This window comes from Elephas maximus, chromosome 11 (assembly GCF_024166365.1).
Source record: "Elephas maximus indicus isolate mEleMax1 chromosome 11, mEleMax1 primary haplotype, whole genome shotgun sequence".
NCBI lineage: Eukaryota > Metazoa > Chordata > Mammalia > Proboscidea > Elephantidae > Elephas > Elephas maximus.
In genome coordinates, this window is record NC_064829.1 from 72,129,501 (window position 1) to 72,273,679 (window position 144,179).

The 144,179-nt window shown below is 41.1% G+C and overlaps 3 protein-coding genes and 1 pseudogene across 4 annotated transcripts; all 4 read left to right on the forward strand.

Annotated features, from left to right (window-relative positions):
• The first annotated feature begins 17,838 nt into the window (after positions 1-17,838).
• On the forward strand, positions 17,839-32,359 carry SERPINB2 (serpin family B member 2). Its single transcript, XM_049900267.1, has 8 exons — positions 17,839-17,900; positions 21,765-21,941; positions 26,542-26,661; positions 28,110-28,238; positions 28,935-29,052; positions 29,700-29,842; positions 30,877-31,041; positions 31,366-32,359. The coding sequence occupies exons 2-8, from the start codon at positions 21,774-21,776 to the stop codon at positions 31,768-31,770; spliced, it is 1,248 nt and encodes a 415-aa protein (XP_049756224.1). The 5' UTR covers positions 17,839-17,900; positions 21,765-21,773; the 3' UTR covers positions 31,771-32,359.
• A 4,627-nt stretch (positions 32,360-36,986) lies between these two features.
• On the forward strand, positions 36,987-60,836 carry SERPINB10 (serpin family B member 10). The gene is made up of 8 exons (XM_049900269.1): positions 36,987-37,034; positions 39,416-39,592; positions 42,199-42,264; positions 42,768-42,905; positions 45,450-45,567; positions 55,143-55,285; positions 57,343-57,498; positions 59,696-60,836. Exons 2-8 carry the CDS (start codon positions 39,425-39,427, stop codon positions 60,098-60,100), a joined length of 1,194 nt encoding a protein of 397 aa, XP_049756226.1. The 5' UTR covers positions 36,987-37,034; positions 39,416-39,424; the 3' UTR covers positions 60,101-60,836.
• Positions 60,837-61,200: 364 nt separating this feature from the next.
• Positions 61,201-86,064, forward strand: LOC126086139 (serpin B6-like; annotated as a pseudogene).
• A 2,975-nt stretch (positions 86,065-89,039) lies between these two features.
• On the forward strand, positions 89,040-98,910 carry LOC126085182 (serpin B8-like). Of its 2 annotated transcripts, XM_049900271.1 has the most exons (7): positions 89,141-89,184; positions 90,916-91,093; positions 92,936-93,073; positions 95,092-95,209; positions 96,586-96,728; positions 97,757-97,909; positions 98,397-98,910. In XM_049900271.1, exons 2-7 carry the CDS (start codon positions 90,923-90,925, stop codon positions 98,799-98,801), a joined length of 1,128 nt encoding a protein of 375 aa, XP_049756228.1. In that variant the 5' UTR covers positions 89,141-89,184; positions 90,916-90,922; the 3' UTR covers positions 98,802-98,910. The 2 variants fall into 2 exon arrangements, with proteins under 2 accessions (XP_049756229.1, XP_049756228.1); XM_049900272.1 differs by lacking the exon at positions 90,916-91,093 and having other exon boundaries at positions 89,040-89,184.
• Positions 98,911-144,179: the final 45,269 nt, after the last annotated feature.

Here is a 144,179-nt window from a genome sequence, read left to right on the forward strand (position 1 = left end):
AGAGAAGTGGGACCTGGGGACATTTGTTCCCAAGCCCTCTATACCACCTTGAGATCCCAAAATGGGTGTTTAATGGTTTTATAGAGGTGAGGGAGGGAATGGGCCAGCCCTGGCTTGGCAGGTATTCAGGTAGAATAAGGGCCCAGGTTCTGCCATACCCGAATGATCAGAAAATCAGATTTTTAAAATCAACTCTATCAAGAAATTTGATCCAGTTATCCAAACAGTCACTCAACCAAAATTGATGAAGCCCTTCCTATGTGTCAGGCATGATTCTGGGTGCTGGAAAAGAGCAGCATGCTGTCTCTCAGTGTGGAATTTTTCTAGAAATTACCTGTGTAATCCCCCTGCTTTTAGATTCCACAAGAATCTAAGGACCCCTTTGGAGGAGGCCACCTGTTTTAGATTGGGTTCTTTCAGAAGCAGGTCTGGAGCTTAGGATTCATATAGAAGTGATTTATTAAGGAAGTGCTCCCAAGGGAAACCAGGGAGGAACAGGAGAAGCAGGACAGGGAAGGAGAAGAAGCCAACTGTGATTTCAAGTGAAGCCCCAGTCTTAGATTACCCCAAGGTGAGCTTTGGAGGGTAACCTGCTATAAAAGTTTGTACCAGCTCAGAACAAAGGAGTTGGGCTTTTGTATTTCCATTGGCTATTCTTATGGGAAAACTCCTAGGCACTTCACGACTGCTCCTGCAGAGATGGCTCTAGTGTAATAGGTGTCATGGACTGAATTGTGTCCCTCAAAAATATCTGTTAACTTGCCTATGCCACGATTCCCAGTATTGTGTGATTGTCCACCATTTTGTCGCCTGATGTGATTTTCCTATGTGTTGTAAGTCCTGCCTCTATGATGTTAATGAAGTAGGATTAGCAGCAGTTATGTTAATGAGGCAGGACTCAATCTACAAAATTAGATTTCGTCTAAAGCCAATCTCTTTTTATTTTTTATTGTACTTTAGATGAAGGTTTACAGAACAAACTAGTTTCTCATCAAATAGTTAGAACACATATTGGCTAACAACCCCACGGCAAATCAACACTCTCCCTTCTCAAGCTTGGGTTTCCTACTGCCAGCTGTCCTGTTGCCTCCTGCCTTCTAGTCCTTGCCTCTTTATGCCTCCCTTAGTCTTGTTTTGTTTTATGGGCCTGTCTAATTTTGGCTCAAGGGTGAACCTCAGGAGTGACTTCATTACTAAGCTGAAAGAGTGTCCAGGGGCCCTACTCTCAGGCTTTCTCCAGTCTCTGTCAGGCCAGAAAGCCTGGTTTTTCTTTTTGAGTTAGAATTTTGTTCTATGTTTTTCTCCAGCCCTGTCCAAGATCATCTATTGTGATCCTTGTCAGAGCAGTCAGTGGTGGTAGCCAGGCACCATCTAGTTGTACTGGATTCGGTCTGATGGAGGCTGTGGTAGATGTGGCCCATTAGACCTTTGGACTAATCTTTCTCTTGTATCTTTAGTTTTCTTCATTTTTCCGTGCTCCTGAAGGGGTGAGACCAGTGGAGTATCCTAGATGGCCACTCACAGACTTTTAAAACTTCAGACGCTACTCACCAAAGTAGAATGTAAGATATTTTCTTTATAACCTATGTTATGCCAGTAGAACTAGATGTTCCCCCAGACCATGGTCCTCACAGCCCTCAGCCCAGAAATTTGGTCCCTCTGGGAGTTTGTATGTGTCTATGGAGCTTCCATGATCTTGCCTTGTACAAGTTGTGCTGGCTTCCCCAGTATTGTGTACTGTCTCACCCTGTACCAAAGTTACCAAGTATCTACTGTCTATTTAGTGTTTTCCATCCCCACCTCTCCCTCCCTTGTAATCATCAAAGATTGTTTCTTTTTGTGTGTAAATCTTTTCATGAGTTTTTACAGTAATGGTCTCGTACAATATTTGTCGCTTTGTGATTGGCTTATTTCACTCAGCATAATGTCCTGCAGATTCATCCATGTTATGAGATGATTCACAGATTCATCACTGTTCTTTATTGTTGGGTAATACTTCATTGTGTGTATGTACCACAGTTTGATTATCCATTCGTCTGTTGATGGGCACCTAGGTTATTTCCATCTTTTTGCTATTGTCAACAGTGCTGTAACAAACATTGGTGTGTGTATGTCTATTTGTGTGACAACTCATTTCTCTAGGATATATTCTTGGAGTGGGATTGCTAGATCATATGGTATTTCTATTTCCAGCTTTCTGAGGAAGCACCATATTGTTTTCCAAAATCTTTGTATCATTTTGCATTCCCACCAGCAGTGCATAAGAGTTTTGATCTCCCCACAGCCTCTCCGACATTTGTTATTTCCTGTTTTTTTTTTTTTTTGATTCGTGCCAGTAACGCCAGGGTAAGATGATATCTCATTGTGGTTTTGATTTGCGTTTCTCTAATGGCTAGTGATCTCAAACATTTCCTCGTGTGTGTTGGCTGCTTGAGTGTCTTCTTTGGTGAAGTGTCTGTTCATTTCCTTTGCCCATTTTTTAACTGGATTATTTGACTTTTCGTTGTAGAGGTGTCGGATTTTCTTGCAGATTTTACAGATTAGACCTTTGTTTGATTTGTAATAGCCAAAAATGTTTTCCCCAGTCTACAGACTGTCTTTTTACTCTTTTGGTGAAGTCTTTTGATGAACTTAAGTGTTTAATTTTTAGAAGATCCCAGTTATCTAGCTTATCTTCCAGAGTTTGTGTGTTGTTGGTTGTGGTTTGTGTCTTGTAAATGCCATGTATCGGGGCTGTAGTGTTGATCCTAATTTTTCTTCTGTGAGCTTCATAGTTTTTGGGCTCATTTTTAGGTCTTTGATCCATTTTGAGTCAGTTTTTCTATATGATGTGAGGTATACATCCTGTTTCATTTTTTTTGCCGATGGACATCAAGTTTTGCCAGCACCATTTGTTAAAAAGACTGTCTTTTCCTCAATTGATAGACTTTAGGCCATTGTTGAAGATCAGGTGACCATAGGTGGATGGATTTACATTTGGATTCTCTATTCTGTTCCATTGGTCAGTGTATCTGTGATTGTACCAGTACCAGGCTGTTTTGATTACCATAGCTGTATAGTAGGTTCTGAGGTCAGGTAGTGTGAGTCCTCCTACTTTATTCTTCTTCAATAGTGCTTTACTTATCTGGGGTTTCTTCCCTTACCATATAAAGTTAATGGTAAGTTTTTCCATCTCTTTTATGAATGTTGTTGGTATTTCAATTGGGATTGCTTTGTATTTGTAAATCGCTTTGGGTATAATTGTCATTTTCACAATGTTGAGTCTACCTATCCATGAGCATGGTATGTTTTTCCATTTATGTAGCTCTCTTTTGGTTTTTGCAGTAGTGTTTTGTAGTTTTCTTTGTATAGGTCCTGTACATCCCTGGTTTAACTTATAAGTATTTTATTTTTTTAGGGACTATTATAAATGTTATTGTTTTCATGATTTCCTTTTCATCATTCTCTTTATTGGTGTATAGAGATCAAACTGATTTTTGTATGTTTATCTTGTATCCTGCTACTTTGCTGAATCTTTCTATTAGTTCCAGTAGTTTTTCCGTGGAGTCTTTTGGATTTTCTAAGTATAGCGTCATATCATCTACAAATAGGGACAGTTAAACTCCTTCGTTACCAGTTTGGATGCCCTTTATTTCTTTTTTCTTGCCTTATTGCTCTAGGTAGAACTTCCAGCACAATGTTAAGTAGGAGTGGTGATAAAGAGCATCCTTGTCTTGTTTCTGTTCTCAAGGGGATCAGCCTCTCTCTGTTAAGAATGATGTTGGCCTTTGGTTTTGCATAGGTGTCCTTTATTATGTTGAGAAATTTCCCTTCTATACCTATTTTATTGAGAGTTTTTATCAGGAATGGGTGTTGGACTTTGTAGAATACTTTTTCTGTGTCGATTGAGATGATCATGTGATTCCTTTCTTTCCTTTTATTTATGTGGTGGATTATGTTAATTGATTTTCTAACATTGAACCATCCTTGCATACCTGGCATGAATCCTACTTGGTCATGGTGTATTATTATTATTATTGTTTTTGTTGATATGCTGCTGAATTCTACTGATTAGAATTTTGTTGAGAATTTTTGCATTTACATTCATGAGAGATATTGGTCTGTAATTTTCTTTTTGTTGTGGTGTCTTTGCCTAGTTTTGGCATCAGAGTTATGCTGGCTTCATAGAATGAATTTGGAAGTATCACTTTCTTTTCTATATTCTGAAGTAGTTTGAGTAGTACTGGCATAAGCTCTTCTCTGAAAGTTTGGTAGAATTCTCCTGTGAAGCCATCTGGGCCAGGGCTTTTTTTTGTTGGGAGTTTTTTAAAATTACTTTTTCAATCTCTTCTCTTGTTATGGGTCTGTTCAGATTTTCAACATTATTTTGTGTTAGTTTGGGTAGGTAGTGTGTTTCTAGAAATTTGTCCATTTACTCTAGGTTTTCAAATTTGTTGGAGTATAGCTTTTCATAATATTCTGTTATGATCCTTATATTTCAGTTGAGTCTGTTATAATGTCCCCCATTTCATTTCTTATTTGGGTTATTTACATCCTCTTGTGTTTTTCTTTTGTCAGTTTGGCCAGTGATTTATCAATTTTGTTGATCCTTTCAAAGAACCAACTTTTGGTTTTGTTGGTTCTTTGTATTGTTTTTCTATTCTCTATTTCATTTATTTCTGCTCTGATCTTTATTATTTCCTTTCTTCTGGTGTCTGTGGGCTTCTTTTCCTATTTGTTCAAGTTTATAGATAATGTTTTGATGTCCCTTTCTTCTTTTTTGATGTGTGCCTCTATTGCTATAATTTGACCTCTGAGTATGGTCTTTGCTGCGTCCCAAAGGTTTTGGTGTGATATGTTTTCATTCTCATTTGATTCTAGGAATTTTTTGATTCCATCTCTGATTTCTTCTGTTTCCTAATGGTTTTTAAGCAGGGTGTTATTCAATTTCCATGTAATTGATTTTTTTTTCCTTGCTCTTCCTGTTGTTAATTTCTGCTTTGATGGTGTTGTGATCAGAGAAGATACTTTGTATTATCTCAATGTTTTGGATTTTGTTGAGGATTGCTCTGTGACCTAAGATGTGTTCTATTCTGGAGAACGTTCCATGTGCATTAGAAAAGAATGTGTACTTTGCAGCTGTTCTATATATATCTATGTGGTCAAGTTGTAATGCCAATTTCTTTTGAGATATAGAAGAGAGAAGCAAGCAGAGAGATGTGGGGACCTCACACCACCAACAAGGCAGCACTGGGAAGACAGCATGTTCTTTGGACCTAGGGTTCCTGCACAGGGGAAAATTGATGAGAAGACCTTCCTTCACAGCCAACAGAGAGAGAAAGCCTTCCCCTGGAACTGACACCTTGCATTTGGATTTCTAGACTACTAAACTGTGAGAGAATAAACTTCTCTTTGTTAAAGCCATCCACTTGTGGTATTTCTGTTATAGCAGCACTAGATGACTAAGACAATAGCAATATTCTGAACACTGAAGGCACAGCCATTAGCAGCAAAGCCGACTGGAGGTGGGGGATGAGCATGTGGGCAAGGCCACAGTGTCTACCATACCCTGCCAGTGGGGAGGCTGTAGACAGGATAAAAAGAAGGAAAGAATGTCTTTGTAGCATTCTGTAGAGCCTTGGATCATCCTCAGCCCAATGGCCTATGTTCTGATGGTGCTCCACCACCTGGGAGCATGTTAGAAATGCAGAATCTCAGGCCCCACCTCAGACCCAGTAAATCTGAATCTTCGTATTAACAAGATCCCCAGGGGAGTGGAATTTACATTAATGTTTGAGAAGCTCGGCCCCAGAATGCTAGAAAGAGAACACAGTTTTCTTCATTCCTGCTCTGTCTGGAGAAGTTGGCATACAGCTCAGAGCTGGTGGACTTTAAAGTTTTCAGCCTGCAGATTCCCTGGTCCAGCAGATAAATAAGGAGAAAGAGAAAGTATCCCCAGCTGTAAGCAGGGCAGTGCTCTCTTCCCTACTCAGTGCTCAATCACACCAGGTTTGCAGGTCTCAGTTTCCATTACTTTGCAACATCCATTACTTCACCCTGAAGCCAATATGCTTTTGGGCAATGGGGATGGGAGATGAAGAGAAAGGGCTTGGGTATGAGCTTAGGAAAGTATAAAATTTTTAAAATAAGGCAAGATTTAGAGCTGACCCCCAGTTTAAGCTTGAAAAGCATTTTGAAAAGTCATAAGTAAATTATTTGGCTCAGATATGCCTCACAGGGGAGTCACAATACAACTCATACAGGGAAGAGAAACCTCTGCAGCAAAACCTGTTGGTCACCAAAAGACCTCCCAGAGGTACCAACAATGTCTCTTGCAAAACATTAAAAATTCCCACCACTAGCATCACGATGGGTGTCAGTCAGCTCACACAGGGAATGGTCTTGTGAGGGCTGCTATGAACAATTTGATGAAACATCTGGTTAAAGTTGGCAGTTTAAACACACCATTTAACTTCAGGCCCCTCCTAAATTCACACGTGCAAAAATAGTTGAGTTTTCTTCTTTTTGCTGCTGTTATTTAAAACCATTTACCTAAGAAGAAAAAGGGAATCCAAGAGAATATAACAGCAATAAATTTTTGGAGGCTGAAAAGTAGATTGGTTATCATAAGTGATAATTAGCTAGAAAGAAGCCCTTGTAGTGTGATGGTTAAGTGCTCAACTGCTAACCAAAATGTTGGTAGTTCAAACCCATCCAGTGGCCCCTTGGGAGAAAAGACCTGGTGATCTGCTTCTGTAAAGATTACAGTCTAGGAAACCCTATGAGGCAGTTCTACCCTGACATATAGAGTCGCTATAAGATGGGATTGACTCCTCAGCACCACCTCCAATGGCTGAAGAAGTGGCAGCACCAGGACCTCAGGAATGGAGAGTTGAGTAGAAGTTAAAATTTGAGAAACTAAAGGTCTGTTGAAAAAGAAGTTACACTCATATCCCATCTCACACTCCACACTGTTAGCATACTGACCCCTCTAACCAAGATTGCAGGTGACTGGCAATTGAGTCTTTAGAGAGGGTAAAACAGAGGGCAAAACTCTGAATTGCAGAACACCAGACATAGATGAGATCAGGGTTACCAAAATGAAAAAGGAAGAATAAGTAAAAGTTAAAATTCTGAATTTGTACAGGTCCTCTCGGATCCCAGAAATCTGACCTCCATTTTCCTCCAGGCAGGAGATGGGAATAGTGTTCTCAAAGGGCATTGATCTTCCCAAAAGACCAAAAGATAATGATATTGGAATCTCCCGAAGAAAAATAGCCCAGCCAGATAGCCTACATTCAGCACTAGATTTGCTTCCAAGCAGAGCTTCCAATTAGTTTTTTGGCACCCATCCTGAAATAAGAGTCTTGACAAGTATCCACAAGCATTTAAGAAAAGTATCTAAAGATAAAAGAATGACACCAAAACATTTTCCATATTAGAGATGCTTCTCCCGCAGCTGCCCATAGGGCCTGGGAAACACAAAGCAGAAGTGTGGATTAGTTAGTGCCCCATGGAACAAACTTTTACCAGTGAGAAACAGGAGACTGGAATAAACCTGCAAATGAAGCTTTCTGTTTTTCCTTTGAAGGACGTCCAAAGTGTGCTATTGCCATACAGCCTCTCCAAGATGTTGCCTTAGTTATCTAGTGCTGCTATAATAGAAATACCACAGTGGATGACCTTAACAAACAATTTTATTCTCTCACAGTCTAGGAGGCTAGGAGTTCAAATTCAGAGTGCCAGCTCCAGAGGAAGGCTTTCTCTTTCTGTCGACTCTGGGGGAAAGTCTTTATCATCAATCTTCCCTGGTCTAGGAGGTTTTCAGCACAGGGACACCAGGTCCAAAGGACGTGCTATGCTTCCAGTGCTGCTTTCTTGGTGGTATGAGGTCTCCATGTCTCTCTGTTTTCTTCTCTACTTTATATCTCAAAAGAGGTTGGCTTAAGATACAACCTAATTTTGTAGATTGAGTCCTGCCTCATTAACATCATAGAGGTAGAATTTACAACATATGGGAAAATCACATTAGATGACAAAATGGTGGACAATCACACAATACTGGGAATATGGACTAGCCAAGTTGGCACACATTTTTGGGGGGGACACAGTTCAATCCATAACAGAAGTTGTATGTGACTGAGCTTCTGGCTGGGGTTTCAAGCTGTGACCAACTAGGTAATGCATTTCTTGGTTATGCTTTCTGTCTTCCTCTGTATCACTTCTCTTTTTCCCTCATTTTTGATGCCCTGGAATTGCACCTACCAATTAGCACAAAAGCCTTGCCTTAAGCTTTCTGGCTAGGCAATGCAGGATAATATACCTGGGTCCCTGAATGACTGCACGGAGCAGTGTCTTTACCCTCTACCCACTGACTTCTGTTTGACCATGGCATAACCAAGAAATAAATTTTTATTTTATTAAGATATTGATTTTTCTTTTACTTTTTGTTATGGAAAATAATTTATTTTAATAGCACTCAGTAGGCCCTGGAAGCTCTTGCCGTTCAGTCCTGAGAAATCCTCTTGAGTTACTTCCTTTTGTCTTCTTAATTGTTGCTATGTTTTTAACATAATATTTAATGCATCAAAGGGAATATTATCAATAATTCCATTTAACTGAGGTAAACACTACTATGAATTTATATTCATCATTTCCTAGTTTTATTTTTATCTTGTGAAAATCTGACCAAATAATACACTGTTCTGTTTTGTTTTTACATGAGCTTTATAAAATTTGGCAGTATCCTAAACATACTCCAGAGCAAGAGTTGGCAAACTTTTTTGGCAAAGGGCTCAAGTAGAGATAACTACCAACAGCACTTATAATAATAATAATAATAATAATAATAATAATAATAATAATAATAATGCTCACTATGATTGGACACTCTTACACTTCATCTACATTATATCATTTGTAACAACAATGCATTAGTTTTGCATATAAAGCTTGTGACTTTCTAAATGTTTCCTACTTCATAATTTCACCCAGAGCTGTTGGAACTCCTAATCATTATTATATTTTCGATGACTACTTCAGAAATTTTGGAAATGCAGGATATGTGCTTATCTTTCCACATTAATACGATAAGAAGAAATACTTCTGGAGCATGATGTCATATTAAGTCATTAAATTATGAAGCATAATTTCAATGAGTCACAGATATACACTAAGGGGCCATGATTCTTTATTAAGAAAATGTGATCACAAAGGTTCTTCATTGAAACTGAGGTCTTCAGGTGGAATTTTGAAATAGCCTTTGTGTCTTCATATCCAGGCAAACAGGAATTTGTTGTGAAGTAAGAGTGGTTTAACATTCCTGACTTAAGAGAATGACCACAAAAATATACTTATCTAAGTACTGGGGAAATGTTTAGAACTTTCCTTGAGTAAATGGTATGGATTTATTCCTTATTCCTCCACATATTTGAGTTTGTTAGCACAGGTAGATGAGATACAATACTAATGCAATGTGTAGCCTGTTCTGATGAACCAAAGAGTTGCCACTGAACACTGCCTTAGGCTGGGTTCTTTAGAGAAGCAAAACTAGTGAAGTTCATAAATATATATATAGAGAGAGATTCATATCAAGGAAATGGCTTGCATAGTTGTAGAGGCTGGAAAGTCCTCCATGGGTCAGGCTGGAGGCTTCTCCTGACTCACGTAGCGGAAGGAGCTGGTGAACCTAAGATGAGCAGGTCAGACAGCAGGCCTCTGGCTCACAGGCTGCAGATACTGACAAATCCCAAGGTTGGCAGGAAAACTACTAGCTTAAGTCTCAAGAACTGGAGGTCAGATGAATAGGAGTCAGTTGCAGGATCCAGAGCAAGCAAAATCTAGTAAGTTTTGCCAGAAAGTCCACCTATATTGGATGCACACTCCCCTTCAACTGATTGGCTGCTCACAACAGATCCCATTATGGAGGCAACCACATTACATCAGAAACTACACCATCGCTACACCATAACTGCCAAACCACTGAGAATCATGGCCCAGCCAAGTTGACACACAACCCCAACCATCATAAACACTAAGAAATCACTTCCGTATTAAAGTTAAATTATCATATTCAGCACTATCCTCTGCCTGTAGGTGAAATGAATGAGCAGTACTTTCACACTAAGGCAAAAAGCATATGGGCACAAATATTGAAATCACCAAGGAATATGATTGAAATAGTGTTGGAAAGGGTAAGAACAAAAATCATCAAGAACTGATAGGATTTAGAAGGTATTCATTCCTCTGAGTCAGATTTCATGTAAACAAGAGCTTTGGTGGGATAAATATCCAGAACCAAATATCAGGGAAAAATAAGCCACCACAAATTGTGACTTAATGGAAATCTGAAATGTTCTGATCTTTGTATGGTCTCATCAGCCTCGTCGCCTCAATGCCAAATACAAAAATTATTTAAATTATTTCTTTCTCTGAAGTCAATATTTTTGTAAATCTTGTGTCATCTATTATCTGGAAGGATGGTGTTTATCAACATCTTCAAGGGCTGGATATTTTCCATTAAATTTTTTATTCAAGTGTCCAATACAATACAAAGTTAAGAAAATTAAGGCAGAGTGGCCTTTTTCTCCTTGGGATCCACTTTCTGTGATACTTAATCCTTAACATCTTTTCTTGACTCTTTGCTTCCTTCCTTGGTACTTCTTGGTACTCTTTCCTTCCTTCCTTGGTTAGAACTCCTGGGGGCCCAGCTACTGTGAGGCCCTTTCCCAAACTCTGGAGTAGATGAGGTATTTCCCCTGCAATGGCCTTGATTCCCTCTGTGCTATTGCAGCCAGCCAAGAGCAAGGTTTATGTTCCTCTGCCTATGGAGTCCTATCCCAGCACCTGTCCCTGAAATTCCCCGAGCTCCTAGATCCAGAATCCCAACATTTGCTGATATCCGGTTCATTGAGATTCACTTCTCAGTTGTTCCGCTTCTCCTGGAAGATAGTTTTCTATCATAAAAATGGAGAGAAGAGGGAGGTCACATTCTGAGGCTTTCTTAGAAATGCTAGAGGGGATCAGAATTGGGATACAGAATTTTTTTGTTTGTTTAGTTTAAAAAACATCAACTAGACATATCCAATGGGTACATATTGTAAGAGGCATTGTGAGAGTAAATGGTGAAACACACACGGGTACTGCTCCAGAGAGCCTTACAATAATGTTGGAGAAACAAATATATAAGCATAGAATTTTAACACAATGTTTAAGTGCAGTAAAAGAGGTAAAATTAATAATTTTTGATGCTAACTTTTTTTTTTTTTTAGTACTTACTATGTGCCAGATACTATGGTACACACTTTAATGTATTTTATTTGATACACTTGAAGATGTGGGCAGGGGCCAGATCACGGAGAGCCTTGAACTCATGTAGACTCAATTAAGGCTTTATCCTGTACTTAACGGGGACTCATTGAAGAATTTGGGGAAGAGTCATGGTAGGATCTATTTACATTGTAAATAGATCAAGCTTAAGGAACAAGACACCAAGGGAGATCAGGCCAGGGACAGCAAGACTAGAATTAAGACAACAGTTTTAGAGAAAAAGAGGAGTGCTGTGCCTCAAAAAAAAAAAAAAAAAAGAAAAAAAAATTTTTTTTAATTAAAATTAATGGACTTGTAGAATGGTTGATGAGAATGTAGATTTTAACACAAGGAGTCAAGGATATTGCTCTGATTTTGACTTAGATGACTAGTAGACAGCGATGTTGTTAACAAGATGAGAAGTAAATGAGTAAAAACAGGTCTGGCAGATGGCGGGAAGAAGATGTGTCTGCTTTGCACATGCTGAAACGGGAGTGGTCATGGGACAGTCAAGGGTAGAGGCCCCCCAGGAAGTTGGATTTGGCAGCCTCAAGATCAGGGGAGAATCCAGGCTGGAGATAGAGTTGTGTGCGTCTTTCTTGTCAGCTTGCCTTTTCTCCTTTCCCATCACCCACGCATCCTGTTTACTTTCCTATATTCTTGCCCATGCATTGCGTGTATCCTGCCTAATTAACAAGAATCTAGAAGTAATTTCCACTTCCCTCCTCCTTGTAACCCAGGTCTAACTAAGGCTGCCATGATTTGAAGGAAAAGTAAATTTTCTGGTTCAACCCGGAGATGAATGCATCGCTGACTTGTAATTCATTTAATTTCTCCTTGACATTTCCATTCTAGAAATCAAGTCATTTCCTCAGTCATTTATACAGGACCTAATCTGAAATCTGTGTGTGAGTCATGTACATATGTTAGTAGTAAGTTTCAATTGGTCTCTGGTCTTTTATCCACCCATAATGAAAAAAAGATGTAGAAATTCGTAAGAGGGTAAACCAAAAGTCATTGGCTTCTGGCTTGGGAATGCATTCTATGATTATCTGGTTATGTTTACCTCCTAAGTATGTTTTATGAGAGTTGACATTGAAGTATGCTTTCTTTTCCTAGGCACACAACATTGGCTGAGATGTACTAGGAACTGCTAGATAAGAGAGAGACTAAATTAAAACTTGTTATGTAATATAAATAGCCCAGGTATCTGTAAATAATCCAGAAAGATAATGGAGAGTTAAACGAAGCATTCATTTGAGGCTACATGAGCCCAGGTTTATATCATTAGACCCTTGAAGGAAGTGTATCATTGTAAGCATGGAGTTTCACCTGATGTATATGATGACTGAATTAATGATTCACCATATGTTCTGAAGTTACTCTGACAATACAGTCTCTCCTGGCATGCTTTTGGCATGATGAGTCTCAGGAAGGCTATTGATTGGCTTTCCCATATAGCTGAATCACAGAACACCGGATATTTGTTCCCATAGTTTATCAACCATGGCAGCTATGTTGGGATTATCTCTTGGCAACAAGATAAACACCTTGGCTGGGGTGTTATGCTTCCTAATAAAGCTTGTTTCATGTGCAGACTTTCTCACACTCGTGACTGGCCCAGGGCTATATCTTAAAATAGGTGAGGCTTGATTTTCGTTGCCTTGGATTTCAGGGCTTTTCCTCTCTGTGGCCAGTGATCTCTCTCATTGAAAGCCTTCTCATTCTTTTGCTTCATCCTCTTCACACCCTGAAACTCCTTCCCTGGCCACCTCAGCCCATCAAAACCCTCTTTGCAGGAATTTAGATGCATGTATTGTTTCTTCCTGAGCCATTAACATGCTAAGTTTTATTGGTAATTGTAAAAGGAGCCGTTTGTTCCCTGATAAAGATATTTCAAGAAGTATTTGTTTGAAGATGTTAAACCATGGAGTCCTCAAATTTCACATCATAGAGGTAACATTTCGTCCTGCTTTCAGCAACAGCTACTTACATGTCCAGAGTGAGCCATGCTATCTAAATACTAAAGTTAATGAGTATTAATGATCTTAATTATAAAGTAAGTGTTTTAGTGTATCTAACTGAAATCCATTAATAAGATTGTTACATGGAATTATATGTCAAACTTCTCTTTTGATTGACAGTTGTATCATGTTTTGGATAATTTCAGTGATGACATTACTGCTGACACAGAGATGATACATTTTTCTAATTTACATATTCCCTATCTATCAGCAAATCACATGAAATGAGTAATTATGGAACTACCAGTGGTGGCTCATGAAAGTGAGGGAGAGCATAGAAATGCTTTGCCATGTACTGAACATGAGCAGGTCAGTTAGCAAACACTTAGCTGGCACCTAACATGAGCCAAACGCCTGTGCTAGCCATTGGGAAAGCCATGATGGTCGCTGACTTCACAGCACTTACCATCCCAGCAGGGTAGAGAGACACTGGAGGGATAAGACACAGGCTCCTCAGTCACAGTTGCATAGGGGTTTCCAAGAAAAAGCAGAGTGTGTGCAATTCTCCAAATCTGAGTAATACAGCTGTTTTACTTAAAGGTGAATCTTTCTCTTTTCGGTGAAATTAATGTTGGAAGTTTACCCATTAAGCTGTTTTCTTCTTTTGAGTACTACTTCTCCTTCATATATGATTCCCTTTCATGCTACTGGACAGGAAAAATGCCTAAATGTTGATACTTTGATAATGTATTTCTGGTATGCCTGCTGTGGTAAATGTGGGAAAATGTTTGAAGTATGAAAAAATGATAAACATCTATAAAATCACCACCCAGAGCTAACCAATATTTGTGTTTTGATATATTTCCTTCAAGTCATATTTTTGCATGTATTATATATATATATATAGTTGATATCATGCTGCATATATAAGGATATATCCTTATTTTTTCCACCTATGATTATTCTCCTGGAAGATAAGAAAATAAGAGGACAGAGAAGACAATATTCTTTGATGGCTATGAGAGTGGGGAGGGAGGGAGGGAGAGGGAGATTCACTGATTAGATAGTAGACAAGAACTAAGTTAGGTGAAGGGAAGGACCACACACAATACAGGAGAGGTCAGCACAACTGGACTACACCAAAAACAGTTTTCTGAATATACCAAACACTTCTAAGGCCAGCGTAGCAGGGGCGGGGGTTTGCAGACCATGGTTTCGGGGGACTTTAGGTTAATTGACATAATAAAAACTATCAAGAAAGCATTCTGCATCCCATTTTGGAGAGCAGCGTCTGGGGTCTTAAATGCTAGCAAGCAATCATCTAAGATGCAACAATTGGTCTCAACCCACATGGAGCAAAGGAGGATGAAGAACTCCAAAGATACAAGGTAAGTATGAGCCCAAGAATCAGAACAGGCCACATAAAATAAAGACTACATCAGCCTGAGACCAGGCTGGTACCTGGCTACAACCAATGATTGCCATGACAGGGAGCATTAACAGAGACTCCCTGAAGTAGCAGGAGAGCAGTGGGATGCAGACCAAATTCTAGTAAAAAGACCAGGCTTAATGGTCTAACTGAGAGTAGCGGGACCCCAGAGGTCATGGTCCCCAGATGTTCTGTTAGCCCAAGACAGGAACCATTCCCAAAGCCAACTCTTCAGACAGGGATTCGACTGGACTATAAGACAGAAAATGGTACTGGTGAGGAGTGGGCTTCTTGGATCAAGTAGACACACGAGACTTTACGGTCAGAGGACTTGTGAAGGCTGAGGGGGACAGAAGCTGGCTGAATGGACTTGGAAACACAGCATGGAGAGAAGGAGTGTGCTGTCTCATTAGCGGGAGAACTACTAGGAGTATATAGCAAGGTGTGTATAACGTTTTGTATGAGATGCTGGCTTGATTTGTAAACTTTCACTTAAAGCACAAAATAAATAAATAAAAGAGTCCATGCCTGAAAACAACAGGTATGCCCAGCCTCCTTTATAGGGGCTACACCCTCAAACCAGCCTCACCTGGTCCAAGGTACCTCTACTCCCATGAAGATTCAGGAGTCAAATGAGGAATTCCCTAGAGCGTCGGCATCCTTAGAGTCTGAATATGAAAGCATCATTGTTTTGGATTGAATTGTGTCCCCCCAAAATATGTGCTGGATTCCTAACCCCTACACATGTGGATGTGATCATATTTGGAAAAGGGTTTTCTTTGTTATGTTAATAAAGCCATATCCTAACCACTGCTGAGCAGCACAGACAGAGATCAGCAAGCTGACTCAGGGGGAAGACAGACACAACCTGATAAGGACAGAAGCAGAGGAGTCTACAAGCCCAGAACTCAGAGGATTGCTGGCTACTAGAAGACGAAATAGACAAGAAAGGGCCTCTCCATACAGCCAGTACCTGAATTCAATTTCCAGCCTTCTGAATTGTGAGGAAATAAATTTCTGTTCCTTAAAACCAAAAAAAAGAAAAGGAAATAAGAGGATGAGAGACATTCTGTTTCGTTATGTTCAGCTTCCGTAGAGTATATGACTCCAATACTCCCCAGCATGTTTTCTCTTTTTTCAAAATGGATGACCGAGAGCTTGGCATAACTTATGCCATGATGAACCTATGAGTTTTTCTCCTTCCTCTGCCTGCCTCCTTCATATATCTCTGGTAATGACTTTGTTTCAACCTAATGTTAATGACTTTGTTCTCTGCTTGATCTGACCAAATAACTTCGTTTTATTCTGTCTGATCATCTGTGACTTACAATCCCCCACAGGAAAATCAGAGCCCAGGTGTCTGATATATATATCTTTAGTCTGATAAAGAGTCTTTTGTCACTATCTTGTAATGAATAACTCCTCCGGCCAGGCCATCTGCAGACTACAGGGAGACTTCTAACCCTTGAAAGATTCTATATAAGCTCTAATGTAAAGTTGCTTTTTGGGACTCTGCATGGATACCCTGGTAGCATAGTGGTTAAGTGCTACAGCTGCTAACCAAAGGGTTGGCAGTTCGAATCTGCTAGGCGCTCCTTGGAAAGTCTATGGGGCAGTTCTACTCTGTCCTATAGGGTCGCTATGAGTCGGAATCAACTCAATGGCACTGGATATGGTTTTTTTTTTTTTGGTTTAGAGACAGCCATGTTGCTGCTGGGTCCCTGTGATGTATACATCTCCTTAATAAACTTTCTCACTCTTTCTGACTTGGAGTATGTTTCGTTGGCTCGACTGCTCCAGGGCATGGACCCTAATCGGATAACAAAGTGATCTGCCCTACGACCATTTCAGGTTATTTGAGAGACTTCAATCTTATTCATTTTAAAATGGTAAGGACCACCTCGTAGTAGCTGGGCTCTTTCTTCTAGCTGACATACCGGTTGGATTTATTGGGAGGTACTCCTAAGAAACAGACCCTTAAGTTCTTTGTCTTCCAGATTTCCATATTTTTCTTCTTAAAACAGCACTTTTTTCAAGTCAGTTCCTTTCTCCAGAGTTTATTGCCTTGACCTCAGATCTCACGTCAGTCTGGTATCTAGGGCCTCTCTGTAAGACGCTCTCCCCTTTCACCCTCTCCGTCCCCTGCACAGGACTCTGCTCGAGGCAGACTCAGGAGACACTCCAGGATCTGTGCTTCCCACTCCTGAACTTTTAGTGTCTTCCCATTTCAATCTTCAGTTTTTTCATTTATCCCAGTGCTTCCCTTTGAGACATGGACACACATTCATCAGCCCTTTCCCTTCCTTCCCATGACCCTTAGCATTGGCACCACTCAATCTGGCTCTGAATTACATCTTGCTTTTATAACTTTCTCTAATTGTTTGATGTGTGAAAATACTGTATTCTCATACCAAACTCATATAGGAAGGAGGGTAAGCTGCAAATCTGGCTACCAACAGTTATTCTGTAATACTAGCTGATACCGTAGAACACTCATCATATGAAGGGCAAATATGCTAAGTACCTGACAGACATTATCTCGTCTGTTCTTCACGTAAGCCTGTGCCATTTAGGAATGCTTTTGGCTGCAAATAATGAAGGATTCAAGATGTCTAAAAATAGCTTATACAATACAGACTTACTATCTATTACCTCATGTAGCAAAAACAACAAGAAAAACTGGAGGTAGGTGGTTGCTGGAATTGGCTGAGAAACTCTCTGGTGTCAGGGCTGTGGTTTGGTGTCTGCGAATTTCTTGGCTGTCCTCCACCATTGCGATATAGCTGTATCGTCTCCTGGCATCATGTCCTCACAAAACCACGCTCAAATAAGTTAATAAGCAGGAAGAGAGAAAGTGTACCATGGAATTTCTGACTGTTCATTAGCATAGAAATACAGAAAGGAAAGACCTGCAACTGAGGCTGACAGGTTTTGGAGAACTTTGACAGGCAGATGTAGATATTGCCAAATTCTTAACTTTCTGAGTGACGTCATCCAACAAATTTCTTAAATTTTGCCTTTGCAAATAGGCATTTCTATTCTTAGCAATGTCTGAGTAAAATGTTGAATCACTCAAAGGATGTAGATTAGAAAGAGAAAGGGAAGAAAAAAAAGCTTTGTGGGAGGGGCAGAGTTTTATAAAAGCACACATTACCGTACCTGAACTCTAACAACTCCCAAAGGAGTGGTTCCTGTCAGACAGCACCTCCAAGAATAGCAAGGTATGTCAGCTGTTTCCACGGCCATTCCTATGGGGAAAATGGATTCATGTTTTCTGTTCTTTCATACTGGTAAAATTAATACATTAAAAATTAAAATGTGGCATGTTTTCGAGATGAGTAAAAAATTTAGGTATTTTCTTGTTTAGTTTGCTTGTTTTGCTGAAAATATTTTAGCTCAAGGTTTTAATTTAATCTGTAGTAAGCCTTAATCTTGAATTTCAGGAGACAGTAAATGCCTATATATGATATTAATCAATCGAAAATGCACATTCAAGATGTGGTATCAACTTTATTGAACAGGGTAGAATATGTGTGCTCTATACTAGCTACAGTTTTGACCTGAATTTGGTGGAAATGTCTAGATAAATGTAACTTAAAATATTTTCGTTTGAGCAATTGAAAATAATCTATATGTTTTATATAAGCAAAAGGAAAAGACAACTCAGTTTTCATCTAATATGAACAATCAAAAACTGGAGGAATTAAGCAGCTATTTAGGTTGAGTCAACCCAATTCCAAAATATGTTAATTGAATTGAGTTAAATAATGGATCAATTTAGTGAAAGAGAAAAGCTAGTTGTTGGGTGGACTGAAGTGACAGTTCAACTAAAAAAATCTAACACATAAGCAGACAAGTGTTCATTATGAAAGTCATCAAATAAAAGAAACTGCTTTTATATTTGTTGGAGGAAAATCTGATAATTTTGGATGAGATGTTTTCTTGTAGTTCTCATTGTTTGTTGTGGTCAATTTCAAAGTATTTGCACTGTTTAGTCACAAAAAAACCTTTTTTAAAATTGTTATATCAGACTCAAATCTAATATCCAGGGCCACAGAGAAAAGTGACAGTGGCCCTGTGCCTGGCCATGTCCAGAGCTCTTCATCACCTGGGCCAAGTTTCAGTGGCACACTTGTCGACTTGTGTTACAGGAACCACTACAAACATCAGGGAGTCCAGCCCCACAATACGGTCTCCATCCATTCTTCCCAATGATATTACTGAACACTAATTAGGAGCATAGTATCTGGAAGTCATTGGAATCATATAACTTACTACCATGTTAAGAAATTCACAACAGCTGTTACCTATTCTGGGAGACAATGGTATTTGACATTACTCCATGATGTCAATTTCACATTGTCTTAGGCAGGTTCCCATCATGGCCACATGATCCCAACATATGGCATGTTTGGTCTGAGAATTAGGACATGCTGCTTACTTGTGCCTTCATAGATTTTCAAGACAATGAACTGCTCAAACCTCTAAAAATTTTGTAAGAAAAGCACTAGACTTGGAAGAATCACAAAGATGGGGTCCAACGTAGACTTTGCAACCAACTATGTGTGTAATTTACATCTTCATATTTTCATTGGTGGAACAGGAACTGTTAAGCTTTACGGGGCAAATAATTTGGAACTCTGGTGGCACAGTGGTTAAGAGTTCGACTGTTAACCAAATGGTGGGCAGTTCAAATCCACCAGCTGCTCCTTGGAAACCCTATGGGGCAGTTCTACTCTGTCCTATAGGTTCGCTATGAGTTGGAATAGACTGGATGACAACAGGTTTTGGGCAAATAGTTATACAAGTTTACCAAAAAGTGTACCTGAAGGAATTTTATAGCTGCAATATAAAACATCAGGTACTGTCTTTTAATGTCAAATGCAAGTGATTGCATCTTGTTTTAAAATATAAAACTTAAGCTATTTTTTGAAAGAAAGAAACGAACCTGAGAAAATCTGGTTCTATTCTGAATAACTTTTGTTTTTCTGCATTAAGTCACTTGAAATCCTAACTTGGCATTAAAAACTTTTTTTTTAAAGTTCGCCTTGACACTTAAATTTTTTTTTCTTGCGCCAAAATGAATAATTATGCAGGTTGTTACAGAGAGCTGGGCACAAGAGAAGCCTAATTTACTTTTCTGGCTCTGGTTTCTTTTTACTTTTTCACATGGAAATAGAGAAATATTATTTATGTCATTAATACTCTGTTTCCAAAAGAGTATTGAGAGAGTTTATCAATAAAGACCTATACAATCAGGCTAATTAATTATAAAAGCAATTCTGAATTGGTAGCAGGAAGAAAAAACAAATACCTGAGCTGCCCAAGTTATTTTAGTCTCTGTGATAAAGCAAGAGAAAAAGAATAGTAATATATATATTTTTTAACTTAATAAATCTTCTAGGAGCATTGCAGGCCTGTTACTTTCCTCTTTTGATTTCCTCTTTTTAAGCATTTCTTAAGCTGGTAACTGGCTGAAGCTGTTACACATAATACCATCAGCAGATGAGGCAGTGTGGGGCACTAGAAAGGATGGGCTTCCTCAGGCAGACCTGGGTTTGAATCCCTGCACCATTACATAAGAGCTGTGTGACCTTCTGCATGTTACTTAACCTCTCTGAACCAGGGGGTAATCTATAAAATAGAGATAATGATATCTATCTCATATGAATCCTGGGAAGATTAAGAAGACAAGAGAAAGTGAGCATCTCAGAGAAAATTTCACTTAATTAACTATTTTTTCTTGATAAGATACCATTGGGTGGTATTTTGAATGAGACGATTTGATAAAAATTGCAATTACTTTCTGAAAAAGAAGAGTTCACAGGTCATTTGTGCACATGAGACACCCATGGATTAGGGAGTAGACCACAACTGAAGAGAGCAAGACAATAGGCTCAGGACATGCCTTGTCCAGGAACTCTCAGTCCCTCCCCAGCTCTGGGAAGCCACTGTCACAAGATGGTTTCCCATAGGAGGATGAGTGTCAGCATCGTTCTGTATATTTATATATTTTGGTGATTATAGGGTGTGTTTTAAGCCACTATGAAAGAATAACACACTGCCAGAAACATGATCATTGTCCAGGACCAACAGATACCTGCACCCCTTGGGTGTGTCCAAGTATCAAGCTGCACACGGGGCTTTAGGTCATATAAGGCATGTCTGTCTATGTTCAGATGGCTGATAAGTTGAGTATGTAAGTTTCATAAGCCTGGATTGTCCCCCAGGGATGGGTGGGGTGTGGGAAGCAGAGCTGTCCGTGCACTCCCACCAATCAACGCCAAAGCACAAAACTCCCTAGCATAGGAAGTCCTTTTGGAGCAAGTATGTGGGGTCTGGGTGAATGCACCAACGCTCAAACAGTAGGCCTAAGTCACTTCTAGAATTAGGGAGCTTAAAAGAAGATTGTGGCCAACAAGAATGTGTTTGCATGAGACTTGCATTTGGATATGTGTGTATTTGCCTGTGTGTGAGTGTGTATGGTGTGTGCATGGTGTATTCGTGGGCGCAGCATAGAGACTGAGAGCATGACCCTGGAGTCAATTCCTAGTTCCGCTACTTACAGTTGAGTGACATTGGTCATTTTTCTTAACTTATCTCTGCAGCGGTTTCTTCCCTTGTAAGGCAAGAAGAGCAGCACGTTCCTCATAGGGTTTCTGTGAAGATTAAATGATTAGTACAGGTAAAGTACTTAGGACTGTGCCTGTTATACAGTAAGAACTCAGCAAGTGTGATTTATTGTTACTGTTGTCATTATCATTCTTATTATGTGGAGTGCCATCAAGTGTCACTATTCATCATATAACTTTTCGCTATACCTCAGAATCAGCTACATAATTTGCAGGGCCTCTTGTCAAATCATTATTCAGAATGTCGAGATGGTGACGGCAGACCACTAAGTGTGGAGCCATTTGTGGCTGCATAGGTCACATGCCCACGAAGCTGTCCCTGCTGTCCCTCATGTTGTTCCATGGAGGAAGGACAGAGGGAACCCCTCCTAGGCCGGATACACTCTGCTAACCTCACCCAGACTGTTGAGTCAGCTTTTAGAGCTGGTTTTTTCTTCCTCACTTTCGTTCTAGATTGAAACAATGGAGGAACTTTATGTGGCAAATACCATCTTTGCCCTCAATTTCTTCAAGCATCTGTTGGAAACAAGCCCCACCCAGAATCTCTTCTTCTGTCCCTGGAGCATCTCGTCCACCATGGCCATGGTCTACCTGGGTGCCAGGGGCAAGACTGCAGACCAGATAGCACAGGTGAGTTTGTGTCAGAACTCTGAGTTAGGACCGAATGAGTTCTGAAATGGGCAGAATTGCTCTTGTTTTATTCGCAAGCCATCTTGACCATAACAAGGTCAGCGACCATCGTATGCTAATAAAGCACCCACCATTACAACACGAACTCCATAGATTCAGATCTGCCAACAGCCAAGCCACAAAAACCCTCAGCTGAAGATAGCAAAAGGCATATGGGGGTTTATTGGCTTACCAGGCTGGAAACAGTCAATAGTGACAATATCTTAGATTTTAATGATATGATGTTTATACTTTTCAAAGTGTTTTGCATGGATTATCTCATTTCGTTTTTAGACTGATATCATTCTACATTAGTAGCCCTGGGTATCGCAAACAGTTAAGTGCTCAGCTACTGACCGAAAGGTTGGTGGTTTGAATTTACCCAGAGGCACCTTGAAAGAAAGACCTGGTGATCTGCCTCTGAAAGACCATAGCCTTTGACAATCCTTTGGAGGACAGTTCTATTCTAATACACATGGGGCTGCCATGAGTTGGAGTCGACTCCATGGCAATGGATTTGGTTTCGATTGATCATTCTACAGATAAGAAAGCTGGTAACAGGAATGAAGCACCTTTCCCAGGGTTGCCCAAAGTTCCCTAACTTCTGGTTCAGGGTCTTCCCACTGAACTACCATCATGGTGTTTTTGTTCCTCAAAACCCCTCCTGTAAAGAGTTCATCTTAATTGTCTTAAGAGAGTGTCAGAACTGTGGTCACTCGGAGATGCATGGGTAGTGAGGTAGCTTCACAGAACCTCCAGCCATATTATCAAACCCATGAGGTCATATCAACAAAATGGGGCCTGGCCTCTTAGCATGGCCAGTTTTCAAGGTCATTGTGGACAGAGTGTAGACAGCATTGTGAAATATTTCTGTACCAAGGCCAATGGTTTCCTCCCTTGGTGAATGGACACAGGCTCAGCCAGGGGACCATTTCCATTGAGTCTGAAGGCCTTCACAATATGTCGAACTATTTCACCTGGACACTGTACAATGCCCATGAGATTAGGATTAATTCAGCACATTTAAAATTTGTATGATCCTGCTATGTCCTAGGCCAGTGACCCATATGTGGCCATTCTATAATTAAAGTTCTTTCACATTCACATACACACAGAGAAACATGAGAATTGAATGCTTTCAATTACAGGTCCTGATGTCCCACAAGCGCTTGTGCTTCCAGACACACCAAATTGCCACTGGCTGCTTTCCGTTTTCCCATGAGACTGTACCTGAATATAGATACATCTTTCCAGGTACATGGTGACCCATTTAAGATGGGCCTTGTTCGAGCCAAAGGCTTTTCCCAGAGAGACGTTGGCCAATCTTGCTGCAAGAGGACCTGCGATGGGTGCACCACTCCCTGTGTTTGTGGCAATTTAAGCAGAAAGACTTACCGCGAAACCCAATTGCTCAACATTTTGCAATACTCCTCTTTTATTTTCTTTGCCTTGAAAAAATAGATAGTAAATTTATTGGAAACTTTATAAAACATCAGGGTGTTAATTTTTTTAATGCAAAGAAGCAATGTATTTTGAGTGTAAATGCAGAATGAAGTGTCCTGGATTATTAACATAAACACAATTTTCTTATCAAATGAAAATTAACTTACTGGTCGCTCTGGGCACAATACAACTTTTCTGTATCCAGAAAGTGTTTTGAGGACTTGGGACTATGCAAGTGTTTTATATAGTCTTCTTACAAGTCTGCTACTTGTACAGATTTTAAAATTCAAAGGCTAATTTGGTTGCTTCCCAATTGAAAAGAGAGGAAAGATGGAGGAGGAGGCAGGATCCTTGGGGACAGACAAATCTGTGTTTGAGTCATGGCTTTCCCACTTGCTAGGTATGAGCAAGAGCATGAAAACCCTCTCTCTTAGTCATCTAGTGCTGCTGTAACAGAAATACCACAAGTGGATGGCTTTAACAAGGAGAAGTTTATTTTCTCACAGTAAAGTAGGCTGAAAGTCCAAATTCAGGGTGCCAGCTCCAGGTGAAGACTTCTCTCTTTTGTCAGCCTTCTCATCAATCTTCCCCCAGACTAGGAGCTCCTCTGCGCAGGGACCCCGGGTCCAAAGTATGCGCTCTGCTCCTGGCACTGCTTTCTTGGTGGTGTGACGTCTCCCTGTCTCTCTGCTTGCTTCTTTCTTTTATATCTCAAGGGATTGCCTCAAGACACAATCCAATCTTATAGACTGCATCCTGCCTCACTAACACAACAGCGGCCCATCCTCCCTCATTAACATCATAGAGGCAGGATTTACAACTAAACACATATAGGAAAATCACACAATATTGGGAATCATGGCCCAGCCAAATTGGTATGCACATTTTTTGAGGGTTCATAATTCAATTTATGACCCCTTCTGAACCTCGGTTTCCTTATCTATAAGATGGGACTGAAAATACATACTCTGCAGGACAGTTGTGAAGAGTAGACATAATATGTAAAGCACCTACAAGCAGTAGTTGGAACCAAAAAACCAAAACCATTGCTGTTGAGTCGATTCCAACTCATAGTGACCCTACAGAACATAGTAGAACTGCCCCATAGAGTTTCCAAGGAGCACCTGGTGGATTCGAACTGCTGACCTTTTGGCTAGCAGCTGTAGCTCTTAGCCACTATGCTACCAGGGTAGCTAATACTTATTAGCCAGGCACATTCTAAGAATTTTTTATGAATTTACCCTCATTATATGAAACCCTATGAGGTAGGTGCCAGTATTATCAACATCAGTTTACAGCTGAGGAAATTAGGGCAGAAGAGGCCATGCAGTTGGGAACTGGCATACAGTAACTGGTAGAGGTAGTGTAATTGTAGTCAAAAGGAATAAATAGAAGGAATAAACTCTGAAAGGGCATAGGTGTCTATGAGATTAGTGTGCCAGGAAGAAATATTTTTTCCCCAGTTCTTATGTTCAGGGTCCAGGCAACAGACCCATCCTCTCCAGGCAGTGTACGTGACTTGCTATTTTCTCCGTGTCCTCAGCGTGGGCCAGGGTCTCCTCACATCCTTACCCCTGCAGCGATATCTCCCTGAGTGGCCTTTGCAGTGGTTCAGGGAAGCATCAGCTGCAGACAAGAGACACTCTATTTAAGTGGCATATTTCTTTAGAAAGGAGCCTTGGTGGTTCAATGGATAAGCACTTGGCTGCTAACCAAGTGGTCAGTGGTTTGAACCTACCAGAGGCTCAATGGGAGAAAAGACCTGGCGAACTGCTCCCATAAAGATTTACAGTCTTGGAAACCCTATTAGGCAGTTCTACTCTGTCCTATAGGGTCGTAATGAGTCACAATCGACAACAGAAGGAAACATTGCCTGGATCTGCACTATCCTCACAGTCCTTATGCTTGAGTCCCTTGTTGCAGCCACTGTGTCAATCTATCTCGTTGAGAGTCTTCCTCTTTTTCACTGACCCTCTACTTTACCAAGCATGATGTCCTTCTCCAGGGTCTGGTCCCTCCTAATAACATGTCCAAAGTACATGAGACAAAGGAGGAAAAGAAGAGAAACAGTTACAGGAAACATCGTCCCTTTATGTGGAGGCACAGGGGACCGCTTCTTTTCAGAGATTATTGGGCAAGACTTATGATGTATGATTTGAAGAGCACAGAAAAGCCCCACAAACCCAAACACCTCTCTCCCCCAGCCCAGAAATCCACTAGCTGGCTGGACAAGCCTATGTTTAGTTTAGTAGCAGAGCCCCAACCTCAATCTATTTACCAGATCAGCTCTTCCTCACCGGGGGCCCCATGGGGGTGTACTGCAGGACCAATGTGTCCCAAAAGATGTTGTGGGGAGCCCTGGGAGGCAGGGCCAGGATGGGGTCCTGAGACTGGCTGGGCCAGGCTGGGAGGAGGGAGTCAGAGGCAGCTTTAAAGGGGCCAGTCTTCATCTGTCCAGCCTGCTACCATCTAAAGAAGAGACTCATTGTTGTTTTTCCCTGTAATTTATTCCCCGACATCAACGTTAGTTTCTCTCTGTGTGTGAGTGGGGTGATGATTTAGGTGACTTTGAGATCCTTGTTAATATCGAATGAGCTTTTTTATGCTTAAGATGACTTTGACTTGTAGTTGGTAGTTAAGGCCATTAAATAGAGAGGTACAAGATCTTGAGTCATCCTTATTATTTTCTTCAAAATACTGGGCATTTAATTAAGGCAATTTATGGGTTAGATGAATAATTTAGATAATTTAGGAAAGAAATTATAAATTGTCTCATAATTAGTAATAAATTACCGTCCAAAATGGCCAGATGCAGATTAGTATAAAATACCTCACACTGTTTTCTGTAAGAGAAATTTAGGCTGGCTGACACTAACGTATCATATATGAAGAACATCTATCAGAAAATTCTACCATTTCTGGTTTTATCCTTATGACATGGGGGGCAGTTGATAACTGGTCTTTTAAATAGAATTCTTGTATTTTTTCCCCATACACGAATGCAGGAAACCAGACCAAAAAAAAAAAAAAAAAAAACCATGAAGAAACACCTGATATTCATTGGTTTTAAAAGCAATTAGCAGTAAGTATAACCAATTCTCTCTAATTCTCATTGTAGGTGCTTCAGTTTAACAAAGTTGGAGGCCACAGAATCATCCCAGTGACCCCGCAGAACTTCACCGGCTATGAGATCATGCAGCAGATCAAGAAGGCTACTTATCCTGATGCTATTTTGCAGGTATCTGACTCATATGTCCATCTTTCTCATATATTTTATTTCTAGACTCTTGTCTTAAAAGCACGATGTTTGGGAAGGAACCTAGTACAACTTCTTCCATTTATGGAAAGAAAACTAAGACTCAAAGGCACTAAATGAATTTTCTGTGGTCACACAGTTAATTAGCAGCAGAGCCAGGGAAGATTTCAGACTTCACGACTTTCAGCCAAGGCTATTTCTAAGTTCTGTCCTACCACTCTGCCGTTGGTTGGGTGTATAATTTATTCAAAAACCAAGATGGAGGATTCTAGAATACACATGCATGGATACAGATTTCCATAGGAAAGAGTTTAGAGTGTGAAAAATAGTTGAGGAATGGGGACGGCCAATTCTGATGACTTTATGAGGAGCCACTAACTCACAAATCCCTGTCTCTGTCTCTCTCCATCTCTCTTTCTCTATTTTCTCAATATTCCATTTGCTTAAACAGCAGCCATTCAGCTAAGTTATAGGAACTGGTTATAGACTTGCTCCTATTGGCAACTAACTTCCATAATCACCCTCAGGGGTTAGGTTATTAGGAGATCTCTCCCATGGCTTCCTTCCTGAGAATCCTGATGCTACATCTGCCCATCCTCAAGGGAATTATGGGCTAGATGAGATGGAGAGGGTCCCTTCAATATGGCGATTCAGCCATGTCTTTAGGACCCCTGGCAATCCAGCTGGAGGGCTCTGCCCCCTGCTCCACCGACAGATGGCGCTGTAACTGAGCCCTATGTCCTATAGCACCCTAGTCTGTGTAGTGCTTACATGCTTCAGGCTGAAGGCCCTATTTCTCATTCATTTCTGTGGTTTTCTAAAACCCAGATTTTCTACTGCAGAACCAACTCCTTAATTGTAAAGTGGGTACCTATAGACGCTATATGAACTTTTTTAGACCATTACTAAGGTAACATTGTAAAAAAAATCTTAAGAGACTTTGAATGTTAGAGAACTGTAAAACGAGCCTCTTCTAGGATGTTGGTTACTTCATGGTTGAATCCAATCCATATTGTTGTTGTTGGGTGTTGTCAGCTTGATACCAAATCATGGTGACCCCATGTGACAGAGTAGAACTGCCCCAAAGGGTTTCCAAGGCTGTAATCTTCATGGAAGCAGACTGCATCTTTCTCCCACAGAGCAGCTGGGTGGGCTCAAACCACCAACCTTTTGGTCAGCGGCCGAGCACTTAACCATTGCATCGCTGGAGCTCCACAGGCACAGCAAAATTTGAAACAAATAAAAACTTATTACTTTTAATGCACTGCATCCCTATCAAAATCACTTTCTCAAAGATTCCTGTAAAGTACCAGAAGTGTACATTAATACAGCATGTTATTGTTGTGTTCAGAAAAAAATATTATTGCTTTAGAAATATCCTGTTCAGCAGTCATGTGGTATGTAAAGGGAATCCCTTCTATCTGTTTAAGGCACAAGCTGGAAATACAATCCATTCATCTTTCCAGTCTCTCATATCTGCAATCAATTCATCCTCCGGGGGTTACTTATTGGAAAGCATCAATCAGGTGTTTGGAGAGAAGTCCACAAGATTCAATGAAGTAAGTAAAACCTGTAATTGAAATAGCAGGACCCCAAACCTGCAACTGCCTTCAAAGCAGCTCTCTACAATCCATACAAAGAAAGTCAGAATTCCACATAGGTTCCCCATGACTGACTGCACATAAACGGCACCGGGTGATGGCAGCAATCCCTGTCCTCCTGTTTTTGGTGCCTGCCTCTGCCTGTTGTAGATTGTCCCAGTTGCAGAGTAGTAAATCAGGACAAGTGCAACTGATTTTGAGAGCTACCATCCTCAAGCTGAACTTCTCTATTATTCCAAGTCTACGGTGCAAAGCAAGGACGAGGGAGATATACAGGGAGGTAGATCGGCACAGTAGCCATAACGATGGACTCACAATGCTGGTGATTGTAAGGATGATGCAGAACCGGGCGATGTTTCCTTCTGTTGTTACATGAGGTAGCCATGAGTCCACATGGACTGTGTGGCAACTATCTATCAGCTGTGTACAAGACAGAGTGCAGAAAGCAGACAGAGTTGGGGAGAGGCCGTGAAGGCAGATAGGGAAGGGGATCAATGACACAGCTGTAATCTCAACTATTTCCTCTTTCAACCCACCCTCCACCAATCCCCTCCTCAGACCTCTTAATCTTGACAGAATGTTCATAATTTACAGTTACACCATGGCTCATTCAGTGTAAATTCTGTGTAATCTTGGCATTTTCTTGCTTTAAAGGAATACATAAAACTCTCTAAGAAATATTACTCCACGGAACCTCAGGCGGTGGACTTCCTAGAACGTGCAGATGAAGCCAGAAAAAAGATTAATTCCTGGGTCAAGGCTCAAACCAATGGTAAAACCAAGGAAATGCTTTCTGTTCTTTCCACTTACGAAATTTTGACACTAATAATACCCACCTAGTAGAATAGTTGGAGCCCTGATGGCACAGTGGTAAAGGGCTATAGCTGTTAATCAACAGGTCAGCAGTTCAAATCCACCAGCTGCTCCTTGGAAACACTATGGGGCCGTTCTACTCTGTCCTATAGGGTCGCTATGAGTCAGAATCGACATGATGGCAGTGGGTTTGGTTTTTTGGTTTAGTAGAGTAGTTGTGATCGTTGGAATAGAGCAGGCATGCAATATCAGTATTTTCCTTAAGAAACTCTCTTTCACTTAATTCTGAATTAAATAACTCACATATAACTGCAAAACTTTGAGAAAACAATATAAAAGGAAGTAAAAATATCCTTTCAAAATTTAATAGTAAATCTCAATTTTAAATCCAATATTCCTTCATTTTCTCTTGGATTTCACAAACCTGAGAAATTTGATCTGTGCTTCATGTAAATCTAGAGAAAAATTCAAGCTTGATGATCAACATCTCCGTAGAGTTTGGCAAATGTGAATGTTGAGTTTGTTAGCTACTCGAAAGACTCAAGAAATTGTAATAGCTTCACAGTTCTTGATTGTGAAACCTAGACATATGTCATATTTTTGCAGGCAAAATCCCAAACCTACTACCGGAAGGTTCCGTGGACAGGGAGACCAGGATGGTCCTGGTGAATGCTGTCTACTTCAAGGGAAAGTGGAGAACTCCATTTCAGAAGAAACTAAATGGACTTCATCCTTTCCGTGTGAGCTTGGTAAGAGGCAACAAGATGCATCTCTCTAACTTTTTTTTACGCTAGATAGAGACGGAAAATTAGAGATCAGTCAGTGATGCACCTAAATGACTTGCTAGTCTTAGGTTATGCACATTGGGTAATTGATTGACCCTTTCAAGCTACTGAATATCACTCAGTAATTTATGAGAAAAGAACCCTAGTGGTCCAGTGGTTAAGCGCTCAGCTGATAACCAAAAGGTCTGCAGTTTGAACCAACCAGCGATTCCAGGGAATAAACATGTGACAGCCAGTTTCCATAAAGATTACAGCCTATGGGGCAGTTTTACTCTGTCCTATAGAGTTACTATGAGTCCAAATCGACTTGACAACAACGGGTCTTTTTTTTTTTTTTTTTTTAATTTATAAGAGGCAGTATGATCATGAGCCTACCTTGACTCAAGTATTTGCTCTCCTACTTACCAACTATGACCTTACTGATCTTCCATGCATTCCATTTCTTGATCTATAAAACTGGGATAATAATATTATCCACCTCAAAATGTTGCTGTAAGGAATCAATGAGATTTAGCAGAGTTCCTAGCCCATAAAGTAGCCCTGGTGGCACAATGGTTAAGTGCTTGGCTGCTAACCAAAAGGTTGATGGTTCGAACCCACCCAGCAGCTCCACGGGAGAAAGACCTGGTGATTTACTTCCGTTAAGATTACAGCCTAGGAAATCCTATGGGGCAGTTCTACTTTGTCACACAAGGTTGCTGTGAGTTGGAATCTACTCAATGGCACCTAATAGCACAAGAACATGGCCATTCGTGGGTAGTCAACAAATATTTTATTTATTTATTTATTTATTTATTATTCTCCTTAAAAAACGGGTAAACTTGAAAAAAGCCAATAAATTCAAAGCACTCACTGTAAGGGCATGCAAATGATTTGTTTTATTGATTTTTAAAAACATTTCTTCAACACTAAAGCAGAGCCCACTCTCTTTTATGCCTAACTGTAAATCTCTAGACATCTCAGTAGCAGCTTTCATATTTACTTTTTAAAAATTTCAGACTGAGCACAAACCTGTACAGATGATGTACTTGCATGAAAAGCTGAACATTGGGTACATAGAACACCTAAAGACTCAGATTCTAGAACTCCCATACGCTGGAGATGTCAGCATGTTCCTGTTGCTTCCCGATGAAGTTGCCAATGTGTCTACTGGCTTGGAGTCGGTAAGGCATGCCTACTTTAATTGTTTTAAATTTCTGGAGCTAACCCTACCTCTTAGGAGATGAACATGTCTACGTCTTAGGAAATATGTGAAGTGGTTGAGAGTAAATATGCCATGTCTCAAACTTTCATTCAAAGTATTTGGTTCAGACTTAAATGTCTGTTACACATGCCACCTTCCTGCAAAAATTTTACCGATCCAGCACATTTTTATCTCACCCACAATATAGTAAAGTCGCTGATTTTTAACATTTGAGTTAACATAGAGTTGTTTTCCTTTTCCTTTTTTTAAAATAAATACTCACTGGTAATTTTTGGATTTACAGCTAGAAGGTGAGATAACCTATGACAATCTCAACAAGTGGACCAGTGAAGACACGATGGAGGAAGATGATGTTGAGGTGTACATTCCCCAGTTCAAATTGGAAGAGCGTTATGAACTCAAATCCATTCTGAGAAGCATGGGCATGAGTGATGCCTTCAGCAAAGGCCAGGCCAATTTCTCGGGAATGTCAGACAGGAATGACCTGTTTCTGTCTGAGGTGTTCCACCAAGCCGCCGTGGATGTTAATGAAGAGGGCACGGAAGCATCTGCTGGCACGGGGGCCATTATGACAGGAAGAACTGGCCACGGAGGCCCACGGTTTGTGGCAGATCATCCTTTCCTCTTCTTTATCATGCATGGAAGGACCAAGAGCATTCTCTTTTTGGGCAGATTCTCCTCACCCTGAAATTGACAGTTTCTCTTTTTGCAGAGGAGTTTGTAGCGTGAGCTGTAAGCTGCAGAATTCCCATCTCAAGTGCCAAAACTTTAGAGATTTTTCCTACATATATCTCTTTTTCTGAGCAACATCTACAGGTTAAAATTGACTAGTTACATAAGTCACATTAAATATAAATACATAAGTAACCAGACAACCATGTCAATCAAAACGTGACAGCCCTAGTAATCACCTGGTTCCCTAAAATGGGATGATGTCCCATGTTCTTCCCTACTAGTCTATTTTGTAGCATTGACTTTCATTGTGTTATTTATTGTTTTATATAATGTATAATGGTGTTTTTTTATTGCTCACTATTTAATGTAACCGATAAAGTTACAGAAGCAAGCAATCAGATAATTTTCTATCTAAAGAAATGCATTAACTTGTTCTTTTTATAAGAAAGGATGAGTCTTTTTCCATATCCTTCTGTAAGAAATACTGAGAATAAAGTGTTGAACAGCAGACAAATATTATATGCAGACAAATATATTAGATGTGTCTGTAACTTATATTATATTGCAACTATATAATAAATAAACATGTTTCCCTACAACCATTTGCTTGTTGTCATTCCATTAGGTCTACAGATCATAAGACCTGTTGCATCTTGATTCCCAGGAATAGGGCATCATGGCTTACTTGTGGAAACCTAGGAAAAATAGGTGAAAGGAGCAGAGGGCGTAATGGCCTGTTTCGCAAGGAGACTCAGTTTAGGGGTGGCTCAGATTGTGTGAGAAATGGATCTGCCTTTATGCAGCAGCAAAATGCATAGCAATTCAGAAGAATAATCTAGGTCAGAGTCCTCTGAGGAAACCAGGGTTTAAACCTCAAGGACACCAGAAATAAACACTTAAGCCCAGTGGCCCAGACACAGAATCAAGGTCATAGTCATTGAGCTGAAAGTTCAGAGGAGTGGAGATACTCTGAGTAGGAGGGGAAACACAAGATGGCTCCTGTAGTGCTATGAATTGTGTCTCCCAAAAAGATAGGTTCAAGACCTAACCTATGAATGTGACTCTTTTTGGAAATAGGGTCTTTGTGTAAGTATTTAAGATGAGGTCAGACTAGAATAGGGTGGGCCCTAATCCAATATGGCAGGTGTCCTTATGTGAAGAGGAAAAGAGACACAAAAGGAAGATGCATGTGACAATGGAGGCAGAGGTTGGAGTGACGCATCTACAAACCAAGGGACTCCAAGAAATGCCAGAAACAACAGAAGCTAGAAAGAGGCAGGAAGGATCCTATAGCCTTCAGAGAGATGATGACCCTGCAGGCACCTTGACTTTGAACACCTTAGCCTCCAGAACTGTGAGAAAACAAATTTCGTTTGTTTTAAGCCACCTTTTTTTTTTTTTAGTTTGTGGTACTTCGTTATGTAGCCCTAGAAAACTAACACTACTCCTTTTAAGGGTGTTTGTTTCGAATACCACATGGGATGGTTTTTAGTGGGTAAGGCTGAGTTGAAGGGTCAGAAGTAGAGCAGAACTTAATTTAAGACCTGAGAACTAGGGCATATTGGGAGTCTGGGCAATGGAACTGTCTGCAAAGCCTAGTGCAGAGGTGGGCTTGATACTGGAAATGCTCTCCAGGCAACAACTCCTTATCATGAAAGAGCAGGAAAAGTTGACCCACCATGGCATGGTGGCTAAAGAAGTAGCCGCATGACCCCATTCAAGTACCAGTTCTAACACTCATATACGGTCCAACCATGAGCCAGGAATGTCACTTTATTTCACTTCAGTTTTATTTCAATGGAAAATAGCACTTTTCCTATAGGAGCCCTGATGGAGCAATGGCTAAGCACTTGGTTGCTAACCAAAGGGTCAGTATTTCAAATCCACTAGCTGCTCCAAAGGAAAAAAGACCTGGCAGTTGGCTTCCATAAACATTGCCATGGACTGTGTTCCGACTCATAGCTACCCTACATACAACAGAATGAAACACTGCCTGGTTCTGCTTCACCCTCACAATCATTGCTATGTTTGAGCCCATTGTTGCAGCCACTGTGTCAATCCATCTCATTGAGAGTCTTCCTCTTTTTCTCTGACACTCTATTTTATGAAGCATGATATCCTTCTCAAGGGACTGGTCCCTCCTGCTAACATGTCCAAAGTACATAAGGTGAAGTCTTGCCATCCTCCCTTCTAAGGAACATTCTGGTTGTACTTCTCCCAAGACAGATGTGTTTGTACTTCTGGCAGTGCATGGTGCATTCAGTATTCTTCACCAACGCCATAATTCAAAGGCATTAATTCTTCTTTAGCCTTCCCTACTCATTGTCCAGTTTTTGCATGCCTAACATGCAAAACCCTATGGGGCAGTTCGACTCTGTTCTATAGGGTTGCTATGAATGGGAATTGCCTCAATGGCGCAAAACAACAACAATCCTTTTCCCATAAGGCTGTTATGATGGTTACATGAGTTCATACATATCAAGCAATTAAAAGAATGTTTGAAATATACCATATTTAATAAATAGTAACGATTATGAAAAAGTCCTTTGGTGGCACAAATAGCTAAGTTCTCAGCTACTAACTGAAAGGTTGGCAGTTCAAACTTACCCAGAGACACCTCAGAGGAAAGGGCTGGCAATCTACTTCTGAAAAATCAGTCACCGAAAGCCTTATGGAGCACAGTTCTGCTCTAAAACACATGGAGTCACCATGAGTTGGAATTGACTCAACAGCAACTGTTGTTTTATTTTTATTTTCAGCAACTATGATTACTATTATATTTGTCAGTAATTAAGCTGTCTCAGTGTCAGCTGGTCAAATAAAGCTATCTTAGTGTCAGCTGGTCAAACACATGCATAGAATCCTAAAAATATATTTAGTTCTTCTTTTAAAGGCTTTAATTTTGATCTATTCTCCTGTAATCAGACATTTTTAAAACTTGGAGGTTCTTGCTCTTGTATCCTCCTATTTAAGGTTTTTTTTTTTTTTTTGTCCATTAATAGTTCATTCAACAAAGCAGGAGGTGGTAACTTTCTGAACCTTTGTACGTCTTAAAATGCCTATATTTAAGTTTCACTCTTGAATTAGAATGTGTGTAGAATTCTAGTTTTAAAGCCATCTTCAGCACTTTGAGGGTGTGGTTCATTATCTTCTGGCATCCAAAGATGGGAAAGTTGCTATCAAAATAATTCTTGGTCCTTGTGGTTTTAAGAATTTTCTCTGCTTTTAATGATGTTCTTGGTATTTCACTGCATTGTGGATATTTTAAAATTGTTCTTTTAAAAGGTATCTTGTTCATCAGCAGATTTCTTCCATCTGGGGACTTGTATCTTGCTTTAGTTTCAGGAAACTCTCAGCCATTGTCTCCTCACTTGCCCCCACCCCATTCAATCTACTCACTTCTGGACTCCCATTAGGCTGATACTGGAGCTTTAGGAGCTGGTCTCCAGGTTTTTACAATTGTTTGAATAGGTAATAAATCCACCCAGTTCAAACATGAAATATCATAAAAATGCTTAGAGCAAAAACTCTTCCTCCTACCCCTGTTCTCCTTTCAAGTAGTTCCTGTCCCTCATACCCCACTAATAATATGTCCATGTTGCTATATATACCTAGGCAGTCTGTAAATAACAACAAACAAAATTATACTAATAATATTGTCTGGTTAACTTAATATATAATTCCCTCTTTCTCTGTTTCCACCTCCCAACAGGCAGCAAAATAATGCACAACCATGATCTTAAGTACTAGACAGTATGTCTATATTTGGGGATTTTAACCAAAGGTAACTGGGCATCTAGAGAAGATTTTGGAGAAAAATAAATAAAACTTAGTCTGGGACTTTAAAGAAGATGAAACCATTTCTTGGCTGATTCAGCAGAATCCACATGGATGCATTGAATGTAACATAAATAACTTGGCCCATCTCCACACTGAGCAGATGCAACTGTGTCAGCCCTGGTGAGCTGCTGCCAGTCAAGAAGACAAGAAGTTCCTCTATCTGGGGCTCCATAGTATACTTTTAGTTAATAATAGTCCTGGGGTAGCGTGAATAACCTATCTGCTCAGCACAAGTCAGGCAGGCACCACAGAATTTCCTGCCATGTGTCCTGTTCTCTATCCAAATCCAGAGTAGTGCTATTCTCTGGGTTCCATACCAACATGCAAGTGTTAAACTCTGAACCAGTTAGCCAGAAGGTGTGAGTGCCCCCATGTAAAAATGGCATGGCAGAAGCATCTGGCCTCCTCTAACTTCATGAGTGGGAAGGAAAATCAAGATCAATAATAGGCCACGGCTGATTCCAATGAGGCAGAGGTCAGACATGCCTCCTCTCTCCACCATCTTTACCAATTCTGACACCAGCTGTCCCACCCTGTCTCAATGGCTGTGACTTTTCAGAAGCAGATCACCAGGTCTTTCTTTCAAGGCACCTCTGGGTTGACTTGGTGCATTACCTTTTCAGTTAGTAGCCAAGTGCTTAAACATTTATGTCACCCAAAGCAGCCTTATGCACATCACACCATGATAGAAAATGAAGTTATGAACCTAACTTTCTTCCTTTGTAGTGAGTAAGGCAGGGTGAGAGAACATTCAAAGGGAGAAATAAAGAGAACCAGAAAGGATGACTCACCATTCTCCTCAGTAACTGTCTAGAAGCCTTGAACCAGACCCCTTGTCCCTGCTGGTGGGGAGAATGACATCCCATGGGGAAGTTCTGCTCTGGGTTCCACACTAACATTCTAAAGGACAGGAGAAGCAGAACTTCTTGGTGTTTTTCACATCAGTACCTTAGAGCAATTTTAGCATTTAAATGGTAAATACTTCACCAACAACATGTTCCATTTTATTGGCCATTATTATTCCACTAATTTGAAGCTTTCTGGTTTTGCTTAAAAAAAAAAAAAAAAAGCCTGTTGGGGAACACCACTCTCCTTGCTACCAGACTGGAGAAGTGGTTAAGCAAGGAGGGTGTGAATTAAAATGTGTCAGAATTCAGGTCTCTACATGTGGACAGACATGGAAATTGTGTGCAATTCGACAATACAGGCAAAAATCTCTATCATCTCTCTCTGTCTTTTTAATTGAGCTTCTGGGCAAGTTAAGTCTGAAAGGAAGAGTGTGTACAGGCTTGTGAAAGGAATCAAAAGGTGGGGCCAAGGAGAGGGAGGAGCTAGAACTTTTTTTCCCCCCCTACAGTTAAAAGTTACTTAACTCTTCAGCCACAATCTCTTACTCAAGGGACAAACTGCCAATTCTCCTCCAGAGGAAAAAAACAGGTATTGTAAATATTTCTTTGGTTAAAAATGTCACTTATGTTTTTTTTTTCTTTGTTGAAGTGCCTAGTTAAATGAATTCTCAAGGCTCCCTAAAAGCATAGAAAGAATTGGCTTTAGCATTGCTATTTTTATAAGGCTCCATCTCCCAAGAATTCTGTGCAAATTAGAGAGACCCAGCCCTGAGCTTGTTCAAGGTTTGTACTGGAAAGAATGTTAAGGGGGAGAGGTTATTCATCTCCTAAGAGGTTAGAAACTTAATTACCACTAATTAAGGAATTACAAAACCACAAATGGAGCTTCCTCCTATCATGTTTCTGGATTTGCTACTTTTGGAACTGTCAGGCAAAGAAAAATAGAATCATCTTGGTAACTGAGACAAAATCTTTTCAACCCTTTAGAGGAATGGAACTGGCAACATGAATTTAGATACTGGTCATTAGTGTGTAGAACTAATGGTTTGAGCCCACTTGCACCCCCCACCTGACATCCCACCTTCCTATCCTGGCCACAATTCCATAAGACATTAGCATTCTTCTCTTTCATGGAATTATCTAAGCTCCTAGCCCCGCAACCTGCACCAGGTTTTGATCTTAAAACATCCCACACTATTACCTCCCTCATATGTATGTTCTAGATTATGCCTTAATAGATGCTAATAATGATGTTGATGGGGGAAATAAGGAAGCTGAAGATAACTGGATACTAACTTTTCACAAGAAATTAGCTCTTTAATTAGAGAGAATTATTCTTCTCAGGAATTTTTAGCAAGTAGCTGAACTCTAGGGTAACCATAAACCATAGGTAGAAAGATAAAAATTCTAAGCTCTAAGATAATACTTTCTCCTTTCTTCATGATAAGTGTGGTTTGGCCATGGAGTCAGGCATTGTCCATGTGAATATAATTTGTGATTTAAAAAAGCAAAGCTTTAGTATATAAGTAGTAAGCAAAGTGTCATTTGAATGGATACAGCCCTAGGAAACTAGGGAAGTTATTTCTAAGATGACATTGAATCTGTTGAGAAAAAATACAGGAAAGTTTTGAATGTTTTATAAGGGGGTAGAGTTACTGCAAAACGAGTTTTTTTTTTAATCAAATAATATTAGGCTGGGATTATTGTCAACTTCTGGAATGGGCGGAAGCCACACCCAGGACATTATTTAGAAGCTGGGAAGCTGTTTGGTTACCTATAAGCCTATGGTTAGGAAGGATTTCAGCAGTATCGGTGTTAACAAAATTCATGATGAAACCAAAACTTTGCCTACACACGCCTCCCACTTGATTCAACTATTTGACTACAGAGGACCCCAACCTTCCTAAAAGCTCTCATTCTAGTTTCTCAGAAGGTGAGGAGATGTCAGAGTGAGGCCAAGCTCTTATGGCACTCACACTAATGGGAGTGGGTAAGCCTAGGAATTGAATCTATTTTTAATCATCTAACCAACTTGAGAAATTGTTTTGCTATAAAATGGCAATAGATTACACTAGCTAACTCTTTGATGGAGACCCAGTTTTAAATGACATTTTAATTAAAATACCAGGACAATTAGAGGTAAAATTTAGAAGCTGAATATCAAAGAGTGAAAAAACCTGAGGCTCCTTGCTGAAGAAAACCAGCTTCAGAGGCTTTCTAGTGAGTGACTGAAGAAGATTTGATGGCTTTGTATTATGGTGTTGGGGAAAAATATTGAATATACCATGGACTGCCAAAAGAATGAAAAAAACTGTCTTGGAAGAAGTACAGGCAGAATGCTCCTTAGAAGCAAGGATGGTGAGATTTCACCTCATGTACTTTGGACATGCTATCAGGAGGGACAAGTCCCTGGGGAAGGACATCCTGATCGATAAAGTAAACACACCCTCAATGAGATAGATTGACACAGTGGCTGCAACAATGGGCTCAAACATAGCAACGACTGTGAGGATGGCACAGGACCAGGCAGTGTTTCCTTCCATTGTACACAGGGTTGCTATGAGTTGGAACTGACTCAGCAGCACCTAATTAGTGACTGAGGAATCTCTGGGTGGTACAAACGGTTGATCTGATTGGATGCTATCTAAAAGGTTGGTGGTTCAATTCCACCCAAAGGCACCTCAGAAGAAAGGTCTGGAAATCTAGTTCTAGAAAATCAGCCATTGAAAATCCTATGGAGCACAGTTCTATTCTGACACACACGGCGTCATCAGGAGTTGGAATCAACTCAAAGGCAACTGGTTTTTGGTTATGGCAGAAAATTAAAAGGCATCATGAGAGCATAAAATAGTTCCCCTGGGGAGGATTTTGCATATTTCACAGCTATATCTAAACTGTAAGCTAACAAATCCTTTTACAAAAAATAAAATAAATGGAAAAGAATATTAACACTTGCTTTATTTTTCTTAGGTTTTCCCAATGGACTCTCTAGCAACATCAATCAGTGAGTTTGCCCTGGAGCTTAGCAAAAAGCTAGCTGAGTCTGCACAGGGTAAAAATATTTTCTTTTCTCCCTGGGGCATCTCAACTTCCTTGGCCATGGTGTACTTGGGCACCAAAGGTACCACTGCAGCCCAAATAGCCCAGGTGAGTAGGAACAGTCAGCCATCCTGTGCTGCCTTCAAACTAAACACTGTCTTTGCTTTTATCTTCAGTTAGCTCCTGAACACCCAATAGCGTACATTTTACAGTAATATCCTCCAAAAATCCTAGGCCATGTAAAGATGCCTAGGAATGTGGGTCAGTTTAAAAACTCTTGCTAAGAAAACCATTTACGTACCCATGTGCTCTAGCAAAAGAAAATGGAGAAATGATGAGTCAATCAATTTTGGTTCAACACCAAGAACATTTCATTTTGATTATTAACATTTTCAGGAACAAAGGGGTCGAACTTAAATCCAAACGTCATGCATGGATTAAACAAAGAAACAACCAAACAAAGCAGTAGGAAGAGAATTCACTTGATTTTTTTTTTCCCTTTGGATTTTCAAGAAAATCTTGGTGAGATCAGAAAGATGCTGACTAATACTATTAAAGAGCCCACAAAGAGATAACATTAAAAAAGCAAAACAACTTTACTGTACAAGGAACTACTGATTTGCTAAAAGTATTCCTCAAAGCGTAGTGTTATAAATATTTTCTATACAGCTATAGACAGCAAAATATATAGCAAAATAGCCATAGGTATAGGTAAATATGTGCGTAAACTCACTGGTGGTGCAGTGGTTACGCACGCTTGGCCGCTAACCAAAAGGTCAGTGGATTGAACCCACCAGCTCTTCTGCAGGAGAAAGATGTGGCAGTCTGCTACCATAAAGATTAAAAAAGCCTATTGTCGTCGAGTCAATTCCAACTTATAGCGACCCTATAGGACAGAGTAGAACTGCCCCCATAGGGTTTCCAAGGAGCACCTGGTGGATTCAAACTGCCAACCTTTTGGTTAGCAGCCGTAGCTCTTAACCACTATGCCACCACGGTTTCATAAAGGTTACAGCCTTGGAAACCCTAAAGGGCAATTCTACTCTGTCCTATGGGGTGAGTCAGAATTGACTTCATGGCAACGTGTTTGGTTTTGGATATGCATATATGGTGGTTGCCATCAAGTCAGTTCTGACATATGGCGACCCCATGTGTGCAGAGTAGAACTACTCTACAGGGCTTTCAAAGCTGTAACCTTTCAGAAGCAGATCACCAGGTCTGTCTCCTGAGGTGCCTCTGGGTGGGTTTGAACTTTAAAACTTTCGGCTAATAGTTGAGCACTTAACCGTTTGTGCCACCCAGGGACTCCTACACATATATGTATATACGTATGTGTATGTGCGCATTTTAAGTAAATAATTAAAATAAATAAAAGCGGAAAAGAGTGAATCCAGCCCCAAATCATGCAACAATCAAAAGACCAAGCAACAAAGTAGTTTTCATATCCCATACGGGGGTGCCCTATGTGACAAGGAAAGAAAAGTGCACAACCAGCAATTCTGAGTGACAGAGGAGGAATATATATTCTGTTGGTTTGAGACTAGGATGTCACCCTTACTCTTACAGTTCACAGGATATTGTGTGGCTTAAAAGCAAAAACACCAACAAAATCCTCCTTCACACCTACTTAATCCTGGTCAATTAAGTTGAAAAGGCTTAACCATTAATGTGAGAGACTTGAGCTTAGATAGGCTGCAATTTGAGTCCATTTCATATAAATATATTGCTGGGTGTTGCTTGCCCATGTTTTATCTAAATATTATTTAAGTAAATAACAGCTTCAGTTTGCAAATGAGCCTGATGTGTTGGCTCTGAACCCCTCTTAGTAGGGTATATGGCCCCTGTTCTGTCACCGTGAGTCAGCACAACCTATGGTAAAATGGACTTTACTCCTTATAGTGAGCTGGGCCCAGGATGTGGGAGATGGAATCATTGCCTTCTGTTCTACTTTTGTACAATTCAGGGGAAACAAGGATTGGCCACATCCTCCCTGTTAACTTTCAAATGAAATGCTTTCCTGAAGGCAAAGATTGTGTCAACCTGCGTCAATTGGTGGTAGAAAATGAGAACTGAAGTACTTATCTAGAAAAAAAAAAACAACAAAAAAAACTAAGATCCCTGAATTGTCTAGATAACCGAGGCAATGGTGGCTTTTGCTTAAATTATCTAAGTAGTCGTCTCAATTGAACACCTAGCCTTCTTTTCAAAATAGCCACAGATAGAAGTGAAACTTGGAAAATAAGAGAATTTTCCCAACGTCATCCTAAATGTCTTAAAAGAAATATTAAAATAAAGGGATGACCCACACCCTTTGCCATGGAGCTGATTCTAACTCATAGTGGCCCTGTGGGACAGAGTAGAACTGCCCCATAGGGTTTCCAAGTCTATAATCTTCATGGGAACAGACTGTTGTATCTTTCTCCCGTGGAGTGGCTTGTGGGTTCGAACCACTGACCTTTTTTGGTTAGCAGACATAGCTGTTAACCACTCTGCAACCAGGGCTTAAATTAAGCTTTATTTATTTAAAAGCAGCTCTTGGCTTACTCTGTTAGTTCAGCTAACACACCATTTAAGTCAAATCAGAGCTCCCATGGCTAATTCATTACGTGTTTGGTAGCTATAGAAATGAATGTCTTGTATTTCTTGGTGCGTATTTCATATGATTGCTTCTCTGCAAAGTGCACTCACATATGCTCTTTTTGCTGAAATTACAGGCCCTTCACTTGACTCAAGACCAGGACATCAAATCTTGTCCTGAAAGTGAAAAGAAAAGGAAAATGGTATATCTTATCTTTTAATATCCAAATAACTAAGTCATCCAATGATTAAGGAAGGAGAAAGCACTTTTAGGGTGGTGTTTTAGTGGCTAATTTAAGCAACCCTTAGCAGGTAACTTTTCTTAGAAAAAGATATGTTAAAATTACAGAAGTGCTTTTCAGAATAGAAAATGTGTACACTTTTTTGAAAGGTCATATTTTTTTCCCTTATTCCCTCCCCCCAACTTTTTTTCCCTGTCAAAATTGCTCCATCTTTAAAAGCGTTCTTGTCTGTCTTTGCAAACTAAATGTGAAGACTACAGTGCCCCGATGACTTTGAATTTTTTGCATTGGTAACATTAAGGAAAATATTTTTTAGCTACCTTAAAATTGTCTTTCAGCTTTTGTTTGCAATATACCAAATCATTTCATTTATCTGTAGGTTTTTTACATATGTATAGTTCTTGTTCAACATTTTTTATGTGACTAATACCTTTTCTTTCTTTCCTTCTACTACCTTCTTAAAGGAATTCAACTTGGGCAAAGCTGAAGAAATATGCTCTGATTTCCATACACTTATCTCGGAGATCAACAAGCCCAGCAATGCTTACATCCTTAAGACAGCCAATGGGTTATATGCAGAGAAAGCTCACCCATTTCACAACGTAAGTGCAATTTCATTGATGGGAAATAAAGGGCCATGTGAGAGTAACCAACAAGCTTTTCGTACATTTCTCTAAGAATCCCAGGCACAATCTTAATGTGGTAATACTTCCTGGGAAACAATCATTCAGAGCAACTAATAAGCATCTAGTTGTAAAGGAAACCAATAATGTGTCTCAAACTGGATCTAGTGATCAGATCTTTATGTCTGGCATAAAAGGGGTAGATTCCTGGAACGGTGCTTGAACACATATAGAAATGCAATCTATATAACATCTGGACCAAAGTTTGTTTCACAGGAAATAGGGAGCAAAAAATATAGAGTAAATAAACAACAACAACAAAAAACCATTTGGCATCAAGTTGCTTCTGACCCAATGTGTTGAGTAGGACTATGATCTGTAGGGTTTTCAAGGCAGTGACCTTTTGGAAACAGATTGGCAAGTCTTTTCCTGAGGCACCTCTGGGTGGACTCGAATTTCCAACCTTTTGGTTAGCAGCCAAGTGCTAAACAGTTTGTACCACCGAAGAATTCCATAGAGTAACTGTTGTTATTGGGTGCTGTTGAGTCAATTCCGGCTCATAGCAACCCTACAGGACAGAGAAGAACTGTCCCCTAGGGTTTCCGAGGCTGTAATCTTTACAGATGCAGACTGACACATCTTTCTTCCATGAAATGGCTTGTGGGTTTGCACCATTGACCTTTCAGTTTAGCAGATGAGCTCTTAACCACTGTGCCCCCAGGGCTTCACAGAGTAACTAAGTAGGGTAAATCTGAAGGAGCGTTGAGTAGAGTTGATAATAGCAGTGTGGTGGGAAACTGTGCACTTAAGAGCAACTCTGACCTCAGGGTGGGAGAAGTGGGCAGGTTTCATATCATGACTTTAGAGACTTTAGGATACATTCTTAACATGAAAGAATATCAACTTCTTCCCTTCACCAGTGGTTGAAATCTCACTAATGAAGACCGAGACTTTGTCCTCTGTTGAAACCCAAGTGCTCCTGAGAGTGTCAAGCATTACTTCTTTCATGCTTGTCTCTCAGATCCTTTGGCACATCTTAGAAGAGAGCATGAGGGTCTGGTACCCAGTGGGCAAAGGCCAACCAAAAGTAGACAGAGGAGAGAGAGCAATTAAGTCAAATAAAGATATATCGGGATTTAAGTAGTAGTGCTATCCTTGTCCATATCCACTGAATTATGGGGGTTCAGGACTTGGGCTTCATTATTACTAAAGGCATAACACCAGCCAAATGGACTCTTAAAGATATTTTCACTACTGATAGTCTGATGGACTCCTGGTTGATTCAGAAGTAGGAGAGATGCTTGAACTTGGAGGGCACTTGGAAATGGGAGGGACACAGAGATAGAAAACATCCTTTGAAATGTCCACATGTCCTGGGTGTGCTCAGAGAAGTTGATAAGAATCCAGACTAAAAACCAAACCCGTTGTCTTCCAGTCGATTCCAACTCATAGTGACCCTACAGAGTAGAACTGACCATAGGGTTTCCAAGGCTGTAATCTTTTCGGAAGCAGACTGCCACACTTTTCTCCCGTGGAATAGCTAGTATGTTCAAACTGCAGACTTTTTGGTTAGCAGCCAAGTGCTTAACTCCTGCATCATGAAGGCTTGGTCAGAACCCATGAGTGAAGAAAGGGAGTGGTGCCTAGTGGATCTTTAAGCTTTATTTTTACTAAATTATAAATTCCACGGAACTTGGACTTCATAATCTTCGTACCACTGACTAGAGGCTGAATTGGCTCACCACTTTTTACTGCTTACAAGTCCCCCCCAGTAAGGTCAGCAAACTGAAGGAGTACCACAGCTATCCTGAAGAATGAATTATATTCCCAGGGCAGGTGCCTTCAAAACCAGCAACCCCAGCTACACCCCACATGTGGTGACTGCCACCAGGGTGCATATCCAGGGGCTAGAAGGAGGAGCTTAACTTTTTTCCTTAGAAAAATTGTCCTGCCTATTTTCTCAGGCTCCAAAGCAGGTTAGCCCCTCTGGAACACCTGAGAAAACCTCTGACCATGCTCAAAAGTCCATGTTCCTGTCTGCGTGAAGTTTTCCTCAGGAGCCTTCTACAAGGTTCCTGGATGTTTAGAGTCTACAACAGCAGCTGTAGGACCCAAGAGCCTCACTTCTGTTCCATCCCTGCCACAGAAATCAAGTACAACTCCAAAGACCTGTTGGCCCTTGAGATTCCTCGTGGGGATTTGTGGATTGCTCTTCTTTCAATTCCAGCCATATTTCCTGCACATGAATCAAAATAGATAAAAGGATGGGGAAGGTCTAGAACCATAGGCAGCAGACATTCTTCCTAGACCTGGGGTTCTGCATGGCTAGTCAGGGCCCTGCTAAGTTTGAAAAGGGGGGTGTTTAGTTCTTGACCCAAACTGGGGGTAAGGGAAGAGGGAAGGGAGTGATGGGATGGGAGTTTGTAATTGTTCATCTACCTAGTTCTTTTGGTAATCTAAATAGACTTGATTTCTCAATTTTGGATAAACTCTGCAAAAGGGGATTTTACCTATATCTTTCAGAAATATCTAGAAGACATTAAAAAATACTTTGGTGCAGAGCCACGGTCTGTTAGTTTTGTGGAAACTCCTGACCAAATCAGAAAGGAGATCAACGCTTGGGTTGAAAAGCAGACTGAAGGTAAGCTTTCACCCAGGTATTCTTTGGAGTACTTTCTCCAAGTATCATTAAAAAAAAAAAAAGCTATGTGTTAGTGTTATGGATTGAATTGTGTCCCCCTAAAATATGTGTCAACTTGGCTAGGCCATGATTCCCAGTATTGTGTGGTTGTCCACTGTTTTGTGATCTGATGTGATTTTCCTATGTGTTGTGAATCTTACCTCTATGATGTTAATGAGGCGGGATTAGAGGCAGTTATGTTAATGAGGCAGGGCTCAATCTACAGGATTAGGTTGTATCTTAAGACACTCTATTCTGAGATATAAAAGAGAAAATTGAGCAGAGAGGAGAGGAACCTCATTACTACCAAGCAACAAGAGCCGGGGGTGGGGGGAGGGGGAGCACATCCTTTGGACTCCAGGTCCCTACACTGAAAAGCTCCTAGACCCAGGGGAAGATTGATAACAAGAACCTTCCCCCACAGTTGACAGAGAGAGAAAGCCTTTCCCTGGAGCTTGTGCCCTGAATTTGAACTTCTAGCTTCCTAAACTGTGAGACAATAAACTTTTGTTTGATAAAGCCATCCACTTGTATTTCTGTTACAGCAGCATAGATAACTAAGACAGTATACATATATCTTAAATAGAATTGTGGACACATTCTAAATATTTAGAACATTTCCATTTACGTCCATAACTCTTAGGGTCAGTTTCCCCAATAACTCTTCTGTAACACATGTAAATCAAATCACCACTTTACCAAGTAAAGAAGAATTTTATCATACCCTACCACTTCCAAAGAGAAGTCAAGGCAAAACGAAGTAGTCTTTTATTTTGAAATAGTGCTGCATTTGTGATTTTAAGAAAAGCAGTGACTATTTAATAACAAAAGTGTGCTATTAAAGGTGCTATATGATCTTAAGTAATTCACAAAATAAGGTCATGTTTTTATTAGGGTATAGGCTAAGCTGCTATAAAAAAAAATACAGTGACTTCAGTTAGATAGAAGCTTATCATTCTCTCAGATAGTAAATAGCCTTATCGTCTGTTAGCTCCTTCACAGTGAGGGATGGGGGAAAGGTGTTGTATACATGTTTGTAATCCAAACCTATCACATATTTAGCTTGTTGAACACTCTCATGTCCACATTAATCTCTGCCCAGAAGGATCGACCCTAAATATCAACAAAGAGAATGGCCATCCCATTGCCTAAAACGGCCAAGACTGTGTGCAATGAGCAAGCCAGTAGGTGGCATGGCACTGTTAGCTCTCAAGAATATTCTAAAATATTTGCCTTGCAGTCAAGGAAACCCTGGTAGCTAGTGGTTAGGTGCTACAGCTGCTAACTAAAAGGTGGGGAATTTGAATCCACTATGTGCTCCTTAGAAACTCTATGGATCAGTTCTACTCTGTCCTCTAGGGTCACTATGAGTCAAATCGACTCGGCAGTAATGGGTTTGGTTTGGTTTTGGAGTCAAAATTGTGTGTTACTTTGAGGTGTTGTGTTTAAATCTACATTTTGTACATTCCTTGTAAAACAAATGGTTTTTTAAATGTCCTAATACACCTGTAGGTTCAAGAGGCTAGGTGCTTTGAAAGCATGTGAACCCAGGGAATGATACAATCAAACTTAAATTAACTGGAGTTCTCTCAACCTGGGATCAATCATGCAAACCCCAATCCCCGATGTGCTCTCATGTTCATCTACAACTCTGTTGCCGTCCAGTTGCTTCTGACTCATTGTGACTCTATAGGACAGAGTAGAACTGCCCCAGAGGGTTTCCAAAGAGCAGCTGGTGGATTCGAACTAAAGACATTTTGGTTAGCACCCAAGCTCTTAGCCACTAGCCACCAGGGTTTCTATAGGATGACAGAGGAATTAATTCAAAATGATAATTTAAAAAAATGTGTTGTGCAGTCACAATTATTTAGACTAAACTCTGACTTGTACTGGTGGCTTTCTTTATCATGGTTTCTGGTATCCCATACCTTCCTCTCTGGTAAATTTTTATTTGTTGGGATGCATTCTGTTTTAATTAGTTAAAAGCGCATCAGAGTATCTGGAGGTGATAAAATTCCTGAGAAATCTCATATCTAAAACTGTCCTTTTTTCCCCACTATACTAATGGAGGGGCTGAATATACAAGGTTCAAATTCATCTTTTCTCTAGACATTAATAAGCAGTGATGTTGATGAAAATAACACATCTGTGCCCTACCTGCTCCTCAAAAGAAGATTCTAGAATTTTCTCTTTATCTTTGGTGTCCAATATTATGCTCTAGGTAGGGGATTTCTTTTTTCTTTTTTTTTTTTTTAATTCTGCTTGGCACTCATTTTAAATCTAAATTCAAAGACTCCTTCAGCTAGAGAAAATTGTGTATGTTATTTATTTAATCACTTTGTTTGTTTTCTCCATTCCTGCCTTTGGGTATTCCAAATACACAAAAGTTGGAATCTTTGGGTCTAGCCCACCTGCTGCAATTTCCCTTTTATACTTAGCTGTCATGCCTTTGTCTTTCTGCTCTACTCCCCTAGCTCATGCATATGCTCTTCCGCTGTGTATGTTCTGCTATTCATACCCAGTCCCCCTAATTAAGAAACTTACTGCAACAATTAAGCTTTTGCTTCCCTCAGATCTATGGTTTTTTATTTTCATGAGTGAGATCTCATATCAGCTCTCTCTGAAATGTGAACTTTACTTATTTTTAAGTCTTTTTTGCTCCCTTAATTCCTTTTCCTCCAATATTTGTTTTGTTTGTTCGGTTTGATGCTTCCCTCTCATGGGGTTACTTTTCTTCATTGTTTAATCCTCTTTGGTTTTCTGCTTGTCTTTTTGTTTGAGACTCCCAGCTTATTTGTGTCTTGGGCATCTAGGGCTGCCCTAACAGAAATACCACAAGTGCATGGCTTTAACAAAGAGAGAGTTTTTCTCTCCCAGTCTAGTAGGCTACGAGTTCAAATTCAGGTTACCAGATCCAGGGGAAGGTGTTCTCTCTCTGTTGGCTCTGGAGGGAGGCCCTCGTCATCAGTCTTCCCTTGGTCTGGGAGCATCTCAGCACAGGAACCTCAGGTCCAAAGGATGCGCGCTTCTCCCGGCACTGCTTTCTTGGTGATATGAAGTCCCCCTGTCTCTCGGTTCGCTTCTTTCTTTTCTATTTCAGAAGAGATTGGCTTAAGACCCTGTCTAATCTTGCAGATCTCATCAATATAACTGCTGCTAATCCATCGTATTACATCATAGTGATAGTGTTTATAACACGTAGGGAAATCACATCAGATGATAAAATGGTTGAAAATCTTACAATCATACAAGGGAATCATGACCTAGGCAAGTTGACAGACATTTTGGGGGGACACAATTCAATCCATGACAATTGTCTTCAGCTGACTTCTGATTAGAAGAACTTGTTTTGTGGTGACTGTAGAGGAGAGGCTGATGGACTGTGCCTGGAACTTCTGAGTGTGTAAGGCTTCCAGTTTTTCTTGGAAACCTCTAGCTACTGGTCTCTGTCTTACCTCCACCATCACCACATCAAAGGTTCTGCTTCTAGGAATGGCTGGCATCTATCTCTCTTCCAAACTCACAGCACCTTCCTACAGAATGAAAGCTTCTTTTCAAATTCACAGTCCCTGATAGGGGTGCATGGCCTAGTAAGCAAGGCAAGCACGGGCTTACTTGTGCTTACTTACTAATCTGTAGTGAAAAACTTCAGATGGGTTTCACAATATCAAAGATGTGAAATTGTTCACTACAGATGATCTAGTAAGCAAGATAAGCACTGTGCTTACCTTGCTTATTGGATAATCTATCCCTGCCCACCATGGCATTGGTGCCCTCACTCATTCCTTTAGCTTGTAAGTTGGTATATTTGCTATCCATTGCTGACACGGAGGGATAGCCGTAATAAAAGGCCAGCAGGCCCAACTGCTTGCTTAAAACCAGTGGTTCTCAGTCCTGGCTGTGATTAAATTGAACTTATTGATGTCTAAGCCCAAATGGTTGGCAGTTCAAATCCACCAGGTACTCCTTGGAAACCACATGGCTCAGTTCTACTCTGTCCTATATGGTCGCTATGAGTCAGAATTGACTTGACAGCAATGAGTTTTTTGATTTAAGCCCAACCCCAGAAGAATTAATTTAGATCTCTGGGAATGGGGCTCAGGCATCAGTATATTTTAAGTCCTCAGTGATTCTAAGTTGCAAACAAGGTTAAAGGTCACTGCTATGAGTGGCATTATTCAGTTAATCTTATTCCCTCCTTCCCCCACTCCCAACAAGCTCCATGTGTGCATAGACTTTGAGCTTGCCACTCCCTGGGCATTCTGGCCTCCCCACAGTCATCTCTGATTCCTGTTCTGTGCCGTGGTTTCCTTTCTCAGTCTAATCCTTCTGCCTTTTCTTTTTAGGAATTCTTCAAATTATCCAGTCCTTTGGTGGCATCCACACTTTACAGTACTGTTTTAGGTTTATTCTTTTTAACAAATATTTGTTTTGGAGCTAATTAAGTCACTTTGAAAAGGATATTTTGACTGTATACCTTAAGACTTGGAAACCCTGGTAGTATAGTGGTTAAGCGCTATGGCTGCTAACAAAAGGTCAGCAGTTCGAATCTACCAGGTACTCCTTGGAAACTCTAAGGGGCAGTTCTACACTGTCCTGTAGGGTCCTATGAGTCAGAATCAACTTCACAGCAAGGGTTTGGTTTTTGTTTTCTTTACTTAAGACTAAGAACAAAAAGAACTGTATGCAAATATTGCACTCTAGTTTGTAAATTTGTTTTTCACAGAAGAATTGGTTAGCAATTCTGAAACTGTGTGTGTTCTAGGATTGAGCAACCCAGAAATTTACTGTGAATAATGACAGGTTCCTCACCTTCAGAGAAAGGAAGTACAAACAAAGGCTAAAATGAACGCCATGGTGCTGGACTGGAATTGGGGATATCAATATGACATCCTAGTCTTTGATATATTTTCCATAAAATAGACAGATAAATGATACAGATGAATGTATACGCACACGTACTTCTTAGCTCTATCTGCTGATAGGGCCTAGAGGCAATTGCACTCTAGTAGCAATTAGCATAGCTAGCTTCTAGATCTTGATTTCTAGATTTCATCCTCCTAAATAAAAGGAAAGATGCCTGGTGGTGCAGTGGTTAAACACTCAACTGCTAACCGAAAGGTCGGCAGTTTGAACCCACCAGCTGTTCCACAGGAGAAAGATGGTCATTTGCTGCAAAAGACTTCTTTACGGTATGAAATATGGTAAATCCATTAGGATTTACAGCCTTAGAAACCCTATGGGTCGTTCTACACTCTCTGAGTCAGAATCAACTCCAGGGCACAACAACAACAAGTAAAAGGAAAGAGGTCTTCTAGAAGAAATGGTGATTTCAGGGCTGGGGCAGGGAAGGTACAGATGAGCCTAGAATATCTTGTGAGAAGGTAAGGAAGTGCTCAAAAAATGTAGGGATGAGGTCGGAAGGACACAGAAGTCAACATGGAAGGCTACCAATGACCAAATCTGGGACAATTTGAGCAAAAAATAAATGATGATAGTAATGAATTATAACCTGTAGAATAAAACAATATCCAGGATTCTATACTGATAAAAAAAAATAAATAATTGAATTTAATAATTCAAGCAGAAGGAAAGCTCTTCCTCACAACGTTGTTGTTGTTAGGTGCCATCCAGTGGGTTTTGACTCACAGTGACCCTATGCACAACAGAACAAAACACTGCCTGGTCCTGTGCCATCCTCACAATCATTGCGATGTTTGAGCCCATTGTTGCAGCCACTGTGTAAATCCATTTCATTGAGGGTCTTTTTTCTTTTTCTCTGAGCTTCTACTTTACCAAGCATTATGTCCTTCTCCAGGGACTGATCCCTCCTGATAACATGTCCCAAGTACATAACATGAAGTCTTGCCTTCCTTGCTTCTAAGGAGCATTATAGCTATGCTTCTTCCAAAACAGATTTGTTCGTTCTTTATTCATTGTCCAGCTTTCACATGCATATGTGGCAATTGGAAATACCATGGCTGAGTCAGACTCACCTTAGTCTTCCAAGTGACTTCTTTGCCTTTTAATACTTTAAAGAGGTCTTTTGCAGCAAATTTGCCCAATGCAATAGTCATTTCTTGACTGCTGCTTCCATGGGCATTGATTGTGGATCCAAGTAAAACGAAATCCTTGACAGCTTCAATATTTTCTCTGTTTATCATGATGTTGCTCATTGGCCCAGTTGTGAGGATTTTTGTTTTATTTATTTTGAGGTGTAATCCATACTGAAGGCTGTGGTCTTTGATCTTCATCAGTAAGTGTTTCAAGTCCTCTTCACTTTCCGCAAGCAAGGTTTTGTCATCTGCATACCGCAGGTTGTTAATGAGACTTCCTCCAATTCTGATGTCTCATTCTTCTTCATATAGTCCGGTCATATAGTCCTCACAATAGAATCTCAATAAGTGTAGAAGGAATGAGGAAATTAAAAAAAATCACCATTTCATAAACACCACCACAACAACTATTGCCAGAAAGAATCATCAAAGAGTGCTAAAATTACTGGGCAAGTTTGTTGAGAAACAGGATACTTGCATAGTCTCAAAGTATCTCCTCTCACGATACTTATGAACTGCCAAGAGAAAAACAGTAATTTTACAAGAGAGGAAACTGGCAGACACCACTGATCAAGTGTTCCAAGTTAACACCACCAGCAATGGGACTTAGGAACACTACGTACTTCCTGATGTGACTCACTGAGAAGGACACACAGTGTGTTTGTGATATTCTCACCCAAATTGCATACCCTGGACCCAAGCTGGAAGACACATCAGGAAAAGACTTACTTGATCTTTTCCCGAAGTGTCAAGGTCCTGAAAGATCAGAAATGAATAAGAAACTGTCCTTAGTGGACATCAAGAAGTAATGACAACTAAATGCAATGTGAGATCCTGGATAAATTCCTGGTTCAGTAAAAAGATGTTAGTGGGACAACTGGTTAAATTTGAATAAGAAATGTTACTAGTACTCTATCGATGAAAACGTCTTGGTTTTTATCTTGGTACTGGATGTATGACGTTATCATTTAACAGTATTTCGTCACCTTTTTTGGTAAGTGTGACATATCACCAGGATTCAACTATATCTTTTCCTAATTGTTTATGGTTAGGATACAAGAATTAAATTTAGTGTCATGGTGTAATTCAGTACCTAAAAGAACTTTCTCATTAGTTTTCATTGCTTTACAGTTGATTCTCCTTGCTTCCCATTTTATCTGCTAATAATTTTGTCTCTTCCTTTTATGCGATTATATTCCTTTTATTTATTTATTTTGCTTTAATATACTACCTCGCATGTTGAGAAAATGTTAAATAACTGTGGTGATAGCAGACATCTGAGTTTTCCTGACTTTACCGTGAATACCACTAATGCTTCATGGTTAGCATTATGGAATTTTTTTTGAGAAAAATATTCTCTTTCATATTAAGGAAGTAACCTTTTATTTTAGCTTATGAAGCCTTACTTTTTAAAGTAGGAATGGATGGCAAAATAGATCAAAGAATTTTTGCTCCTCTGACCAAACAAAACAATGAATTATAGTAATAAACCCAAAACAAAGCCATTGCCATAGAGTTGATTCTGACTCACGGCAACCCCATTGTGTTACAGGGTAGAACTGCTCCATAGGGTTTTTTTTGGCTGTAATCTTTTTGGGCTCAAACATACCTACTATTGTGAGGGTGGCATAGGATTGGGCAATGTTTCCTCTGTTATACATGGGGTTGCGATGAGTTGGAACCAACTCAATGGCACCTAACAACAACAGTAATCTTTCTGAAAGCAGGTCATCAGGCCTTTCTTCCATGGCACCTCTGGGCGGGTTCAAACTGCCAAACTTTTGGTTAGTAGTTCAGTACAAACCGTTTGCACCATCCAGGGATCCTTAACTATATCAATGTTGTTGTTGTTATTGTTGTTAGATGCAGTCAAGTTGACTGTCAACTAATAGTGACCCATGTGTTACAGAGAAGTGCTTCTCTATAGAATTTTCTAGGCTGTAATCTTTTTTTTATAGTTCAGATTTTTTTTTTTTTTAAATTGTACTTTAGGTGAAGGTTTACAGAACAAACTAGTTTCTCATTAAACAGTTAGTACACGTATTGTTTTATGACATTGGTTAACAACCCCACGACATGTCAACACTCCCCCTTCTCAATGTTAGGTTCCCTATTACCTGTTTTCCTGTTCCTTCATGTCGTCTAGTCCTTGCCCCTGTGCTGGTGTGCCCCTTTAGTCTTGTTTTGTTTTATGGGCCTGGAGGCTGTAATCTTTATGGGAGCAGATCACTAGGTCTTTCTCCTGTGGTGTGGCTGGGTGTGTTTGAACTGCCAACCTTTCAGTTAGCAGCTGAGCACTTAACCATTGCACCACCAGGGCTAGATTTCCTAATATTATATGTTTCTTGCCTTCCTGGCATCATATTAATGAGATTGATTTGGTAATATTTAACTTAGGATTTCTTGTGTATATTCATAAGAGAGATTTTGTGCCTTCTTTGTCATGTTTTCATACTGGGATTATGCTAGTTTAGTAAAAGTAATCAAGTGTCTATTTTATTCTCTGGAGCTGTTTTAATAGTGTAGGCATTATCTATTACTGAGACATTTAAAAAAAATTTCCTCTACGTGTCTGGAGTTGACACTGTTTTCAGAGGAGGTAATTCCTTGACAATTTTTAAATTTCAATCATGTTTGATAACTTTTTACAGTTTCCTACTAGTTCTTGGGTTTCCATTAATATTTTCCTAGGGAATCATCCATATCAGTTTTTTTGGATTAAGTATTAAAAGTTAGCCCTTGGAATTTTTTAATCTCTTCCATGTGTGTATTTTGGCATCTTAAAAGAGCAACCCTTTTTTTCAGGTGGTCTCTGTTTTGGTGGTGAAGCTGGGTTGGCTGGAGGTTTTCTCAATCCAGTTCTATTTAATTCATAGCTATCAAACATTGTCTCTATTACAAACTTCTAAATACCTGGTTTGATATTTTCTTATAAATCCATTTACTAATATATCAAAGTGCTTTAGTGGGGAGTTTGGAAAGAATGTATTGGGGTCAAATATCAGTTGAAACAGGAAGTAGAGCACTCTGATAGATGCAATTACCCAAAGCAGAATTCTGGGCAACAGGAAACATTGACCCACCTTTCAGAAGCTTATCAAAGGAGCCTACAGTTTATGGCTGTTAGCAGAAGTGAAAGAAGAAAACATTTCAGTTCCCTCAAAAAAGGGCACAATGCAACTCATATTAGAAGGAAGTTTTTACAGTTAAAAGACACAAGTGTATAATTAATATGGAAGAATGATTACCAACCATTCAACATATTATTTCTCCAGTGTTTTTTTCCTCTAATCATAACTGTTCTGGACAGGAATATTACTTAAATTATTTCCTTTTTAATTATATCATTTCTGGAAAATCTGAGCCCAGAACTTTTCAGAAAACTTTCATGGTTCAGAAAAAATGGGAATCAAGTTTTCTTTAATTAAAAAATGCATAGTGCCACCCAGACATTTGAAACCTGTCCTTTTGTTCTTGTAGGTAAAATCCTGAATCTCCTACCTGAGGACTCTGTGGATTCTACAACCAGGATGGTTCTGGTGAATGCCCTTTACTTTAAAGGCGTGTGGGAATATCAATTCCCAGTTGAAAACACCACAGAAAAGCCTTTCAGAGTAAACATGGTAGGTGCCTGTTAATGATCACTTCTGAAATCAATTCTTATAAACTATGGCTTATACTAGGGAAGAAATGCTAAGCTGAAATTTCCTGAGTCCATTCTACCTGTAAGTTCCCCTTTCATCGTTTTTCTCTGAATATAGACTACCACGGATATTATCACTCAGCCCAACTACAATCATGAGAGCTGGGTAGGGTACTCATTGGGTTGGTTTTCTGGGTGAGAACTACAGTGTGGCTGAATGGCAGGGGCCCCACAGTAGTTAGAAGCAGACCTGAACCTGAGTCCAGCCTCTCACTATTAGTTCTCTTCTCGTTCTACCAAATCAAACTATCTTCTACCAAACTCTTCTGTTTCCTATGTGAAAGTAAGGAAAAATCTTAAATCTCAACTTTTTTTCATTATTATTCCTCTGTGTGTCAGGACATAACACACTTGTTCCTGTAACGAGTAACAGTAACGGAAGTTCACCAGAGCAAAAAGCAGAGAAATGCACATAAGGTTATAGACACATCTCATGGAATCCAAGGGCTGGGAAATGGCTTGGTCTCAGGACATAGTGGAAACATGGATTCAAATGCTGTCAGGATTCTTTCTCCATCTTTTCAACTGTTTCTTTCATCATTCTTCTCTCAGGCAAAAGTCTAACTTTCTCTGCTCCCAGTCAACAAGGACAGAATCCCACAGTACCTCCTCCGTGCTGTAGCCCAGTCTGGCTAAGGCTGAATTCTGATAGATCCCATTTCAAACTCCTAGGAAAGGAACTGTTTGGCTGAGGTTTGTTCGTGACAGTTGCTTAGTCCAGGGTGGCTCATATTATATAAACAGTGTGCAGAGGAGCTAATGCTATAACCGTTTGCCTGTACACTATAGGTAGTTCTCAGAACGTCAGTGGGGTAAGGGAGGAGAAGGAGCTGGACAATAGTTGTGAGCACACCTGGTTAGCTAGAAATGAGCTGGATATGTATCTGACTTCATCAGGAATTTTTAGTTCAGTACATTCTGCAAGTGACAGAAAAGCAAACTAGCTCTAACAAAATGAGGAACTATATTAACTGTGTAATTAAGAGGAACAGTGGAGTCCAAAAGTGGAGTTTCTAGACTCTCAAAGCTTCATTTCAGTTCTTGTTCTCACTCTCTCTCCTAGTTTCATTTGTGTATTGCTTTCATTCTCTACTACGAAAGATAGGATTTCTTCTTATAAACAGAGAATATGGCTACCCTATATTCAGTCTTTCAGCTTCACACCCTATAGACAGAGAAAGTCTGTGCTGCTAGCTCTAACAGAAGGATGCCGAGGAAGGCTCTGGCTGGTGCCATCTGTGTGCTCATTCCTGAGATGATCACAGCATCCTAGAGTTCTCAGAATGGACAGCCGAGGTCCTATGGCCACCTCCTCAGCACATGGATGGGCTGAGATTGACACTGAGCCCCACATATGCTGGATAATATGTCTAAAATCCATTGCTGTTCAGTTGATTCCAACTCGTAGCAACCCTATGGGACAGAGTAGAACTGCCCCAAAGAGTTTCCAAGGCTGTAAATCTTTATGGAAGCAGATTGCCACCTCTTTCTCTCACAGAGCAGCTGGTGGGTTCAAACCACCCACCTTTGAGTGAGCAGCTGAGGGCTTAACCACTGCACCGCCAGGACTCCTCAGATAAACTGTCTACAACATCTGAATTGCAGTTTTTATGATACTATAATATTTTCTATAATGTTTGAATATGAAATGCAACTTACTCAATTTCTGAATCATTGACCGTTACATAATTTGCATAAGATTATATATTCTTTTCAGTGTTTGATAGAATCCACCTTGATATGATTTATACAGGTAGCCACAAAAGTGGTAGAGGCAGGAATCCCTAGATCCTTTGTTAGTGATGTTATCCAGTAGGATATATTTTTCTAGAAGTTAAGATCTGGATAACTATATTCAGAATTCAGGAAAGGGTCCTCAACTTCACCAGTGCCCCAGATAAGTGAGAACCAATGATGATAAAGAATTAAGGATTTGATAGAATACCTTTCAAATGACTTTGCTGCCTATTTTTTTAGACCACAAGTAAACCAGTGCAGATGATGTCGATGAAACAAAAACTTCCAATAATTCACATAGAACAGCCACAAGCCAAGGTTCTTCAACTTGACTATGACAGCCATGACCTCAGCCTTCTCATACTGCTGCCAGAAGTCATCACTGGACTGGAGCAGGTACAGATATCCATGAAGATGGTTTTAGTGTTCACCTGTCTAGGAAAAACATAAGGAGGTGGTCTCCCTTTTCTCCAATTCTCATCGGGAAAGACAAACATCATAGTTCAAAGGCTAGGTACCTTATATTCACGATGTCATTTAAGCTTTATAAAACTCTGTAAGGTTGGTATTATTATTCTTCAGAAAGCTTAAGTAATCTATCCACACCTCAAGCACCAAGTGGTCACACATACGACAGGTATGTATACTCTCTGTCAGTTGTAAAGCTGTGTGGATTGATCATAGTAATTCTTCAGTGAGTCCAGTTCTTCTCTCTCTGGAGACCTTACCTGATTGTTGATTAATTCTTTAATCGCTGACATTAATCTAGCCTTAGGTTATATTTCTAAAACATTAATTGCCTTCTAAAGATTTTTTTTTTCACATTTTTATATCAAGTAAACCTTCTTCAGGTCCCTGGGTGGCACAGTTTGCACTCAACTACTAACCTAAAGGTTGGCAGTTCAAACCCACCCAGATGCCACCAATGAAAGGTCTGAGATCTGCTTCTGTAAGGACTACAGCCGAGAAATCCCAATGAAGCAGTTCTTCTCCGTAACACATACGGTTATAATTTTTTGTTTTTTTTTGAATATTCTTCGTGAGAAACAGCCTGTATCACTACTATTTTCCAGTATGATTTGTTTATCAGCCAGATTTCTGTTAAGCCTGAGAGAACTGTGGTCAGACTGTGTCTCTGAACCATTTTCATGCCTAACCTGAACATTAGTCTCTCATGCAAGAGGTCACCTGTATTTCCTTGCACAGCGCCTAGTTTTCATATGTGCTAGACTTACACGCACTTAACACTTGTTCCAGTGGCCCCACTAGTGTGTACAAAAGATTTCCAGACTGTATCCTAGCACTCAGAAAACTGGAAAGGATGGTAAAAACAAGGGTAAGTGTGAACATTACACTCTTAGATTCAATGCCTTTGTAAGATAAAGCCATCTTCCTAGGTGTGTGGGTTCCTGAGCTGAGGCTGTTGTCACATCATTGATGTACAGTATCTATGAAGTGTCATTGGCAGCCAACCCTTGGGACTAGAAAACCCCCAAAATGGCAGAAGCATGAGGTTTGAAGCTACCCACTGCCGTCAAGTCAATTCCAACTCCTTGGGATCCTGAAGGGTAGAGTAGAACTGCCCCGTAGGGTTTCCGAGGCTGTAAATCTTTACAGAGAGAGGTTGCCCCATCTTTCTCCCATGGAGGGGCTGGTGGGTTCAAACTGCCCAACTTTCAGTGAGCAGCTGAGTGTTTTAACCACCGTGCCACCAGGGCTCCCTACTTTGAAGCTAATTTGTCATTAAAGAAATCAAACTTTTTTCCCCTCATATATATATATGTATTCATTATTTTTAAAATTCCAAATATAAAAAGGGAAAAAAATACTCTCAAACCTACCACCAAAGCTCATTACTTCATAAGATTTGAGTATTTTTCCCTTTCTTTTCATTTTCATGTAATCGTGATTATACAGGGAGGGAAAAATTACCTCTGATTTTTTTTCCAGAGAACTGTCTCCCATGTTAACAAAACTAGTGCTCATTTTGTGTCCTGGCATATACTTACCCTAAGAGCTACACTTTTGTATAGACAACATCTAAATGTGTATTTATATTGATGTATTTGAGCATATAGTTGATGTCTTACATACTATCATAGAAGCGCTTTTATTTCTGATCAAGATCTAATTCTCCTATACCTGAGAACTATCACTCTGCAAAGTAAAGATTCTGAAGGGCAACAGTGTGAACCATATTGGTACACAACCAGAGAATTTCTAAACGTTCTCCTCAGTTATGAAAAAGAAACAAACAACAAACCAATAGCTGTGGAGCTGATTCCTATTCATAGAGACCCCATGCGTGTCACAGTAGAACGATACTCCACAAGGTTTTCATTGGCCGATGTTCAGAATATCACTAGGCATTTCTTCTGAGACACCTCTCGGTGGATTCAAACTGCCAATCTTTCAGTTAGAGGCCAAGCACTTCACTATTTACGTGATCCAGGGACTCACTTCTGGGTAATAGGAGTGATCATAGGTCATCCATGTAATACCTAAGTTATACGTGTTTCAGGTCTCACTAAACCAATATTTTTCATTCCGATTTGGAGTCACTGACTCTTCTCCCTTGGTTCCAAACCTACAGCTAGAAAAGGCCATCACCTACGAGAAGTTAAATGAGTGGACCAGTGCAGACCTGATGGAGCTGTATGAAGTGACCGTGCATCTTCCCAAATTCAAGCTGGAAGAGAGTTATGACCTCAAGCTAGCCCTGAGCCGTATGGGCATAAGTGACGCCTTTAACCCGAGCCAAGCTGATTTCTCAGGGATGTCTTTAGAGAGAAACCTGTATTTATCCAATGTTTTCCACAAGTCTTTTGTGGAAATAAATGAAAAAGGGACAGAGGCTGCCGCTGGCTCTGGGAGTGAGGTGAGTTTCCGCATTCGACTCCCACCCATGGAATTCAACGTAGACCACCCATTCCTCTTCTTCATCAGGCACAACAAAACCAAGAACATCCTCTTTTACGGAAGATTCTGCTCCCCTTAAACCCTGCATCTTTCTCAGTGAATAAGACCATCTGATGGCATGAAAATGCCCCCTAAGATGGAAAATCACGATTATAATAACGGTTCTGTCATCTGGACCTTTTTCAGGCTCAAATATTAGTAAGCAAATCTTGAAATAATATATTCTAGAGATACCGCTGTATCTAGACAGTTAGAGAGAACACCGATTTTTATTTTTACCACTGAAACAACGTTTTGTCTTCACGTGACTTTTATTTACATTTACGTTTTTGCATTTCACAAATACTGTGTTAAATCAATGAAATATCACTTCTTAGCTACCTGGTCGCTGTATTATTGCCGCTTATCGTATTTCACAGACACTATTAAGTGAGATAAACCCTTTGCCGAGGCCTGATTCTCCAGAGTATCAAAATAACATATAGTTCAAGGCAATATGATGTTAATAAAAGTTTCTGAAGAATGTCATTCGATGGTTCATAAATTACCACCGTAAAGTCACCTGGCCCTTTGCTGCTGACAGTTTGAACAATCATTATGAAAACATTACTGGAGAAGCTAGTGAACCCAGATGAAGCCTGGAGTTCAGTTAGGAATAATGTAGCCATGCTGCCTTTGAAGCTTTCACAAATGTGTCATGCTAACGTGACATGTGAGAAGGGGGGAACTCCATGAGGGATAGCTTGGAAACCCCCCTCCCGTAGTATCTTTGCAACTTTCCTGTAAATCTAAAATTATGGCAAAATAAAAATTTTATTAAGTGTTGTAATGATTATGTGTAAATTCTTAGACACATTAACAACCCTCTTTTTATTTATTTATTTTTTTATGAGGTAGAAGAGTAAAACTTTAAGTATGTGGTCTGTTGTAAGAAGACAGGATGTTTTAGTAGCATCTAAGATCAGAAGTTTTGTCTTATTTGGGCTTCAAAGAAGTGTGTGCGTGTGTGTGTGTGTAGTGGCAAGCTTTTCAAATAAATTGGCCTTAAATGAGGATTTTTGCTGACGTTACTCTTAGAACTTCAGCAAACAGAGTCTAGTGCAGGCCAGTTACAAATGTGATGCAGAATCCTGGAGTGAACTGGAGCCCGGTAGGGCGGGTTGCACTGCCCTGGGAACAATGACCCAGGGTGGTCCTGCCAGGCACTTGTGGTCTGGCGCTGAAGGCAATGCCCACATGGTGCAGGTGGAGGCAGCGCCGTCTCACACGGTGCAAGGGCACGGAAGTCATCAGGAGTGGGAAACGGTGCTGGAGACCACAACCTATCGTGCCTCCTCTCCGACCAAGGCAAAAGCTATGTTTCCGCATGAGACCCAGATTTCATTGACTGGTCCCTGCTTATCTTTCCCCCTCGACTTCCAGGGTCCAGAGAAAGGCTGACTCTCCACCAGTGAATTCATATCAGGATTAAATTAATGACGAGGTATTGGAAGGAGGAAGAGAAGAGGGGGGAGGGGAAAATGCAGATCTCTGAGTAATGGCAAAATGGGAACCTTTATACCTGCAGCCATGATGCTCTGAGAAGAGTTTGCCAGGATTCCTAATTACAGAATGCCAGCGCCACTGCCCCTCAGTGCCATTGCCCCTCTGTAAATTAATGGCTAGAGGAGAGGTAGTCCAGTGTCACCACATTCAACTCTTAGGTCAGGCTTGGGCATCACCAACCAATCCCCACAGAGACCACGTCGTGTTCTTTTACAATTGATTTTAAAATATCTGATTATTTTGGTGTTAATTCTATTTTTCATCATAAGCTTGTTGTTGTTGTTAGTGGCCAAAGAGTCTATTCAGACTCAGGGTGACCCCATGTGTTCTGAGTAGAAGGCCTCCATAGTGTTTTCAAGGCTTTCTTTCAAGGTGCCTCTGAGTGGGTTGTTCCTAGTGGAGCGTTTAGCCATTTGAGCCACCCAGGAACTCCTACAAGCCTGTTAGGATAATGTGTTTGAATAGATGCTAAACATGTACTCAACCTCCTTAAGCTAGAAAGATCTTTCTAGGACGACCCTGCCCCATTTCTCCCCTCCCCCACAAGGACCACAGCGCCGCGCAACTCCCCTCACGCCCACCTGCCCCTCCCAAACAGGTCGGGCCATCCCCCCCTCCCGCTATGACCTCCTGGTTTCAGCTCCAAGACCGTCCCCTTTGAGGTTTTTCAGCTTCCATCTCCAGCTGCTCCAGTCTCTTTCCTACAACCGCACCAAGACTCTGGGGGTGCAAGTCGCTTCGTTGCCAGGTAAGGGCTGAGAGGAGGCAAGGGCCTAGCTGCCTTCTGCGAGCTCCATGCTTTTGCCCAGCGACCCTCCTGAACTAAGTCCAGGGTCCAGGGGCCCCCGAGGGAGGCGACTGGGACAGGAGAGCAGAGGAGGGGAGGCACGTCCTGGCCGGGGTCTCCTCCAGGGGAAGTATAGAAAATGAACATTCGGAAGCTTCAGAAATACTCAGATGCTGGGGAAGAGTGGGGTCAGATGCTGACACTTTTGCTTCTAGGACCCAAACTCATTGCCATCCAGTGGATTTCAAGTCATGATAATAAGTTCCAGGACCCAGTCAGACCTAACTATAGGAATAGGGCCCAAGGCAGCCAGCTTCTCCCCAGAGTGGTGTTAGGACAGATGGGGGTGTGATAGGTACCATTAGGATTATGGTTCCTGTGTGATGTATCCCCAAAAAGTCAGCAGTTGGAATCCACCAGCCTTTCCTTGGAAACCCTGGGGGGCAGTTCTACTCTGTCCTATGGGGTCGCTGTGAGTCTGAATTGGCTCCAAGGCATCAGGTTTGTTTTTTTTTCAGTTTGGTGATATATCCCTAGGGCTGAGTAATGTGCACGGATTATCAGGAATTATTGCTGTTGTCAGTACATAGAGGGTGTGTCCCAGTATTTGACTACAGTTGTTAGTTGAAGGAGCCCATTGGTTAAGCCCTGGGCTGCTAAAGGAAAGGTCATCAGCTCAAACCCACCAGCGCTTAGGAGAAAGACCTGGCAATCCACTCCTGTAAAGATTATGGCCTTGGAAACCCTATAGGGCAGTTTTACTCAATTCTATAGAATCTCTCTGAGTGAGAACTGACTTAACAGCGATGCTTTTTTTGTTGTTGTTGTTATTGTTTTTGCTGTCTTTGTGTAGATTCGGACTCATGGTGACTCCCTGCATTACAGAATAGAGCTGCTCTGTAGGGTTTTCTGGAAACACTGATGGTATAGTGGTTAAGTGCTATGGCTGCTAACCAAAAGGTCAGCAGTTTGAATCCACCAGGCTCTCCTTGGAAACTCTACGGGACAGTTCTACTCTGTTCTACAGGGTCACTATAAGTCAGAATCAACTCGACAACAGTGAGTTTGGTTTGGTTTTATAGGGTTTTCTTGGCTGTAATCTTTATGAAAACAAATCACTAGGACCTTTCTTTCCAGCGTCTCTGGATGGGTTTCAACCATAGACCTTTAGATCCAGCAGTAGAGCGCAAACCTTTGACCACCTAGTCCTAAGTAATTGCATCCATTGTGACTATGCCACAGCAGAAAAAAGGTGCAATGTTAGCCACACTTGGCCAAGTCAGGATTTAAAATTATTTGAGGCCAATCTGATCCAAGAGATTTTATTACCCTCCAGTGTATTACAGTGAACTCTGACCGGCAGTGAAATTAGAATAAATGGAACCACCATTCTTTCTTACTTGTTTCGTATTACAGACTCCTACATGTGTATGTTGTGAGGCCCCAAGAAATTCCACATATCTCGCATTTCCAAGCTTTCTGTACTTGAGTTTAGATCCAGATAGCAAGAGAGAAAATAATGTATAATTCTACTGCCATTTATTGAATACCTACTGTGTGCTAGGCCTTATCTTCTTTAAATTTCACAGTAAACCTATAAAGCGGATGGAGTCATCCTCTGTTTACAAATTAGGCAGATGCTGCTCAGGGGGAAAAGAAAAGAAAAGAAAAGAGCACAGTGTGATGAAAAGCAGCTGGGACGGGCCAGCGAAGTCCCACTTGTGATCGTGAAGTTTTTCATGAATGGAGTTGGAAGTTCCACCTTCTGGTTTTGTAGAAAGGGGTGGTCTGTTAAGATTAATTTAACCCTAGAAAACTATTCAGGTAATATTATTATCACCTTACCATTGTCAAAACAATCCAGTTGCCAGTTCCAACTCATGAGGACCCCATGTGTTTCAGGGTAGAACTGGACTCTAGAGGGTTTCCTACTGTGACGTTTTAGAATCAGATCTCCAGGACTGTCTTCTGAGGCCCTTCTGGGTGGATTCGAACAGCCTATCTTTCGGTTTGCAGCAGAATGCATAATGATTTATACCATCTAGAGGCTCCTTATTATCACCTTGTTATTGCTGTTCGGTGCCTTTGAGTCAGTTCCTACTCATCGCCACCCCATTTGATATACAGGACTGCCCTATAGGGTTTCCCGGGCTGTAATCTTTATGGGAGCAGATTGCCAGGGCTTCCCCCTCGGAGCCGGTGGATGGATTCTGACCACCAGTCTTTCTGTAAGCAAATGAGTGCTTAACCATTCAGCTACCAGGCTTCACTATAGGAAGGTATAAAAAGATACATCGATGATAAAATAAATTAAACCCATGATATTGATATCTTTCTACTAGACTTAAGATGGGTGCAGAAATAACTTTTGTAGTCATTGTACTGTTTGTGAATTTTTAAAAAACATATTTGAAAGTCTTAGGAGACTCCAGTTTATTAGACTTGTTAAGTCTTAATTTATTAGATTTATGGAAATTCAAATGTTTATGAAGGTGTGTTTGTGAAATCTTAAGTTTTCTTTCAAAGATGCTGAAAGAATTGAAAAACTTGATATAATAGGTGATATAACACTTGAACATTAAAAAAAAATTTTGTTCACTGCATAGGCAGTGTGTTTTAATGTTGGAGGATAACATTATTTTTACCAGATTGGCAAACAATAGACTGACCATTAACTAAAGTACAAAAGCAGGGAAAGCTGTTTCCTCTGTATGGAAATTCCGTTTTGGGAATGAAAATCCTAGGGACTTGAAAGCACCCTGCACTCACCAGCAGGGTTTAGCCTGTGGGAAGAAATCATGGAGGTAGCTGACCGGTCATTCCTTGCATTCGTGAGTGTAAAAAGTTACTGAAAGGGTTTCACTCATCTGCAGAACTTTTGGAGGAAGTTTACCATGGATCCTATCTGCATTAGATCCTATTATAAACACTACTATGCAGTTTTATTTCACTTAAGAGTAGAAACACACAAGATAAATTTGAGGGCCCCACAAAGATATACTCAGATTTGTGGTGTGTATCTACTTGCCCATTGACCAAAAATGTGAAATCTAACTATCAACAAGAAGAGTGAAAATGTCATGTTTTCCCTGTAATATTGTATTTATGTAATATTGGAAGAGTATATTTATGTAGCATTGTTTTTAAGTCCATTTTTCTAGGCTCACCATCATGGATACTCTATCAGAAGCTAATGGCACCTTTGCCTTAAACCTTTTGAAAAAGCTGGGTGAAAACAACTCAAAAAATGTATTTTTTTTTTCTTTGCCCATGGGTATCTCCTCCACCCTGGGTATGGTCTTCATGGGTGCAAAGGGGAACACCAATGCCCAGATATCCCAGGTAATAAAAGCCATTTCAAGGCAATAGTAAATAATCTGTCTGTTGAGCTAGTCTTTCAGTTTCAAATTCCAAAGACATTGCTTTTAGCAGATAACTCCGTTAATGCTACAGGTGACAGTCTCGCCAGTTCTTGTGCCAATAAATGACATGGGTCCTGGTTTCCCTAGCCTCCACAGTAATTTCTTCACTGTCCTTCTAGCCTCCACCAATTTCCCTCACCTCCCTTTCCTCATAGCCTCTGCCATTGATCTTGTACTCAAGTCAATGTTACATGTTTTAGACATTTCTCATGGCATAATAATTCGTAAGACTGGATGAGACACAAAGAGGATTTAATCTTGAGCCCCCCAGTGTTTAGAGGTCAATGTAATGAAGACATGAAGTTGAACAAGTCCAGTCATGTTTCAATTTATTATTTGTCCATTTCCTTTGTAGACTGGAGAGAAATCTGTACAAGTGATGTTTAAGGATTCTACACTTAAACTGACTTATGTCAAAGAAATATGCACCCAAATTCTGGTGCTTCTCTATGTGGGAATGGAGCTAAATATGATCATCGTGTGTCCAGATGAAAACACCGATTAAAAACAGTAAGAGTGTCAAAGGAACCCTAGTGGCACAGATGTTAAGCTCTTGGCTACTAACTGAAAAGTTGGTAGTTCGAACCCACCAGCCACTCTGCAGGAGAAACATGTGGCAATCTGTTTCCCTAAAGATTACAGCCTTGGAAACCCTATGGAAAAGTTCTGCTCTGTTCTTTAGAGTCTCAGTAAGTCAGAATCGGCTGAATGGCCACCAGTTTTTATGGGTGTTAAGCAGTCGATCTTTGATGTTAGCATTGCACTATGGTGGCAGGAGAATTACATTGGAATTTCTGCTGTTCTCATTCTCCCCATTTCCCAGTTAATAATTTTTGGTGCTAGCACAATTTCCAATTACCTATTAACTTTCTGGAATCAGAGGTGGGTTGGGGGAGGCAGGAGAATTCCTGAGGTATGAGAGCACTGTGATGGTGGCTGAGGGAGACAAGGGCAGGTCTCCTGAGAAGAGGGCGTCACAGCCTAGTTCTAACTTGCTACTCACTTCTAAGTACGCCACATTTCCTCATTCATTGTACCGTAATCACTGTGTAGTCAGAAATATGAATGCTGCCTTAGATATATTTCTGAAAGGTACAGACGTTGTTTCTGTTGAGCTTTACTACTTGCATGTAAGGGTGAAGTGTGTGTCAAGCCAATGCAGTATTGTGGGGAGGAGCCCAAATGAGCAGCCTGCTCATAGGAATCAGACATGGCCTTCCTCACCTGATCACAGAATAGAAATAAAGTGCAGCCAAAGACTGAATCTTGACAAAAAGGAAGGCCCTTTCTTATTGCAACAAATCACAAACCCCTCCAAGGTTAGGGCGGAGAAGAGCTCTGCAAGGAGGCTTCCAGGTGGTGGAGAGGAATTACAGCAGGAGGGCTCCCTGTGGAGTCTTCCTGTGTGAACTCTCTTGATTTTTCCTGCTCTGCGTGCCTACTGACTCCATCACACTCTGTCAGAGCATCTGCTGCTCTCCATGTCTCAATGGCCAAAGGCAGTTAGAACCTTCCCATTTCGGATTCTCTTTTCTGAAATATGGAAGAAAACAAACAGTTAATGAACAAAGTAATAAGAGCCTTGAAGTCAAGTTTCCAACTTGCAGTTTTCTCATCCTATGAATCCCATTTTATCAGCAGTGCTGGGCTTTATCACCACCCTATTCCCATCCCTCACCCTAAGACATTTTACCCTCAAACTACCTTCGTTGGCTTAAATAACCATATAAAGTTCCTTCTACTCTGATACTCAGCCACGTGATCTCTGAAGTCATTTTTTGTTCTGAACATTTTGGTTTGAAACGTTCTGGTGATAGATGTGCAGAGTTCCTTCTGCTTTAGCACTGGGCCATGTTATCTGTGAAGACTTTTTTTTTCTGAACATTTCGGTTTGAAAACATTTCTCTAACCACAACCTCTTCATGGCTCAGGTTTCCTAGAGATGCTGCTTCTTCCCTCTCTGCTGTCCTTCTGGTCTGAGGCCTTCCAGAACAGAAGATCCCTTCCCAACCCGGAAGTGCTGTAGGAGTGCTTTCTCATGTGTTTTCTCCCATCTCCTTCCGTCCCCACCCACCTCTTAGACACACAAGAGAAAATATCTTGGAAGTCTCTCTGTGCTAATTTTATCATACAAGCATCTTAATTATCAGGTGATCATCCACTTATTTTGATAAATACTCAAATACCTACCAAGGGTCAGGCACTGGGCTATTCAAGGAAGGAAGGAAAACTGATGGTACTATATCTTCATAAATATTTTCTCATTCATTAAAATATGGTAGGCTATCCCCTATCAGTTATCAAAGTGTACTGTGAATCTAAAAAACATAAAACAGTGAGGTGGTATAAGCATGGACAAAGGCACCAATGAAATAGAATAATGAATGAAAAGCAATGGGACATTCATTCTCAAAATATGTAGTCAAAGCTAAGTCTTAATTACAAGTTTCTGCCTCAGGGAACAGGTTTGGCTAAGTGTCTGGGATTCAGGATTCAAGGATAGATGTGCAAAACCATCTTCTAGTTGAATGGTTTCTCAGTTGCGTGCCGTCTTCTGGATCTGTGATGTTCAACATGGTAGCCTTCAGCCACGCATAGCTATTTACTTTTTTAAACAATTTTCTCTTGATAAAATTCACTTACCATACAATTCTGCCATTTTTATGTGTAATTCAGTGGTGTTCAGTATATTCACAGATTTGTGCAACCATCACCACAGTGAATTTTAGAACATTTTCATCACATCCAGAAGAAACCCTGTATTCTCCAGCGTCTACCACCCTATCTCCCTCACTGTACTACTTCATCTAAATCTAAGCAACCGCTAATCTACTTTCTGTCTCTAGAGTTTCCTAATCTTGGCTATCATATGAATAGGATTTTATAGTATGCGGTCCTTTGTGACTGGCTTCTTTCACTTAGCATAATGTTTTCAAGGTTTTATTAATGTTGTAACGTGTATCACTTCACCATTCATTTTTATGGCCACTTCCAAAAAAAATCCACTGTATGGACTGGATATACCACATTTTGTTTTTTCAACTGCCTAATATTTAAATTAAATTAAAATTTAAAATCATCACTTGCATTGCCCACATTTCAAATGCTCAGTAGCCACCTTTGGCTCATGGCTGCCATATTGTACAGTGCTGGTGTAAAAACATTAACATCATAGCAGAAAGCTCTGTTGAATAGCACTCTTCTAGGTCTTAAAATCTCTAACTCTCTTGTAGTAGGTGGAAAACAAACTTACTTATGAGAGATTCACAGAATGTACAAAGGCAGACAAGATGATTGAAGAAAAGGTGGGAGTTTTCCTTCCTAATTTAAACTGGAGGGAAGTTATGACTTGGAGAATGTCCTTCCCAGTTTGGACATGGCCAATGCCTTTGACAGGGCCAGGGCAGTCTTTTCTGGAATGTCACACAAGAGAGACTTGTTTGTGTGCAAGGTTGCACACAAGGCATTTCTGGAAGTCAATGAGGGTAGCACCGAAGCAGCTGCTGCCACAGCCATTCACTTTCTGTGCAAATATGGGCCATTCGCCTTCACCCTGAAATTCTGGGCTGACCACCCTTCCTTTTCTTTATCCTTCCTTTTCTTTATCCAACACAACCAAGACCAAAGACATTCTGTCCTGAGGCCGATTCTCCACTCCATAGAAAATGGAAGTCACTGGATATAGCATTTCTCCTTTCTCCTACGGACCTACTATTCTTCTGTTCTTAACACTGTTCCTACAGCCCAAAGTGACCTTTTTAGTGCAGAGGGGGATAAATCAGAAATTAAAGGCTGTTGAATTTCTTGTTGAGAACTCTGTGTATGTGTTTATATGTAATGTTTTTCTAGAATCTGCAATTGACATTTTCTGAGGTCTTATGGTTACTTTTGCAGTGGAAGCACTGGTTGACTGAAGTTCTCTTGTTTGAAGTCATGTGTTATTCCCACCTTTCACCTTAGGTGTGGGGATTTCAACTGTCATAGGCATGTCTCGTATCTTCACTTTGTGCAGAGCACTCTGTCCCTACCCCCACAGGCCACTGTGCTTTTCTTCTCCCAGACACACTAAGATAAATCACTTTTCTCTCCTCTCTACTCATTGGCCTTGTGATTGCGTCCTATTTTTAGTGATAGGATACAGAGTGAAATGAACAGCTAGGTGGAGGTGTGTGGAATAGGTCTCAGAAATCATCCGTGAGAGCCCTGTCCCAGAACTTTCTGCAAGCTCTTCAGAAATCTGCAAAAAGCAGGGAGAGTAGGTAACTCAGACCAATGAGAAATCAGACCTATTCTCATGTGCGTTTCTGCCTTTATCGTGTTTGGCATTCACAGGAATTTGTGGATCACATACCTATTGTTATGGATTGAATTGCGTCCCCGCAGAATGTGTGTCAACTTGACTAGGCCATGACAGCCAGTATTATGTGATTGTCCACCATTTTGTCATCTGATGTGACTTTCCTATGTGTTGTAAATCCTACCTCTATGATGTTAATGAGGCAGAATTAGGGGCAGTTATGTTAATGAGGAAGGACTCAGTCTAGATTAGGTTGTATCTTGAGTCAAGGGCTTTTGAGATATAAAAGAGAGAATCAAGTAGAGAGATAGAGGGACCTCATACCACCAAGAAAGTAGTGCCAGGAGCAGAGTGTGTCCCTTGGACCTGGGGTCCCTGCACTGAGAACCTCCTAGGCCAGGTGAAGACTGATGACAAAGACCTTCCTCCAGAGCCAACTGAGAAAGAAGGCCTTTCCCTGGATCTGGCGCCCTGAATTTGGACTTCTCGCCTCCTAAACTGTGAGAAAATTTATTTCTGTTTGTTAAAGCCATCTGCTTGTGGTATTTCTGTTATAGCAGCACTACATAACTAAGACAACTTTGCAAGTGCACAAATATTCCAATTTCCTTGAATATTTACAATTGCTGTCAGGAGGCCAAGATGGTTGCACATGTCCCTTTCTTAGTGATGTAGCTTTAGATCTTATGAATAAACATCTGATGACTCTGTTCTATTTCAAGTATTAAAAAAAGAAAAAGCAAATGTTTACGTGTCTACTTGCGTATCTTGCTTGACATGTGTGTGCCATGTTCAATGATTCAGGAAAAAATTGATGAATCAGATTAGAGGAAAGCCATGCTGTGTTCTAGGGGACAGCTGAAAGCACTTCTTCCAGTGGCTGACTCATTTACAGTCAGTAGGAGCCTGGGCCCCTGTAACTTAGCTGATGCAACTTGTATTTTCATTCAGTAGCTGGTCTACTTTCCCCAGCAACTGAGCTATGGGAGCAGAATGGGATTGAGGATGATAAGGAACTGCTGACGTTATTAGTGGGCTGAGAAGGGGAGAGAGAAGGCTTTAGGGGCTGCTGGTTTAGTCACTCTCACCCTCCTCCTTCCTCTGCTTTATACTATTTGCACGGTTGTAAAAATCTGATCGAGGGGACTTGGAAATAGGACTCAAGGTGGGAATAATGGCTTATGCGATTTTTCTAGTGCAGAGAGAGCCCTGAGTGCCACAACCAGCAGTTACAGCCTGGTGTCCTCCTCCCTAGGGAAGGCTGCCACTAGTCTGCCTAATGCAGGGCAGGGCTCAGGGGTAGGGGTGCAAGTGGAATAGTGTCTAACCCTCTAAGTGTCAAGGTGCTTTCTTCTTCAGGATAAGAAAATTCAGGCTACATCAGTATTAAATGATAGAAATGAATGTCAGTGGTCCTGTCTGCTACAGACCGATAATACAATAAAACTTAACTATGTAAAAAAATCACAATGCACAGAAGATGAACCACATGCTATATTGTAAGTTCTATAGTTTCAAGTGCTGCCTGATATCTTTGAGCCTCATGCTATCCCAAAGTCTTAACTATGAGTTCCCCTGCTCTTGCTAGATATTGCCTACCCCCACCCAATGTTTAAAATCTTCATCTCTCCAATTGTCCTATCAGCTACACCAGCTGCACTCCACTTGGTCCTCAACCCAATGCATCTAACTTCCCTGTTAGCCCAAGAAACGATTCAAACAAGCTGATCACATTCACCCTCTGGAATCAGGGGCACCTCACCCTCTTGTTACTACAAAGCCTACGTCCCATATCCCAGCTGTGTACTCTGCTCCCTGGTGGGATCCCCCATGTGGCCCTGCCTGGCATGTGATGTCCTCCTCTACCCCCAAGCTGAGAGTACCTGTGACCAACAAACTGCTGTCAATATCATCCGGTGTCAGGTGTCATATATTTGGTCATCTCATACTAACTATGTAGGGCAGGGACAACTCTTTTACCAATGGAGTGAGTAGGAGGTGACCAGCACAAATGCTTCCTGCTCTCAGGGGCTCTTTGGGCCTCACTGAGGTACTTTTCTTTAGCTGTCTGTCTTTGCACATTCCCTTTGAAGAATTATCACCAATATTTTGTTACATTCCAGGAAAAGATATAATCACCCAAATAATGTTTCCACACATTTTATGAAATTGCACTAGAAGACATTTCTGGGATGTTGTGGAGTGTTCCCAATACCAAAATGAAAATAAGCAACCACAAAATAAACACCTGCTGGTATTTAATTCTAGGAAATAAACTTGTCTCACCCATTCACAAATGGTTTGCGCTACTATGCATTAGGTGTTTTACATAGATGGTTTTATTTATTTCTGAGCAATAAATAAACCCAGGACTTATCTGAGACTCTGGAGGAAAAGTAACTTATAATGGGGTAGGTCTGGGACCTATGGTCAGGTCTGATAACTCCAAAGCTCAATTTCCTCCATGGGGCTGAGCTGTCCCAAGGTATACAGGAGGGGCTCAGTGGAAACAGATTCTACCAGATTGGCAGCTGTGGCACAGTGCACATGGGACAAGGACGAGAAATGACTCTGCCTCTGTAGAAAGAGCATGGAGGCGGTGTCTGACCTCCTCTGACTTCACAAGGGGGAAGGAGAATCAAGATCAATAGCCCAAGGCTGATTCCTATGAGGTGGTTGTCAGATATGCTTCCTCTCTCTGCTGTCTTTACCAATTCTGACACCAACCATCCCTCCCATGGCAGTCTCTACTTTTCTGCTGGGTTCAATAATTCATTGCAATGGCCACACAGAACTCACAGAACATACCCACAATTATGGGCTTTATTAGGGAAGTAACAGTTACAATTCAGATTCGGGAACGCTCAGCATACAGTTCTTCCACCAACGTAACCTCTTCCCAGCTGTGCTCACAGGCATGCCTCTCCCTGGCCCTCCACCTCTGTCCAAAGGCATGCAGATTTCTCTCTCTGTGGTCCAGGAAGCCCATGATGCAGTCTCCTGCTGCCAGGTCTCTGCTGCCTTCAGTGTTACAGCTCTCTGTCTCCTGGATCCAGGAGCTTCTTAGCACAGGGATCTCTGGTCCAAAGGATACACTGGCTCTTCTTCCTTGGTTGTAGTGGAATCCTCTCTTTCTTGCCTGTGGGATAACTCATTTCAAGCCCAATGGGATGGCAAAACTGAAATACTCCTTTGGTGGGCTACAGTTATTAGTTGCACAGTCCCACCCAATCACTTGGGTGGGAGTTATGAGGCCATGGCTAGAAAGGTCACACAGAAGCATTCAGTCGCACTGCAGGCTCTCACGGGAAGGCCTGTTTCTCTGACTCTGTTCTCCCATCTGAAAAATGGAGCTTAGAAATTTTCAGTACCTAAAGCATATAACATTGAACCCGTGAGTGAGGGTCCTGGTGTGTGTAGCTAAGGCTGAGTGCAGCTGGTCCCTGTGAAGTCCCCAGGGGTGGCTGCTCCCCTGCAGGAGTCCCAGATGGAGGCCTGAGAACCCTCTCTTCTCCTACACCCAGTGAGGATCAGTGCCTGCAGCTGGGGGGCCCAGGTCACAAAGAAGGGTCCAAAGGCGTGGGTGCTTTGGAGCCCAGAGGACTGGACTATGGTGGGAGGTGGTGCTCCTCTGCACAGGGACGACTTGGAGGCTGACAGATAGCCTGACCTTCAGTTTTCGTGTGAAGGGGTTGGAGAAGGTAGAGGGCTGGAGGGGGCTTCTGGGCCACCTGGTGACTATAAAAACTGACCCTATCTGATATGCTGCTGGGTGGGGTGCACTGAGCAGGCCATCTTGGTCCCAAGATGTACGTTTGGGCTGCTGCTAATTGGGGTAGGTCAGTGAAATGCTTTAGTTGTCTTACTGTAATATTAATACCGTAGTTATGGTAGAAAATGCCCCGTTCTGGGAAGGAAGCCATGTGGACTGTGGTCCAGCTTCTTCTATTTCATCTCTGTGTGACCTGAGTGTGGGATGTATAGAACCCCCAAAAACACACCCATTGCTGTCTAGTCAATTCCGACTCATATCCCCACTCTACAGGGCAGAGTATAACTGACCTATAGGGTTTCCAGGGCTGTACATATTTAGGGAAGCAGACTGACACGTCTTTCTCCTGCTCTCTACCACATCTTTTTCCAGTTCAGTGGCTGCTGGATTTGAACTGCTGACCTTTCTGTTAGCAGCTGTGCACTTAACAAATGTCCCACCAGGGTGCCGAATACAGAGAGATGGATAAAAAACAAAAAAATAAAGCAGAGCAAAATCACATTGATTCTGACAGCATATTAGAAAATAAAATTTTGCTCTTGATTTAAAATAAGTAAATATATAAAATAAAGCTAGCAGGCATCTTGCATTAGCTAATGTATTTATATAACTTAAATTTGAAAGAATTCTCAAAAGAAACCACATGGATTAAAGCTCCCTTAGGATATACATATACTGGAAGTTACATTTTCAAAAAGCATAATTCATGAAAGTGTGTGTGTATTTTAGTACAATAAAACTGGAATTATGTAAGCATTAAAAAAAATGAAAAAACGTATAGCTGATGGAACCGAATATAGAGTCCAAAACAGACCCACGTGCATATAACTATCTGGTTTGTAATAAGGAATTTTAGGTGGTGCAAATGGTTAAAAGATCAGCTACTTAACTGAAAGATCAAGTTCCAATCCAACCAGAGATGCCTGGAAGAAAGGCCAGCCGATGTATTTATACAACAATTAAAAAAAACAACAACAACAAAAAAACAAAGCCAAACACCCCTATGGAGCAATTCTAATCTGAAACGTAAGGGGTTGCCACGAGTCAGAACCGGCTCCAGGGCTGCTGGTTGGTTTTTTTTGTTGTTGTTGTTGTTGTTTCGTTTGTAGTAAAGGTGGCATCTTAAGCCATTAAAAAAAATATTAAGCCATTTAGATTAAATTAAAAAGGTGGACTTTTTAAAAAGCTGAGCAGGACCAACTCTGAAGTCATTTGAAAAAAGGAGTTAAAATGGGATCCGTATTTCTCACACAGCAGCATCAACTCTAAATGGATCGGCAGTCTAAGGGTAAAAAAATGAAGCCATCCAAATACTGGAAGAAAACATGGTGAACTCTATAATTCAGGGAAAGCTTTTCTAACTATGACCAAACATCTAGAAGCAGTAAAGGAAAAGGCCATTAAATTAGAGTGCATAAGAAAACAGCATGCCAACATCCCGTAAGCAATGTAGAACACCTGGCTGGACACCAGGAGCCCCATCTGGCTGACGACCCAGCCACTCCCTTTGCCCGCTTCTCTCCACCGCCCCACCACAGCCCCTTTGAGGCCCCGCCCCCTTTGCCCTGCCCAGCCCCACCAACCTTCCGGTTTATTCCACCTGGATTCCCTTGTCTCATTCTGCTTCAGGCTGCAGCTGCTCACACCTTTTTCTTTCAGCAGAGCAGAAGGACTTTGGGTACATGTCCGGTTGGGGATCTGCTCCCCTCGCGGAGCCCGTTGTCTCTCCATCGCTGGGATATATGCTGGGAGGAGGAAGGAGCCTGGTCGCCTTCCACAGGCTCCCTGCATTTCCTGGTGCGCCCCTCTTGAACTGCAGCCAGGGCAGGGCCTACCAAGGGGGAGGGCACAGGGACCACCACAGGGAAGGGAGAGGCACATCCCTGCTCTGATCCCCTTCCAGAACTAGGTTACAGGTGAACTACAGAGCCCGCGGGTGAGGTGACCATGAGTCAGAATCCAACAGAAGGCAGCTAGATTATTTGCTCATTGACAAAATGTGTCAAGTATTAACAAGCAGAGTGAAAATGCAGCCAACATGGAAGCCTATATTTATATAACATTGTTTTTAAATCCATTGTTTCAGGCTCACCATCATGGATACTTTATCAGAAGCCAATGGCACCTTTGCTTTAAACCTTTAAAAAAAAAAAAACTGGGTGAAAACAACTCGAAAAACATTTATTTCACCCATGAGCATCTTCTCTGCTCTGGCCACGGTCTTCATGGGTGCAAAGGGGAACACAGCTGCCCAGATGTCCCATGTAATGAAAGCCATTTCAAGGCAACAGTAAATGCTCTTGATTTGTCAACTGAGTTGATCTTTCAATTTCTAATCCCAAAGACATTGCTCTTAGCAGATAACTCTGCTAGTGTCACAGGGATATGGAGGGGGGTTTGTCAGGACACAAGTTGCCAGCACTGCTGGACCACCCTGTGGTGACCCTGGGGGGCTTTCCTGTGGATGCACTGATCTGTTAGGAGTTGGGCGTTGGACAATTAGATTGATTTTATCACCAGACCGTGATGATGCATGAGTTTGTAAGTAGGCATAAAGACTTATGTCAAAGTTGAGTCATATGATAAGAGATTTATACACTGATAGGAAATATTATCTACTTTCCTCACAGCCACACATATATCCAACATGCGATGCTGAGATTATGAAGGAGAACTGTAATGGCCACACCCATTCACAAAGAGCAGGGGTGTGGGCTGGTGTGTGGAAGGCATATAGCAGTCATTGAACCACAGCAGTTCTGAAATTCTGCCAGGTACGTATTAACCTCAGCTATGTTTTTATGGAGACAGGAAATGTCCATTAATCAGTCTCCACTTATACTTTCTGTGAGTCATCCTAATCCATTGCCTTCCTTGGTGTCTGAGTCATCTGGTGCTGCTGTAACAGAAATACACAAGTGGTTGACTTTAACAAAGAGAATTTTATTTCTTCACAGTAAAGTGGGCTAAAGTTTCAAATTCAGGGCATCAGCTCCAGAGAAAGACTTTCTCTCTCTCTGTCAGCCTTCTCATCAACCTTCCCCAGGACTAGGAGCTTCTCTGTGCAGGGACCCAGGGTCCAAAGGACACAATCTGCTCCCAGCACTGCTTTCTTGGTGGTATGAGGTCCTCAACTCTCTGCTGGCTTCCCTTTCTTTTTATCTCTTGAGAGATAAAAGGTGGTGCAGGCCACACTCCAGGGAAACTCCTTTTACATTGGATCAGGGATGTGACCTGGGTAAGGTGTTACAATCCCACTGTAATCTTCTTTAACATAAAATTACAATCACAAAATGGAGGACAGCAACACAATATTGGGAATCATGGCCTAACCAAGTTGACACATATTTTGGGGGGGACACAATTCAATCCATGACGCTTGGTCTTTGGTTCCATCTTCTGTTGTCTTGATTTAGTGCTCTGAGGTTTCTTTCCTTTTCTATAAGGAGTGGCCCATGCTTATGACTAAGTAGCTCTCAGCCTGCTTCCTGCCCATAGAAAGTGGGGGCCCAGAGGTCTCTTTTTCACAGGGATCTGTCTTTCCCTTTTAGTCCAAGTCAGGATAGCTCATATCTAACCTTGGTGGGCTTCCTGTGCACCAATTCACAATCTACTTCATTAGACAAAAGGCACATCCACAAGTCTGTTTGAGACAGGACTCTCTGTACTTTGAGTGGGGAGTCAGGGTGCTGAAGGATGGGGACCTCAAGAGACTTAGTAGCCCGTTAATCTAGCTGAAAGGGTCTCTGAGGCACTGTCTTCATCTTTCTAAGGTTTTAATAAGGTGGGTCTTACTGTCACATCCTTGGTGGGTTTTTGACCCTGACATCAGTGCCTTGGATTTGGTCTTTGTCCTGAGGCCATTCTTCACCTTTAGTGTAGTTTAATGGGCTCAAGCATAGCAAAGATTGTGAGGACAGTGTACACAGAGTGCACTACGAGTCAGAACTGACTTGATGCCACCTAACAACAAGAACAGAATATTTTACCAGCTGGAGCGTCCAAATACAAAACATTTTTATTTTCACCCAGCACATTCAAGGTTGGAAATAAAAAAACACAAACCTGTTGCCGTTGAGTCAATTCCGACTCATAGCTACCCTATAAGACAGGGTAGAACTGTCCCATAGAGTTGCCAAGGAACGCCTGGTGGATTCGAACAGCTGACCTTTTGGTTAGCAGCCGTAGCTCTTAACCACTAAGCCACCAGGGTTTCCAGGTTGGGAACAGTTCTTTCAAAGTCTGCTTGAAATCTGATCAATTCCTTTTTTAGCTCATCTTTCACCTCCCATGTTTTATCCTGTTGTTGTTAGCTGTACAACAGTACGAAACACTGCTGGGTCCTGTATGATTCTCACCAGAGTCCTGGTGGTACAGTTGTTAAGAGCTTGGCTGCTAACAGAAAGGTTGACAGCCCAAACCCACCAGCCGCTCATGGGAGAAAAGGTGTAGCGACCTGCTTCAGTAAAGATTACAGCCTTGGAAACCCTCTGGGACAGTTCTACTCTAACCTATAGGGTCACTGTGAGTTGGGATTGACTCTAAGGTAACCAGTCTATGCTTTATACTAGGCAGCTAAAACAAGTCAATTGACACTTGGAACATTTCTTCCCGGAAATTTCTTCACTGTATTTCCAGCCTTCTCCAACAGTCTTCTCCAACAATCTCCAGACTACTCTTTCCTTCCAGCCTCTGCCTACTGCTTTGTTCCCAAGACCAAAAAAAAAAAAAAAAGAAAGAAAAACCCACATGTTTTAGCTTTCTCTTATGGCAGAAGTCCACTCGTAAGTACTATTGCTATGCGTGTTACCTCTTGTTGCGAAACAAACATCTCAAAACTTCGTGGCTTGAAATAACAATGACTGATTATTTTTTATATTGTGTGGGCTGACTGAGCAGTTCTTCTGCTCCATATGGGGCCAGCTGGGGTCATTCATGCTGCGGCTGCTTCATTTGACAATGGCTGGAAGGTCCAATGAGGCTCCTTTCACAAGTAAGGGCCTTGGTGCTGGCTGTGGGTTGGAACGGGGCTCTCCTCTAAGCAGTTTTTTCCATGTGGTGTCATATCCTCCAGGGCCTTTCCACTCGGCCCCTCCAGCAGGACAGCTTGGATTGTAATCCCGCCATGGGATTACAAAAGTGTGAGAGGAGAAGCTGCCAGGCCTTTTAAGGACTAGGTCTGTTACAGCATCCACTCTATTTCATTCTATTGATTAAAGCAGGTCTCAAGGCCAGCCCAGACGCAAGGCCAGCCCAGGTACAAGCCCAGATACAATTGTAAAATTGAAGTTTTTTTTTTTTGCTTTGTGAGATTTGCTCAATATTTTACACATTTAAATATTTTGATTGATTTTTCAGACAAAAATTATTATTATTATTTTTTTTTTAGTTTAGTTTTGGCTAATTATACCAGCTGTATTTGTTTGAGGAAACCCTGGTGGTGTAGTGGTTAAGTGCTACAGCTGCTAACCAAAGGGTCAGCAGTTCTAATCCGCCAGGTACTCCTTGGAAACTCTATGGGGCAGCTCTACTCCGTCCTATAGGGTCGCTATGAGCCAGAAACGACTCGATGGCACTGGATTTTTTTGGGTGGGTGTTTGAGAATGCTTTTATGATTTTTTTATTTTAAAAATACTGCTCAAGTCATCTGTGGGTATGTTCTTGTTGTATATATATGTACATAACATAGACGAAAAAGACTCCTCATCAGCCTCTTTCACACACCCCATCAATCCTCTCCCCAATCTTTTATGGATTTGGTGTATATCCTCATGCACATACAGAATTTTTTTTTTCATGAGGTTTTTTCCACATAATGGAAATCATAATATCATACCTTGTTCCATTGGGCTATATACAAGTCTCAGTGAGCCCCAAAAGGTGAAGTACAAAGTGTGACCCAGGAGGACATATGCTATACTCCCAAAGAACTGCTTGAGTTTTCTAATATGTACAAACAGAAACCTGGGGAATATGTGTGCGAATGGCTATTAAGGGTGTGGGATAATGGTGCAAGGAACATAAATTTGGCTCAGTCTGAGTTCATTGATGGGGCCCACTAAGCACAGATTCTTTATTCAGCATTTCAGCTCAAGAGGTTAGGAAATGCTCTAATAGTTTATTTGGTTGGTTTGCTAAAGCATAGATTACGCAGTGGCATACACCAAATCAAGTTGAAGTACCACACCTGCCTTGGTATACTGTAGAAGGTATACAAAGGCTTAGGGAAATTGGCATGTTAGAGTGAATTTATCAGATTAGACCCACAGACTCACACATGGGGTGCCCAGAGGACATACCTTTTACTACAACAGCGAGGAAAAAAATTGTGAAGGGAGCCCTAACATCCTTGAAGACTGCTGTGATTGCTATTTTATGTATGTCAGATTTGACAGTGGGAACTGCCCTAACTGAATTAAGACACCTAACTACAATGGGGCTAACTGGACCCCATAGTGGTAGGGGTCGAGTGCTGGTACTGAACTGACAAAGACAGGGTGGTCATAGTTACTGAACAGACAGTGGAGTCAAAGCGGTAATCAGAATAGTCTGACTCATATGGACCTAAGGCATTAGCTACTTAGTCATGGTGTTGCTAGGAGTAAAATAGATAGGAAATCTACTAAATACTACTTGATCTGTACAAGAGGAAGAATTATAGGTCAAGTGAGCAGGAGTTTAACTTGAATTTCCACAACAGAGAGTCATGGCCCCTCAAACAGTTCCCAGACGTGAGCTGGTTTATATACCCATACCCATAACCCCTTAAATGAAGGGGAGGCTGGGTCCCCTTGAGAAAGGACCCCATTGCACTTCCAAAAATTAATACAGTTAATCTTTCTCCCAGCCTTCCCGAAAGGGATCTATGGCCTTTTACAAGAGTGACTGTTCATTGGGGAAAAGGAAATAGTCAGAATTTTTGGGGATTACTAGACACTGGCTCTGAACTGACGATAATTCCAGGAGACTCAAAACATTACTGGAGACATATCACTGACTATACTGAAGTGGAAATTAAGAATACCCCCAGCCACGTTGGGTTCCTCATGCCTCTGGATCAATAGGCAAAAAAGGGAGTTACCATACTGGCTGGTGTGATTGATCCTGATTACCAAGGGGAAATCAGATTGATATTACATAATGGAGGAAAACGAGAGTATGTCTGGAATACGGGAGATCCCTTACGGTTTCTGTTAATACTACCATGCCCTGTGATTAAAGCTGGTGGAAAACTGAAATTACAGCAACCCAAATCTGACATGATTGCTAATGGTCTCAACCCTTCAGGAATGAATTTGGGTCATTCCGGCAGCCCAAGAACCACAACCAGCGGAGGTACTTGACAAGGGTAAAGGGAATACATAATGGGTGGTGGGAGAAGGTAGTTGTAAATACCAGCCATGACCACATGACTAGTTACAGAAATGAGGACTGTAATGGTTATGAGTATTTCTTCCTTGTATGTGTGCATCAAATATTTTTGTTTTCTTCACTTACAAGATGTAAACAGGGCATTTTCAATTGTATACATCTTAGTTATATCACATTACATGCAAGTATGACTTTGTAATTGTCCTTATTTAGAAGTTATTTATGGTTTAAGGAGATGTGTACAGGTGTCAAGTTGGTAAGGTATAGACTGTGATGGTTAAGGTTGTGTGTCAACTTGACTGAGCCATGTTTCTCAGTGGCTTGGCACTATAGTTTGACAGTTATGTAAAGTTATAATTTGGCAGTTATGTAATGATGTAATCAACTCAATGATGAGATCTGCTGTGAGCAGGATTAGTTGAAAGGGAGTTTCTTTGGGTTTGTGGACTGCCTCCAGTATATAAGCGGATTATCCAGCAAGGCTTTCACTCTGGATCCTGCATCAAGCTCATCATTATCTGATCTCCGGTTCTTGGGACTTGAGCTAGGAGCTTACCTGCTGATCTTTGGGTTCATCAACCTCTGCAGCCTGTGAACATTTGTCAGCCTCTGCAGCCTGCTGTCTGACCTGCTGATCCTGCATTCATCAGTCCATGCAGCTATGTGAGTCAGGAGAAGCCTCTAGCCTGATGCCTGACCCACAGACTTGGGACTTACCAGCCTTGACAAACCATTTCCTTGGGAGAAAAGTCTCTCTCTACATATGTATAAAACCCGTCACCATCAAGTCAATTCTGACTCATAGTGACCCTATTGGACAGAGAACTGCCCCATAGGGTTTCCAAGGAGCAGGTGGTGGATTCAAACTGCTGACTTTTTGGTTAGCAGCAAAGCTCTTAACTGTTCTGCCACCAGGGATCCATATATATCTATGTATGTATAACACTTCACAGATTTTGCTTCTCTAGAGAGCCAGCCTAAGACTCCCTAAAGTTATCTTCTATTTTGTTTTCAGGGTATTCTGTCTATATCACAAATCTGGTCCTATAGCTCTCAGGCTTAAAGTCCTCCCTGGCCTCCCATACTTTTTGAGATAATGTTCAGACTCCACAGTGTGATAGTGAGACTCTTTATAATCTGGTCCAGCCCGTTTCTCGGTCTTCCCTTTCCATCAGTCCCTGTAAACTCCTTTCCTTCCACGAGTGTCCCCTGGAGCCTTCCCTGGCAGTCCTGCTCCCACTCTCATTCCAATGCCCCTCCTCTTGGGCTGTCAGAGCACCCTGTGCCTGTCCTCATGAGCACACAACAGTGGGTGAATGGCAAGTCTGTGTTGCCTCCCTGCTGAGCAATATTTGAGGGCAGAGACTGCTGTGTTACACATGATAATACATAGTTGGTACTCGATAAATACGAAACAAGTGAATAACCTTCAATTCTCTTTGTAATAAAGAAAATAAACATACAAATTCTTGTTTAAATTCAGGTGAGCACAAGGGCATGTCCATAGGACAAAAAGTTTCCCTCCCCTTAGCTTAGAAGGTATTATTTGATGATTACCTTTTATTTTTCTCACCAAATACAGCTGATTCTTTCTTTTTTCCTTAACTGTATTGCAGAGATTTTTGCACATACACAGAAATAGACAGAACAGATTCAGTTTATTCTTGCCACTGATCAGAGTTGAGTCTGAGCCTTCATTTTCTTAAGAAATATGTATTTTTTTCTAGCTTGGTTATTGAATGAACTGTCCTACTTTCCTCAGGCAAATGGTTTCTCTCCTTGAATTTTGTTTAACAAGATGTACGTTAGGTCTTCACTCAGCACAAGGCACAGGAAGCCCCAGCTCAGTTGTGTACACTCATATAAGTTCGTCTTCCCTGCAGATGGAGTGAACAGAGACAGGCTTATGTGGCACCTGGGTGATTCGCTCAGGGAACCAGGCTCCCTCTCCTCTGCTCTGTCACCCTTAGTACACGACTTCCTTTCTCCTGTCACAAGTTGGTTCAGACACCGCAGCCACTATCCAGGCTGGAGGGAGGGGGACAGACCAAAGTCAAACAGACAAAGCCTTGTCCTTCTGATGTTCTGTCCATTTATTAAGATAGGGAAACCTTACTTCTGTATCTCACTGGCCAGTCCTGTTTCATGCTGCTTCCTGTAGCTACAGGAAGGTGCAGAATTCTATTTTTCTTTTCAGTGTCTACATTAGATAAAGACAAGGGAAAGGGGGTTGCAATGGGTGTTGAGTGCACCAAATTATGGGGTATGTGTCTCAAAGGGCACGGATTTTGAGTTGATGTGAATTTACCTTTTACTTCCTTTATTTATAAATAAAACGAAAATTCTCTGTACAAATACTAATTTTGTGAATCATTCAGTTACTACAAGTGTTTTGCTGGAACAAGACATGCTCATTTGTTTACATATTGTCTGTGGCATCTTTTAAGCCAGAACAGCAGAGCTGAGTAGTTGTGACAGACACTGTATAGCCAAAAAGAGGTAGGGATGACTACAGATAGAGCAGATTAGCAAAGGAACATAAGGGCTCAGTGATACACGTTACATGGGAGATTTCTTGTCTGTGCCCAATGCAGATGTCCAGTAGGCTGTGGAATATGTGAGTCTAAAGTACAGAAGGGAGGTTCAGCTAGATATGTGAATTTGGGACTTACTTTGAAAGTCATGAAATTGGATGAGATTCCAAGGGAAACTAAGATCAGAGATTGAACTCTGATTACCAGAGCGTTTGGAGGTCGAGACGATGAAGACAAGCTGGCAAAGGACCCGACACTGTTTTCCTGAAGCCAAGGGAAGAGTTACAGAGTGGCCAACTTTGCCAACATGTCCAATGTATGAATTGGGTCACATTACAACTTAATGTTTGTCAATTTCCTTTGTAGACTGAAGAGACACCTGTGCAGATGATGTTTAAGGAATCTACATTTAAACTGACTTACGTAAAAGAAATACGCACACAAATTCTGGTGCTTCCCTATATTGGAAAGGAGCTGGATATGATTATCATGCTTCCAGATGAAAACGCCGATTTAAAAACGGTAATGAGTGTTAGGCAATTAATAATCCTTAGTGTTATCATTGTGCTAGGATGGCAAGAGAATTTCATTCAGATTTCTGGGAGAGATATTTTGAAAGTTAAATCCACAGAACACGGTAATGGATTCATTGGAAAGAAATGAGAGTGAAAGAGAAGGCCAAGGCTGAGATCCTAACTTTACACACTTTTGATAAAATAGAACACCAGACTGCAAGAAGACAGTCATTCTCACAAATGTGGTCTAGTTTCTGCCTTGGGGAACAGGTTTGACTAAGTGCCTGGAATTCAGGAGTCAAGGTATAGAAGTGTTGTCTTAATTATCTAGCATTCCTATAACAGAAATACCACAAGTCGGTGGCTTTAACAAACATTTATTTTCTCACAGCTTAGGAGGCTGGAAGTCTGAATTTAGGGCGCTGGCCTAGGGGAAGGCTTTCCCTCTCTGTTGGCTCTTGAGAAAAGTCCTTGTCTCTTTGAGCATCTGCTCCTGGGAGATCTTCATGTGGCTTGGCTCCTGGGAGATCTCTCCTTCTTCACTTGCTTGTTTAATCTCTTTTATATCTCAAAAGAGATTGACTCAAGATGCACCGTACACTAGTCCTCCCTCATTCACATAACAAAGACAACCCATTCTCAAATGGGATTATATCCACAGGCACAAAGGTTAGGATTTACAACACATATTTTGGGGAAACACAATTCAGTCCCTAAGTGCAAAGTCATCTTCTACTTGAATGCTTTGGCATTATCATGCCGTCATCCATATCTGTGCTGTTCAATATGGTAGCCACTGCCACACGTGGCGATTTCATTTTTTCTCACAATTTTCACTGAGATAAAATTCACATACCATGCAAATCACCCATTTAAATTTACAATTCAGTTATTTTTAGTATATCCATAGATATGTGCAACCATCACAGTGAAATTTATAAATTTCCAGCATTTCAAGGAAAAATCATGTATTCTTTGGCTATCATCACTGTGCTTCCATTCCTTCCCTAGCCAGTAATGAACCACTATCTCTATAGAGTTACCTTTTCTGGATTTTCATATGCTTCAGCAGAAACATATAGCTTGTGGTCTTTTGTGGCTGGCTTCTTTTACTCAGCATATCAGTATATTGTTTGTTTTCATGGCAGAACAATAATCCATTGCATGTATGTACCACACTTTGTTTAATATTTATATTAATTAAAATTAAATATAATAAAAAAATTCAGGTCTTCACTTGCACTACTCAACGTTTCAAGTGCTCAGTAGCCACCTTTGGCTTGTGGCTGCCGTATTATGAAGTGCTGGTGTACAGCATTAACACCATAGCAGAAAGTTCTATTGGATAGCACTGTTCTAGATTTTAAAATCTCCAACTCTCTTCTTCTAGGTGGAAAACAAATTTACTGATAAGAAATTCATAGAATGGACAAGGCCCAACACAATAAACGAAAGAAAGGTGGAAGTTTTTTTTTTTTTCCTAAATTTAAATTGGAAGAAAACTATGACATGGAGAATGTCCTTACAAGTTTGGGCATGGCTGATGCCTTTGACAGGGCCAGGGCAGACTTTTCTGGAATGTCATCTAAGTGAGAACTGTTTTTGTCCAAGGTTGTGCACAAAGCTTTTGTGGAGGTCAATGAAGAAGGCACAGAAGCAGCAGGTGCCACTGGTGCCATCGTGATAGCATTCTGTGCAAGAACCACTCCAAGGTGCTGTGCTAACCACCCCTTCCTTTTCTTTATCCAGTACACCAAGGCCAACAGCATTCTGTTCTGTGGCAGATTCTGCTCTCCATAGGAAATGGTAGTCACTGGATATAGAGTGCCCTTCTCCTTTCTCCTACTGATGTATTTTTCTTCTGCCACTTAATGCTGTGCCTACAACCCAGTGACTTTATTAGTGCAGAGCAAACAATTCAGAAATTAAGGGCCTAATTTTTAATTCTGTATTCAGAACTCTTGTGTGTTTGCATGGTAAGTGGTTTTCTAGGATCTGCAATTGACATTCACTGAGGTCTTGTGGTCCCTCTGGCAGTGGCAGCAGTAGCTACTTAAAACCATTCTGCTAGCTTGTGGAATTATTCAAACAAACCAAGCCCATCCTTTCATGGGAAACAGGGGCACCTCACCCTCTTGTTACTACAAAGCCTACCTCCCACAGCCTCTGCTGGTTCACTCTGCTGCTAAGTGCCTCCCTGTGTAGCCCTGCCTGGCATATGGTGTCCCCCTCCCCGAGGCTGTGAGTATATGTGACTAATAAACTGCTGCCAATCTCATGTGTCCAGTGTTGGGTATTGTATGCGTAGCCATTTCATATTATTTAGGTCAGATTATCCCAGCTTCAGCATCAAGGTGAATAGGAGCGGATCAGAGCACAAGCTTCCTGCTCTCAGAGGCTCTTTTGATCTCATTGAGTTACCTTTCTTTAGCCGTCTGACAAATTGCCATTGAAGAATTATCACTCAGTATTATATTACATTTCAGTAAAATGCACGACCGCCTGAATAATGTTTCCACGTGTTTTATGAAATTGCACTAGAAGACATTTCCATGAGGTTGTACAGTGTTTCTTGAAATCATCCACAAAATGAATTCCTTCTGGTACCTAATTCTTTGAAAAGGCTGGCCTCACTCACACACAAATGGTTAGTGAACACTTGCTTTAGATAGTGTTTTGCATAGATGATTTTATTTAATCCTCAACGGTAAAGGAGGAATCTGAGGCTTAAGTTTTAACCACAGCCTGATCTTTGAGCCTTACACAGGCACAGGGAATCACTGTTTCCTCACGCACAGGTCCACAGTGGCATCGTCTTGTGTTAGCTTTCAGGAATGTATTATTGCAAGAGATGCAGTCTACAGTGTGGAATCATTGTGATTAAAACACAAACAACAACCTAGAACTTTAAATAGCAGAACTTTTACAATATTTGTAACAAGGGTAGCGGCCACTGACATCTGAAAGATTACTGAGGCTTATTTATCTTATAGTCAATCACTTTAAAAAGGGGTTGATTACATCTTTGCATATATTTTTTCCTTTTTCTAAAAGGCAAGTATTCCAAATGTGCTGACTTTTTCTGTGGTGACAAGTGGTGGTCAGTAGAACACCTAGCAGGTATTTTTGAAAAAATACAACCTAAGGTCACTATAGGAAACCCTGGTGGCACAGTGGTTAAGTGCTACGGTTGCTAACCAAGAGGTTGGCAGTTCAAATCCGCCAGGCCCTCCTTGGAAACTCTATGGGGCAATTCTACTCTGTCCTATAGGGTCGCTATGAGTCGGAATTGACTCGACAGCAGTGGGTTTGGTTTTTGGTTTTTGGAAAGTTGCCATAAGTCGGAATCGACTGGAAGGCAGTGGGTTAATTGCCCTTTCAGGTAAAGGTACATCTTATCCGTGAATGAAAAATTAACTGCTTCTTCTTGAAAGAGTGTGGAGTGTCATTTTGAAAACACCTATTTGGATGTTTCTCTATCATATGATTTTATGGCTAAAAAAAGGATGATAAAACTTTCATATAGGGACACTTTAAAAACTTGGAAATGCAATTTTCTAGTCATAAAAATCTTAAGCGATTTGGTTGGCTTCAAACTTAAAAAATATGAAAATACAGCATTTAAAAAATTAGTTTGCAAGAACAACTGATTCTGATGAGGATAAATGGATTTCTACTGGCTGGATTTCAGGCAAAATTTTTTGCATTTTAGTAGGTGAACTGAAAATTGAGTGTCAAAGTTTAATAAGTACAAACAATGATAGGTTTATTCCACTTAAATCAACCCATCCTCCCAAGAAAACTTTTCCTAGGGGTAGCTATCAATCAAAGCTTAGAAATAAACTGAACTTAAAACCAGGTCTTGAAAGTACTATATTCCAAAGCACTAAACCAAGATGTAAAGGAAAACAGATACACAATCACACTGCTCATTCAATTTTAAAATAATTTTCCTGAGCACAAGTGTTGTGTATTTCCAATAAGTTTTTTCTTTCTCATTTTAATTTTTTTTATGTTTTGTACTATTCATATTTTTTTTTACTATTCATATTAGTATTTTGCACATTAACATATATAGATTAATAAAGATCGGTGATGACTACCCAAACATTGTATTGATTGGTGCTTGATCAAGTTTGGAAACCACTGGCTTGTGCTTAAAGGTCCCTGGGTGGTGCAAATGGTTTGCGCTCAACTAGTAACCCAAAGGTGGGTAGTTTGAACCCACCCAGTGGCACCACGAAAGAAAGGCCTGGTGATCTGCTTCCCATAAACATTACAGCCAAGAAAACCTTATGCAGCACAGTTCTACCATGGAGCTGCCATGAGTCAGAATTGACTGGAAGGCAACAGGTGACTTGTGCTTAATTTTCAGTCAGGTTTCCATTCCTAAACTACTCTTGCACACACACTGGACAACAATAGTGGCACCTAAAACCAAAACCAAACAAAACCCCAAACCCATTGCCTTTCTGTGGATTCTGACTCATAAAAAAAAGAAAAAAAAAACCCATCATAGTGACCGTATAAAACAGAAAACTGCCCCACAGGGTTTCCACGGAGCAGCTGGTGGATTCGAACTGCTGACCTGATTAGCAGCCAGGTTCTCAACCACTGCACCGCCAGAGCTACAATGCTGCGCCTGTTAGCCAAGAAAACCACCCAAGCCCTCCTTGGGGAAGCCATTCTCAGAGGGGCCGGCGTTCACCGCCCATCTAGCCACCTGCGGAGCTGCAGGGCAGGGCAGGGCAGTGCAGGGCCTCAGGATGTCGCGGAAGGCCTCTCCACGAGGGCGAAAGGCGGCACAGGCCGCCCCTCTGAGTCACGCCTGCGGCCCTGACCCAGATGCAGGAGGGTGGGGCGCATCCCCGGAGCAGCAGCAGCAGGAGCAGCAGCGGCGGCCTCAGCAGGAGGCTCCAGGTAACACCGGGCTGGGGGGCGTCGGTTCGCAGGTCCCCGCGGTGACACCTCTTTCGCAGAGCTCTGAAGCAGTGGGGGAAGGAGAAGTGGAGAAGGCCGGCTGGAGGCGGGACCTAGAGGAAGACATGCAGGGAGGAGGAATGGGGGGACGACAGCGGGACGTGGCGGGAGAGGCGCGGCGGGTTACCCCTGCCCCGCGCCCTCGGGGCTCCAGCCGGGTCTCCCCGAGGTCGAGGCCAGGCTGTGGGCACGGGGCCGTGAGACCTGGTGGGGGCACTGTAGATGCCAGCCGGGCGGACGCTGCAGCACCGCGACTTGCCAGCTGGGGGAGAGGGGGCGTGGCGGTGACCCAGGCCTCGGATTTGTTGCTCGAGGTGGTGGGCGGGAACTTCGGAAGCGTGAGTGGGCGGAGCCAGAGGTGTGGCTGGAAGACCCGGCACAGAATCCGGCCTCGTCTGGAACTGGGGGCCTGCAGTGAGTGCGGAACGCGAGTGGTCAGAGGGAGCCGGTCCGCTGGTTGGCTTATTGCCTCTTTTTTCTTCCTTTCTTAGTTCCTTAGTTCCTCTTCCTTCCTTCCGTGCCTCCCTCCTTCTCTACTTTCTTTCCTCCCTTTTTTCTTTCCCCATCTTTCATCTTCTTCATTGGCTGCATCTCCTCAACATTAAAAAATGCTTCTTTGCTGGATTTCCCCTCGCATTCCAGCTGCAGTAGTTTCCTCCATGGAAGTCTCCACTCCCCGTATCCTCCCCTGCCCCTACCCAGGGCTCCTCTCCTGTGCGGAGGTGGTCCCAGGCCCACCTGCCTCACCTGGCTGCTCTCCTGCCATGCTCCCCCAGGCTCCCCTACTGGGGAGCTCTTCCAGCGCCTCACAAACCCAGTTCTCACAGTACAGTGCCCACGGCTGAGGCGCAGTTTCGTATTTTCTTCCTCTTACTGCCTCCAAACCGTGGGGATTGCCCAGAATTAGCGAAGTTCTTCTCTGTGTCTCTCCACTGTGTGTTCAGTGTTTCGTCCACTCGCATAGACTCTCCTGGCATCGGTATGCTGATGGCCCCCAGCCTCTCGCCCTAGAGCTGCTAGATTTACATTTCATCTGAGTTTTAATCAGATTTACAACATCCCTCGCCATGGTTTAATTGGTATGTTCCACACATTCCAAACGGAACGTATCACCTTCCCTATTCCAAGTTGGCTCCTCAGTTAACCAATGAATGGTTCATTACCCACCCTAAGGCACAGTGGTTAAGAGCTCCGCTGCTAACCAAAAGTCCCCAGTTCGAATCCACCAGCCAGCCACTCCTCCTCCTTGGAAACTCTTTAAGGCGGTTCTACTCTGTCCTATAGGGTCCCTATGAGTCGAATTCGACTCGACTGCAAAGGGTTTGGTTTTTTGGTTTACGAGTTAGCCTCGGAATTGTCCCTGATTTTACTTGCTCCCTCACCCATCTGTGACCAGCCACTACCTCCCTCTTAGAAGGACCCTTGAGATTATTTTGAGCCCATCCAGGTGATCCAGGATACCCCCTGCCCATCTCAAGAGCCTTAATTCAGTTACATTTGAAAATTCCCTTTTGCCATGTAAGATAACTCAGGTTTTGGGGATTAGGGTGTGGACTACTTTGGGGGCCGCTATTCTGCCTACCACCACTGGTGCCCACCAACAGGGGTACCAATGACTCAGTGATTAACCAGTGCTCTGTGCAAGTGCTTCTGTTCTGTGCCCTTGATCAGATATTCCATGATGGATCATCTCTGTGAAGCCAATGGCACTTTTGCCATCAGGTTATTGAAAATGCTGAGTGGAGAGGACAAGTCACGGAATGTGTTCATTTCTCCGCTAAGCATCTCCTCTGCCCTGGCCATGGTCTTCATGGGGGCAAAAGGAAACACTGCCACCCAGATGTCCCAGGTATGAAAGCCTGCCACAAAGGGAGAACAACAGCACGTTTCTTTCGTACTTCCATAAAACTGGTTGTCAGGCAGTTGATTGCAACTCCTGGCGACCCCGTATGTGTCAGAGTAGAACTGCGTTCCATAGGGTTTTCAAGGCTGATTTGTTGGAAGTAGGTTGCCAGGCCTTTCTTTTGAGGTGCCTCTGGGTAGATTTGAACTTCCAAACTTTTGGCTAGCAGCCGAATGGTGTTAACTGTTTGTACCACCAGGGACTCCCCTACTTCCATAGAGCTGGCCTTTTCAGACCTTCACCCCAGCTGATGAAAGCCAGTGTGGCCTACACGTGTGAGAAGAGAAAACGTGGTGATGGAGAAAAGGCAGACATGGATAGGGAGGTGAATTGTGTAGGACAGGTTATCTCCCCATAATGTTTATGGGAGAAATCAAGTAATTCAGTTACTTTCTCTAGATAAGGAAAGCAGCATCTTTGATAAGTTAGGTAATTCTGTAATTCTGATCCACAATAAGGCAAAGAATTTCAACTTTGTTATATTTTAAACTTTTGCTAAAATTATTCTTAAAATTGAAATGCATCTGTACAAATGGACTTTTTGTAAAATTGATTGTTTTTAGTATATAATTATGCATGAGTGAAAAAATACAACAAAAATATGGACTTAAATATTTTCTGGAGTTATTTAGAAAACAATTAGTTATTTACAGGTATTATTTAGTTATTTAGAGGTAATATATAATCTGGTTGATCCGAAATAGGTTATGTGTAACTTTGTCTACAAGTGAGGTAGTGAGTGAATACTTTAGGGAAATACTTAGGTTCCTTTGAAAATCTGGTGAAAGGGCCCCAGAGCACTGCCATATGCACAGCATTTTGCTAACACTATTTGGGGTGTGGAGCCCTGGTGGCACAGTGGTTAAGAACTTTGCTGTTAACCAAAAGGCTGGCAGTTCGAATCCACCAGCCACTCCTTCTGGGTGTATGGCCACCGCCCCACAGCACATCCACAGACCCAGCTGGAGATCCTTCTGCCCTTGTTTTGCATAGCTCAGAGTCAAGTTTGGTCTGGGTTGGGCGGGAGATAAAAGAGCAGCCTTCGTTCCCAATCTGACTTAACACTTATATCACGGTCTGATTGGGAGAAGTTCTGCAAAAATGGCTGATTCATCTTCATTTTTGCTCTTTCTTGTAGCCCCTGGGGCCATGTTAGATTTATCCCAACTACCTATTTTCTTCTGTTCTGTCTCCCTCCCTGAGTTATCACATCCATGCCTCCCTGGCATGAATAAATCTGCTAGATCAGTGTTACCACCTGTGGGCAGTTTGGCCTCAGGTGGGAACACTTGGCGAGATCTGCAGTTTTAGTTGTCACAACTGAAGGGTGCTACTGATATCTATTGGGTAGAGGCCAGGGATGCTGCGAAACCGCCTACAATGCACAGGCTGTTGTTGCCATTAAGTCATTTCCAACTCAGGGTGACCCCATGTGTTACAGAGTAGAACTTTTCTATAGGGTTTTCTTGGCTGTAATCTTAACCAAAGCAAATCTTTCTTCTGCAGTGCTGCTGGGTGGGTGTCAACCTTCAGGTTAGCAGTCTAGCACAAGCCATTTGTGCCACTCAGGGACTTTCAACATACAGGACAGACCCCATAACAAAGAATTACCTGACTCCAAATGCCAGTGGTGAAGAGGCTGAGAAACCCTGTGCTAGACAATTCAGCCAAACTCGCTTTAGGATAGGAACCTGTCTGATGTTCAGTACAGAGCTTCATTTGGAGACCGCTCTTTGGGGGAGGAAAAGGGCAATGTTAAAAGTTGGTGTGGTTGTTTTCTGTTACCAGGCACTTTGTTTAAACGAAGACGAAGATGTTCATCCAGGTTTCCAGTCACTTCTCAGTGAAGTTAACAAACCCGGCTCTCAGTACTTGCTTAGAACTGCCAACAGGCTCTTTGGAGAAAAAACATGTAATTTTCTTTCAGTAAGTAGTATTTAGGCATTGATGGGGAAGAAACTGAAAATGAGAAACTATTGAGGAGCAGGGAACACCATATAACCTACTCCCTTAAATATGTGCTTAAAAATACACTTCTGTAATTATAATTTTGAATTTTAAGATTACATCTGAATTATGTCTTTTTAAAAATTATTATTATGGGTTCTGACACATGGCTCCCTAAGGTCCATCTCAATGTGTCCATCCTCCCACGCCCAGACCGACTTCTTCCCCTTGATTCCCGATCCCTAAGTGACAGCAGGGTCTAATGTGTTATACAAGCAGAAGCTTAGCTATCCTTGTCTCCTTCCCAGTCTCACTTCTGGCTGTTCTTCTGGTTCCAGCTGAGTCAGCCTCTTAAAAAATTTATCCCCATTTCTGAACTGCCATTGCCTGGGCTCTGATTTTTGCCATGTTGTCACTATCATTTTAATTGCTTCTTAACTGTTCTCTCCGAGTCCTGTGTGATCCTTCCTCCTGTATCATAAATCCACACTACTGACAGAATGTTATTACAGTTGTTAACTGCTGTTGAATAGTCTTTCTAGAACGAGGTTTTAAACTTAGTAACTTCTATTTACTTCAGCTTTTAACTCCAAAGTACCTTAGTTTAGTAACACCCTGCCATATGTAATAAGTGAAGTAAAAAAAAAACTCTACCACATAATACGCAAGATGATGTTATTGTGAGATTAATGAAATGATGGGGTGAGCTTGGCTGTCTTATTGGGTGGGAGCTCTAAGTGTTCTGTAAGATTCAGACACCTCCCAGCCCTGGTTGCTGTTGGGCTTAAATAGATTTGGGGATGATTTTGGATCCTTTACCTGGCTAGGTCTTCCAGGATATGCACTAATGACTCCAGGAGTCTCCTGGTTAATTGATGAAATCGATGTTCATGTTTAAATATCAGCCTGATTTTGACTGTTGTTCTTGGAGACTATTAGGGACAGAGGAAACCACCTTCTTCTACCTTTCTTGATTGCTTAGCCCCTCCTTCCCTCTACATCCTCTTTGACACCAGGAGGTAGGTGGACAATGGGAACCAATTGCAAAGCATGTTATACCTGAATCTGAGTTATTGTGGGATTTTTTTTTAATTTAATTTATTTTAAGTTTACAGCTCAAGTTAATTTCTCATTCAGAAATTTATACACAGATGGTTTTGTGACATTGGTTGCAATCCTCACAATGTGACAGCACACTCCCCCTTTCTACCTGGGATTCCCCGTTTCTGGGTTTTAATGTATTTCTGATTTGGCCCCAACTTACATTTCAAGGCTCATTTCCTGCCACTGTGTTTTCCCTAATGCCCTCTCCTCCCTTCTGTCTCTCTCTCACACACACACAACACAAACACACACACACAATACTTCAAACCTATCACATTCCATTCCCTGAAGACCGTCCTTGCTCCATGTTCTTCCAAGCTACCACCATGACCCAGATCTAAAATGCAATTTCCTTTTTTTGTCCACATGGCCATCCATACGATTTCTTGATTATCTAGTTTTATTCTGAAGCCTCTCAATCATACAGTAGATAAGTTTCAGACACGATGGTTGCTGCTGGGGATAAAAAAAAAAAAAGGAGTGAAAGAGAGTTATGCTGTCTCATGGGTGAGACAGAAGACTACAGAAAGAGTCAATATGGAGTTTAAATGCTTGACAGGGATGATGTCCAGGGGAATTTTGTGCAAGACTGGCTCCATCCATGTTTCTGTGCCCCTTGTAAGTGCCTCTGTGTATGAAATGTCTCCCTTATCAGACTGCGAGCTAACCCAGCTCAGATACGATGCCCTTAACTTGGCATCAAGTACCTAGCACAGTACCAGGCACAGAGTGGGCAGTCCATAATTTTTTTGTTAATTGAATGTGTGGGTCTTAAAATGCAGCATGACCTGTGTAGAAACATGTGAAAAGAGAGAGAGAGAGAAAAAAAAAGTTTTCAAAGTGGTGGCAACCTTTGAGGAATGGAGGCAAACTCAGTAGTTTGTTTTTCATAGGCTTTTAAGGAATCTTGTCAGAAGTTCTATCAGGCAGAGCTGGAGGAGCTGTCCTTTGCTAAAGATACAGAAGAATCCAGAGAACACATAAACAAGTGGGTCACAGAAAGGACTGAAGGTGAGAGATTTTAATACCTGAAGGCTTGGAGTTATGAATGGAAGAGAGGCTGAGCTGGGCTGTGGATGGCTTCTGCAGTGTTGCCACTGTGGCCTGGTTACCAGAGGTCTGTTTGTATGTTGTTGGTTGTTGGTGTTTGCTGGGTTTCCAGGCTAACAACATAATCCTGTTATTTGTCTTGGGCTTGGCAGATCATGAAGTCTAAAAAATATTTAAACCTAGGGTTCTAATGTCAACCTCCTCTCTTCCGGAGAGTGCTGAAAAATTCCTGAACAATGCCTCCTCTTTGGGGGACCCTTACCATACTCTGAGGGCAGAATGACATTCGATTAAGTCATATCTTAGAGATGACTACATTTTGTCATACCTCCTGTGATAATTCGAATAGTTCACCAATTTCATCCACAGCTCTCTCCCCGAGTTTAACTTGACAATGGCTAAGTTTGCTTTCAGAGGGCGACCTTTTCTGAATTTGCTTGGAACTCTGGTTGCTGGGCAGTTTTTGTGGGGCCTGCCGGTCCCCTGTCCAGACTATGTGTTGTCTCACCAGAGACATTGCTGTCAGCTCTCTACTGGAGGACAGAGTAAAACAGGACATGCTTTTACATACTCTGAATACTTGACACATCATCAAGGAACTGCAAGAAATAACCAAAGAGAGGAAAAAATCCCATTGCTGTCAAGTTGATTCTGACTCACAGTGACCCTATAGGACAGAGCAGAACTGCCCTATAGGGTTTCCAAGGCTGTCATGTTTATGGAAGCAGACTGCCCTATCTTTCCACTGCAGAGCAGCTGGTGGGTTCAAACCACCAACCTTTCTTTTAGCAACTGAGCACTTAATCGCTGTGTCACCAGGGCCCCTTTTCCAAAAAATTGAGGGTTAAATTATATCACATGTTTATTCATGGGCCAGCCTTGCACTCATTCTTTCACCCTTCAGCCTTTAGTGCACGTCCCTGTGTAGCAGGCAGCAGCAATGCCCACAATGATACTGAAAGGCAATAAAATAATTATCACGGGAAGGGAAGCCTTTCACTTTTCCACACACCGTCTGTCCAGTGGCCTCTTGCTCTCCAGCAGATCCAGGAGGACTGTCACCTGGGGGGCCAGAAGCTTCTCCATACCTCACCCCTCTTATCCAGTCACCTCCTCTCCACATCTGTCCACATCTTTCCATCCAGCTGACTGCTGACATATTTCCTAGGGTTTTAGAGCTGGAGAAAACTTTGGGGATCACCTTGTCCCCTCTCTGATTTGACAGCTCACCTCAGGTCCCTCTATCCCACCTCCCAGTTCCTTTGCTCCATCACCTGTTTCAGGTAGCCTGCTTTATGTTTTTAACTCTCAAATAGCAATAAACTTCTCCTATGTAGGGAAGATTTCAGAGGTGCTGGGTGCCGGGACCATCAACCCCCAGACTAAGCTGGTGCTTGTGAATGCGATATATTTCAAAGGAAAGTGGAAAGAACAATTTGACAAAAAGTACACAAGAGGAATGCCCTTTAAAATCAACCAGGTAGGGACTCGTTTTTCAGACACCCTGCTTCTCTTGTAAAGTAAAAAGGTGGGAATGATTTTAAATGAAAAAAAAAAAAAATTCAGACTGTCTTGATCTCTTTTTGAATGAATTTCCTGCTCCCTGTGTATTTTTTCTTTGGGGTGGGGGTGGGTGGAGGACAAAAAATAAAATAGCTATTGTATTGATAGTTCTGTTCTTCCATCCTAGACAAGTCCATCTTTCACCTCTGGCTGTGTTATTTGGATTGGAGTTTCTTCTAAGCCCTGGAAACTTTTGTATGATGCTATCAGGGTCTATATTTATTTAGACATTTTCTTAGAATGTCAGGAGCAACCGTGCCTATTTATTGCCTTAGAATTCATGCTATACAATTGCAAACACAAGAAAAAAGATGTGTGAGTAGATGTTAAAGGGAACTTTGCAAACAGATTTCTACACTTCCTTTTGAATGTTATCATGCCTGAGGTCAAGAGCGGTTAGCCTGGAATTTGGCCTCCATCAACCTGATAATAGCATATTGCTCAAAGATATAAAAGTATAAAATCTATTTGATGTCAGCTTTAAAAATGGCAGACCCTATACATCTTATCAAGGTATCTTTCCCAGGAAAATCAAACTCATAAAACCAATTCTAGAATTGGGCAACTTTTCAGGATAAAAGTAAAACTCCCTTTGGCCCATCTTTTCTAACCAGATCCTTCCATCCAAAGGCCTGAATATTACTTAATCCTCCTCTGAACTTGGAGAAATAATTGTTAATTATAAGGTCCATGGGAGTGCTTCCAAAATAATGTAGAGGGGTTTTATGTCTATATTTGCCAGCCTCTTGTCTCTCACACGGTAATATTTGATCTGCTGAAACAAAGATATACTAATGAAGATTTCATGTCTTTAAGCATAAATCCACAGAACTAATAATTCTTTTATACTTGTACCTTAGGGATTCTTTGAGTTAGATGTATCTGAGTTTTGGTAAACCGTGTTCATTTTCTAGTCATCTAATTTTAATTTCCTGTTTTCATCAGGATAAGAAGACAGTGCAGATGATGTTTAAGCTGGCTAAATTTAGGTTGGGGTACGTGGAGGAGGTGCACACTCAAGTCCTGGAGCTGCCCTATGCGGGGGAGGATCTGAGCATGGTCATTTTGCTTCCCGACGAAGACACCAATCTCACTGTGGTAAGCCCTTGGCAATGTCTCTGCATGTCTGTAGATTCCGGTCTGAGCTCATTTTTTTAGTCCATCCCCCAGACAGCATTTGAGGAGCTTCCAATTTAGGGTTTTTACAAGTAGTCAACACCATTGTGTGTCTTTTGGAAACATGTGTACGCACTTCTGTTGTGTATGTAAATATCATCAATTGGTTTGGAGAATTTTCTAAACTAAAAAGCATTTGAAATGAGTTTGGCATGTAGTTCTTTTTTAAAATTCTGCTTGTCTCAGGTGTTTGCTAGCTGTTTCACTCTTGTATCCATGAAACAGAGAAAAGGTGAGAAGTGGGGAAAAATCTTGGTGTTTCTAGGAAGAAAAATATCTGTATAGATTGTCTTAATCTAGAACTGACCACCTAGTTGCACGTGGCAGGGGTAGAACAGATAATAAGTGTGTGGGTGGGCACATGGGTAGTGTCATCTAGATGTTAATATTTGACGCTTTGTTCTTCCAGGTGGAAAAGGAACTTACATATGAGAAGTTCAGAGCCTGGACAAATCCAGAAAAGATGACTCCAAGTAAAGTTCAAGTTTTCCTTCCCCGGTTAAAGTTGGAGGAGAGTTATGACTTGGAGTCTTTTCTTCGGCGTTTAGGAATGACTGATGCTTTTGAGGAAGTCAAGGCTGACTTTTCTGGGTTGTCAACCGAGAAGAATGTGCCCGTGTCCAAGGTTGCACACAAGTGCTTCGTGGAGGTAAATGAGGAGGGCACAGAGGCAGCTGCAGCCACCGCGGTGGTCAGGAACACCCGGAGCCTCAGCATAGAGCCAAGGTTTTGTGCAGACCACCCTTTCCTCATGTTCATCAGACACCACAAGACCAACAGCATTCTGTTCTGCGGCAGGTTCTCATCTCCGTGAAGAGGTGCTATTGCCGAACTTACATGCCTTTCCCTCTGCTTGCCGTGTCTTCATTTAAATTCTGTGTGGCCAAATTGGCAAAGGTTTGAATCCTAAAATAAAGTGCGTGCGCCTGACAGTTTGTGAATGTCTCTGGTGAACATTTCACAGCCATTGGGAATAGCAGGCTTTGGAGGTGTGAAGTTTGGGCTCGAGGAGGCAAAGGCTGGTTTTGAAGTGGTTGGGGTGCTTTTTGGAGGCTCTTGCCCTCATCTACAAACTAGAGGTTGGCCAGATCCTCTCATCTAGGCCCATTATTTGTGGGTAGTCTTAGGAGCACCGTGAAGATTCATGAACCACCCCTCATATGTCCCTCCATCTTGAGATGATCTCACACCTTTGCCTACTGCCTCCGGCCGACCTACGAGGAGGGGCCATTCACAGGCCCTGTTGCTCACACAGCCAGAAACCTGCAAATCTGTGAATATTACAGCTACCCAGTGTCTTGTAAACAGTCCAGGTAAAGTGTCTCCCCTCCCTCAGGATCATGCAGACAGCCCTGCATGTCCCATGCTCCCCGAGCCTCTCATGAAAACCCCTGTTCATATCTTCTTTCCAAGAGGAAACTTCAGACACAAATTCAGGGCTCAACCATGAGCTTCAGGACAGGGCTGAGTGGGAGGCAGGTCTCCGAAACAGATGCCATGATGTCTTCTCTACTCTCTTCCTATCTGAAACACACACAAAACCCCACAGGAGCTCTACCCCAACAACTCCTGGGAGTAAAGGCCTTTAAGTAACCAGACAGGCTCAGATGGGGTTCAAGTATATCCCTCGCTTAAGGGAAAAGGATCCTCCTACATTATTTTTTAATTTTCTGACTAAAACAGAAACATGGAAACTATAGAAAAGTATACAAAGAAAATTTAAGTCACCCAGTTCTACCACCCAGCAGCTGTTAACAGGGATGTATGAGCTTCTAGGTGCTGAGGGGACAATTGGTACTTCTCTTTAGCCCCCAACTCCACCAAGATTGCTAGGTGGGTCAAGTTAGGCATCCAACAGCGGCTATAAGAAAGCTGGGAAGGCAGTTCTCTGCTACTGCTCATGGTCTTCCTGCAGTGGGACCAAAAACTGCCAGGGACCAGGGGCGGATTATCCAATAGGCAAGGGGAACATGGTGCTTATCTTGCTTACCAGATCATCTGTAGTGAACAATTTCACATCTTTGATGTGGTGAAACCCATGTGAAATTGTTCACTACAGATTAGTAAGTAAGCACAAGTAAGCCCATGCTTACCTTGCTTACTGTCAGCCCCTGTCAGGGATTATATATTTAAAAAGAGGCTTTGATTCTGTAGGAAGGTACTGTTGGGTTGGGCAAGAGAGAGATACCAGCCCTACCTAGAAGAAGAATTTTTGATGTGGTGTAAAAATGTGAAATTGTTCACTACAGGTGATCTCATGAGTAAGGTAAACACCATGCTTACCTTGCCTATTGGATAATCCGCCCCTATCAGGTACCCTTCACTGAGCTGTGTCTAGTGACTGTGATCAACTCTCAGCAGCTCCCTGAGGCTGAGGGACGTCCTAAGAAGACGCAGTGAGATCCTGAGATTCAGGTTTTTGGTGAGAGACTGTGAGCCTTTCAGGAAAGACTAGTGCTAGCACCTTGACTAATTGGCCTCTGTGAGGAAGGAAGTAATCTCGTTCAACTTAGTGAGGTGTGGTGTCTTGTGGGGCATCACACAAATGTTCTCCCCTGGCTGCTCCAACCAAGGCCACTTTACCTAAGGAGGAGGGGATGTGAGAAGACGGGAACACCTGGGACCGGCTTCTTCCTCAGCTAGTATTGTTTGGTTCCGATAGGTTTGGCCTGCCCATGATGAGTTCTGTGCTACCATAATACGTGTCTCGGCCACCTCACACAGGCTACACTGGCTCTGTGAGCCACTTGCGGGTCCCAGGGGTGTAGAGTGAGGGATTGGGAACAGTGGATGGTGAGACTGTCAACCAGACCCAGATTCCTTTGTGCTGCTCCTGATAGTTACAGAATCCAATTAAACCTCCTCATGAGGTCAAGTCTATAGGTCAACAACACAGTCTGGACCTTAACTGACAAATTGTAGGGTATGGAGAAATCAGCTACTGCTACCAAGATTGCAAAAAAAGGACCAGCCGAGAGATGCTAAATGGTAGTTGGGCGCCCTCACCTGGACGATCCGGGCAACTCCTTTTGTGCAAAGATCTCTGGGTCTGGTTACTCAATGACAGGGTCTTAAAGGAGATGGATGGACTCCCCACCAAGGAACTCGTGGCCAGGTACCGGCTGTGAGGGGGACCAACAGCAGCCCTACTGCGGTCCCCACAGTGATGGCCCCTGTGACCCATACAAGTCCTTTCCCGTCTGCCTCTCTCCGTGGATTGGAGATGAATAGAAAATAGAAGCCTTCCCACCCCAAACCTTTTCTGGATCTCTTGGCTTTCAAGAATGAACATGACTAAGGGTTAAGCTGAGGTTCCTCTGTTCTGGGAGGGGATAGAGGTCCTAAGCCAAGGTCAGAGTTCAGTGGGGAGTGGGTTGGGGAATAAGTGCACTTCTTGGGCCTTTTGGCTACCAGTGCACAGGTGACTGTGAGCTCCGTAATCGCTGGCACCAGAATGAGATGGAAACAGATATTGCTCTCGGGTTTCGAGTCTGAGGCCACCGGCACCAGGACCCTTACCCAGGCCCAACCATGGGTAGATCCCTTCAGGCCCCATCAATCCTCCATTGTAACGGCCTCTCTACTGAATGTATTACTGGCATTGGAGTATTATGTATGTGCACACCCACTTGCCTTCACCCCCAAGCCCTGACAGGAATTGCTGCTTTAGGGCCCTCTTAGTGAGGCATGTGGAAGACGATGAACCTACCCAACTACCCGCACCTAGCACTGTTGTCTCCCCAAAACATTATTGGCTGCCTGGGCAAGAAAAATTTCAGAACCTCTCTCAGAATCTAAGAATGGAAAAACAGAAAGGTTGAGATGTAGATGATAATTCAGCAGATCTAAGACTCTATGTGCATGAATTCTAGGCCATTAAATAGGAAAATAAACCAAAAACCAAACCCGTTGCCATCGAGTTGATTCCGACTCATAGTGACCATATAGAGCAGAGTAGAACTGCCCCATAGGGTTTCCAAGGAGCAGCTGGTAGATTAAATTTGTTAGCAACCAAGCTTTTAACCAATGTGCCACCAGGGCTCCAAATAGCAGAATAAAACCAAACTAAACCCATTGCCATCTAGTCAATTCCAATTCATAGTGACCCTACAGGACAGAGTAGAGCTGCCCCATAGAGTTTCCAAGGAGTGGCTGGTGGATTCAAACTGCTGACTTTTTGGTTAGCAGCCAAGCTCTTAACCATTGTGCCACCAGGGCTCCAGTGGGAGAACAGAAGGAAAGAATCAATCAAATTAATTATACCACATTTCCTAAGCTCTAAGGTGACCTTAGCTCTAAAACGCATTATTTTATGTATCACTGAGGAAATAAAAGCTCTGCCAACTTTGATACAATGTTTTCTCTCACTTAAAGAATGTTTCTAAATATGTAGGAGTTCTTTCAGATGTATTTTAGATTATTCTTGTTCATACAGAAAAATTAAATATTTGCAAAATAAATTACAAAATAACCTTAGGACATATTCCGAGGCTCTCTTAGTGCCTAGTAGCTGCTGGTAATCGTTGGTGTTGCGGGGCTTATAGGTTCATCTGCCTCGGTCATCACGTGGCCATTCTCCTCTGCTTGTGTTTATTTCTGTGTCTGTCCTCTTCCTTTATAAGACACCACTCAGAAGGAATTAAAATTAGGACCCCTTCCAATCTGGTGTGGCCTCATTAACATAACTGACAAAATCCTCAAAAAAAGACTCTATTTCCCCAGACAGGGTCACATTCTCTGGTGCAGGGGTTAAGACTTCAACATACATTTTTGGGTTAGAGTAGAAACCACAGGGTTTTCAATGGCTGATTTTTCAGAAGTAAATCACCAGACCTTTCTTCCGAGGTGCCTCTGGGTGGACTCAAACGCCCAGTCTTTCAGTTAGCAGCCAAGCACATTAACCATGTGCACCACCCAGGGACTCCATGTTTTGGGGGGACACATTCAATCCGTAACAGGGCCTATCCCAGTGCCTCCATCCTTTTGCCCAGTATTTTTCTGGAATGGACAGTCTTTGCCCCTGTATTCTGCATCATGTCAAACAGACTTAACTGCAGAAGGCATCAGCCTACACAATGGCCTGTCAGTTTGCAATTGTGAAGGTGGTAGTGAGGTGAATTATAGGAGGCTTTGACTCATTTTTTTATGACTCATTGGGAGCTCTGGTGGCACAGTGGTTAAAAACTTGGCTGCTAACCAAAAAGTTGGCAGTTCAAATCTAGGAGCCACTCCTTAGAAACGCTATGGGGCAGTTTTACTCTGTCTTCTAGGGTCTCTATGAGTGGTAACAGGCAGTACCTAGCAACAACGACAATAATGACTCATTGGGCACAGCACACAATGGATACAATGAGGCAAGACAGGTATCATGCTGCAGCACCTGGTGGACCTGAACTTCTCTGCCCTTGTCAGGACGGCCTTAATAACTGGGCAGGGATGGAGTTGTGGATAGAAGCCTTCAGGACTCCTTCTACCTACTGTGAGGTAAGGAAGGCAGCTGCCGACAATTCGGAAGTCACTAACTAGTTATATGACCTTGAGCAAGTTAAAGTCCTTCGGGCTCAAAGTCTCCTTCTCTGTAACATGAAAGAGTTTGCCCAAGTGATCCCTAAGCGGCTCCCAGCTCTTACGTTCTCTAATAAATGTGCAGCGCAAGACTATTATGGGAGATGTGCTTTACTCTCCGCCTTGAGATTTTTCATTACTTTGTAAGCTTTTCTTATTTCAAAGATGACTGTCGTTGTTGGAGAACTAAGTTGGCTTTTGTGTGCTTGTTATATTGATACCTTTTTCATTTCCGTGGAAGACTTTGATGATTGTTTCCGATGAAAGCATGCCAAATAAAACCATGTTTTCTGTTTTAATACTTGTTTCATCCTCATCCTTTGTCAGCGGAAATTTTGCTATTTGTCACTTCAGCATTTTCCAGTGACACTTCGCTGCTCATTTGGGGTCTTTGAAGTTTCTTTCATCAGACCGAAGGCCTTTGCTCAGCGTTCTCCAGGGCAGCTCCTTGTTGCTGAAAAAGGGTTAAGGCAAGCCTACTTAAGTGTTAAAGCAAGGTCTCCAGGCAATCTCCTGCTCTTTGTAATAAAAAGAGTGATGTTCAGTTAAAGGACCTAGACGTGGAGAAGAGACTGCCGCAGGCTCGGTGGCTCATGTAGCTCCACTGGGCTCTCTGGTGGTGAGCTCGTTTATGGCCGATAGACCCTGTGTGCTCTGCCAGGGAGAGGCCCGTTAACCCAGCAACCCCTTCCCAGGAGCAGGGAGAAAATCCAGTGCCCCTCCCCTGGGTGAGGGGATGGCTGACCTGGCAATCCCTTCCTAAGCAGCGGAGAGGGTGACAAGCATGCAATGAAGTCCTCAGCTAGGAGAGGCCTCGCCTATCTGATGGGCCACAGAACTTTTCAGAAAGTGAAAAGGAAAATTTTTAGCCCTCTCTACTGAGTAAATTTTTCCCAACTTCTAAATCAGGGTCCGGTACAAGTGCTTTTTTGGAGACAAACTGGTTTGAAATCAGATTTGTTAAAAAAAAAAAAACCCAGGATCTCCAATACTTCTGCAAGCATGTAAAGATTGAAGTCAGATTGATTTCCTTACCTTTGGGAGACAGAAGGCAAAAACGTTAACATTGATGAGTGGAAGGGATAAACCCACTCTGTTATTGTTACAGAGGGGGTTTGCTGGAAAATCATGGAGATTCAGTATTTGAATGGGGAGGGACTTTAGAATAAATAATCTAAATGCAGCCTTTATTTTTGGCATCTAAGACGCAGAGAGTTTGCATGGCTTGCTAGCATCCAGCTCATCACCTTGCACACGACAGCAGTTAAGTATTTTTTTAATTAAACTGTCCAGGAGCACAAATCTGGTTAGTGGCAGTCCTGAATTAAGAGTATAGAAGGAGAAGAATGGGAAGCATTAGGCCTCTACCGAAGAGGCATTGAAGTTTAAAACTCCTCCTTCCCATGGCTGGTTCCAAACCTTGCTCTGAGCCCTAAGACTGACCATCAGAAGTAGTAACAGAGAACTATTTTTGCTATCCTTCTACACTCATACTACATTGTCCACCAAGGCACAATGGTCCCTGGGTGGCATAAATGTTTTGCTTTTGGCTAGTAACTGAAAGGTTGGCAGTTTGAACCACCCATCAGGGCTGCAGAACAAAGGTCTGGTGATCTTCTTCTGTAAAGATTACAGCCAGGAAAGTCCCATGGAGCAGTTCTACCCTGTAACACATAGAGTCACCATGAGTTGGCATGGACTTGATGACAGCTGGTAAACCAAAGGACAAGAGAGACCTCAGCATCATCTTTGGCCCCTGACTCTCCCGCATGTGCACATCCAATCAATTAACAACCCTGCCTGGCCCACAACTTTCATGTGCATTTTTGTGGGTTGAATTGTGTCCTCCAAAAAGATACGTTGAAGTCCTAACCCTCAGGACCTGTGAATGTGACCTTATTTGGAAATAAGGTCTTTGCAAATGTAATCAAACTGTAATTAAGGTAAGATGAGGTTACACTGGACTAGCGCGGACCCTAAGTTCAATGATTGATCCCCGTATAAGAAGAGGGAGATTGGAGGGGGATACAGAGATGCACAGACACACAGAAAATGTGTCCCTTCTCAGGGACATAAGCAACATCAAGAGGCCAGTCTCATCTCTTCTGACTTTTTCCTGGTGGTCCCAGGGTGGCTTCCTTGAGGTCATGTTTTTTATTCTTTGTGTGTATGTAAAACAGTCTTGGGAGTTTTGAAAAAAATCCATTTTTTTTTTTCCTTGTTGGAGAGCTGGCTCACTGGGGACTGGAAAAAAGCAACAAAAAGGTCTGGTTTGAAATCCAAAGCCGAACCACGACCTTTGTTTTGGGCATCTCCTTCTTGAGGCAAGACGCCTCAGACTCCAGACTAGACCTAGTCCCTCACAGGGCTGCAGGAGAAACAGCGAAAACAAAACTCGATAGCTAAAAAGAATCTTTCAAAATATTACCTGTTTACGCATGCCTTAGATGCAACTTCAAGTCCAAAGCAGCTGTTTAACTTTGCATCATGTTCGCTTCCTCAGGGGCCCCATAAAACCTGTTGGTGTCAATTCCAACTCATGGTGATCCCATGTGCTACAGAGTAAAACTGCTTCATAGGGTTTTCTTGGCTGTAATCTTTATGGAAGCAAATCACCAGGCCTTTCTTCTGTGGCACATCTGCGTGGGTTTGATCTGCCAACCTTCAGGTTAGTAGCTGATTGCAAGCTACTTATGCTGTCCAGGGACCTAGGGCCCCCACACTGTCATTTAAAGACCAAGGGCTGGTTTCCGAACTCTGTTCCCCTGAACAAGTACCTCAGACTTGTGTGCTTTGGATATCTTTCAACCTGGAACATACCTGTTCCTTGGAGAAGGGGAGAGGCTGTCAGGAGACCTTATGCATTTGACTTGAACTTTCAGTCCCACTTCACAGACCTTGATGCGCATCTGATCAGAAAGTATCTCTGGAGTCCTCTCCAGTGCATTTGTGCTCCAATCCTTTGTTCTCCACTCAACACTTCACTCCATCCTTATTGAAATACATCTGTTGTGGATTGAATTGCGTCCCCAAAAATACATTTATCAATTTGGCTAGGCCATGATTCCCAATATTGTGTGATTGTCCACAATTTTGTCATCTGATGTGATTTTCCTATGTGTTGTAAATCCTATCTCTGTGACGTTAATGAGATGGATTAGCGGCAGTTATGTTAATGAGGCAGGACTCAATCTATAAGATTAGATTTTGTCTTAAACCAATCTCTTTTGAGATATAAAAGAGAGAAGCAAGCAGAGAGACACGGGAATCTCATACCACCAAGAAAGCAGCACCGGGAGCACAGTGTGTCCTTTGGACCCAAGGTCCCTGTGCTGAGAAGCTCCTAGATCAGGGGAATATTGATGACGAGGACCCTTCCCTAGAGCCAAAAGAAAGAGAAAGGCTTCCTGTGGAGCTGGCATCCTGAATTTGGACTTCTAGCCTCCTACACTGTGAAAGTGATCCACTTGTGGTGTTTTTGTTATAGCAGCACTAGATGACTAAGACAGCATCCTACTATAAAACTCTGTCCAGGTATGATTTCCACTAGGAAGCCTCCCCAACTCTGAGTGCTGCTTCCATGTGCTCACACACATGTTTGTGCCCCTTATAACATATGTTGCAATGCAATTTACTTTTCCACTTACATGTATTACATTTTCTACTAACCTGCTATAGATGGAGAGACAGATCTTACTAGCTTTGTCACTTTCCATGACCCACATCAAGAGTCAATGAATGATTTTTGGATAAATGATTGAAAAATAGAATTTCCTCATTCTACGCTCTGAGGAGCCCTGGTGGCGCAGTGGTTAGGTGCTAGACTGCTAATTGAAAGATGGGTGGTTTGAGCCCAACCCGTGGCTCTGCGGGAGAAAGACGTGTTGATCTGCTTCCATAAAGACGCCAGTTCTACTCTGTCACATGGGGTCACTATGAGTTGGAATCGACTGATGGCATCTAACAACAACTGTCAAGCAAGTACCATCAAGCTGGGGTTCATACCTTGGTCCTGGACTCCAAAGGTGTTCATGAATAGGCTTTATGGAATACCAACCCCCTGAAATTGTGTTAAAAACTTTATATTTGTGTGCATTAAGTACTTTTTTGGGGGGAATATAGGGCATTACATCTGAAAGGGGGTGTCAGATACCTCCCAGGTTAAGAAGCATTAATCTGTAGAGTTCATGCTACCTGTAATTATTTTCCCTGTATTCTGGCAGGGTAAATCTGTATCCGCCCACACTTGCAATATTGGTTCTGAACCTTAAAGATCCTCTAGGAAAGCAGCAGTCATCTAATTGTCGTTACTATCTCATGTCCTAAATTTAATGTTCATCATGGTCTCAATTTTCCTGCCTCTTCTCTCTTTTACATTACTTTCTAAGCCCACAAACCAATTTTCAGAAAAGCATGTGAGAAAGCAGAGGTTGTCACAGGGTGGGACACTGAGCTCTCCTATGACGGCAACTGTGAGTCCATATGACAAGGTGGCAAATATACCAACTAAACAAGTTCTCCTCCTGGCTGCACTCTCTGCATCTTGGATGCCCCTTGGAGGCCTGGGCACAGTCCTGCAGGACAGCCAGGGGATTTGAGAATAGGCTTTGATTCTCTGCTCTGCTCTTGACCGACTTGCAAGAAAACTCCGGGAATGCTTAAAATAGAATCAGGATTTTGTCAAGGACAATCTCTTCCTGTATGAATCCTTGCACCATTTGAAAGATGCTTTAAAAATACTCAAGCACAATTTTGAGGCTACAAATCCTGATTCTAAAACAACCTTTTCAAGTGAGCGCAGGAATGGCTTTTGTTTTGATTCTGTCAATGAAGATAAAAGAACTGTGTATATAGATCCATAGGTCGGTCTGATCACTGGACAATGATGTTGATGAGTGCATACTCCCATGCAAGCCACTGTATTAATGCTTTCTGTACATGAAGCAATCGACTCTTCATGAAGACCCAAGGAGTTGGTGTTGTTAGGTGCCATTGAGTGGATTTCGACTCATAGCGAACCTATGTACAACAGAATGAAAAACGGCCTGATCTTGTGCCATCCTCACAATCATTACCAGGTTTGAGTCCATTGTTGCAGTCACTGTGTCAATCCATCTCATTGAGGGTCTTCCTCTTTTTTGCTGACCCTCTACTTTACTAAGCATGATGTTGTCCTACAGGGACTAATCCCTCCTGATAACATGTCCAAAGTATATAAGACAAAGTCTCACTACCCTTGCTTCTAAGGAGCATTCTGGCTGTACTTCTTCCAAGATAGATTTGTCTGTTCTTCCGGCAGTTCATGGTATATTCACTATTCTTCACCAGCACCATAATTCAAAGGCATCAATTCTTCAGTCTTTCTTATTCACCGTGCAGCTTTTGCACATATATGAAGCAATTAAAAATATCATGGCTTGAGTCAGGCACAACTTAGTCTTCAAAGAGACATCTTTACTTTTCAACACTTTAAAGAAATCTTTTGCAGCAAATTTGCCCAATGCAATACATTGTTTGATTTCTTGACTGCTGCTTTCATGGGTGTTGATTGTGGATCCAAGTAAAATGAAATCCTTGACAACTTCAATCTTTTCTTCGTTTGTCATGATGTTACTTATTAGTTCAGCTGTGAGGATTTTTGTTTTCTTTATGCTCAGGTGTAATCCGTACTGAAGGATGTAGTCTTTCATCTTCACCAGTAAGTGCTCCAAGTCCTCTTAGCTTTCAGCAAGCAAGGTTGTGTCATCTGTATGTCTCAGGTTGTTAGTGTGTCTTCCACCAATCTTGATGCCCCATTCTTCTTCATATAGTCCAGCTTCTCTGATTATTTGCTCAGCATACAGAATGAATAAGTATAGTGAAAGTATACAACCTTGATGCACACCTTTACTGACTTTAAACCAGTCAGTATCCCCTTTTTCTGTCTGAACAACTGTCTCCTGATCTACATACAGGTTCCTCATGAGCACAATTAAGTGTTCTGGAATTCCCATCTTTCACAAAGTTATCCATAATTTGTTATGATCCACACAGTCATTTCAGAGTCTTCTGACATCCAATTTGGTCTTTTCTTTATTTCTTGTCTTTTTAACGACCATTTGTTTTCTTCACGTGTGATGTATTTTACGCATAGTCAATAAAATGCAGGTAAACATCTTTCTGGTATTCTCTGCTTTCATCCAAGATCTATTTGACACCAGCAACTATATCCCTTATTCCATGGCCTCTTCTGAATCTGGCTTTAATTTCTGGCAGTTATTTGTTGATGCACTGCTGCAACCATTTTTGAATTATTTTCAGCAAAATTTTACTTGTATATGATATTAATGATATTGTTTGATAATTTCCACATTCTACTGGATCATCTTTCTTTGGAATGGGGACAAAGATGGATCTCTTCAAGTCAGTTGGCCAGGTAGCTGTTTTCCAAATTTCTTGGCATAGAAGAATGAGGTCCTCCAGTGCTGCATCAGTTTGTTGAAACATCTCAGTTGGTATTCTGTCAATTCCCGAAGCCTGTGCAACTTGGACTTCTTTCTTCAACATCATCCGATCTTGATCATATTCTACCTCCTGAAATGATTCAATGCCATCTCATTCTTTTTGGTACAGTGACTCTGTGTATTCCCTCCATCTTTTTTTGATGTTTCTTGTGTCGTCCAATATTTTGCCCATAGAATCCTTCAATATTGCAGCTGGAGGCTTGAAATTTTTCTTCAGTTCTTTCAGCTTGAGAAATGCTAAGCATGTTCTTCCGTTTTGGTTTTTTAACTCCAGGTCTTTGCACATTTCATTATAGTACTTAGTCTTCTCGAACTGCCCTTTGAAATCTCCTGTTCAGCTCTTTTACTTCATCATTTATTTGCTTTAGCTACTCTACATTCTAGATCAAGTTTCAGAGTGTTCTGACATCAATTTTGGTCTTTTCTCTCTTGTCTTTTTAATGACCATTTGCTTTCTTCATGTGTGATGTATTTGATGTCATTCCACAACTCATCTGGTCTTTGGTCACTAGTGTTCACTGGGTCAAATCTATTCTTGAGATGGTCTCTAAATTCAGGTGCGATAAACTCAAGGTCATATGTTGGTTCTTATGGACTTGCTCTAATTTTCTTCAGCTTCAATTTGAACTGAGTATATGAGTAACTGATGGTCTGTTCCACAGTTGGCCCCTGGCCTTGTCCTGACTGATGATATTGAGCTCTTCCATCATTTCTTTCCACAGATGTAGTTGAGTTGATTCCTGTGTTTTCTGTCTGATGAGGTTCACATGTATAGTCTCCATTTATGTTGTTGAATGAAAGGTATTTGCAACGAAGAAGTCGTTGGTCTTGGAAAATTCTATCATGTGATCTTGGTGTCGTTTTTATCACCAAGGTCATATTTTCCAGTTACAGATCATTATTTGTTTCCAGCTTTTGCATTCCAATCACCAGTAATTATCAATGCATTTTGATTGCATATATGATCACTTTTAGACTGCAGAAGTTGGTAAAAGTCTTCAATTTCCTCATCTTTGGCATTAGTGGTTGGTGTGTAAATTTAAATATTAGTTCTAGTAACTGGTCTTCCTTGTAGGGATTTGGGTATTATTCTATCACTGACAGCATTCCAGTTCAGGATAGATCTTGAAATGTTCTTTTTGGTGATGAATGCGACACTATTCCTCTTCAGTTTGTCACTCCTGGCATAGTAAACCATATGACTGTCTGATTCAAAATGGCCAATACCTGTCCATTTCAGCTCACTAATGCCTACGGTATCGATCTTTATGCGTTCCACTTCATTTTTGATGATTTCCAATTTTTTTGGATTCATGCTTCATACATGCCATATTTCGATTATTAACGGATGTTTGCAGCTATTTCTTCTCCTTCCGAGTCGTGCCACATCAGTAAATGAAGGTCCTGAAAGCTTGACCCCATCCACACGGTTAAGGTCGACTCTGCTTTGAGGAGGCAGCTCTTCCTGGTCGTCTTTTGAGTGCCTTCCAACCTGAGGGGCTAATCTTCTGGCACTATATCAGACAATGTTCTGCCGCTATTCATAAGGTTCTCGTTGGTCTTTTTTGCATATATATATATATATTATATATATATATATATATAAATCATGGTTGTATGGAATTCATTATTTGTCTCAGAGTTTGGGCTGGAGACAAAACTTCAATTATAGACTCCCTGATTGAAATTATGACTACAAACCTCCATCCCATTAGAGCCACGATATAGACTTTACTGTCACAATAACCATTTCCCCAGGTTGTAATTGCTCAGATGTTTTAAATTAAAAAAAAAAAAAAAAAAGACTAAAAACATTTTAACGTAATACCACTTGGTGGCGCTATTAGCCTATAGGTAGTTGACCGGGCGATCATTTTCCTTCTCATGTATTCTAGACAAATGACAACATTTTCATTAAAAAAAAAATAAAAAACTTTCTAGCCAACCCGGAATGGATCTATCAGAATTCAACTAACATTCTTGCTTTTTAATTTTATTTTTTCAAAACTTAACAGTAATCAACTTTGAGGTTATTTCAGAAGATAAATTCCTGTCCGAATCTTCTCTAATTAAAAATAAAAAAGCCTCAGTTATTACATCCAAACCATTTTGGTGCATTGAACTGAAGTAAAAGGACCAGAAGGAAATCCTTAAAATGTTGTCAAGGGCAAATCAATGCAAAGCGAATTGGAATGGTTAGAATTGATTTCTTACAACTAGCAATTTGATTATTAGTACCGATCTAGTTTTACTGTGCTGACGATGTTGTAAGCACTTGGATCTATTAAAGTGGATAAGAAAAAATCATATTTATTGAATATTTATTGTGTGAAGGCATTGTGTTTAGCAATTAACAAGTATAAAGTCTAATCACCTTCCTCATTATAACCTTCATTTTAATTCTTTACTCTCGTTTAATGTTTTGCAGCTTACAAAGCATTTTATGTTAATGGTTCCTATGAGGAAGAGGGCAGATGTGAAAAATGCTCAGAGAAACCCTTAGAAACAAAGAAAAAACACAGGAAAAAAAATCTATGTGTTATGTTTCCTGTTAGTATGGTTTTATAAAAGTATGCTGTTGTTGTTAGGTGCCATCAAGTCAATTTTCAACTCATAATGAATCCATGTGACAGAACAGAACTGCCCCATAGGGTTTTCTAGGCTGTCAACAACAACAACCATCTTTATGGGAGCAGATCGCCAGGTTTTTCTTCCCCAGAGGCACTGGGTTTGAACTGCCAGCATTTCAGTTGACAACCAAGTATTTAACTGTTGTGCCACCAGGTTTCCTTATATCAAAGTTTATTAGACACATCTTGATATTTGCATATTTTCATAGTACTTGCTATGACCATCAGATTACTTCATAGCCTAAAAAAAAAAAAGAGACAATGTATTTCCCAGTTTTTTCTTACTAAGAACAATAACCTTCATTGAGGAGCAAACACATCCTCAGCAAAGGGTCAAAGCCAGTCAAGGAGCATGAGACAGTGCTGCTCATATTGTGACTTTCCAATTTTAGTTAGTACAGACTTCATCCTGAGCTAGACCTGTGTAGCTAACTGCCTATTGGAAATGTCTTCCTGGTGTCTGCAGGCATTTCAAACTCAACATGCTTCAAAGTAAAGACATTTTCCCTCCCTGCATCTGCTGCAACCACCCCCCAAGCTCCCATCTGATTTCCCCCCTGTGCTTTTATCTCACTGAATAGCCTGTTACCTACTCAGCTATCCAAGCCAGAAACCTGGGAGTCATCTTAGACTCCTCCCTTTATCTTGCCTTCTACTTTCCATCTTGTCTTCCTGTATTTTGTTGTTGTGTGCCATCAAGTCAATTTTGACTCATAGCAACATTACAGGACAGAGAAACGCCCCATAGAGTGTCCATCTTTATGGAAGCAGACTGCTACATCTTTCTTCCAGGGAGCAGCTGGTGGAGTCGAACCACCAACCTTTTGGTTATCGGCCTAGTGCATAATTATTGTGCCAGCAGGGCTCCTATCCTGTCTGTTTGTCCTGTGAATACTGATTCGCTCATAATATGTCTTCATCTCTCCATGGTGTTGTTGTTAGGGGCCATCAAGTCAGTTCTGGCTCATAGTGACCCTGTGTACAATAGAACAAAACACTGTCTAGTCCTGTGCCATCCTTACAATTGTTGCTATGTTTGAGACCATTGTTGTGGCAGCTGTGTCAATTCATCTCGTTGAGGGTCTTCCACTCTTTCACTGATCTTGTACCTTACCAAGCACTGTATGCTTATCCAGGGACTGGTCCCTCCTGACAACATGTCCAAAATATGTGAGACAAAGTCTTGCCATTCTTGCTTCTAAGGAGCATTCTGTCTGTACTCCTTTCAAGACAGACTTGTTTGTTCTTCTGGCAGTCCACAGTATATTTATTTTAAATAATTTATTTTATTTTTGTTGTTGAGAATACACACAGCAAAACGCACCAATTCAACGATTTCTACATGTACAATTCATTGACATTGATTACATTCTTCAAGTTGTATAACCCTTCTCACCTTCCTTGTCCAAATTATTCCTCCCTCACTAACATAAACTCACTGCCCCCTTTTTCCTACGTAATCCTTCTAGTTGCTGTTGTCAGTTTGATCTAGTACAGATAGATCTTAAAAGAGCACAATGCTTAAGGCAGACATTCTTTACTAACTAAGCTAAATTACTGTTTGGTTTTAAGAGGACTTAGGGGCTATTTACAGTTTCTAGTTTAAAGGTTATTTTAGGGCAATAATTTCAGGGGTACATCCAGCCTCCACGGCTCCAGAAAGTGTGGATTCTGTGAGAATTACATGAAATTCTTATCTGCATTTTCCTCTTTTTTATCGGGATTCTTCTACATAATCTTTTTTGTTGTTGATGTTTTATTTTTAAAATTTATTTATTTTTATTATTGTACTTTAGATGAAGGCTTACAGAACAAACTAGCTTCTCATTAAAAAATTAGTACACATATTATTTTGTGACATTGGTTACCAACTCCGAGACATGTCAACACTCTCCCCTTCTCGACCTTGGGTTCCCTATTACCAACTTTCCTGTCCCCTCCTGCCTTCTCGTCCTTGCCCCTGGGTTGGTGTGCCCCTTTAATCTCTTTTTATTTTATGGGCCTTTCTAATCTTTGGCTGAAGGGTGAACCTTAGGAGTGACTTCATTACTGGGTTAAAATGGTGTCCCGGGGCTATAATCTTGGGGCTTCTCTAGTCTCTGTCAGGCCAGTAAGCCTGGTCTTTTTTTTGTGAGTTAGAATTTTGTTCTACATTTTTCTCTATCTCTCTCCAGGACCCTTTATTGTGATACCTGTCAGAGCAGTTCGTGGTGGTAGCTGGGCACCATCTAGTTGTGCTGAATTCAGTCTGGTGAAGGCTATGATAGTTGTGGTCCGTTAGTCCTTTCAACTAATCTTTCCTTTGCATCTTTGGTTTTCTTCATTCTTCCTTGCTCCCAGTGGGGTGAGAGCAGTGGAGTATCTTAGACAGCTGCTCACAAACTTGTAAGACCCCAGATGCTACTCACCAAAGTAGAATGTAGAAGATTTTCTTTATAAACTATGTTAGGCCAATTGAGCTAGATGTTCGCAGAGACTATAGTCCATGGTATATTTAATAATCTTTCCCAACACCATAATTCAAAGGCATCAATTCTTCTGTCTTCCTTATTCATTGTCCAGCTTTCGAATGCATCTAAGGTGATTGAAAACACCATGGCTTGGGTCCAGTGCACCTTAGTCCTCAAAGTGCTATCTTTGTTTTTCAGTACTTTAAAGAGCTCTTTTGCAGCAGATTTGCCCAATGCAATATGTTGTTTGACTTGTTGACTGCTGCTTCCATGGATGTTGATTGTGGATTCAAAATGAAATCTTTGACAACCTCAATCTTTTCTCTGTTTGTCACGATGTTGCTTAGTGGTGCAGTTGTGAGGATTTTTGTTTTCTTTATGCACAGGTGTAATCCATACTCATGGTTGTAGTCTTTGATCTTCACTAGTAAGTGCTTCAACTCTTCTTCACTTTCAGCAAGCAAAGTTGTATTATCTGAATATTGCAGGTTGTTAACAAGTCTTCCTCCAATCCTGATGCCACGTTCTTCTTTATATTGTCCAGTTTCTCATATTATTTGCTCAGCATACAGACTGAATATGTGTGGTGAAAGGATACAACCTTGACATATACCTTTCCTGATTTGAAACCACATAGTATCCCCTTGTTCTGTTCAAAAGACTGCCTCTTGGTCTATGTACAAGTTCTTTATGAGCACAAATAAGTGTTCTGAAAATCCCATTCTTCACAACCTTATCTATAATTTGTTATGACCTACACAGTCGAATGCCTTTGCATAGCAAATAACATATAGGTAAATATATTTCTGGTATTCTCTGCTTTTGTCCAAGATCCATCTGACATCAGAAATGATATCCCTCATACCATGTCCTCTTCTGAATCTGCCTTAAATTTCTGGAAGTTCCCAGTTGATGTACTGCTGCAAACTTTTTTGAATGATCTTAAGCAAAATTTTCCTTGTGTGTTACATTAATGATATTGTTCGATTGTTTTTGCATTCTGTCAGATTACCTTTCTTTGGAACTGGCACAAATATAGATCTCTTCCAATTGGTTGGCCCCATAGCTGTCTTCCAAATTTCTTGGCATAGGTGAGTGAGCACCTCCAGTGCTGCAACCATTTGTGAAACATCTCAGTTGGCATTCCATCAGCTCCTAGACCCTTATTTTTCACCAGCACCTTCAGTGCAACTTGGCCATACCCATGGCCAATGCTCTAGTTCAAGTCCTCTTCGTCTATCTTCAATAACGGTCTGTTATTTCCTAACTCTGACTCCTGCTTCTCATCTATTCTGTCCTCCAGATTGATGCTGGACCTGTCATGAAAATCTAATCAAGTCAAATCCCTGCTCAGAATTTTCCAGTAGCTACTTTTTTTTTTTTTTAACCATTGACTACAAGAGTCCTGGTGGTGCAGCTGTTAAGCACTTGGCTACTAACCAAGAGGTGGGTGGCTTGAACCCACCAGCCTTGGAAACTCTATGGGGTTGTTCCACTCTGTCCTATAAGGTCGCTATCAGTTGGCATCAACTCATTGACAATGGGTTTCCTTTTTGTTCAACCATTGACTACAGGATAAAATACTCTCTTTAATCTCATATAAGGAAAGCCCTTCAGTATCTGGCCCGTATCTAATAGTATACTACTCTGATCAGGTTTGCACTGTAGCTACACTGAACTACTTAAGAGCTCAATAAACTTTAGTTGAATTAATAAATGATAGTGTGATTTGAGAGATCTCAGGGTGGTATAAGCCTTTTGCAATTGGCTGCTAACCTAAACAGTATTTTTTTTTTTTAGTTGTGATTTGATGACTGATGGATGTCCATATTAACTTCACCAACTCTCACCTCAGCATTATAACTTTCTTCTTTGGGCCCTGAAGGCTGCCTTTCAAACCCACCCTTTCTCTCTTGTGGGAAAAAGTTTTGGCAATCTGCTTCCATAAAGATCACAGACAAGAAAACCCTGTGTCAGACATGGCGTTGCCATGAGTCAGAATTGACTCAGCAGTAACATTTTGTTGTTGTTGTTATGTATCGTGATTTGATGGCCAATGGATTTCCATATCAACCTCACCCACTGGCATTTCATCATTATAACTTTCTTCTTTGGGCCCTGTAGGTTTACTGGGTTTAAGAATACTAAAAAATGAATGAATAAATGAATGAGTGAATGAATGTGAAAAGCTTTGAGAGTATTAAACTTTATCAGTTAATATTTAAATTTTTAGTTAGATTTCTCCTACCGGCTAGCAAGCTAAGGAACTCGACTATGCAGAGATGGGTCCTGGATTTGAGTCTGAGGTGTGGCCAGAGGATGCTTCGGGCAGCCTTAGTCTTCTTCACAAGGTGGAGTGGGACCATCCCTGGGTGGAACTCTGCTGCTTGTATAATTCTGGCAGTCACCAACCACTGTCACCAATAACCTTGGGCAACTTATTCTACTTCAGTTTCTCCCAAGCAAACTTAAAATAGTGACATTAACCTTCCCCCACAGGCATGTTAATGAGCACATTTTTCCCCAAACAGCAACATTAAGAATTTTCATTAGTCATAGGGCTACAATAACAGTTAATTGTCCCTAGTTCTGCTTGTTATTTACTGCTCACTCAAGCAAAAGATGCTACTGAAGGGACTGAGTAGTGGTGGGGGAGGGTGAGTTGCAAAATATGCTGATGTACCAAGTAAGTCGCAAAGATAATGACAACAACAAAAAAATGTAATCAGGACTGCAGAAGACCTTCTGATTTCCATCCCAACTAATCATTAGAGATTCTATTGCAAACTAATTTTCTTATCTCTTATCTCTGAGTCAGCTTCTCTGCCAAGGACTTAAGGACCCAATTTATCATCTCCCTTAGCAGGTGCCTTGGCTGCCATGAGCCTTGGCTCTGGACCTACCCAACTGATTCAAAGCAAAATTGATCCTGACTCACAATGTGAGTGCTCTTGTTTTTAAATGCAAATGCCTAAATGCTGAAGTAATAGAAGATGCAACACTTATACAACATATATTCAAGTTTTGCTCTCCCAGTCTCTTATTCTGAATTAGTAATACTGTCTTAAAAACCAATCAAATTACAAATAGTTCTCGCTTCCTCTCTCCTGACTACCAGGACATGAGAAGAAAAAGACAGGGACAAAAGGAACTTTCAGAAGGAAGTGTTTCTAGAACATAAAGATCCACAGTAGTTGACCAAGGCATATATTTCACTTGACCCTTCTCGATCATTCCAATATATGTATTGGTCTGTTGAAAGGCTTACTACTCTGATTGGTTCAACATATTAAAAAAGGAAAAACAAATGGGTGACTTTATTGGCCTTTTCAATAGAGATGAATCATTATGGCATGAGAAGTATTGGAAAGTACAGAAAGAGGTCATTAAAGAGGTTTTCACATTCTCGACTTTTTAAAAGTATAGACCGACTAACCATAGTAACCATAGTATATGTCCAGTCCAGTTTCAGACCAGCCTGGGTATATGCTCACCCCACCCCCACCCCCAATTTCCTAGTCTGGAATTTTTCTTTTTAAGCTCAGTAATATCCATCTAATCAGAAGTCTCTCTCTCTTGACATTTCATTTCTCAGTCAGACTTACAGCCAGCTTAACCACCTTTTTTTGCTTTTTTCTTTGTTGCAGATTAATTGGAAGTCTGATGATCTGTAATCATTAATGTTTGAAGTTTTAGACATTAGAGATAATATAGGTCATGCTTTCGCAGATGAGAAAACTGAAGCTTGAGAAAGGTTTGCTCAAGACGCATAGTTAATGCCACAGAAAGCTATGAGATTCACCAAAGGAAAAAAAAAAATCAGATTTGCAGGGACATGTTTTTTGGAAAATCATCTTCACTCTAATTTTGATCTCAAATAAAATAATAATCATCTATTTCATTGATGCATTCAGTCATATGTAGTGGTATTTGTGTAGGTTTAGTATCTTTCAGTATGTTGTTACTTGTATTCTACCTTAAGTTGATATACCCAGATATAACATGAAAATACATATTAGTTGAACATTTATAAAGATATCAGGTCGAGCCTTATTAATTTTCTTATCATCTGCTCATTTAACCCATATTAGGCATCTTTGACTTATCTTTCTTCTTGCCCCCCATCTGATCAGTCACAAACTTTGTCAGTTCGGTTCCTTGATATTTCTGAAATGTCTTTCCCTTCTGTCCATTTCCATTCTCTTTCCCTTAGATAAAAAAAAAAAAAAGATCAGGGACTGGCAAATTTATTTGGTCAGTGACAGATAGTAAATATTTTAGGCTTTTGTAGGCCATACAAGCTCTGCCTTGACTACTGGACTCTGCCACTGTAGCACAAAAACAATGATAGACAATACAGTACATAAATGAATGACTGTGGCTGTGTTCAAATAAAACTTTATGGGCACTAAAAGTTTGCAGATGCCTGCCTTAGGCCATTTTACTACTGTACTTCATCTGGTTTACGGTATCAATCCTAATTTAAACCCTAATCCAATCTTTTAAAAATGTTAATCTGATCATGTCATGCTGTTGTTGTTAGGCACCATCAAGTTGGTTCTGACCCATAGTGACTGTATGTACAATAGAACAAAACTGCCTGGTCCTGCACCATCCTCACAATCGTTACTGTTTGAGCCCATTGTTGCAGCCACTGACCCTCTACTTTAACAAGCATGGTGTCCTTCTCCAGGGACTGGTCCCTCCTGATAACATGTCCAAAGTACAAAAGACAGAATCTCTCCATCCTCGCTTCCTAGAAGCAGTCTTTCAAGACAAATTTGTACATTCTCTGGCAGTCCATGTTATATTCAATATTCTTCACCAACAATGTAATTCAAAGGCATCAATTCTTCAGTCTTCCTTATTCATTGTCCAGTTTTGCATGCATATGAGGCGATTGAAAATAGGTGAACCTGACTCCTCAAAGTGATATCTTTGCTTTTTAATACTTTAAGGAGTTCTTTTGCAGCAGATTTTCTCAATGCAATAAGTTGTCTTATTTCTTGACTGCTGCTTCCATGGGCATTAATTGTGGATCCAAGTAAAATGAAATCTTTCATAACTTCAATATTTTCTGCGTCTTTCATGATGTTGCTTATTGGTCTAGTTGTGAGGATTTTTGTTTTCTTTATGTTCAGTGTAATCCATACTGATGGCTGTAGTCTTCGATCTTCACCAGTAAGTGCTTCAAGTCCTCTTCGCTTTCAGCAAGCAAGCGTCTGTGTACCCCAGGTTGTTAATGAGTCTTCCTCCAGTCCTGATGCCCTGTTCTTCTTCATATAGTCCAGCTTCTCGGATTATTTGCTCAGCATACAGATTCAATTAAGTATGGTAATAGGATATAATCCTGACACACACCATTTCTGATTTTAAACCACACTATATCCCCTTGTTCTGTTTGAATGACTACCTATGTACAGGGTCCTGGTCAGCACATTAAGTGTTCTGGAATTCCCATTCTTTGCAATGTTATCCATAATTTTTTATGATCCATACAGTCAAATACATTTGCATAGTCAATAAAACACAGGTAAACATCTTTCTGGTATTCTTGCTTTCAACTAAGATCCATCTGATATCAGCAACAATATCTCTTGTTCCACATCCTCTTCTGAATCCTTGAAACCCTTCATAGCTCCTCTAGTCCACTGAAAGAAGTCCAGACTTTGTTGCATGTTATATAAGGCCATTCAAAATTTGCTTTCTGTTAACCTTCCCATCTCATCTTTCCTTAAACACGGGATTGCACTACTCATTTTAGCTAAACTGAGGTCTTCTAGGTCTTTACATGTGTTATTTATTCTGCCTGGACTTTCTTCCTTTACCAAAAACTTCTTTCCCTTTGGGGCAGTTCTACTTTGTCCTATAGGGTCCCTATGAATCTGCTTGATGGCAACAAGTTTGGGTTTTTTTTTTTTTTTTGGTTTAGTTCTCATCTTAGATGTCGCTCCCTTCCAGAAAACTTCCCTGACCCCAGAATGGAATAAGTGTGTTGTCCACGTCCATTTTTACCAGAGCCATTGTTAGCTGTATTATAATATCACCGTCATCCACCAGAATAAAAATTTTGAGAGCAGGGATCTGTTTCAGGTATCACTGCATCTTTGAGCCTGTTATAGTAGCACAGTATCAGGAAGTACAATAAATGTTTCTTACACGGGCCCATGCATAAGTTAATAGAATTGCTGGGTGGTGCAAAGGGTTAGCATGCTGGACTGCTCACTGAAAGGTTGGAGGTTCCAGTCTACCCAGAGGTGCCTTAGAAGAAAGGCCTGGCAATCTACTTCTGAAAAATCAGCCATTGAAAACCTTATGGAGCACAGTTCTGCTCTGACATGCACAGTGTCGCTGTGAGACAGAGTTGACTTGATGACGACTGGTTTTCATATGTTAATACTCTGGGGAGAAGATACAAATATGATCTAACCAGAATACTGGAGATAATAACTAATGTGTATAACACTTAAACATTTGTGAATAACTTTACCATGTGATGTCACATATAAATTAATCTTCCCTAGTCCTTCTTCTAGGTTTTTTTTTTTTTTTTTTTTAGTCCTTCTAGGTCTTTTAAAAATCATCTCTATTTTATAGCTGAAAAACAGAGATTCAATGAAACTAAACAGCTTGTCCAAGGTTAGAGGATTACCTGGCAGCAATAGATTTAGATGTTTTTGGTAGAGAAAAAGTTTTCTACCTTTAACTTTCTGGAGGTGTGAAAAAAGCTACAATTAGTCTCAAGTCTGACAGCAACCTCCCAAAAATGTCATTTCGCATTGCACAAGGTGGCACTTCCTATATGCCTCCACGCTACGTGTGTCTTATTTTCTGCCCAAGGATGTGGTCATGGAGTAGCATCTATTTTCAACCATATGAAGGCAGATGCCCCAAATCTGCTGTGTCTGACTCCCCTTAGGGTCCAACCCAGTGTGCATGAAGTCAAGTCTGGGCAGAGCCATCGCCTTTGCCAAACTGCAGAGCACAAGAGAAGACAGCTCCTGGCAGGCTCTGGGCACCATTCTGGTGAATAATTCATTAGGGTCGCCATCAACTCGGGAACATCCTTCCACTGATTGCTTGCTTTTGTCCACCCATTTATCTTCATTAAAGATTTTGTTTCATTTCAAATACTTGTCTCCAATTTTCCCACTTAAAGCTATTTTCCTCCTTGCTTTGAGTTTTTGGATGTACTCTTTCTTTACCTCTACCAAGACTAACCACAAATTCCCAGTGCAATGAAAGTTTTAATCCTTAAATTGCTCTCACTAGTGAGACATAACCAAATGTCACAATGTTCACTCTTGACATCATTAGAAGAGGGTATAGACTAATGGAAATTAGCTCTCTGGTCAACTCTTGTGATCCTTCACTAGACACTTCTCTGAAAAGGAGATAATTATCAGTTTTCCTTTGCCAAGGACAAGTTTCAATTTACATAATTGAACTTCTAAACAAGCCAATTATATATAATTTGGTGAGTGAATGTTTGATTTCTCACATTTCAAAATTATTTAAAAAAACCAACATATTCAACAGCTAATGTAAATTTTGTTTTCATTCCCTCTGATTTTATTTCAGTGATATTGAGGGAAAAAGAATGAAGATTGTTTTATTAGGTGTGCTTTTTTTTTTATGCTTATGATTATTATGGTCCTGATGACATCTTTTTGTCATGCATTGAATTTCTATTATTACTGATTTATTTTACTAATGATTAATATGGTTAGTGGAAAAATTACCACCTGGTAATTTCCAAGTTCATTCTTCCTAAACTTTTTCTAAAGATAGGTACCATGTTGCCAGTATCAAATCTACTTAGTTTGGAAAAATCATTGTAAGTTAATTAAGTTTCTTGACTAATTTCCTTAATAGCGTAGAGCATTTGTCATTCAGATCTATTGCTTAATATATGTCCATGTTTTCCAAGCATTTTCTCACTTATCCTTTGTAAATAGCAATTTTTACATAGTCTTCATTAGTTCCTAATTGTTCAAATTTATCTTCTTCATTATACCTGCTAAAGACCAATTTTTAAAGTGAGTCTATTTTCCCAGCTATGTTAGAGTTACTATTATATCCTATCGTCTTTGTTTGTAACAGGATTTGAATTACCTCAATATATTTTGCCTTTGGTTTTGGCAACAGCAAAAAACAAAACAAAACAAAAAAATCATTTGTGTATTTAGTGTAATCCATCATAACTAAAATTAGGCATTTTGAGAATGAAGGGTTTTTTTTTATTTTTTAAAAAATTTTATGTAGTAACATTTCATCTATATCTTATTAAATAAATGAGATATTAAAACAAGTTTGTGGCTGAAGTTTTAACTCACTTAGCTTTTGTTGTAAACATATTTTACTACCAATCAAAACAAGATGGTTTACTCCAGCGTCCACTCTAAAAGTCTCTTACCACCCACCTCAGAAGATTCAGCCCCAAGTTATGACGTTTTAATTCTTTAAAAAATTACTTAGGCAATTTTTGTCATGATGGATAGCTCTTAGTCTTTGGTATTTAAATTTTTTTTCATTTGTAGCTTCTGTCCATATTTCCTAATTTTCATATTTGCATCCAAATGCATTCTAATATGATAAACATTAAAAATAAAATATTTAAAAATGTTGTTATTGCCATCGAGTGGATCCCAACTTATGGTAACCCAGAGTTTGTAGAGTAGAACTGTGCTCAATAGGATTTTCAAGGTTGTGTAACCTTTTAGAAGTAGATGGCCAGGCTGCCTTCCAAGGCATCTCTGTGTGGGTTCGAACTACCATTTTGGTTAGTAATCTAGTGCTTAACCATTTGCACCAGCCAGGGACTTCTTAAAATTAATAAAAAAAAAAATTGTATTTTAATTTTCTTTTCTCTTATGAGTTTGTACATTGTAGATGGTGGTATCTGAGTACATAAGTCTGATTCTTCTATTATCTGAAACAATAGGTTTCAGGAGAGATGTAGTCAATAAAGGCTTTTGACAAGGTTTGTAACGGTGCTCAGGATGACCTCAGACTGCCACAGTTGGAAAAAAGAACAACTCACAAGTACAAAACAAAGGGAATCCTAACTTCATGCTGAGTTTTAACTCTCACCATCTGTGAATTGCAGTTTGGGAGCAAAACCAACAAAACTAAATACAAAACAAACAAACACCCATAAACTAAAAACAAAACAAAACAAGTTAATAGCTTCCCTCCTGGACCCCAGGCTCTAAACCTATCAGCCAGTCTAAAGGTCCTGCTCCCCATGTTGGAGTAGCTGTATTTCCCCTGCAGGCAGCACTGGAACAATGAGGTGTCAGATAACACTCAGGCACTAAGCCTGTGAAGCCCTCATTTCCTTCTCAGTCCTTCACTCAACAGATGTGTTCTGAACGGCTCAACATTTTGATATGAATTAAACATGTCCTTTTGCATGTTACCACGATCACCTCTGACCCAGCCCTCAAATTCCAGTTAAGGTTGGTACATTTAGCTCAGCATTTAGGGAATGATATGTTTTTTTAATCAGGTCTAGCTTTTTTTTTTTTTTTTAGCCTTTTAGCCACAGAACTCAGACAATACATGAGGTCCTCTGTCCCTCGGGCATTACCTGCTGGCCTACTCTTGCCATTCTGCCACTTCCATGGAGCAGCTGGAGCTGCAGGGTTGAGAGTGACCGCCAGTTCTCCTCGCAGATTCCCAGGCCAGTATACCTTGCAGATTCCCAGGCCAGATCTCCTCCCAGATTCCCAGGCCAGTTCACCTCACAGATCCCCAGGCCAGTTCTCCTCGCAGATTCCCAGGCCAGTATACCTTGCAGATTCACAGACCAGATCTCCTCCCAGATTCCCAGGCCAGTTCTTACAGATTCCCAGACCGCAGCCTTGCAGACTCTTGATTTTCCCTTGTTAATGTCCTGTGTCTGGACCCATTCCCGTCCAGCAGTTCCTCAGGAACAGGTGGTCTATGGCTGTCTGACTGCTGCGGACAGCTGCTTTCTGCTGCCTTTAATGTCATATTTTCAATTTGCCTCCAAAATACGGAACCAGAAATACTGGATGATACTTTACAATTATTTATGTCCTCTCCGAAGCATCTAGTCTGGGAGCTCAAAAAGCTTTCGTGTGGAGGAGGTGGCTCTCAGTGCCTCATTTTGGGGCCTGCAAGTTTTAGGATTATTCTGATCGAGGTCACCTGCTGGGGAGGGGCTGGGAGCTTTGGGGCTCACTGCTTCTCATGCAGAATTAGGACTCCTGGTGGGGCCAATCCTTCCCTGACAGTGGGGAGGGACTGTGTTCTGTGAAATTTTGAACACCTAAATAGCATGCCTGGGGTGGCACACACTGATACTTTTTGATTGCCATTAATATATGAGAGTGGTTGGCAGGTGTGTTACTTCCATAGATACCACAGGCGGAAAGTGGGTTAGGTACTCCTTTATGCACAGACTAAACGTTAATGCTGTTCTAAAATAAGGAAGCACTATTTCTGACCAAGAATAAAGTAGTGCAAGATACAGAGGTTAATGGCGGTGGAAACTAGTATATAATGCAGTAGCACGTTAAGTCTTCATACAAAATACATCCTGCTCTGAATGTTACAAAGAAAACTTGAATCTAAAACCTGTTGTCTTGGGAAAATACCTGTGTAGGACTGATACGAGGATGTGTGGAGGTCTATTGAGGACGATGTGGACTGAACAGAGGTTTATTTTGACTACCTAGCACCTCAGGAGGGGCCAGTCCCTACAGAAAGACATCATGCTTGGTAAAGTAGAGGGTCAGCAAAAAAGAGGAAGATCTTCAATGAAATGGATTGACACAGTGGCTGCAAGAATAGGCTCAAACATAGCAACAATTGTGAGGATGGCACAGGAGCGCACAGTGTTTCATTCTGTTGTGCAGCACCTCTGAGCCTCCCCCCACCCACATACACACACCACTATGTTGCTAGAGAATTCCAGCTTTGTCAGTTCAGTGAGAGACGCTAGAACTGACCTCTTAGTCACAAGAAAGGCCACCCCTCTTTCTCTTTCTCTCTCCCACTCTCCCTCTTTCTCTCTCTCTTTCCATGGTCTTCAGGAAGGGTTAGCCCTGGACACTATGTGGCTCAGGGTTGAATTTACTCTATTTAGTCACCCTGATGCCTTGGGCATACCTCAAGAAATGGCTGTGTGTGTATGTGCACATGTGTGCAAGCCCAGGATATCAAGCTTCTAAAGCTCATGCCCCTGTTGGCACACAGAGACAATGTTTGAGTATAACATTGAGGAAAAAGGGGCTTTTATTCCCTCCTGTATCTAGAGAAACTGTTTCCAGGCCAGAAATTGTCCTGAGTCCTTCAGTCACTGAAGTATCATAAGTGAAGAGCCTGGGTCATCAAAGACTGAGAAAGCTTCTCATGTTCTCTTTTTGGAGGGATGCCAAATAAACTGAACGTGGGATTTGAGGGAGCCCAGGAAAGGTGTTCATTTTTCAGGCAAGAAAGAAAGACATTTTCCTAAAGGGGAAATTAGGGTCCAGGAAAATTTAATCTAAGTAGTAAAAGGGTTGGTTCTCACTTGGTTTCATCAGGGTTCAGCTTTTCTCCGTTTCTTGGCTCTCCTTCCATTGGGGTGTCTTCATTGTCAGAGTTTATGTGGTTCTAGGCTCGTATATTCCCAGATTAAAGTCCAGGAGATGTGAGAATGTGAGAATGTGCTTCTCTTTCAACAGCCTCAGAAAAAGCCTCACGCAGCCAATTGACCACCACCAGGTCACATACTCATTCCTGAAGCCTCTGCTCCAATAGGTCAAACATCACCTACCATGGCATTGAAGATGGATTGGAAATGGGAGAGGTGTCATTTCCCATAGAAAATTCAGAGAATCATAGGGTAAGGCAGTGGACATGGATGTGGGGGACTGTTCCTCACCCCCCACCCAAGAAAAACAAACAAAAAATATCCAATACAAGAGAATAGAACACCCTCTGCCCAAATATAAAGTATTATGTTAATTTAAAACAAGCTTTGCACCTGTGATTATGAGGGGAATCTATTTTATAATGGAACTTGGGAAATAGTTTTATCCTCCACCTCCAGTTTGTTGTGCTGTGGTGCTTGTGTGGTGCTATGATGCAGGAAGCTATGCCACTGGTATTTCAAATACCAGCAGAGTCATCCTTGGTGGCCAAGTTTCAGTGGAGCTTCCAGACTAAAACCAAACACCCAAACCAAACCCAGTGCCGTCAAGTTGATTCCGACTCATAGCAACCCTACAGGACAGAGTAGAACTGCCCCATAGAGTTTCCAAGGAGTGCCTGGTGGATTCGAACTGCCAACACTTTGGTTAGCATCTGTAGCACTTAACCACTACACCACCAGGGTTTCCCAGACTAAAACAGATTAGGAAAAAAGGCCTGGTAATCTACTTCAAAAAATAAGCCAATAATACGGATCACAACGTAACACTGTCCAATTAGACTCAAAAATACCAACCATCACATAGATCATGCACAGGACTGGGCGATGTTTCATTCTGTTGTACATCAGGTCGCGGTGAGTCGGAGCTGATTCGACAGCAACGAGCATCAACAAAAACAGCAAGAAACAGGATTCAGGCTCCCAGCCCTTCCCTGTAAATCTCATGCATTCTCCACTCCGTCATGACTAGACAAGAATCTATCTTTTTGATCCTGTGTCATTGAACCCCATGGGTGTGAGTGGGAAGGTCTAAGAAAAATACTTCAAAAATATAACAAAATGAAAAGGAAACAAAAACAAACCAAAAACCAAAACTAACTGTGATGGGGGAAGTGAGAAGGTGAAGGTGAAAACCAGTTGCTGGGGCATCGGCCTGGAGGCCCTTGCCTGGCAATGGTGGTCCTGGCCTGTTTGCTCTGCACCGGGCTAGGAGTGAGGCCGGCATTTTAAAACTCCTCTTCAAACTCAGCCCATCTGTGTGCCGGAGGGCCTGTGTCCTGGGGAAGCTGCTCTGACAGGCTGCTCTAATCCTTCTCACAAACTGGAATGTCCTGGGGATGAGAGGGAAGCTTATTGCCTCAGGAGGAGCACTGTCACCCCACCTCTCAGGTGCTCACCCCCTGTGAGGGAGCTTGTGGTAGCATTTTGTTTGGCTGTTCATTTGAAATTGAGATGCATTCATGAGCAGGCTTCTTTCATGTGAAGCGAAGGTGAGTAGTGGGAGCAGATGGACTCCACAGAAAAGGAGATTTATTTTTCATGTGACTGTCTTTGGCAATTAAGTATGAAAAGACCACCAGGTAGAGAGCATGCCTGGGGGGAGGGGGGAAGGAGACTGCACTTTTTCCCTCTTCTGTGCCCTTGCACAGGCTAGAGAACCAGCTGAAAGCAAGGGGCCACCTGCCTGCTTCTTTCAGTTCTGACCTGGGGGAGGAGATGCTGAACCTGGTTCACTTTGTGCATGCAGCCAGACCCAGGGCACGGCCAGCCTGATGCTAACTTGCTCTATGACCTGGAATAAAACCTTGTCCTCTTATGCCTTGGGGTCAGTTTTCTTATATATATAAAATGGTAAGATTTGAAGAGGTGTTGGATCTCTATCTTCATTATCCTCACATTTGTCATGCGCCAGGCATGTAGTATGACCTTTACATATTATCTCATTTTATTCTCACCTTGTCCTTAAAAGGCCTACATTATTACCCTCAGCCATCGAGTTGGTTCGGAATCATAGCGACACCCTGTACAACAGAATGAAACACTGTCTAGTCTGGCACCATCCTCACAATTGTTGTCATGGTTGAGCCCATTGTTGCAGCCACTGTCTCAATCCATCTTGTTGAGGGTCTTCCTCTCTTTTGCTCACCCTCTGCTTTATCAAGCATGATGTCCTTCTCCGAGGACTGATCCCTCCTGATAACATATTCAAAATATGTGAAACATGGTCTTGCCACCCTCTGTTCTAAGGAGCATTCTGGTTGTACTTCTTCCAAGACAAATTTGTTCATTCTTCTCGCAGTCCATGGTATATTCAGTGTTCTTTACCAACGCCATAATTCGAAGGCATCAATTCTTCTTTGGTCTTCCTTATTTATTGTTTAGCTGTCACATGCATATCAGGTGACTGAAAATATCATGGCTTGGGTCAGGTGCACGTTAGCCCTCAAACTGACATCTTTGCTTTCCAAAACTTTGCAGTGGTCTTTTGCAGCAGATTTCCCCAATGCAATACATCATTTGATTTCTTGACTGCCACTTTCATAGGCGTTGATTATGGATCCAAGTAAAATGATATCCTTGACAGCTTCAGTCTTTTCTCCATTTATCATGATGTTGCTTATTAGGCCTGCTGTGAGGATTTTTGTTTTCTTCATCTTGAGGTGTAATTCATGCTGAAGGCTGTAGGCTTTGATCTTCACCAGTAAGTGCTTCAAGTTCTCTTCACTTTCAGCAAGCAAGGTTGTGCTATCTGCATATCGCAGGTTGTTAGTGAGTCTTCCTCCAATCCTGATGCCCCGTTCTTCTTCGTATAGTCCAAATTTTCTGATTATTTGCTCAACATACAGATTGAATAAGTACGGAGAAAGGATACAACCTTGATGTACACCTTTCCTGATTTTAAACCATGCAATACCCCCTAGTTCTGTTTGAATGATTGCCTCCTGGTTTATGTACAGGTTCCTCATGAGCACAATTAAGTATTCTGGAATTTCCATCCTTCCCAATGTTATCCATAATTTATTATGATCCATACAGACGAATGCTTTTGTATAGCCAATAAAACACAGGATAAATATATTTCTGCTTTCAGCCAAGATCCACCTGACATCAGCAATAATATTCTTGGTTCCGTGTCTTCTTCTGAATCCACTTTGAATTTCTGGCAGTTCTCAGTCCATGTACTGTTGCAACCACTTTTGAGTTATTTTCAGCAAAATTTCACAAAATAGGATGCTGAATTCCAGAGAAGTTCCATGACTTGCTTTAGATTACTTAGCCATAGGGAGGCAGAGCCAAGAAATCAAGCTTGGATCCTTTTGATTCCAAAATCTGTTGTTGTTAGCTATCATTGAGTCGACCCCTGACTTATGGTGACCCCATGCACAGAGAAACAAAACGCTGCCCAGTTCTTCACTATTCCCATGATTGGTTGTGGATTGGACCATTGTGAGCCATAGGGTTTTTCACTGGCTGGTTTTCAGAAGTAAATCGTGAGAGCTTTCTTCCTGGTCTGGCTTAGTCTGAAAATTTCACTGAGGCATGTTTAGCATCATAGTGACACTCAAGCTTCCACTGACAGATGGGTGGTGGCTGTGCACGAGGTACATTGACTGGGAATCAAACCCTGGTCTTCCGTGTTGACAGTGAGAATTTTACCACTGACCCCAGTGTTTACCTTCCAAAACCAAAAACCAAACCCATTGCTATCGAGTCCATTCCAACTCGTAGCAACCCTACAGAAGAGAGTATAAATGCCCCATAGAATTTCCATGGTGTGCCTGGTGGATTCAGACTGCTGACCTTTTGGTTAGCAGCTGTAGCTTTTAACCACTATGCCACCAGTGTTTCCAATGTTTGCCTAAAAACAAACAAAAAAATGTTTACCTAGAGGAAGCTAATTTCTCTACCAGCGATTGAATTACTCTCTCTTTTTAAATTCATACATTAATTTCTGAAAATCCCAAAGTCAAATTAATGTAAAATCAAATACAGGTCATTATGTTTTCAAACCTAGAGCAATTGGCTCCCCTAACTATACTTTTTAGCTTACCTGTAAAAGGAGAATAATGATACTTTATACCATCACTTGATTTAAAAAAAAAAAATTTTTTTTTTTTTTTGAATTAAATTAGATGAAGCAACAGTGTATGGAAACTAGCTGGCACCTTGTTAGTGCCCAACAACTTATAGTTCTTTTCTCCTTTCTAGATTAAATAAGATTAAGACCCTAAGTGAGAAGCTATCACTTTGATATTGCTGCTCTGAGCTATTTCAGTTTGGTTTCTAATTATTTCTTATTAGGCTTGGTGAATGAGAGGATTTAAGGCTAGTAACGAGTTCTGTCTGAACTCAAATATGGCCTAGGCATGGCTCTCAAATCAATGGAAGAGAATCTTCTGAAGAAGTCTGTTTATTCGTCGAGCACCCTAAGGGCATAGCTAGAATGTATGGGAGGGAGCCAGAGGTGTCAGCTCAATAAAAGAAGCAACTTTCTAATAATTTAAATTGTTCAGAGATGAATAAATAGCCTCAGAAGACAATGAGACTCTGTTACCTAAGTCTTCAAATAGCATAGGGAAGAAGGGACCTTTGTTGGGTTGGGTTGCCCCTGAAGGCTTAATAATGCTCACGTTGCTAAAACTCTATGCTTCAGGGAATCTATGAATCAGTTAAGATTTAATGGACATTATGGAGGAGCCAGATACCTGAGAATGCATTTTTCACTTATTTACTCATTCATTTACATTTTTTTTTGAGTGCTTCTATGTTTTGGGCCCTAATCTAGACAATAGGGATATAAGATGTGTAAGATACATTCCTGTTCTTTCATGAACTCAGAGGCTAATGAGAGAGAGATACACAAGCAAAATGTATTGTTGTTGTTGTTGGATGCCTTCCAATTGATTCTGACTCATAACAACCCCATGTGACAGAGCAGAACTGTGCTGTAGGATTTTCTTGGCTGTAATCTTTATGGGAATATAACACCAGGTCTGGGTTCAAACTGCCAACATTTCAGTTAGCAGTCGAGTGCTTACCTCTTGTGCCAACAAGGCTCTTTATGCAAAATATAAAATACAATACAATATGACTACTGTCATATTAGAAGAGTGTATAAGGTATAATACACAGAGAGGTGCCTCGGAGAACCCAACGGAGCAAAGTTCTGCTCTGACACAGAGGTGGGCCTGAGTTGGAATTGACTCAGTGGCAACTGGTCTGGGTTTTTTGGTATAAGCTGTAATGGACTCACAAAGTGGAGGTGATTAGTGCTTTCTGTTTTTGGTTTAGTACCTTCTTTTGTTTGTTAGTTTGGGCTAATCTTTTGGTTTGGAGAATTCTGACTCAGCCTCTAGCTTTTGTTGAACTGGCTCTGGATATCTGCTCCACAAATTGCAATCGAAGGAAAGAGACACCCCTCACCACCACCCAAATGAAAATTGCCCTCCTACTGGCTTTGATAGATCTACCTTGGAGATGTGAATCTGAGATTTAGCAGTGTAAGTATTGGTTGGAGTATTGAGAAAGGGTGAGTTTAGCCTGGAATAGGCTATAGGTGGAGAAAAGAGAACCAAACAATAGTAAACATTTGTTATAGTGCCTTCTTGGGCTATGTATACCTTGAGTTGTTTAGTTTCCATGGATAGAATCAAAGAAAGTGTGCACTGGCTGTGAAGTGACACAGCTTTGAGGATGCAAGTCACAGTTCCCAAATCTCTACTCTCTGTGTAATGCCTTAAAAATAAATATAGACTGAGTTACTTTGCCATAACCTGAGAATACTGCTGCCATGACCTCCTTGCAATGTGACTGGACAGAAGAGACTTCCAAGATAAGTTCTACTACTCTACTTCATCAATTTTTGGGAAATATTTTCTCCCTATTTTTGTATTTGAGAACATCCAGAGAGAGAAACTCTTTCTTGTGTATCCAGCATCTGTTACCCACAGTATAAAGTCAAAGCCCACAGATTACTTGCAGAAAGCCTGCAAAACCAGTTCTAGTCTACCGTTTTGTTCTTACCTTCTGGCATTACACTACACACCCCAGGTCCACAAAGAAGTTCTCAGAGCCTCTTGGGCATGTCAGTTGCTTTCAGAACTCCAAGCCTTTGTACATACTTTCTCTTCCACCTAGAATGTTCTTTCCAAATTTATCACCTCCCTCATTGGCCACAATTCAGAAGAATTTTTTTTTTTTTTTTAATCTTCCCTAAGTCTTCTATGAAAAAGAGGAAGACCCTCAATGAGATGGTTTGGCACATTAGCTGCGACAATGAGCTCAAGCATAACAGTGATTGTGAGGATGGCACAGGACTGGGCAGTGTTTCGTTCTGTTGTGCATAGGGTTGCTATGAGTCGGAACTGACTTGATGGCACCTAACAACAACAAGTCTTCTAGGCAGAGGTAGTAAGTGCTTTATCCTCTGTTTTCCCATAACTCTGACTATTCCTATGTTTTGGCCTTTACCATGTGTTATGGATTGAGTTGTATCCCCCCGAAATATGCGTTGGAATCCTAACCTCTGTACCTATAGATGTAATCCTATTTGGAAATAGGAGTTTGTTACATTAACGAGTCCATATCAGTGTGGGGCGTATCCTAAACCTAATTACTTCTGAGTTACATGGAGCAGCATGGACACAAAGACATGCAAGCACAGTAGGGAGGAAGATAGAGGCCACAGGAGGATTGCCAAGGAAATGAGGAGAGCTGGGCCTACAGATGCTGGGGCTACAGAAGCTTAAAGAGACAAGGACCTTCCCCCAGAGACCACAGAGAGAGAACTTTCCTCTAGAGCTGGTACCCTGAATTGGACTTCTAGCCTCTTAAACTGTGAGAAAATAAATTTCTTTTCCGTTAAAGCCATTCACTTGTGGTATTTGTGTTATAGCAGCGCTAAGGCACCATGTTATGTTGAAATATATTTTTGCATTGTTTGTCTTCTCCACTTGATTGTAAGCTCCTGGAGGACTGTGGCTGTGATATTTTCTAAATCACTATGATCTATTACAGTGCCTGAGAATACATGTTAAATAGAATTGGCTAAATGAACATGGTAAATTTAGATATATTTATGAAGTAGGCAAAATCCTCTCCATGGAGACCATTTTATGCCCTAGAAATACCTGTTTATTTCCTCTCATAGAGAACACCTTATAACGAACTGATTATACCGTTGGAAAGAACTTTGGTCTAAGAGTTGGGATGCTCGAATGGGTTACCCTCCCAGGCAGTAACTTGTTGAACAAACTTTAGGAATCAGTTAACGTGGGGAAAAAAAAAATCTCAGTTTCTGTATCTGTTAAGTCAGAATGTTGAAGAAGATAATCTTGAAAGTTTTGTCCAACTCAAAAATTCTGTAATTCATTGAAGTGGCCAATGGCCAATAATAATATTAAATCAATGCTATTAAATATGATTTTGTATTAACAGGTACTAGTGGGATGCAGCAAGGAAGCCCTGGTGGTGTAGCGCTTAGGCACTTGGCTGCTAACCAAAAGGCTGGCTGTTTGAGCCCACCAGCCGCTCTGTGAGAGAAAAATGCGGCAGTCTGCTTCTCTAAAGATTACAGCCTTGGAAACTCATGGCACAGTTCTACTCTGTCCTATTGGGCTGTTATGAGTCAAAATTGACTCAACGGCAACTGGTTTGTTTTTTTTTTAGTGGGATGCAGAACCATAAGGCCTAGGTTTGTGTTTAAACCTGCAATTAAATGGCTGTGTGACATTGGACAAATCATTTAATACCTAAACTTCAGATTTATAATACGAAAAGAGGGAATAAAATGTGTTTATTTTGGGACTGTTATAAGCATGCAACAAGATAATTTATTTGAAAGTGCATTGGAAATCTGGTTATTAGTTATGCACCCCACACTTGGTTATCATTTATGCCATGGCAGGTAAGACCAAGCTGCCTTCTTTTCAATGTCTTACTGCAATAGCTTCCTGTCTAGTCTCCTTGCTTCCAGAGTGAGAATTAAAAAATTAAATCTAACCACATAATTCCCTTCCTTCAAACCCTCCAATAGCTTGCATTTTAAACTTAGAATAAAATCCTAACCCATTGTATGGCCCAAAGGAACTTGAGTGCTCTGAGTCCTGCCTTCCTACTTCTTCAACGTCCTGTCTGACCATTCTCATTCCTAGGCACCAGGTTAACTGATCTGCTGTCCTGCAAATACATGAGCTCATCCTGCATTGAGTCTTTCTGCTTGCTCTTCCCTCGGATCTCCTTATAGCTGGCTTCCTCCCATCATTCTGGTCTCTGCTCAAATATCAGAGAGATATTCCTGGCCCATAGTGCACCTCTCTTTACCCTCAGGAACTCTGTATTTTTTTTACCCCTAACACTAAACTGGAAACCCTGGTGGCGTAGTGGTTAAGTGCTAAGGCTGCTAACCAAAGGGTCGACAGTTTGAATCTGCCAGACGCTTCTTGGAAACTATGGGGCAGTTCTACTCTGTCCTATAGGGTTGCTCTGAGTCGGAATCATCTGGACAGCACTGGGTTTTTTGTTTTTTTGAACACTAAACTGATAAAAACATCATGTAGATGGAAAAGACATTGAAATTATCATGATATTCTACTTGCATCAACAATCAACATCTACGGAAGGAGAGGTCAAGAAATCAAACAACTCACAGCAACCCTAAGCAACTCTAAATCATTCAAAATTCTTTGGCTTTGAGGTTTCTTCGTAAACTTGTCCCCATAGGGCTGTGTCTCTCTGTTCCTATAAAGAGTCCAATTCCTGAGTAGCTGCTTTTATCTGGGGTTTATTTTTCTTAATGAAGCCCTACAGATCCACCTTATAGATCTGTCCATATTGCAAATGTCCGTAACTTCCTAGTTTAGGTGTTAGAATTCCTGAAACTTAAGTAGTTAGTATAAGTAGGTCTCAAAAAGCACTTCTAATACAAACCAGAAACCACAAAAAGAAGCGCCATGTTCTCTTACTTCTTGTTAATAGGCACCTAGTTTTTGTTCAACAGTTTTGCATCCTGGTGTCGAATTCAGTATTCCTAATGTACGATCAATGCACCACGCTTTCAGTCTTGTCAGCTACTTGCATGCTGGCCTCACTGAAGGCATTTCTAAAATTTTGCTGTGCCCCCACATCAGTTAAACTGGGCCACTCACCCCTGCCCAACATGCTCCATGCTCTTTTGTCCCCAATCTGGCCTCTGACCCTCGAAGCTTCTATTTCTAGCTCTGCTATTCACTCGACCACCCTGAAGTAGCTCCCACCATTTTTTTTAGTAGACTTTATTTTTAGAGCAGTTTGAGGTTTACGAAAAAGTTGCCCCAAAAGTACAATGAGCACCCATATGCCCCCTCCCGTTTGCCCACTGAAAAAACAAAAGATTGCCTTCGAGTAGATTCTGACTCATAGTGACCCTACGCACAGAGTAGAACTACCCCATATGCCCCATAGGGTTTCTAAGGAGCGCCTAGTGGACTCGAACTGCCGACCTTTTGGTTAGCGGCTGTAGCACTTAACCACTACGCCACCAGGCCTTCCCTCTGCCCACTATTGCTCCTGTTATTCACATCATGTGTTCCTGTAGTACATGCATTTGTTACAACTGATGATTATTATTTTTACTTTTTTTTTTTGCTTCATTTTCTATTTTAAATTTCACAACAATTACTTCCCTAATAGCAAACACACACAAAAAAATTTGAAGTCAGTTTGGATACCAGATAGAAACTTTCAACTGCATAGATGATACTGAAGCAGATGACCTTTCAAAATTACTGGAATTTGCTCTTTGCTTACTAGTCGCTCATTAATTTAAAAGTACTTTTACTATTTTTAACTCTGATCACTACAAAAAAGGTTGGAAGATTGGATATTGATTCATGCCCAGTGTGGCCCCTTTAAAGCATCTACCACAACCATTGAAGAACAGTTAATTCAGATCCGTTTACCTATCCACACATAGATTATTGTAAGTGAAAGACATTTCTCAGTTATTTTTCCTGCCCTTTTCTCATCTCTGAAATATTCTAACATAGAGCTGTGCTTGCTGGTAGTCTGGTGGCAACCACTTTAATGGGTTTACTCTGTCTTTGCGTCTCTTTCGAAAAATGCTGCCCCAAATGTCATTTTCCTTTTAGGCTTGATTTATTAATCTAGTCTGTGCCCCATGCTTTGCAGAATAGGAGAAGCAGTGTGAAGTCTAAAGCTTTACCACCTATGCCTGATGATCCATACCCAGTGGGCACTTCAGCAGAGGGCCTTCCCTTGGCAAACTTGGAAAAAGAGAGTCCTTCTAATATTAAAGAGTTAGAAAAGGGTTTTTGGTTTGGTTACTAAGAGAAAAAGTTTCAGTGCAATTTTTTGGTTTAGCACCCACTCCACTGCATTTTTTCCTTTACTTATTTAATTATTTTAAAGTACTTTTAAAATTAAAAAAATTAAAAAAAAAATTTTGGTGTAGTGACTACTTTTCTTAGTCAGAGAAGTCATTTGAGAATTTTCTTATTGATTATGTAAATATTAGGTATGATATATTAGAAATATTTTAATCATAACTATGGTTCATATTTTCCCAAAAGATGCTTTTTTAAAAAAAAAATTGGGTTTATTATATTTACTGTAATCTAATTCTTTCCTTCACTTTATTCATCATCTGGAAATGCCATTAGCTGAGAAAACTAAAAAGGCAAATGAAGATGTCTGGGGACGCAAACCACCCTTGCGTTTCCTCTGGATAAATTATACAACAAGGTTATTCTCCCGATTAGGTAAAGTTTTGGGAGATACGAGTCACTTTCTAAATACAAGCACATTTGAATTTTAAAAGGTGATGCATTTTCAAAATCTGTTTCTGGGGTAAATATGAAGTGCAGGAGGCCAGTCTGGGTGTGGAAGTAGGATTAGAGAATCCAGGTGGTGAGGAGTCTTTCTCCTCACCATTCCCGCCGCTACCAAAACAAACAAACAAACAAACAAACAAACAAACAAACAAACAAACAAACAAACAAACAAACAAACAAACAAACAAACAAACAAACAAACAAACAAACAAACAAACCCAGAAACCAAATCTGTTGCCTTTGAGTCAATTCCAATGCATAGTGACCCTACAAGACACAGGAGAACTGCCCCTTAGGGTTACTAACGTTGTGATCTTTATGGAAGCAGACTGTCACGTCTTTCTCCCGGGAGCTGCTGGGAGGGTTTGAATCGTCCACCTTTTGGTTACCAGTCAGGTCTTAACCGCGGCACCACCGGAGCTCCTTCTCTCAGTGGTAACTACAGGTAAATAGCTGTCTTCATGCACACACAGAAACCAGAGCCAAGCCCGCTGCCGTTGAGTTGACGCTGACCACGGCGATCCCATGTGTTATAGGCTAGAACTGCTCCTTAGGGATTTCCCGGCTGTCAGCTTTACGGAAGCAGATTACCAAGACTTTCTTCCGTGGCACCCCGGGTGTTTTTTTTTTTTTTCAAGATAAATATATAGACAGTTATAAAGCATATTGTAAAATTGTTGGGTGATGTTGAGTTGATTTCAACTCATAGCAACCCTACAGGACAGAAGAGGACTGCCCCACAGGGTTTCCTAAACTGTAATTTTTATGGGAGAGATTGTCAGGTCTTTTCTCCCCCAGAGCCACTGGGTGGGTTCAAACCACCAACCTTTTGGTTAGCAGATGAGCTTTTAACCACTGTGCCACCAGAGCTCCTTAAAAACAGGGCCAAAATATAAACAACGACTTTTCATGAAGGATAGAATATTGGGTAATTTAAATTTATTTTTGCTATGTCTTTAATGTTTCTACTCTGATCTTGTATTGTTCAGATTATATAAAATGATCATAAGGAGAAAATACCTCCCCAAATGAAATGCACCTACTCACATTCTGCTTGAATTAAAGCTAGATGGGTTTTATCACTGACTTGTAGAGACTGTCGAATCTGTATGTTCTGCTGTGTCTATTTTCAACAACACTCACAGGCAAATAAAATAAATTATTAAAAAAAAATATTAACTGGCAAATGATTTGTAAAAAGCTAGACGGTTTTATAATTATGTTTAAATATAATTTACCCAAAGGAATCTTAGGTTCTGCTTTTGGTTGCTTAGAAACCAAAATGTGGGGAAATATGGGCAACTCTACTTACTTTTTCCCCCTCTTCCTTTTTCTAAAACAAGCTTGAAGAGAGGTAATGAGATTGCACAAAATAAACTAGGTTTTCCCAGAGGGCAGCCTACGCTCTGAGAGTATTTTAGGTTGTGTGTATGGGGCTGAGGGTGTCGCAGGGAAACACATCAACTCTTTGAAGCACCACCTTCTGTTTTCAAAGTGGGATTTTTCTAGTATTATGTGACCTGAAGAATATCCTAGAGCCCTCCTGGGGAGTAATTTAAACAGAGGGAAAACCCGACTTTCTGTCCCTTAAGTTCCCTGAGTTCCAACGAATGAGAAATATGCTGAGGTTAACGTGACTTTGTGGAGAGTACAGGAGCCAACTCTCAGCGCCTGTGAGGAGATGCAATCTAATAATGCATGTTGAATATTTACATCTTTTTGTGCTTTATAATATCTTTGTTTTCCCCAGCCTTTATTATTACTTGTACACTTCTCTATTCAATACTTACCAAACCCTGAGGCTACCCAATCACACAGTGTAATGTTCTTCACTTCAGTCAATGAACTTTAACAGAAACCAATGCATTTTAACTGAATTTTTGTTTATCTCGAGGAGCACATTTTAATGAAATCAATACGTTCTTGCTGAAAGCCACATGAATCCATTGGAAAGAATACATTGTTACCGAAACCAATATGCAGTTTTATAATGTCTGTATGTTTTAGCGTAAGCACAGCCATACATTTTAACTGTAACCAATACATTTCTGCAGGGCGATACCAAGGAAGCCTTATTTCCTGGTGAAATATATTCATTCTTACAGAAACTAATACTGTATTCCATATTTCTGAGCCAGCAGTGTCAGGCTAAATGAAGACTGTGATTTATGTTACTGAAAATTTTAAATACTTTCAGAAATGACTTTAAGATAAAAGCAGTTTTGAGTATGTGAAGTATTTTGATATCTTCATTAAATTTAGAAAAGCAGCTAGAGAAAAAGCTTTTCAGTTGAAAAGCCAAGGGTCTTGTCTATAGTTTGTGTTTAAATCAAACACACACAGATATATACGCACTCAGATATATTTATTACTATGCTTAGATCTTAGTCCCTGATGTTGTAAAAAAGTTGTATTTAATGAAATGTACACAGAAAGTAGACACCCTTTGGGGGAAATCAGAGGTTAAAACTCTTAGAAATTTCCAGTCCTAGAAATATCACGTCTTTCCATCCAACCTAAGATTGACAAAAACTCATGATCCGCCCTCAGAATCCTCTCCTTCATCAAAAAAAGTAATATCAATGGTTTCATTATAAGCCCAAAACTAATAGAGGAACCTTATAGGAAATAAATTCAAACAATGACTCAACTATAAAATGATCAAATACAAATATTAAACAGGGTGTTATTTAAATTTTATACAGGTGGCTCAAGTGGTTTGTGATCAGCTGCTAACCCAAAGGTTGGCAGTTTGAACCCATCCAGCAGCTTCTTGTGAGAAAAGACCTGGCCGTCTGCTCCCATAAAGATTTCTAGTCTTGGAAACCCCATTGGGCAGTTCTGCTCTGTCCTACAGTGTCACTATGAGCTGGAATCTACTCAACGGCATACAACACAGCAACATGCTTTCTGTCTATACATTTATCTTTAAAAGAAAAACAAATTGGAAATTATATTACATGGACTTTTTGGAAACTTCTTTTTAAATGTATACAGAAAACTTCGCAAAACCTAAGTGACAGCTAAAGGCATAATTACGAAACTAATTCCCATGTATGCACCCTGCAGGTCGGGAGTATAACAGTGAAAGTCTCCTGAAGCCTTGTGTGTCTTTTCCACTCAAGTTAACCACTACCTTATTTTCACTCTGGGGTCCCTGTGTGGTACAATATGTTAACGAGCTGGGCTACTGACCGAAAGGTGGCAGATTATAAATTGTCTATATTTTCTTCTTTAAGTGTTACTATAATTTCCGAAATTTCTACTAGGCACGTGAATTACTTTTATAATCAGAATTCTGTGGTTTAAGCATAGGCTAAGAGATAAGATGAAAGAATTTGTTGCCTTTTTAATTTTTTTAAACATAAACTTGTATCAGATATAGTAAGTGCATTCTGCTATAAAAGATCTCTTCAAAATCTTAAAAAGCAAAAATGTCACTTTGATGACTAAGGTGCACCTGACACAAGTCATGATATTTTCAATTGCCTCATATGAATGCAAAAGGTGGATAATGAAAAAGAAAGCCTGGCCTGAAGAAGAATTGATACATTTGAATTGTGGTGTTGCCAAAGAATATTAAATATGCCATGGACTGTCAAAAGAATGAACAAATCTGTCTTGGAGGTAGTACAGCCAGAAAACTTCTTAGATCCAGGAAGGCAAGACTTCATCTTGTTTACTTTGGACATATTATCAGGAGGGAACAGTCTCTGGAGAAGGACATCATGCTTGGTAAAGTGGAAGGTCAGTATAAAGAGGAAGACCCTCAACCAGATGGATTGAGACAGTGCCTGCAACAATGATCTCAAACATGCCTACTGTTGCAAGGATGGTGCAGAACCAGGCAATGAATGTTTCATTCTGTTATACATAAGGTTGCCATGAGTCGGAGCTGACTGTGCAGCACTTAACAGTGACAACAAGAAGAGTGCATATATGTTATATGAAGATTTTATTTGACATTAAGTTAATATACCTCAACTTTTGCCCACTATTTACTGAACTTCCTCTTCCACAGTAGCTGGTTCAGTTTTTGTATTTTTCAGTGACCTGTGGCCATCACTATATTTCCTGGAAATTACTTTTTCTTTTATTTCTTAAGAAAGCATTTCATTGTACTAAGGCATAGTTCGCTTAGCTTAACACAGAGCACTTAATTATATTTTACTCCTACTATGTAGGAGGGACTTGACAATTTCCTAGAAGACAGACAGTCATAAAATTATAAATTTGATCTTGAACCAATGGGATGAGGTGCTTACCAGAGCCATCAAGAGGCAAAATTTTGTTGTAGTTAACATTTTCGGAAGCAAATACTATTGTTGTGTAGACCTTTAAATTTTATTAGAAACAAGTTATTTTGTATCAAGTATTCATGCCAGTAGTTCATATTTGTTTTCAATTTGTTACCCATGTCAGTAATTTATATTTATTTCTTATTTTATCACTACCTGCAAAAGGGAAACATGAAAAATTCAAACCTTTCCCTGGTCTATATGCACAATTTGGAGAATTCCAGTGAAATTCAGGTTGCAAGCAGGCAAGTTGCATGCCCACTCTACTGTGCTCTGTGATTACAAATGTCGAGAGAGCAGAGATTTTGCTCCTTGTCATTCTAGGGCTGAAAAACTTTCTGTTGCCATGGAGATATTTTGATTTATGAGTCAATGAACAAGAGTTTCTGTTTTGCTCACATTATGACAATGTTGTTGTTGTTAGTTGCTGGTGAGTTGATTTCAACTCACGGTGACCCCATGTGTGTAGATTAGCACTGCTTTATAGGGTTTTCTTGGCTGTAACCTTAACAGAAGCAGATCGACAGGGCTTTTCTTCCACAGTACTGCTGGGTGAGTTCGAACCACCAACCTTTAGTGGTTCAAGAAAACCTTCTATTCATCCATTCAAAGAGCCCGGATGGCACAGTGGTTAAGTACTTGGCTACTAAGTGAAAGATGTTGCAATCTGCTTCTGTAAAGATTGTTGTTGTTAAGTGCCATCAAATTGGTTCCGACTTATAGTGACCGTATGTACAACAGAACAAAACACTGCATGCTTCTGCACCATCCTCACAATTGTTGCTGTGTTTGAGCCCATTGTTGTAGCCACTGTGTCGATCCATATTGTTGAGGGTAAAGATTAGAAGCTTATAACTTTGGTGAAGGGTAAGACAGTACACAATACTGGGGAAGCCAGCACAACTTGTCCAAGGCAAGGTCATGGAAGCTCCAAAGACATGTCCAAACTCCCTGAAGGACAGAATTACTGGGCTGAGGGCTGTGGGGAGCATGGCCTCAGGGAACATCCAGCTCAACTGGCATAACATAGTTTATAAAGAAAATGTTCTACGTTCTACTTTGGTAAGCAGCTTCTGGGGTCTTAAAAGCTTGTGAGCAGCCATCTAAAATACTCCACTGGTCTCACTGTGTCTGGAACAAGGCAGAATGAAAAAAACCAAAGACACAAGGGAAAGATTAGTCCAGAGGACTAATAGACCACAACTACCACAACTTCTACCAGACTGAGTCCAGCACAAGTAGATGGTGCCCAGCTACCACCAACTGCTCTGACAGTTCACCCTTCATCCAAATATTAGACAGGCCCATAAAACAAAATGAGACTAAAGGGGGCACGCCAGTCCAGGAGTGAGGACAAGAAGGCAGCAGGGGACAGGAAAGCTGGTAATAGGGAACCCAAGGTTGAGAAGGGGAGGCAGCTGACGTGTCATTGAGTTGGTAACCAAGGTCACAGAACAATTATGTGTACTAATTGTTTAATGATAAGCTAGTTTTGTAAACCTTCATTTAAATACAATGAAAAAAAGAAAGCAAATAAATAATGGGATAATTAATGTAATGAATAAATAAAGAGTTGGATAATTGATTTGATGAATAAATTAAAAAATGCAGAAAAAAAGAAAAAGATTACAACCTTGGAAAACCTATGGGACATTTCTACTCTATCCTATAGTGCTGCTATGAGTAGGAATTGACTCAACTACAATCGGTTTGGTTTTTGGGTTGTCCATCCATTCAACCTATGAATGCTTTGTGGGTTAGGTAGCTTGTTTGTGATGAAGTTCAGTGACTCATTCATGGTATGTAAGAAAAAGGAATATTCCTACAGTCAAGAGATGAGTCAGAGGAAATTCCTTTTGCTACGCAATGCACAGTCTGTAGTTTATCACGATGGCCAAAGGAAAGTTCTTTGTAGCCCATTCAACCTTCCAGGCCTCAAAACCCTGCTTTCTTTGTGCAGAGAAGCTCCAATGGAAGAGTAATGTTAGCGGCAGCATTACAGAAACCTCTCATTAATGTTTTGGGTCTGGGAGCATCAGTGATAACCAGTGACGGCAAGGAGAGCCTAATGGGAGTTCAAGCTATGTCTCTGATAGCTGCCTACACATGCTGTTGTTTATACAGTGAACTTCTTTTGGTTGGGACAAATGTGTCCATGAAAGGTCATTCTTGTGTAAAATTTCAACGGCATGTAAACCCTTCTGAGGTTGACCCACTTGTAATTCTCTGCTTAGTTCCTGGACTTTTATTTG

Bases quoted from the DNA above. Each gene is read 5' to 3' on its own strand.
- SERPINB2 (XM_049900267.1), top strand. From the start codon at position 21,774: ATGGAGGAACTTTATGTGGCAAATACCATCTTTGCCCTCAATTTCTTC. The intron at 29,053-29,699 runs GTAAAACCAAGG...ATATTTTTGCAG, and splicing joins GGTCAAGGCTCAAACCAATG to GCAAAATCCCAAACCTACTA. The intron at 31,042-31,365 runs GTAAGGCATGCC...TTGGATTTACAG, and splicing joins TGTCTACTGGCTTGGAGTCG to CTAGAAGGTGAGATAACCTA.
- SERPINB10 (XM_049900269.1), top strand. From the start codon at position 39,425: ATGGACTCTCTAGCAACATCAATCAGTGAGTTTGCCCTGGAGCTTAGC. The intron at 42,265-42,767 runs GTATATCTTATC...ACCTTCTTAAAG, and splicing joins GTGAAAAGAAAAGGAAAATG to GAATTCAACTTGGGCAAAGC. The intron at 42,906-45,449 runs GTAAGTGCAATT...TATATCTTTCAG, and splicing joins AAGCTCACCCATTTCACAAC to AAATATCTAGAAGACATTAA.
- LOC126085182 (XM_049900271.1), top strand. From the start codon at position 90,923: ATGATGGATCATCTCTGTGAAGCCAATGGCACTTTTGCCATCAGGTTA. The intron at 95,210-96,585 runs GTGAGAGATTTT...TCTCCTATGTAG, and splicing joins GGTCACAGAAAGGACTGAAG to GGAAGATTTCAGAGGTGCTG. The intron at 97,910-98,396 runs GTAAGCCCTTGG...TTGTTCTTCCAG, and splicing joins AAGACACCAATCTCACTGTG to GTGGAAAAGGAACTTACATA.